The 122,223-nt window shown below is 40.2% G+C and overlaps 6 protein-coding genes across 11 annotated transcripts; 3 read left to right on the plus strand and 3 right to left on the minus strand.

Moving 5' to 3' along the window:
* The first annotated feature begins 6,114 nt into the window (after positions 1-6,114).
* PTH2 (parathyroid hormone 2) lies at positions 6,115-8,368 on the plus strand. Its single transcript, XM_060783079.2, has 2 exons — positions 6,115-6,596; positions 7,481-8,368. The coding sequence occupies exons 1-2, from the start codon at positions 6,394-6,396 to the stop codon at positions 7,887-7,889; spliced, it is 612 nt and encodes a 203-aa protein (XP_060639062.2). The 5' UTR covers positions 6,115-6,393; the 3' UTR covers positions 7,890-8,368.
* A 3,569-nt stretch (positions 8,369-11,937) lies between these two features.
* On the minus strand, positions 11,938-18,561 carry LOC132779387 (galanin peptides-like). The gene is made up of 6 exons (XM_060783080.2): positions 18,545-18,561; positions 16,612-16,692; positions 15,325-15,379; positions 13,950-14,075; positions 13,783-13,857; positions 11,938-12,279 (listed from the first exon to the last, which is right to left on the minus strand). The coding sequence occupies exons 2-6, from the start codon at positions 16,690-16,692 to the stop codon at positions 12,221-12,223; spliced, it is 396 nt and encodes a 131-aa protein (XP_060639063.2). The 5' UTR covers positions 18,545-18,561; the 3' UTR covers positions 11,938-12,220.
* Positions 18,562-35,136: 16,575 nt separating this feature from the next.
* LOC132777938 (GTPase KRas-like) lies at positions 35,137-44,389 on the plus strand. The gene is made up of 5 exons (XM_060780492.2): positions 35,137-35,283; positions 40,312-40,444; positions 40,935-41,113; positions 41,846-42,005; positions 43,042-44,389. Exons 2-5 carry the CDS (start codon positions 40,334-40,336, stop codon positions 43,150-43,152), a joined length of 561 nt encoding a protein of 186 aa, XP_060636475.1. The 5' UTR covers positions 35,137-35,283; positions 40,312-40,333; the 3' UTR covers positions 43,153-44,389.
* A 2,198-nt stretch (positions 44,390-46,587) lies between these two features.
* Positions 46,588-67,795, minus strand: KASH5 (KASH domain containing 5). Its single transcript, XM_067469482.1, has 15 exons — positions 67,720-67,795; positions 65,900-66,013; positions 64,395-64,575; positions 62,035-62,196; positions 61,162-61,279; positions 60,708-60,758; positions 59,478-59,555; positions 59,318-59,374; positions 58,412-58,471; positions 57,887-57,951; positions 55,604-55,691; positions 54,638-54,754; positions 48,242-48,291; positions 47,557-47,667; positions 46,588-46,843 (listed from the first exon to the last, which is right to left on the minus strand). The coding sequence occupies exons 1-15, from the start codon at positions 67,793-67,795 to the stop codon at positions 46,642-46,644; spliced, it is 1,530 nt and encodes a 509-aa protein (XP_067325583.1). The 3' UTR covers positions 46,588-46,641.
* Positions 67,796-81,738: 13,943 nt separating this feature from the next.
* Positions 81,739-92,621, minus strand: DKKL1 (dickkopf like acrosomal protein 1). 4 transcript variants are annotated; one of them, XM_060780497.2, is made up of 5 exons: positions 92,143-92,621; positions 84,991-85,225; positions 84,052-84,180; positions 83,479-83,568; positions 81,739-82,232 (listed from the first exon to the last, which is right to left on the minus strand). In XM_060780497.2, the coding sequence occupies exons 2-5, from the start codon at positions 85,201-85,203 to the stop codon at positions 81,897-81,899; spliced, it is 768 nt and encodes a 255-aa protein (XP_060636480.2). In that variant the 5' UTR covers positions 85,204-85,225; positions 92,143-92,621; the 3' UTR covers positions 81,739-81,896. The 4 variants fall into 4 exon arrangements, with proteins under 4 accessions (XP_060636480.2, XP_060636479.2, XP_060636481.2 ...); XM_060780496.2 differs by lacking the exon at positions 92,143-92,621 and adding an exon at positions 88,968-90,303; XM_060780498.2 differs by lacking the exon at positions 92,143-92,621 and adding an exon at positions 88,024-88,322.
* Positions 92,546-120,484, plus strand: TEAD2 (TEA domain transcription factor 2). Of its 3 annotated transcripts, none has more exons than XM_060780493.2 (12): positions 92,546-92,847; positions 104,794-105,003; positions 107,359-107,423; positions 107,533-107,595; positions 108,829-108,954; positions 110,380-110,438; positions 110,741-110,805; positions 110,897-111,030; positions 112,461-112,631; positions 113,501-113,656; positions 116,177-116,332; positions 117,962-120,484. In XM_060780493.2, the coding sequence occupies exons 2-12, from the start codon at positions 104,856-104,858 to the stop codon at positions 118,073-118,075; spliced, it is 1,257 nt and encodes a 418-aa protein (XP_060636476.1). In that variant the 5' UTR covers positions 92,546-92,847; positions 104,794-104,855; the 3' UTR covers positions 118,076-120,484. The 3 variants fall into 3 exon arrangements, with proteins under 3 accessions (XP_060636476.1, XP_067326001.1, XP_060636477.1); XM_067469900.1 differs by having other exon boundaries at positions 113,501-113,617; XM_060780494.2 differs by having other exon boundaries at positions 92,547-92,847; positions 113,501-113,563.
* Positions 120,485-122,223: the final 1,739 nt, after the last annotated feature.

Here is a 122,223-nt window from a genome sequence, read left to right on the forward strand (position 1 = left end):
TGCACAGCTATCATTCAAGCAAGCTAAGGTGGGTCCCATCCCATAAGCAGCAGTCTCGTCATTCACTGGACTGCATTGGGGCACAGGAAACCGCTGGCCAGTTTTGTAAGTACTGTTGGATCCTAGAAAGAAAGAAAAAGTACAATCTGCTCCCAAAAAGAATCTACCATCCACTTCTCCAACCTGGTGCCCACCAAACATGTTGCATGACATCACCCCGGTCATTGGCAAGGATGCTTAGGGTTAGTGGGATGTGGAGACCAACATCTGGAAGGCAATCCATTTTCCCATCCCATACAGCATAACCTTCAGCATTTCACAGAGGAAAATCAGAATACACATGGCCAAGCAACATCAGAGTATGGTCGCGATGAGAAAAAGTACCCAGCCCAACCAAAAAAATAAATAAAACATTTTTGATGTCTTTGTTTTTAGGTCTGTTCCTGGTGTTATTTAGAGCGCTGATTCAAAAAAACTGCATTGACTAGACCGCACCAGCTCTAGTTTCTTAGAGCTGGTTGAATGTATAATGAAAAAATTGTATCATGAATCTGTGCTTTAAGTATGTAGTAAATAGATTTTCAAGTAGTGGACTTTTCTTTAAATTTTAATTTTTTTTCTTCATGATTAATATATTATTAATTAAAACACTACTTCAAAGTATCCAAAATATTTATGGGAAAGCAGATTGAAGAGTGGTATACAGCATATGTTCTCTATCTCACATACTAGAGCCAACAGCGGAAAACGTGAAATTTTTGGAAACATCAGGCCAGATATACCCAGAAATAGGTCTAACATTGGATTCACCAAAATGTGTGCTGAATGGTGTTGTTGACAAGGAAAAACACACAAACTAGGAAAGACTACAGCAATTTGCTTTTGCCTGAGCCTATTGGTCCCACCCAGGCCCGTAGCCAGGATTTCGTTTCAGGGAGGGGCTGAATTTTTTTCAGGGGGAGTTTCGGGGGGGGGCTGAGTCTGAGTGAAAGAGGGTCTAGCCTAGCAAACCTTTTGTATTATTACCCCAATACCCCATGTATATGGGATATATTGAGTATGGTGATCAGATCATGATATGAATAAACATAACAGTTTAAATAATGCACCGGTAAGACCTTTTCGCGAACCACCATGAGAATTTCGGGGGGGGGGGGCAAGCCCCCCCCCCCCGGCTACATGCCTGGTCCCACCCCTTTCTCCCCAATCCCTCCCAGCTGACAGGTGTAAACTCCTATTGACCACAGTTTGTCTCACCTGAAGTAAGTCAAAGAAGGAAAGCAGCAGAAGGAGAAAGAAACTGAGATATGGTAAAAAAAAGAATGATAGATGACTATTTCGATTGTCCTTTGCCAAATTAGGACAGTTGGAGGGTATGATACAATTACAACTCTCAAAGCATCTGAGCCAGGAATTTTACATAGGTATGAACACCAAAACAAAAAAAGGGCAGCGGTGGTGCAACGGGTTAACCCACTAAGCTGCAGAACTTGCTAACTGGAAGGTCAGTGGTTCGAATCCACGGGATGGGGTGAGCTCCTGTTGTTAGCCCCAGCTTCTGCCAATGTAGCAGTTCAAAAACATACAAATGTGAGTAGATCAATAGGTACTGCTTTGGCGGGAAGGTAACGACGCTCCATGCAGTCATGCTGGCCATGTGATCTTGGAGGTGTCTATGGACAACGCTGGCTCTTCAGCTTAGAAATGGAGATGAGCACCACCCCCCAGAGTTGGACTCGATTAGTCTTAATGTCAAGGGGAAACCTTTACCTTTACTATGAACACCAAATCAAGCAAGATCAAAACCACACCCAAAGAACTTGTCATGGGCAACTTCTCACATGATTCCACCCTCCTGCCCCCCACTCTCTGAATACCTTCAACCTTTGCTTCCACCAGTATGGTTGCTGTCCAATGAGAAGCCTGACTAGGATCCAAAGTCTCTCGGGTCCATTGCTCATATAGGCAATAGGCAGGACGGAGCCAAAGGACAGTGGAGAGTCTGGAATCCGCATGGTACAGTGATATCGGATAATCTGAGGCATAGAGGAGAAGGGAAGAGAGGTCATTTTTGCTTCAGATTCTTTCTTGAAACAAGATTTGCCAAAATTCACGACATTTAAATGTGAAGGGGGGAAAAAACAGAACTCACCAAGTACCAACAGGGAAGCAGACCCTGGATATAGCAAACAGGTTACCAAAAAGGGCAGCTTTAGCCACTCCATCTTTGAAAAAAGGTTAACAAACTCTTTGAAAGAATCTCCTTGATATATAACTAGATTTTCCAAGAGCACAGGCAAAATGTGTGCTTTGGCAGAAAGGGGTGGCTAGCAAAGGAAGGAAAGAGGTCTAATTTAAAGGAGAAAAGACTCTTTGGGGAGGCCAAGATTCAGAGAGCAAAAAAGGAAAACACAACCAAACAGATGTTTGTGGAACTTATGGTTGAAGCCATACAGAGGACTGCATTTTAAGGGGGCACCTACATTGTTGTATTAATACAGTGTGGCACTGCTTTAATAGTCATGACTCAATGCTATGGGACCTTGGGAGTTATAGTTTGGGGTTTTTTTCGTGCCAGGAGTGACTTGAGAAACTGCAAGTCGCTTCTGGTGTGAGAGAATTGGCCATCTGCAAGGACATTGCCCAAGGGATACCCAGATGTTTTCCCATCCTGTGGGAGGCTTCTCTCATGTCCCCGCATGAGAAGTTGGAGCTGACAGATGGGAGCTCACCCCACTCCTCCTGCCAGCACAAGGGTTTAGCCCATTGCGCTACCAGAGGCTCCTATAGTTTGTTGAGGCACCAGCACTGTTTGGCAGAGAAGGGTAATGAGCTTGTAAAAATAAAACTTCTATGATTACATAGCACTGAGCTATGACAATTAAAGTGGAGCCAAACATCATTAATTCTACTGTGTAGATGCACCCTAAATCCTAGATGAATGTAATTAAATTTAATATGACGTACTTCCAGAAAACTATATATAAGATGGCAACTGTTCTTCTATCTAATATTTTCATCATAATTACTACTTCCCATATTCTAAAACAAAGGACTGCAGTTGTCTTCTATCTGTGAACTATCTCTATTAATGTTATTTGTATGTGTGTGTGGTTGAAAGTTGTTCAGATTGCCTTCTTTCTAAAGACTGGTTGTGTTTGTGTGTGGAAGTGTGGGTGTGCTGGGCTACAAGTCAAGTGCCCACTCTCCAAACACCAGTGACATCTCAGAGCAGGGCACATCCGAGGGTGGTAGCCAGATCCGTTAATTTATGAAACTAATTTAGCATTTGGCTCTGCATCTCTGAACTCTAAACCCAATTAGTTGCATTGGGGTCAGGCATTGGCAGCTGAGTCGCTATTGATACCTTCCGGAAAAGTTGCCATTTGAATCTCTGATCAAAAACACTGAAGTCATTTCCTTTCTGATAAGTGGACCAGCATGGCATAGATATTTTGAGTCTTGGACTATTGTTGTCAAGACACGATGACATCCCCCCCCCCCCGAAAGATTTATAGTTTGCCAAGTACTCCATAATAAATATATTATTTTTATAATTTAAAAATATTTTTGAACTTCCACTAGTTCAGAATAACGGAGATTGGGAAGAGACTGGCAGCAGCTCCCCCCCCCCCTCAAGATTTTATCATTTGTAACCATTTAATACATGTATCTGCTTTCCTTGACTTTCTCTGTAACTTGTATCTTTCTGTGTACTGTATCTATTTCATATATAAAATGTATTATTTATTTATTTATTTATACCCCGTCCTTCTCAACTTCCGTGGAGGGACTCAGACCAGCTTCCAAACAGGCCAAACATAAAACACATAATAAATACATCCACAAAATTAAAATAATTCTAAATTGCATTAAGAACCCTCTCTGCAGATTAAAATCACCAGAATTAAAATCGTCATCCAAGCAGTCCAAGTCACTATTCTGTGAACACCTGATCCCGTAACTAGGATTTAAGCTTCTTCCAGAAAGTCAAGAGGGAAGGGGCAGATCTAACCACATTGGGGAGGGGGTTTCACAGCCGAGGGGCCACCACAGAGAAGGCCCTGTCTTTCGTCCCTCCCAAACGCAACTGCGATGGCAGTGGGACCAAGAGCAGAGCCTCCCCAGATGATCTTAAGGTCCTAGACGGTTTGTAGGAGGAGATATGTTTGTACAGGTAAACTGGGTCGAAACCGTTTAGGGTTTTATAGGTGAGCACCAGCACTTTTTTATTTTATTTACTTTATTTGTATACCACCCCTCTCAGCCTTCCAGCAACTCGAGGTGGTTTATAAGGCAAAATTCAATGCCACAAAAACACAAGTACAGTTTAAAAAATGTTAACAGCAATAAAATCATAACCGCATAAAAACATAAGTCATTAAATCCTTAATAAAAATATTGCCCAATTCCAATTTTGGTTAGATTTGCTTACCTTTGAAAGAAAATGTCACAATCTATGCTATGTTTGTCCAGCTGTCCAAGAGAAAGTTTTAACTTCCTGCCCAAGCCATGATGAGAGCAATGGTGGCTTATTAGTGTGTGCCCATCTAACAAAATCAATGTTAATGAGGCCTGAAGAGGAATGAGACCACCCAGACGCCCACCCTCCATCGACAACTATGCGCTGAATCACTCTGTAATGCGCTCTGGGTTTTCATTAGTGACGGTGTCTGCCAAGACCTTTCAATCAAGGTCGAGGGGGATCCAATAGCAGTTGCTTAATAATGAGAAACAAGAGGAAAAGGGCTGGTTTAATTTCCTTGCCTTATTTATTTTCCCTTCTTCCACGCATATAAATAAACTGTAAAAACCTTCATACTTTTATGTCCAACTTCTTCGCTCATTTTCCTATCTGTCCATGTCTCCATTGGCCTTTTAACCTCAACATGTTAGCTGGATGTTGACATTTGTTTGCATTTTACAATCTTTCTGTCTTTCATTTGCCAATTGCTGCTTTATTCAGGTTTCTTGCCCTAATGTTATGAAGGTGGACAAAATTATTCCAGGCTGAGTTATGACCCTGGAAATGTGGTGTCTGTATGGCAGTGCTTCTCAACCTGGGGGACAGAATCCTGGGGGGGGGGGTCACAAGGGGATGACAGAGGGATTGCCAAAAACCATCAGAAAGCACAGTATTTTCTGTTGGTCATGGGGGTTCTGTGTGGAAAGTCTGGCCCAATTCTGTTGTTGTTGGGGTTCAGAATGCTCTTTGATTGTAGGTGAACTATAAATCCCAGCAACTACAACTCCCAAATGTCAAGATCTATTTTCCCCAGACTCCACCAGTGTTCACATTTGGGCATATTGAGTATCCGTGCCAAGTTTGGTCCATTATTGTTTGAATCAACAGTGCTGTCTGGATGTAGCTGAACTACAACTCCAAAATTCAAGGCCAATGCCCACCAAACCCTTCCAGTATTTTTGTTGGTCATGGGAGCTCTGTGTGGGAGTTTGGTTCAATTCCATTGTTGGTGGAGTTCAGAATGCTCTTTGATTATAGGTGAACTATAAATCCCAGCAACTACAACTCCCAAATGCTGAAATCACACACACACCCAACCCCACCAGTATTTAGATTTGGTCATATCAGGTATTTGTGCAAAATTTGGTCCAGTGAATGAAAATACATCCTGCATGTCAGATATTTACATTATGAGTCACAACAGTAGCAAAATTATCATTATGAGGTAGCAAGGAAAATAATAAACAATTGAGTATTCAACATACAAATATTCACTTCCTTCAGCCAGTAGAATTTTATTAGTATGTAAGGAACAGATAGACGTGTGGCATAAGCTGCTCATTCCCTGTGATGCCAATTGTTAGTCTTCCATTCTTTGTATTGATATTGTTTTATTTATTATGACATTTGCTTCCCAGCAGTTTGACTTACCTTCCTTCCTACTTTTTTGTTCTATTTGATATAGATTTATCCATCTTTCTTTCTCTTTCTATACAATCACCTGTATAGGTCTGTCTGTTTTTCCTGTTAACTTCCATATTTCATCCTAGAAACTTTCTCACTTGCTCTCAAGTCCTGTATATACATACACACGGAATGCAATCTTAATGTGCCTCATTATTTTCTTTATTGGAATGACATGGGGCAATCTATGCCGACCTGATCCATTCCATCTTTCCCATCTTCAAGACATTGACTTGCCTTCCCATTGATCTAGACCCCAACGCCTCCATATAGCTTCGGTGCCGATCTCGCTGCTTGCATCACAAGTAAAGGAAGAGGGGGTTATAAATGCCCCTGAAGGAGATTGCTGGAGGAGGAAACGAAATCTAACTACAGTAAGTCTTTACTGTATTGGCAAGTCACCTAGGTAAGAGTCTGGTGTCCATAACAAGTGGAGGTAAGCGCTCTTAAGGTAGGAGGGGAAAATGTTACATGTAGACTTGCTTAAAAAGAGCCAACATTTAACTTTTTTTTCAGGACATGTTTCTTCCTTCTTCTTCTTCTTCTTCTTGATGTTAACAGCAATGAGACGGACAAAAGAAACTCACAAAGGTCTCTGGATCATTGTAGTCATCCTCAACTCAAGTTGGCTGCTGACTTCAGGGACCTTGCTTCCCAATTCAGGCAGGTAAGTGGACGTTTTTCAATTAGAGTTTGTTTTTACTATCTTGATATACTCATTCTAGATCTATTAAGGAGCCATTAGGTTAGGGGTTGCCAGACTAAAAGGGTTCATGTGTCTTTAACGGTTGCATAGAAGAGAGAATTTCAGCAAGTGCGGCTTGTTCCCTGGTTTTGTAAGATGATTTTCCCTCTTCTTCACAATTATTCAATGTATAGGAACTTTTCAGCTGGCAATACTAATCTAGACTGGGTTGCTGTGAGTTTTCCAAGCTGTATGTTCCAGAAACATTCTCTCCTGACGTTTCACTCACCTCTATGGCGGGCATCCTCGGAGGTTGTGAGGTCTTTTGGAAACTTGGGAAGCAAGGTTTATATATCTGTGGAATGTCCAGGTTGGGAATGAGAACTCTTGCCTGCTTGAGGCAAGTGTGAATGTTGCAATTGGCCACCTTGATTAGCATTGAATGGCTGCTTCCTGCCTGGGGAAATCTTTTGTTGGGAGGTGTTAGCTGGCCCTGATTGTTTCCTGTCTGGAATTTCTCTGTTTTTGAGTGTTGCTGTTTATTTATTGGCTTTCATGGTCAGAATCACTGGGTTCTTGTAGGTTTTTCCGGCTATATGTTCTAGAAGCATTCTCTCCTGACGTTTTGGCTGCATCTATGGCAAGCATCCTCAGAGGTTGTGAGGATGCTTGTCATAGATGCAGGTGAAACGTCAGGAGAGAATGCTTCTAGAACATGACCATATAGCCCGAAAAACCTACAAGAACCCAGTGATTCCAGCCATGAAACCCTTCGACAATACAGAGTAGATACAACTCTGGTTCTGTAGTCCTCTCACAATGGGTCTTGGAAGAAAGTTTCTTCTCCATACTTTTTGTCCCATCAGGCTTTGGAAGCGTGAGGCATCCCAGTATACTCCAGCAGGGAGCAGTGATGACCTCAAGGTCTCCCTCTTTCCCTGGCATATCCGTAGCCCTTCCATCACACTGCGTGACTGGAGCCTCAAGTGGATGTCTTCAGATGTCTCAGCGCCGCAGGAGGAGGACAGCAAAGATGATGGGGAAGACAGGACGTCCCAACTGTGGGACCCAGTGAGACAAGAAGGCAGCTTTCCTGGGGGCCAAAGAGCGATGCTGTATCCCTCCGGCTGGGTTCCAGGATGGGGTGGGAAGCGGAGCATTGTGGTCGCCGATGACACTGCCTTCCGGGAGAAAAGCAAAATGCTGACCGCAATGGAAAGGCAGAAGTGGCTCAACTCCTACATGCAGAAATTCTTGGTGGTGAACTCTGATTGAGATGGGGCAGTGAACTGGCAAGGGGCAAAAGCAATGGCAGGTGGGATGGGAGACAAGTTAACTGTCCAGTACAACCCCTTTATCCATTGGAGATGCATTTTAGAACTTCCCATAAAAACAGGAAACTATGGATAACAGCAAGCCCTACTAAACCAAATGACTTCCAATGGAAGTTATCAGGTCCTAGAGGGCCTATAAAATTCCTAGCGAAATATTTCCTCTTGGAATGTGTTTGGTTCTCCAGGGTGATAGGTTCAGTAGTAGCATGCATGGAGAACCACCTATCTGCATATTTTGCCAGATGCAGATAGGTGGAACCACAGGTAATGTTTTCATGGGTACGAGGGCCATACTGTATTGCACTACTCACTGAAACCCTTTAATACAGTGACTCTCAACCTGGGGTCCCCAGATGTTTTTTACTTACAACTCCCAGAAATCACAGCCAACTTACCAGCTGTTAGGATTTATGGGCGATGAAGGCCAAAAACATCTGGGGACCCCAGGTTGAGAACCACTGCTTTAATAGATACGCCTGGATCTCAGTGTATGTGATTGAATGATATTGCATTAAAAAGGTATCCAGAGTCTGATACACAAGAGCAGGGATGGGTGACTTTCCATCTTCAGGGTCCACCTTGGAATATTTGAAACTTATTGCAAGGAGTGTGCTAGAGCATTCTTTTGGACTATAGGGTCCTTGTAAAACTGATGGGCAGCATGTCTAGTCTTTCAGAAGGAAAACACCAATTGAAGCGATAGCCAACCACAAAATCAAGGCACAGAATTTCCACAAGCCCAACCCAGAAATGGTGTTGACATTTCCTCTCATCCTTGAAGACTCCTTCCTCTCCATCTGATTATTATCTCATCCTAACTTACTCATTAGAGTTGTTGCAAAGATACAACTGGTACGAGCAGGGATGAACCATGCATGCTGCCCTGAGCTTCTTGAAGGAAAAGGTGGGATACTAAATATAAATATATATAAATATAAGGTACTAAATATAAGATTGCCAGTTTTGATCTGCCTCAAGGCAACTGTGTTTTGTTATATGCCTGTAAAAATGTTACCTGCTAATTTCTGTACAGTGATTCTCAATTAAAGGGCCACAAGCATGCAAGACCTCTGTCTTCATTTCCCTGTCCTAAAGAATCCAAGAATTGATCGTCATCAAGGATGCTGTCTTGGGGTCTGTGCTGTCATCCCAAGCTGTTTCTTTGGCAATGACGTGTCTCAGATCTCTGTCATCTTGGGGGATGCTAGATTGCCTTCTTTTAGAATAAGGAGCCCCACAGAATTAACGTCCATGCTGTTGCTTTGAGGAAAAGGTAACAATTTCGTAACAGAACTTGGGTCTAACTCCATCCAGGCACTATGATTCTGAGACTGCCAGGTGTGGATTTTCGTGACGGTTCTCCTTGCTCTCAATCTCTGGTGTTTGGGGCTTAATGGCACCCAAAACCCAAGGCGTTAATGTGAAGTCTTGGCTCTGCCTTTTCCTCTCCTCTGCTTTAATTCCTCCTGTTTATAGGCCTTCCCAATAGTGTAGATAACTTCCTTTGGATTAGTTTTTGGGTGGACCTTAAAATCCCCCCAGAAGCCAATCTTAGTTGGTCTATTCCATTTCCCAGCACAAAGCTCTTTGCTGGGCAATTCCTTTTTTTTCTACAGCAGAGCTACAGTGAATTAGTGGCTTGGATATTGTCTGGTATCCTAGGCCTAGCAATCCAAAACAGGCATTCTTAGCACTGGCTGCATTTAGCAGTATTTTTATACCAACAGTCAAAAAGACAACGAAAGCTTTGGACCAGCCTAAGCTTCACAGGAGAGAAGATTAGGACAGTTTGTAAGCAACATTTTATAATCCATCACTTTGCACCAGAGGCAAGAAAGACTTTCAAAGACCCCAGAAAGATGACTGCAACCAGCAAGATCTCCTTTTGTAATGTATTGTTTTAAGTTACCTTATGATAGTCCTGGGTGGAGTTAACCCTTTATTCATCTTGTTTCAGTAAACACATTTAGTTATCTTTTCACCTTGCGCAAAGTGCTTCTTTCCGCTAAGGGTCTTAATCTTAACAGAAGGTATACAGATAGCTCCCGAGTAAAGCCAGACGATATAGTTTTCCGAAAGGCTCTGGTGTGCCATCACAGTTAACCAGTTGTTCTTTTACTAATTGATGGAAGTACTGGTCATAGAGCAATTAGTTGATGGTAACTGGTTGATGGTGAAGCACAACTGGTTAAGTTACAGCTACTGTTTGTGGTTATTGATGGTGAAGCACAATTGGTTATGTTAAATTGATTTAAAATGGCTTGTCCAAGCCTGAATCTCTGCGACCGACTGAAGACAGGATTTCCTGGTGGTCTATGCTAGAAAATGGCTCCTTTACCTCAGAGAAAGGGTGTGGTCAACCAACTGTCACAAACAGCTCCTTTTTCCTCAGACAAAAGAGGGTGTGGCCAACTAACTGACACAAAATGGCTCCCTTTCCCTCAGACAAAAGGACAAACAAAATGGCTGACACAAGCCAGGGAGGTTTTTCCTAAGCTCCACCCTTATTAAAAAAACTGCTTATAAAAAAAACTAGAGTAACTGCTCTAAAACTATGGGTGAGAAAGCCAAACAAAGTTCCAGTACAGAGCCCTTCAACTCTCGACATTGTTGACATTATGATTCTACTTTAACTGTGTCCTATGAAATCCCGAGGTTTGTCGTTCGTTGAGACACTCAGAAGATACTAAATACGGTACATCTGACTCCATTTTGTTCCCTTCACCTGGTATCATTCAAACACAACAACACTGGAGACAAGCAATTTAGAAGAGAAAAGTTTATTTAGTCAGTCTACAGGGCTTCTCTGAGGCACAAGCACAGCCTCAAGTACGAGTCCCTCCATAAGCAGGAGGGAAATTAGTTGATTTAAGTGAAAATCGTGAGCAAGAGATAAGGAGAATGCTTCAGTGGAGCAATGTGTATCTTTCTTCCCGTTTTGTTTCCACATCTTTAGAAAATTATCTTTTTAAATACTAGATCTAAAAATATCCCATCCAGAGGTATCAAGAAAGACTTAAGGAGTTGCTGTCCAAATAAGTAACTTTTCTAAGGCAGATAGTTTAGTCAAGTGAGTGCAAGCATTAAGGGTATAGGTGTTATACCAGATCAGATTATGAAGGAGCATAGTTTTAAAAGGGATTTTTCAAAGATGTTCTCAATGCCCATCTGTCTTGATTTACAGCCATATTTGTCCATCTAGCCAAGCCAACACAATCCCCACATCTGTGAGGGATATGTCCCAGTACCTCCCATAGATAAGCAAAACTCTGGGTAATAGCAAAACCCACTGAACAAACTTCCAGCACTGGATGACCTAGGACAGGTGTGGGCAAACTTCAGCCCTCTAGGTGTTTTGGACTTCAACTCCCACAATTCCTAACAGCCTCAGGTCCCTTCCTTTTCCTCCTTAGCCGCTTAAGCTTCTCACACTAGGCCTACCTCACACTGAGGCCTTTCTCTCACTATCTTCTCACACTGAGGGCTCTCTCAGGCTGAGGCCTTTCTCAAAGCTAATACTCGAGCATCAAAGGCCCTTCTTCATGGATTCCACCTTCAGCTTTAGCGGCTGAGGGGTAAAAGGAAAGGGCCTGAGGCTGTTAGGAATTGTGGGAGTTGAAGTCCAAAACACCTGGAGAGCCCAAATTTGCCCATGCCTGACCTAGAAAATGCCTTAAGATGACATATTTTGGTAGACACAAATAAATGAAATTGCAATCCTGTAGAAAAAATGGGACAAACTGTATTGTGTAATCTGGCTACTCTTCTCCATAGTCTAACTAAAGATAATATTTATTTATTTATTTACTACACTTATATGCCGCCCTTCTCACCCCGGAGGGGACTCAATCCATAACCAGATCCATAATATCCATAACCAGATCCATTCAAATGGAGACACCAACAATTAAGACTTTCTGCTTGCTTTCTTCTCCTAAGCTACAGCTACTCACGGAAAGGCAAGTTATGGCAAAAGTGCAACCCTTTGCAAATGTCATGAGCTCACACTGAAAATAGACACATCTCTTGTTTTTTTACAAACTGAAGCACACCTTATTCCAAATCCAAGCATGCAGAAGGCAATGCACATGGCATTTAAAGAGATATAAGAGTTAATAAAAGGAAGGGCAGATAAGCAGTGTCAATTATCTAACTCTGGAAAAAGCAAGACTGAGCAAGGGTAAAATGGTTGGGAAAGAGAGAGACAGTGTGGAAGAGAAATAGGGAATTGTGGAATTAGTAAGCAGTGTGAGGAGCACAGGACAGAGTCTACTACTGTTGAATTGGCTCGTCCAACAGCGGCAGGGGCAGGCGTGAAACAGCTCTTTGGTCTGAAAAAAGAAACAAAAGAGCTTTTAGGCCCTTATCCTTGGCTGTTCTGTCTCACTTTGCGTATATTTTGCCTATCTGGAGTGTTGTAATATCTTACAACTCTCATTGTGTAGGGCAGTGTTTCTCAACCTTCCTAATGCTGCGACCACTTAATACAGTTCCTCATGTTGTGGTGACCCCCAACCATAACATTATTTCTGTTCTTACTTCAAAACTGTAATTTTACTGCGTAATTATGAATTGTAATGTAAATATCTGATATGCAAGAAGTATTTTCATTCAATGGACCAAATCTGGCACAAATACCCAACACACCAAAATCTGAATACTGGTGGAGTGGGAGGGAGGATTGATTTTATCATTTGGGAGTTGTAGTTGCTGGGATTTAGAATTAATCAATCAAAGAGCATTCTGAACTCCACCAATGATGAAATTGAATCAAACTTGGCACACAGAACTTCCATGACGAACAGAAAATACTGGAAGGATTTGGTGGGCATTGACCTTGAGTTTTGGAGTTGTAGTTCACCTACATCCAGACAGCACTGTGGACTCAAACAATGATGGATCTGGACAAAACTTGGCAGGAATACTCAATATGCCCAAATGTGAACACTGGTGGAGTTTGGGGAAAATAGAGTTGACATTTGGGAGTTGTAGTTGCTGGGATTTATAGTTCACCTACAGTCAAGAGCATTCTGAACCCCACCAATGATAGAATTGGGCCAAACTTCCCATACAGAGCCCCCATGACCAACAGAAAATACAGTGTTTTCTGATAGTCTTTGGCGACCCCTCTGACACCCCCTCATGACTCTTCCAGGGGTTCCAACCCTCAGGTTGAGAAACGATGGTGTAGGGGGTATACTGAAGGTTGGAGTCCAAACAAAGAATGCATTGAAGCTTTGTCCTTAAACCACGTGAAGTTATTCACAGCAAGCTGACTTATACCAGATCAAATAACAATGACAAACACATTTGGTGCTCCAAATGTTAGCCCAGTTTCTGGATATATTTGACCTGCTGATTCAAAAAATGCCATCAATTTTCCCTTATTAGCATTAGTTGAGATTCAGAATATATGCCATATATCAGTTGCCATCTGCCCGTCCACAAAAAACCATGATAACCATATCTAAGAAACTAGAGCTGATATGGGATGCAGGTTTCTGAATCAGTGTGCCAAATAACCTCACATCAAGCCTAAAAAAAAGATACCAAGAATGTTATTGTTCTTGTGCTGTGTAGCAAGTTCTTCTGTTCCAGTATCACCTACTCTGACTGACAGAGGGTATTTACTATCATCAACTTACTCTATGAAGTCCTGTATAATTGCAGATTCCAGGACCTGAATCTGGGACCTTTTGCATGCAACACATGTGCCTCTGTTGTAGAGATATATTTCCTCTATTTGAGGTTTACAAGTCTAGAGACAGTCCCTAAGCATGTTAACCGTGCACATCCCATTCTCTTCCCAAAGACACACTGCCATCTAGCCTCACCTTGAAGGTTCAGGTAGGAGAGAAAATCCATCAGGCTTTGGAGGTTGCTGTTATCTCTGGGTTGCACACTATGCCCTGAATGCAGAGGAAACAGAGTTGAAGGGGGTCAGTGCAAATGAATGGAGGAAGTGGGAAGACAGAGGAGTCAGGCAGAGGTGCTTACTCACCAAAGGACTCTTCTCCTCGAGAATACAGTTCCTCCACAGTATCTCGCTTACCAGCCAGGCCTCCTTTGTCAGACATAGTCTGGTGGGCATCTGCTTTGGGAACAGGAGAGTGGAAGGGAAGAAGTGCTGCAGCAGATTAAATAAAAATGAAGATGAATTACAGCAAGAATATACATGCTACTGCCCAGTTTGCCTGGTGGCACATAAGAGTCATACCCCTAAGATACCAGGCAAGAAATATTCATCAATGGAAAAGAATTGTTTCTTTTCCTTTAGGCTAGCAGCAGGTAACTGTGGCTAAGGAAAACTACCAAAAGTGGTCAGAAACAACACAAATGCACATAGCCACCACCACAACAGCTTTCCAGTCTCATCTCCAGTCCTCAATGAGTAGCTAAACTTAAATATAGGATTAGAGTGAGGGATTCCTTTCCCCACAATCTTATACATGCTTTTCCCAGAAGGGGCTTTGTCTCACTCTTCTTGATTGTCACTATCTCCTCCCCACTTTGAAAATGTAGCAATGGAATCTCTGTGAGGGGTGAAGCAACTTCCTCTTTAATGGTACTATTATTGCCCTGGGTTTTGGCCATGTGGTCATTCTCTATTGCCCTTTCTCTTCTGCCTTTGTCTCCCTTCCAGTAAGGATGCATTTTGCCTTTCTCCAGGCAAAATGTAGCTGCATTGATATTTTTTAAACTTCAATTACATTTGGCCCAGCCATAGATTTTAAATGTCCATGGTACCTTGTCCAATGTTTATGTTATTTGTGTATGAGATTTATTTTAACTGCTTTGTATTGTGTTTGTTACTTCTTGTTTTGCTTGTATTGTTGTATTGTGGGCTAGGCCTCATGTAAGCCACACCGAGTCCCTTGGGGAGATGGTAGCGGGGTATAAATAAAGTATTATTATTATTATTATTATTATTGATATTTTTATCCTTTTACCTTCCTTAGAAGATGAGCTTAGTAAGCTAGTTAGCTCCAAGACCCTTTTCTATCTAGAAGTGATTTCTTTTTTACTTCAATAAATATTTTTAATCTAAAGTTGTGATTCTGCAATCCTGTGCCATCCTGTTGAATTGAAGCTAATCCTGACTCACCACGCACAAGTTTCTGCTGGTTATGAAGTCTGTTTCTAGCACTCTGCTATATTTATTCTTTTGATCCTAACAGCCGATTCCAACATTTTTTATAGAAGATGGGGGATCTAAGGTTCTCCAGATGTTGTTGGACTGCAATTATTCCCCATTACCAGCTAGGGCTGATGGGAACAGCAGATCAGAAATATCTGGAAGCCACAAGTTGCTCACCCCTTGCTTTACATTCTGGTTATTATATTTCTTGTGTCACCCCAAAGCTGAATCAACTTACGGGGTCCCAGTAGGTAGCCAGCACTGTTCAGGGTCCAACCACGCTTGTCCTTGGGCTATGGAAAGAACAATAGGAGCATTATACTAAATCAGGATTTTATCATCCTCACTTCAACCAATGTGCTATTCAAGAAGATGAGCAATGGACTAGTACCAGTCTATCAGAAATTGGCTGCCACTGCCTGCAGAGTTTTCAGGAAAGAAAGAAAGAAAGAAAGAAAGAAAGAAAGAAAGAAAGAAAGAAAGAAAGCATTGTAGAGAATGGAAACAAATTCCTTTGTGTGGTTCCTGGAACATTGGGGAAAATGATCCCCCAACTGCAAACATCTTAAAGCACATGACCTAGTCTTTCCTGCATATACATATAATCACCTCCAAATAACCACACATTGACTAGAAATGTCACAATATTTTTTTCTGCTTTCCCAGATCCCTAGCTCGTGTTAAAGAGTCCCTATTCCCCATCCCTCCATCAGCCATGTTGATTCAATGGACTACAAAAAAAAATCAAAGTATTTTGCTGAGGAGGAAGGAGCTTGTTCGCCACCTGGATAGAAGTTTTGCATTTCCTAATAATGTCAGGAAAAGGAAGCAATATTACAGCCACTTGGTAACACAACACTTTCTTTCTGTATTGAACAAATCCTCTTTGAATTACAGCATGTCCAGAAGTAAACAATAGAACTCAATTTGTATCTATCCTTCTTTCTTTCTTTCTTTCTTTCTTTCTCCCTCTCTCAGACACACAGATCTACTACCATTAATGCATGTTACATTTTCTGCTTCATGTCCCCTTTCCCTAAAATTGGATCAGCATTATAGAAAAGAGAATTTTCTTTAGCAGAACACTATTCTATTCACAATGCAATCGTACACAAATCCACTTAGAAGTAAAGCACAATGAGTTTTCCAATGATTACTTCTTTTTAAAGGTGGACAAGCATTTACAGATGGAATCTCTCACTTGTGATCAGACATGGCATCCTCAAAACCACCACAATATTCTACAACCATCTACCAAAATGTACTTTAATTGTTGTTAACTAGCATTGCATTGTTTTTGCTCTTTGGAAGCATGATTATGGTTTCTCTTTAGAATCTTTGGTGCCTGTTGCTCCGAGGGTACTATTGTGTGCATGTGGTGCTTTTTGTCATGGCCTTGGGCTCCTACAATAAAATTGTTTCTTCTGCATGTGCAGACTGGACTAGACCACAAGATATGAGGATGGGATGTGCAGACCGCTGATGGCTATTTAGTGTGGATAATAGGGTGACCGATCTAACTCACCACAAGTGCAATTCCAAAGCATTCTCCAAGCAGCCCACAGAGGATCAAAGAGAGGCAGAACATGGCCCGAGAGATCCACATCTAAAACAAGAAAGAGTAGAAACTAAAGAGGAGTTCAATCCCACTCTTCTGTCCTGCCGCAGCCAGGAACACATAACAGAAACAGACACAACTTTCTGAAAGTATACATTCCAATGTATTGGTGCGCTTGGTAGCTATATAACATCTTCTCTTAGTCTTAGCCTTTTCTGCTCAAAAAGGTTTTTGAAGCAATAAGATAATAATAATAATAATAATAATAAGGTAAATGTTTTCCCCTTGACATTAAGTCTAATAGAGTCCGACTCTGTGGTGTGGTACTCATCTCCATTTCTAAACCAAAGAGCCAGCATTGTCCATAGACACCTCCAAGGTCATGTGGCCGGCATGATTATATGGAGAACTGTTACCTTCCCACTGAAATTGTACCTATTAATCTACTCACATTTGCATGTTTTCTGCTAGATTGGCAGAAGCTGGGACTAACAGCAAGAGCTCACCCTGCTCCCGGGATTCAAACCACCAACCTTTCGGTCAACAAGTTCAGCAGCTCAGCAGTTTAATCCATTGCACCACCGGGGGCCCTATTTATTTATTTATTTATTTATTTATTTATCACCCACCCTCTCTCCTCAAGATGCCTGCAAATCCATTGGACCACAAAGTGGCACCACCCAGGTATATAATATATACATATAATATACCTGGGTAGATTGTGGTTCCTATGTCATTAGGGCAATGAACACATTATGTGCTTTAGTCCAAACTTTAAATGAGCTAAGAATGGTGCCAAACCTAATTTGGAGACAAAACTCAGGACCTTGGATAGCTCTTTTAACTATCAAACTAATAAACAGAGTGGATTTGCTAACCCACAGGTATGGAAGCTGGCAGTCACTATTAGTGTATATGAAAGGTATGATGTATGTAACCAGACAGAAAACTTTGAAAAGAATTACCTCTATTGCATACACCAATAAAAACCACAGAGTTGAGATCCACAGACATTGAATTTTTTTTAAAGAAAGAGACTAGATGAATAAACATAAAGCAAACTGGTATAAAGTAGTTTTCCACATTCTATATGGGAGCCACATGTTTTATCATAAACAGTGTAAAGCAGTTACTATACTCCCAACTCAAGAGCATAAAGTTAGTAGACAGGAAAAGAGATTTAAAGATGGACTTAATGCCAACCTTAAAAACTGTGGCATAGACACTGAGAACTGGGAAGCCCTGGTCCTTGAGTGCTCTAACTTGAGGGCAGCTGTGACCAGGAGTGCTGCAGAATTTGAAGAGGCACGAATGGAGGGCAAAAGGGAGAAATGTGTCAAGAGGAAGGCACGTCAAGCCAACCCTGACTGGGACTGCCTTCCACCTGGAAAATGATGTCTTCACTGCGGGAGAACATGTGGATCAAGAATAGGGCTCCACAGCCACCTACGGACCCACTGCCAAGACACTTGGAGGGCCATCATCTTTGGGCTACAAGAGATCACCTAAGCAAGTAAGTAGTTGTGCATTAAGTTCAGAAATCCCTTTAATTGTGAACTCAGTGAATGACTTACTAGTCTTGACTTTTCATTCCCTTATCCACCTTTTGGGCTACTTCAACCATCATTGATGTAATGTTCGATTTTATATGTCGTTTTCCCTCCTGTTAGCAGCTCATGGCTATCCACCCCCCAGAGTCAGACACGACTAGACTTAATGTCAGGGGGAATCTTTACATTATTATTATTATTATTATTATTATTATTATTATTATTATCTTACTGCTTCAAAAACCACCTTGAGTAGAAGAGTCTAAGACTGCAGCCAGTTTCCCAACCCCAACCCTTAACTGATAACCCCAAAGCCTCCAAACCTCTTCATTGATTTGAAGAAGACTTACCTTGCCGTCTGTATGGAGTTGCTGGACCTCTTGATCAATGAAACTGCAGGGAAGCCAGGTTTTTATAGAGAGAGAAAACATAGATTTGGGTGCGTCATTATCCACAGACAAAAGCAGGTAGGAATGCCTGCCTAATTGACTGTAATGGTCCCTTGAGATCCAGTGGGATGTGGTGGGGAAAGATGCTTCACAGTCTCTTTCAAGGGGTAATTTATTTTCATCCTTTGTCAGAAAATGGCTGCAAAATTGTGAGGGGTAATTAGCCCTAATTGAAGTAGAAGTGGAGGAAGGCCGCTGAAAACAGTATTCCACGCTAACTTACTATGAGTTTTTTTGTTCTCCCAAGTAGGCAAAATGGAAAGATTTGGGTAATAGCTCCCTGTTTTCCGGGCTCACTATACACCCTAAGTACCAGGTTTTTAATCAATATGTTACGTGGTAAAACACATACTTGTGAAAATCATCCAAGCACATTTCCTTGTATATACTTACGGAAATCAAAAAAGTTTCCAGCTTCCCAGCATAACATCCATCTTATTTAACTGCAATGAAATTTAGGCTGCCTTCATTTCATGTTCTTGACTTTCATCATGTTCACCTTGCCATGGGAAGATGAAATTTGGACCAAACTTTCGAGAATGGATTAAATAAATTTATGACAACCAAGGTAGAGGCAGTCATGGAATCTATATAAATAAAAATGTAATGTTCGTTTGTGGGATTAACATAACTCAAAAACCACTGGGCGAATTGACACCAAATTTGGACACAAGACACCTATCAAGCCAACAAGTGACCATCACTCATAAAACACTGAAAAAAACACAGCAGAAAACCCTTAAAAACACACACACACACACAAAGCAGAACAGACTTTAAAAACCCCCCAAAATAAACCATACATACATATACACATACATTCATATACATATAAACATGCACACATACATACCAACACATACACACATATAAGCAAACACAAATATACATGTATATACACACATACATATACATCTACATGCATATACACATACACACACACATATATGCTTATACACAAGCACACACATATTCACAATATACATATACACATATAAACATAGAAATACACAAATATGTACACACATATACATACACACACACATATACACACATAAAAACATATATATACACATATACATACACACACAAAACACATATACAGAGACTGGGCCACAGCAACGTGTGGCAGGGGTCGGATAGTCATAGAATAATAGAGTTGGAAGAGGCCAGCTGGGCCATCTAGTCCAACCCCCTGCCATGCAGGAAACACACAATCAAAGAACCCCTGACAGATGGCCATCCAGCCTCTGCTTAAAAGCTCCTAAGGAAGGAGCTTCTACCACACTCCCAGGCAGAGAGTTCCACTGTTGAACAGCTCTTACTGTCAGGAAGTTCTTCCTAATGTTCAATTTGAATCTATTTTCCTGTAATTTGATTCCATTGCTCTGAGTCTTAGTTTCCAGGACACCAGAAAACAAACCTGCTCCCTCTTCCTTGTGGCATCCTTTCACATATTTATATATGGCTAGCATGTCTCCTCTCAACCTTCTCTTCTGCAGGCTAAACATACATAGCTCTTTAATATGCTCCTTACAGGGCATGGTTCCCGACCTTTGATAATTTTAGCTGCCCTCCTCTGGACACCTTCCAACTTGTCAGTATCTCTTTTATCTCAAGTTATGAACAAGAAAGGTTCTGTAGGTTTGTTCTTAAGTTGAATTTGTATGTAGGTCGGAACACTTACATTTTAAGTTTAACTCCAGGGGGGCTATACACACACACACACACATAGGCCCCTGGTGGCACAGAACAGTGGGTCAAACCGCTGAGTTGCTTAACTTGCTGACTGAAAGGTTGGCAGTTCGAATGCGGGGAGTGGGGTGAGCTACTACTGCTGCTGCTGCTGCTGCTGCTGCTGCTACTACTACTACTACTACTACTACTACCCCAGCTTCTGTAAACCTTGCAGTTCAAAAACATGCAAATGTGAGTAGATCAATAGGTACCGCTTCTGCGGGAAGGTAATGGCAGTCCATGCAGTCGTGCTGGCCGCATGACCTTGAAGATGTCTAAGGACAATGACGGCTCTTCAACTTAGAAATGGAGATGAGTCAGACACAACTAGACTTAATGTCAGGGGAAACCTTTACTTATATACACACACATACTTGCATACATGCTTTGGATATCATAGGGAAGGTGTTTGTTTTACTGTCTGTGCCCCAGAAGATGTTCAGAAGATTTTGCATCGCTTTCTGTCTCTGAGATCATTGGATTTTGAACAATTTGGCTTGTTTTAAAAACAAGGATTGATGAGAAAGCTTCAGCGGAGGCACCTTTCCCCCATGATAATAACTCTTCCAGGAGTGAATTTCACTTCCTAGGGGCAGATTTCTTTCACTTCCTGTTGTCTCACTTCTGTTTGTAACTCGGATGTTTGTAACTCAAGGACGTTTTTTAAAAAAATTATTATATCAGGAGTAATGTATTTTTTAAAAAAACAAAAAGTTTAAAAACTTGGCATTATATTAAATATATGGCCAAGGGCTGCTTGTACTCAATCCTGATTGATGGAGAACTGACAAAACTATGTAAAATACAGAAAAGAGGATATCTAAACGGGTTTCCTGGGAGTTGAGAATGTGGTAGATCAGGGGGAAATTATTTCATGAAACCGAGATGCTATCAAGAACTATAATGCTAGATGTTTATCGTTAACAAGAATTCAACACTGTTTTTATTTTCCACACTTCTCTGGGTGTTTTAACTTAATAATTAACAGGACCAACCTGTTTTATGTTACCACGTTGAACTTACTGATGAACGCAGCCACTTGTCCAATAATAGAAGTCACCTTGAAGTCCGAACACCAAATCTAGTGAGAGATCCTGAAGGTAAAAGTGTGAGGTGAATGTTAGATGCCCTAAGATTGGAAATGTGGATCCAGTCTGGAGGGGGGTCCCATCATAATTAGTAACTGTGAATTTTGGAACTTTTCTGAGCGGATGTCTCAACTCAGATCCAGTTCTTCCAATAGCTTTTCCATATTACTTTTGCCATGAAACCCACTCCTGATCCAGGGTTGTTTTTCGTAATGTTCTATGACGTGGCATCTCCCCAGAGTCCTTCAGCCCAAGACCTTTCATCTATCTTTGGTTTTCTTTAGGTACTTGTGAATTGTTCTCCCTCATGCTGTAGTGCCATTAGAGCCCAAATGCGACCCCATTGAACCCAAATACCCATTGATGGTCTTTGACAGCCCCTGAAGAGTTTTCGGGAAAAGAGAGGCAGCTTAGTGTCTGGATTTCAAGCTGCTCCAGGAGGGGAGGGAGGGCCTTATCCACTTGAACTGGTTGTCAAAAGCTAAAAGGTCCTCAAGAGCCTAAAGAGGCACTCAAGGCCTCTCCTGGTAACATGTGAAAAGCATTCTCAATATGTATCCGCTTCTTGTTACTTACTGTCACATTCAGCAGTTTCGGGAAGCCAGAAATTCAGACTTCCCGAACATATGACTCCTTGTGGTTGGCATTCAGGACTATAGGACTGGGTTAATTATGAAACAGTCAGTGACCATGCTAGCTAGGGGATTGTGGGAGTGATAATCCACAAAGCATATCCTCCAACAGTCCTGATATAGCAGAACAGCCCAGGTTACTTCTCCGTCATCCCACTTTTTCAACTGCTATTAAAACGTCCTGGTTTCTCTCTCCACCTCCAGCTTTCCCTCTTTGTCTTCGGTTTACTTCAGCTATTGCAAATTCAAAATGTCAGTTAACTCAGTTCACTCAATGGTGTAGTTAGAAGACTTCTGCCTGTCCCAGTAAACTCAGGCAAAAGCAAACTGCTGCAGCCTCTCCTATATTGTGTGTTCTTCCTCAATAACCTTTGTCATCTTTGTGATGAAATGACAATCATATGTAGTCCACATTTGACCAGTCCACATATTGCCTTGCCAGGGAAAAGATAATATGTCATGCAGATGATCAATAAAGAACAAGAAGTTTACTTTTCGTAATGCAGAATATATGTAAAGTCATTTGAACAGTTGCATTGGCTCACACAATGTCCTTTTAGAGAGATTCAAAATGGTCCTTTCTGTGTCCATGTGAGAGATAGTCTTTCAGCAGCCAAGAAGCAAATCAATCCATCTCTCTCTGCAATCTCCTGCACAGCTAGAAGACTGAATATGTAACTGTTGCCAAAAGTTCCAGGCTCAGCTAGCTCCTTGGGCATTGCTTTGCATTTTCAGTTAATATACACACATATCAACAGATTATTGCATGCTCCAACAATCTTCATCGGACTTTGATGTTGCTTGGACTCACACAATCTATCTGTGAAATACTGGAGGGCATGTACCTGTTTGAAACTCTACTCCTAGGCCTTCAAAAAGTATATGCATTTTGGCCTGCAGTTTTAGAGAAAGTTCAGCTACACATTGACACCTCCTCAAAATGTTGCTTCCTTTTCTATTGAATTCATTATTAGATCTATTTACAGTACAACTCTGATATCTTTAACTTCCATTTCCCACTGTCGAATTAATGTAGTACAAACTACTTTTGCAAGTTAAACTCAGTTTGCAACAATTGAAGTATGTTGAGGACAAAGGAGGATTGTGTGAGAAGAGAGTCCTGTGACAGTTATAAGGAGCTGAAAAAAGGATAACAGAAAATTGATAAGGGCTGTCCCCTCCAAACTGGAGCAGTTGGTAGTATGGCACCTATCTTATGGATACCTGGATGAAGTTATGGATACCTGGGAAGGAATCTCACTGGAGCATTGCAGCACACCCAAATACCTGGGAGTTACCCTGGACCATGCTCTGATTTACAAGAAGCACTGCTTGAATATCAAGCAAAAAGTGGGTGCTAGAAACAATATCATACGATAGCTGACTGTCACAACCTGGGGATCACAACAAGACACAGTGAAGACATCTGACCTTGCACTTTGCTATTCAGCTGCTGAGTATGCATGCCCAGTGTGGAACACATCTCACCACGTTAAAACAGTGGATGTGGCTCTTAATGAGAAATTCTGCATTATCACAGGATTCCTACACCCTACCCCACTTGAGAAATTATACTTTTTAGCCAGCATTGCACCACAACATCTGCAGGGAAGTAACAGCCAATAATGAAAGGACCAAGGCAGTGACATCTCCAGCCCATCCTCTGTTTGGATATCAGCCAGCACGCCAACACCTATAAATCAATAAATAGTTTTCTAAGATTTACAGAGACACTCACTGGAACACCTCAGCAAGTGAGAGTCCAAAAGTGGCAAGTTAAAACCCAGAACCTCAACCAATGGCTGATACCAAATGAGAGACTCCCTACTGGGCACACAGAAGATTGGGCGACTTGGAAGGCGCTGAACAGACTGCGCTCTGACACCACAAAATGCAGAGCCAATCTTAAAAAATAGGGCTACAAAGTGGAATCCACCACATACGAGTGTGGAGAAGAGCAAACCACTGACCACCTGCTGCAATGTAACCTGAGCCCTGCTACATGCACAATGGAGGACCTTCTTGCAGCAACACCAGAGGCACTCCAAGTGGCCAGATACTGGTCAAAGGGCATTTAATCAACTACCAAGCTTACAAACTTTGTGTTTTGTCTGTCTGTTTGTTTGTTTGTTTGTTTTGTTCTGTTATAAATGTAATACAATTGTCTGGTTGCCCCTGACACTATAGATAGATAAATAAATAAATAAATAAATAAATAAGCTCAATGTTGGCATCTCCAAAGATTGTCAACACTAAAGGTTTTCTGATGCCACCTAGTGGCTGTTTAAGATATTTACATGGATCTGTTGTGCAGTATTTACAGTGGACTCTGCAAAAGATTATTATTATTATTATTAAACTTTATTTGTACCCGCTAGCATCTCCCAAGGGATTCGATGCAGCTTACAAAGGCCGAGGCCTCAACACAACAACAAAACAATAACAATACAATTCAAAGCAAATTAAAAATTAAAACATAAGCAATAACAAACAGCAAGTGCAATGTGCAGAGAGTCTTAAACTCTAATAAAGTGCTTTTGGGACTTAGAGCTGGGGGTTATCCTATGCTTCAGTTTGCTTCACAAAAAAGAAAATCAGCCTGTTTAGCAAATCCAGCAAGTGCTGATTGGTTATCAGTAAATATTTGAATTTTATTCCTGTTTTATATATACCTGTATACCCAGGTATATATAAAATACCTGGAAATAAATGGAAAAGTTCATCAGGAGATTCCACTACCAAGGTCCAGCACACAGGGCAATATTTGGCCCATTCAGTCACTAAAGTCCACTTACACCACATATCAATACATATTCCTGTATTTATATGTGGAACTCTCTACCCAGTGACATTAGATTGGCCCCCCTCCCTCTTATCATTTAGAATGAAACTCAAAACCTGGCTATGGGACCAAGCGTTCGAACATTAGAGACAGCAATTTAGAATGAGAGCCAATTTGTGTGAATGAAAACTGACTGACCTGGACTATGATTTCAAACCTGCTTGATTTAAACAGTGTTTTAGTAATTTTAAAACATTTGAAATTTGTTTTAATTGCTTTTATCATTTATCACTGTTGTCGGCATTGAATGAATGACTGTTATGGAGCTGCCCTGAGTCCCCCTCTGGGGTGAGAAGAGCGAGATACAAATATGCAAAATAAATAAATAAATAAATATTCCCTTTAAGGAATGGCGTTCTGTTTTTTTGCAAGTTTCATCACTATTTTTAAAAATTGTTTTCCACAAGCTTAGGAGTAGTCCTTTGCGGTGCTGCTGAAAATTGCAAAATGTGCATAAATTCCACAGAAGCCACAGAGGGAACAACCCCCATTAAAGCAAAGTCTAATATTGACAGAAGACAGTATTCTGCATAAAAGATTATGTATGCCAGGGGAAAGGATCATAACAAGGGAGAAAAGAGAACTGCCTAACATCATTTAATACTTGGATAGCAGGCTGAGCAGGTAGTTAGATCAGCTGGTCTCAGGCTTCCCTATAATGGTGAGGAGTTTTCTATGTCAGTTTTAATTATAATAATCATTCAATACAGGTGAAATATACTCATTTTATGCAAACCTGTTGCTCTTTTCTAAATGAAGTATCAATGGGTGCATCCACACTGTAGAATTAATGCAGTTTGACACCAATTTTAAATGCCACAGTTCAGTGCTGTAGAACCATGGGAGTAGTTTTGCAAGATATTTAACCTTCTCTGCCAAATTGGCTGGTTCCTCACTAAACTACAACTTGTGGGATTCCACAGCATTGAGCCATGGCTGTTAAAGTGGTATGGAACTGCATTAAGTCTACAGTGGAGAAATCATTGCAGGTCTATTAATAGAAAACCCTTGAGGATCTACTCTCACTGTAGAATTAATGCAGTTTGCTACCACTTTTGTGTTTTAATTTTTTTAATTATTGTATACAAGTGACAAGCATAAGCACAAATTGCTTATGCTAGTCACTTGTATACAATAATAAAAAATTAAAGCACAAAAGTAGTGACAAACTGCATTAATTCTACAGTGAGAGTAGATCCTCAAGGGTTTTCTATTAATAGACCTGCAATGATTTCCCACTCTCAGGGTGAGTCTCCACTGTAGACTTAATGCAGTTCCATACCACTTTAACAGCCATGGCTCAATGCTGTGGAATCCCACAAGTTGTAGTTTAGTGAGGATACAAGTTGAATAGGTTGGGTGAGAGTATACAACCCTGCCGTATGCCTTTCCCAATCTTGAACCAGTCTGTTGTTCCATGGTCAGTTCTTACTGTTGCTACTTGGTTCTTATACAGATTCCTCAGGAGAGAGACAAGGTGGCTTGGTCTGCCCATACCACCAAGAACTTGCCACAATTTATTATAATCCACACAAAGCCTTTAAAATAGTCAATAAAACAGAAATAGATGTTTTTCTGAAACTCCCTGCCTTTCTCCATTATCCAGTGGATATTGGCAATCTGGTCTCTCGTTCCTCTGCCTTTTCTAAACCCAACTTGTACATCTGGCAACTCTCACTCCATGTATTTCTAGAGTCTTCCTTGCAGGATCTTGAGCATTACTTTACTGGCATGAGATAACGCTTTTAACTAGGAGACTCAAATTGATATATGTTTTTATTGATATTGATTGTTTTACTTGGATTTATATTTAAATTGATTGTTTTTAAATTGTATTTTATGTCTTTGATATTGACTGTAAACCGCTCCGCGTCGCCTGTGGGCTGAGAGGGGCGGTATAGAAATGTAGTAAATAAATGAGAAATAAGAGCCACTGTACAAAAGTTTGAGCATACTTTAACATTTCCCTTTTTTGGTATGGGGATATAAGTTGGGTTGTTGTAGGTTTTTCCGGGCTATATTGCCATGTTCTGGAGGCATTTTCTCCTGACGTTTCGCCTGCATCTATGGCAAGCATCCTCAGAGGTAGTGAGGGATATAAGTTGATTTTTTCCATTCTGACGGCCATTCTTGTGTTTTACATATTTGCTGGCATATGGCATGCATCACCTTGACAGCTATCGGAAGATCTGTGCACGATGGATACCCAGGATGCTGACACCTGAAATGAAAGAGCACAGACTTGAAATTTGGCAGGAACCGTGCGGCTTCAGAAAACTTGTTCATCATTGGCAGAAATGTATCCAATTGTCTGGTGATTATGTGGGAAAGTGAATAGTTGTAGTTAAAGAGCACATTCTAAGGATGATTTCTGCATTTGATCTATTAAAATATTGTATTGTCAAAGGCTTTCATGGCCAGAATCACTGGGTTGTTGTAGGTTTTTCCGGGCTATATGGCCATGTTCTAGAGGCATTTTCTCCTGACGTTTCGCCTGCATCTATGGCAAGCATCCTCAGAGGTAGTGAGGTCTGTTGGAACTAGGAAAATGGGTTTATATATCTGTGGAATGACCATGTAGGGGCAACGAAACCAAAATATTTCCCAAAAGGCAAAAGCCCCCTTTCCAATAGGGAGGGCAAGGATGGACACCACAAAAGTTGAATCCTTTAAACTGAAAAAAACTATTTATTATTGCGTGGCCATAGCAATAACGACAAACAAGCATACAGGGATGCAATCAAAGGGTTTGTCGCAACCCCCAATGGGGCTGCAAAGCATTTATGGTAAATGGAATATACATTTTCATTGGTTCCCAAAGACAAATCATTTCATTGGTCTAAGCTAGCTATGCAGTTGTAAGGCAGAAAGGTATACAGAAAGGTACAGCTATAGAAAAGGCAAAAAGCACAGCTTTAGTTTTACTAAAGCTGCAGGGGTACGTGTAGAAAAGAGAACGGATGGACTTCACCATATATGGGAGACACAAGATGAGTTTTTGTGAAAGGGTGAAAAATCGGTCATGAGACTTGCCAACTCTGCAGAAAGGAAGTAGCCGAGGCTAAAGTTGGAACTTGCCAAGGTCAGCAGATGTTTTCGGCTGTATTTTGCATGTCAGCGTCTTGAGATGTTTCCAAGAAGGGGCTGGCTTATTGCGAAGCGAAACTTAAAAATATATGAGCTAATTGCTTAATATAATTATAATATTGACAGCTTTTTTAACCAATGATTTAATCTTCGGGGCGGCTCTTAAAGCCGAACCCCTTTTGATGTATAAAAGAACACTACCCTTTGATGCTGGTAGGTTTTCCCCGGAGACACCATTGTTGTGTCGGAAAGCCTCTAGCAGCTGCTATAAATAAACTTTGATATTCTTGCTGAACCCAGTTGGCCGTCTTTCCTGACTCATCTGCGTCCGCAATTGAACTGAAACGGAGCATTTTTGGCTGAGCCTTTGAGCAATTGCTCGGGGGAAAGAAAAAGCCTGCTTCATTTTTGGAGGTCCCACCGAGATTTCATTCAGACGGGCCAGAGTCGGGGGAGACGGATCTTGTTGGCAAGACGATTTTTGATCAGCATCAGGGGCGCGAGAGGCGATTGCCGTGAGCCGAGACCAAAGGGGGCCCCCGACTGATATCCGGCTGCGACACTCCCCTCTTCTGTCGGTGCTGCTTGATCAAGGTAAATCGCAACTCTTCGGGTTCTCAAGAAATCAACTGGGAGTGGAGGAGTGATAAGAAGGATCCAAAAGGAGGAAAGTCCGGGGGACGAAGGTTGTTCCAACGTCTACAGAGGCCCGGCAAGTATAAGTGGTCAAGTAAGACACTAGGTAACACACACACCAGCGCTGGGGGGAAAGGGGGACCACTAAGTATCCCGTGGGGTAGTGGGAGGACGGGGCAAACCTTGCAGTTCCTAAAACGTGCCGTCGAGTGTCCGGGCGTCTAGGTCAAGGTTTTGCTCCCCACTAGAGGCCATGGGTGGGAGGAACTCAAAGGCAGTGTCTCCACTTCAGTGTATGCTAGACAACTTTGACAAGTTTGTAGCTGCATCGAGTCAGGGAGATCCAGGAGATTTTAAGGACTACAGATTAAGGAATCTGTGCACAGGAGAATGGCCCACCTTTCCTTTTGGGTGGCCTGCAGAGGGGTCATGGGACCTAAAGAAGATTAGGCAGGTAGGAAAAATTGTGCTAACCATCATCTGGATCAATATATTTATATTGATGCCTGGGACAACGTGGTGACCCAAAATCCTGATTGGGTCCGGAAGTGTAAAAGTGCAGTGTATGATGATAAGGAAGAAAGAAAAGAAAGTCAAGGTTAAGGTCCTTGCCCAGGAAGAAGAGCCGGTGGAAGAACATAGTTACCGGGGGCAGTGATATGCAATTCCCAATGCGCCCCCGCTAACAGTGGCTATGGGCACTAAAAGAGAGAATGTACAGAGAAGGTGTCAGGAGAAGAAGGAGGCGAAGGACGAGGTCAAGACAGAGGCAGAGAAAGAGATAGAGGATGTGGAAGAGGCAGTGGAGGTTATACTCCACACCAGAAGAGGGAAGCAGTAGTGGCTGCAATAGCAGAAGAAGAATGGGAGGATGCAGAGGAAGAAGAATGAACCGACCAGGCTCTCGTTTTGCTGGACCCCGGGGAGCCGATGGTCACTATAGAAGTAGGGGACCAGCAAGTTGACTTTTTAGTGGACACTGGGGCAGAACGATCAGTGGTGAACAAGCTTATTGGTCCTACCAACACAGAAGTCACCAAAGTGGTGGGGCTGTCAGGAAAAATTCAGAAATGCCCTTTTCTACAAGAACGAACATGTAATCTGACAGGCCATAATGTGAGTCATAAATTACTATATCACCCTGATTGCCCAATGTCATTATTAGGAAGAGACATTTTGTCAAAATTAAGAGCACAAATCCAATTTTTAGACAATGGCCAAATGAAATTGACAATACCCATGAAAGAAGAATGGAGGATCAGGCTCCCAGACTTGGAAAAACCGTTCGACTTGTTCGTGTCTGAAAAGGAAGGAGTGGCTATAGGGGTGCTTACCCAGACATTAGGATCATGGCAGAGACCAGTGGCTTATCTGTCAAAACAGTTAGACACGGTAGCACAGGGAATGCCGCCCTGTCTTCGTGCAGTGGCAGCAGCAGTAGATTTGATAAAAGAAGCAAGTAAATTGACCATAGGACAGCCACTGGCCGTCAAAGTACCACACCATGTAAAGGCGTTGTTAGACACCAAGGGACCGCGCTGGCTCACAAATGAGAGACTGACAAAATATGAGGGGGTGTTGTGTGATAACCCGATGGTGACCCTAGAAACTTGTGCCACCTTAAATCCGGCCACCTTGTTGCCTGCCCCAGGAGAGGAAACAGTCCACCAGTGCATTCAAGTGATGGAACAGGTATATTCCAGCCGACCTGACTTAAAAGACGTACCAATGTCCAAGGCAGACATGACCCTGTTCACAGATGGCAGTAGCTTCATAGAAAATGGTGAGAGGCGTGCAGGATATGCGGTGGTACAGGGGGGGGGAGAGATTCTGGAAGCAGAGTCGCTCCCTCCGGGAACCTCCGCTCAACGGGCTGAATTGATAGCCCTCACCAGAGCACTGCAGTTGGCAAAGGGAAAACGGGTCAATGTCTACACGGACTCAAAGTACGCCTTTACTACACTCCATGCCCATGGAGCTTTGTACAAGGAGCGGGGACTCCTTACGTCGGCTGGAAAGGGCGTTAAAAATGCAACTGGGATTGTGGCCCTCCTGGAGGCGGTCTGGGACCCGGACAAAGTGGCTGTAATGCATTGCAAAGGACACCAAAGGGGAGAAGACCCAGTGACACAGGGTAATAGATTAGCTGATTTGGCCGCAAGAGAGGCAGCTAAGCACCCCCACAATGAGCAGCACCTGTTGGCTGTGACGATAATAGGAGATCCCCCATTAGAAAAGTTTACATACACAAAAGAAGAGGAGAATTGGGCTTTGGGGGAAAAAGGAGAATGGAAGGGAGAGGTCATTGTGATGCCAGATAACCGCGTTTATGTCCCTAAGGATATGGCGTGGCACATAGTCCGACATATGCACTCCAACACACACCTGGGTAAGACAGCCTTAGCTAAGCTGCTAGAACGGCAAATGTACATTGATAGACTCCATAGCCTGACAGCAGCAGCAGCGCACAGATGCTGGACATGCGCCAAGAATAATCCTCGAGAAGGACCCTTAAAGCCACCAGGAATTCAACACATAGGCAACGTCCCATTCGAGGCAATTTTGACTGATTTTACTGAGATGCCCCCGCAAAAGGGCTACAAATATCTGCTTGTCTTTGTGGACACCTACACCGGGTGGGTAGAGGCATACCCAACCCGAACTGAAAAGGCAGTAGAAGTTTCAAGAGCACTTTTGAAAGACATAATCCCCAGATTTGGAATACCATTAGAAATAGGGTCTGACAACGGTCCAGCTTATGTACACAAGGTGATTCAAGGACTGAGTCAAATATTGGGCACAAAATGGAAATTGCATTGCGCTTATAGGCCCCAGTCCTCAGCTAAAGTTGAGAGAATGAATCGGACTCTAAAGACTGCTATGTCAAAATCTGTCAAGAGACAGGGCTGGGTTGGACTGTAATACTGCCCATGGTACTATTGAGAGTAAGGTGTACCCCTCACAAAAGAACAGGTCTGACCCCCTATGAGAGACTATATGGCAGACCACCATTAAATTTGAGGTCGATACTGGACAAAGGGGGAGACCAACATGTGATTGGAGATAAACAAACCATTCAACAAGTGCAAGCCCTGGCTGGACAGATAAAACAAATTGCACAATATACTTCAGAGTTAAATCCACCCTATCCTACCACACCTTTGCATTGTTTTTCGCCAGGTGACGAGGTGCTTGTGAAAGAGTGGAAGATTGACCCACTAGGACCTAAGTGGAGAGGGCCCTATACTGTGCTGATATCAACCCCTACTGCCATTAAAGTGAAGGAAGTTAAACCTTGGATACATTACACCCGTGCCAAGCTGGCACCCCCCATGTGGGAGATAAAAAAGGCAGATCAGAGTGACCTGAGACTCAGGATCGTCCGGCAACTCCCTGAGGGGTCAACAAGGCCATGAAGCTGACCTCTTCGGGAACAACAGATCGTCGCAGGTCAAATATGACGCAGTGTGGCCCAACGAAAGCCCTATCTTGGAAGTGGTGGATAGAGATTATAATGGGGAGGAGGGAAAGATGCCCTAGAAAACCAATAGGAGTTCGAACGGTTTTTGGATATATGATGCTTATAAACATGATCACTATGATACAGGGAAATTGGCTAAAAGAACATGCTAGATTCATGTTTGATCAGCATGGAAAAGATGTGACACTCCTATATGAACATCCAGAGAAAGTAGGTGACTTCTCTTTCCTCCCTTCCCTAATAGCTGACCCCCAGGTGGTGCTCGGGGGGTTACAAGGAACTATTCAAGATCCCACCATATTTTCTCAGGTCCCCGATAGATTAAAACACATTAAATTTAGACGAATAAGATATACTGCCACCACGAGGGGAATGTGTTTTTGTTGTGCAAACAAGGGTACATGGAATCAAAAATGGAAAGGCTGGGAACACAGAAAAGCCTTCCTAACAAGGTTGACAAATTACACTCACTGTCAGGACAAGTTTTATTTATATGGGACCTATAACTCTACATATGTTAACAAACAAAATCTGGCCGACACGGACTGGAAAGAACTGTACCCTGAATACCCACTGTTTGAGTCAAATTACACATCCCTGAGAAATGGAGGCAGTATTTGTTCAGGATGGCATATTAGAGATCCCAATATGTGGTTTTTCTTTGATAAATGGGCAACCAATTTTCATCCAGGAAAAAAACCAGTGTGTTGGGGTAGGATACCTGACGTTCCCTGTACGAGTCCTTAAACATCCTAGGAGGCTTCAGAGATCTTTAAAAGCCATAGCACCCCTAGGACCTGAGTGCTCAGACGAAGTGATTATAGACTCACAACTGTCCGAAACTGGAGGCTCAAAGATAGGAGGAGGATTAATAACAGGGCTCCTAACTCTCGGGTCCTATCCTGGAATAATGGCCCAAGAAAACAGAAAGAGTATCATGGGACTCACATGTAGATTAGAAAAAAAGCATAAATGCCACAGGAAAAATAGTTAGACAATTACAATCAGAAATTGAAGAACTAAGCCAAATGGCAATGCAACACAAGCTAGCCCTAGATTATTTGTTGGCAACAAAAGGAGGATTCTGTTCTATAATAAAGGGCCAGTGCGTGGTCCAGTTTCATAATCTGAACCAAACAATTGAAGATGATTTGGAAAAATTGCAAGAGTTAATAAATCATAACGTAAAAGAAGATGGATGGCAACCTTTTTCATGGTTGACGTCTTTGCTTCCTTCAGCATCATGGCTTAGAGAAATAATACTTGTGATTATGTTATGCGGGTTTGTCTTTTTGTTGCTAATGTGCTGTTTTCCAATTTTGCTTCAAGTTTGCCAGAGATATATGCATCAGACAGCTTCGGTAGAAAAGATAGCTCTCATTAAAGGGCGTAATTGGAGAGATCCGTAATATCTAACCTTTGCTGATTTGCTCTCGCTTTTGTAAAATCGCTTCGCAAAACAAAAACATGTGGGAATAAGGCAGAAAGGTATACAGAAAGGTACAGCTATAGAAAAGGCAAAAAGCACAGCTTTAGTTTTACTAAAGCTGCAGGGGTACGTGTAGAAAAGAGAACGGATGGACTTCACCATATATGGGAGACACAAGATGAGTTTTTGTGAAAGGGTGAAAAATCGGTCATGAGACTTGCCAACTCTGCAGAAAGGAAGTAGCCGAGGCTAAAGTTGGAACTTGCCAAGGTCAGCAGATGTTTTCGGCTGTATTTTGCATGTCAGCGTCTTGAGATGTTTCCAAGAAGGGGCTGGCTTATTGCGAAGCGAAACTTAAAAATATATGAGCTAATTGCTTAATATAATTATAATATTGACAGCTTTTTTAACCAATGATTTAATCTTCGGGGCGGCTCTTAAAGCCGAACCCCTTTTGATGTATAAAAGAACACTACCCTTTGATGCTGGTAGGTTTTCCCCGGAGACACCATTGTTGTGTCGGAAAGCCTCTAGCAGCTGCTATAAATAAACTTTGATATTCTTGCTGAACCCAGTTGGCCGTCTTTCCTGACTCATCTGCGTCCGCAATTGAACTGAAACGGAGCATTTTTGGCTGAGCCTTTGAGCAATTGCTCGGGGGAAAGAAAAAGCCTGCTTCAGTTGTTCATTAGTTGTTTATGATTCTGATTGACATTATAGCACACGTGGGATCCTAACAATGGCACAGCTATAACATAACTATGGTCCATTGTTCTCTGACCATTACTGTATCTTATCTGTTAGTCTGTTGCAAACATGGCTTCAGAGCGACTGGGAAACTTGGGGGTTCCAACTAGCCAAGAGCTAGCTGGTTTTGTCCGGATATGTTGTTATCCTTGAATAGTAACTTCTTATTTGGAGCACCGATTTCTCAAACAATCAGCATTTTCTGTTAACATAGGCCTACTGCAGAATATGGCAGTAAATCATGACATATGGGCAGTGGAGAAATATCTGAAAATTCCCTTTTTAAAACCACGTCTCCTCTAACCAGAGTGGGACAAAGGACTTTTTTTCTGCTGCAGATAGGTGTGAACGTTTCAACTGACCACCTTGATTGGCATTTAATGGCTTGGAAGTGCCTGGGGGGAATCTTTTTGTTGAGAGTGATTTGATGTGCCTGATTGTTTACTCTCCGTTGTTTTGCTGTTGTAATTTTTGAGTTTTTTTAATACTGGTAGCTAGATTTTGTTCATTTTCATGGTTTCTTCCTTTCTGTTGAAATTGTATTAAAATATTCCCATCCAAACCCAAGTAACGAAGGTGGAGGCATTACTTTTCATTCAACCCTCTTAGAAGGAAAGGCTCGCTGGCCCTTTAAATCCTCCTTCCTCGCCTTTAGCCATGACTCCCTTTCCCTTCTCTCGCTGTGCTCCCCGCCCTAGTCCTCCAGCAACCCATTCACCGCTCTAGCCAACCCTATTTCCCCTCGCCTCTATGGTTCCGGCTGTTCTTATTGGCCAAGCGGAGAGCCACGCCGAGCTCTGATTGGCTGGGCGGCGGTGCCTGGCGGGGTGCAAAGGGGAGCTGTCAGGCTGCCGAGGGAGGGGCTTTCCGCTGCTGCCGGCGCTGGGCCTGCGTTCCCCAATGGGGGGTGCCTGAGACCCCGGCATCCGCGCCCCTTCCCTTCCCTTCTCCGGCTGGGCGGGTGAGTGAGTGCCTTGCTTGGGGCTCATTGACAGCAGCCTGGCCGGGGCTCAGCCTTGGAGGGGTGGGGCGCCTGGAAGGTCAGGCTATGAGGTCTTCCTTTTTCAAAAAGGGTGGGGTTTGGTCTGTCTTGGGGAGGAGTGCTGGTCGATGGGATTTAGAGTGCTTCTGAAGACATACCGCACTGGAAAGGCTTCATTAGGGCGGGGCACCTGCTTTGGGGATTGCCTAAAATACAGAAAGCTAGGGGAGGGTCCATAAAATTGGAAGGGACCCCCAAGGACCATCCAGTCCAACCCCATTCTCCCAATCAAAGCCCTCCCAACAGATGGCCATCTAGACTGTTTAGAAACTTCCTTGGGGTGTGGTAGTTTTTGTTCAATAGAGGCTGGATGGCCATCTGTCGGGGATGCTTTGATTCTGGAAGCTCTGCAATTACTGGTCTCTAGAGCTAGTTCAGGCATGGGCAAACTTCGGCCTTCCTCCAGGTGTTTTGGACTCCAACTCCCACCATTCCTAACAGCCTCAGGCCCCTTCCTTAAGCGGCTGAGGGGGAAAAGGAAAGGGCCTGAGGCTGTTAGGAATGGTGGGAGTTGGAGTCCAAAACACCTGGAGGAAGGCCGAAGTTTGCCCATGCCTACCGGCTGTTAAGAATTGTGGGAACTAGGAATTGTGGGAGTTGAAGTCCAAAACACCTGGAGGAAGGTCGAGGTTTGCCCATGCCTACCGGCTGTTAAGAATTGTGGGAGTTAGGAATTGTGGGAGTTGAAGTCCAAAACACCTGGAGGAAGGCCGGTTTGCCCATGCCTACCGGCTGTTAAGAATTGTGGGAGTTAGGAATTGTGGGAGTTGAAGTCCAAAACACCTGGAGGAAGGTCGAAGTTTGCCCATGCCTACCAGCTGTTAAGAATTGTGGGAGTTAGGAATTGTGGGAGTTGAAGTCCAAAACACCTGGAGGAAGGCCGGTTTGCCCATGCCTACCGGCTGTTAAGAATTATGGGAGATAGGAATTGTGGGAGTTGAAGTCCAAAACACCTGGAGGAAGGCCGAAGTTTGTCCATGTCTGAACTAGGAGATAACAAGCTTCACCCCCTCCTCAATGTTTTGATTTTGGAAGTTCTTTTCCTCCAATTTGAATTAATTGCTGGTCTCTAGAGCTAGTTCAGCCATGGGCAAACTTCGGCCTTCCCCAAGTGTTTTGGACTTCAACTCCCACAATTCCTAACAGGAATTGATTCAAATTCCTAACAGGAATTGTGGGAGTTGAAGTCCAAAACACCTGGAGGAAGGCCAAAGTTTGCCCATGTCTGAACTAGGAGATAACAAGTTTCATCCCCTCCTCAATGCTTTGATTTTGGAAGCGCTTTTCCTGCAGTTTGAATCAATTCCTGGTCTCTAGAGATAGTTCAGGCACGGGCAAACTTCAACCTTCCTCCAAGTGTTTTGGACTTCAACTCCCACAATTCCTGTTAGGAATTGTGGGAGTTGAAGTCCAAAACACCTGGAGGAAGGCCAAAGTTTATCCATGCTTGAACTAGGAAATAACAAGCTTCACCCCCTCTTCAATGTACCTCCTTTCAGATATTTAAACATAGCTATTCCAGCCCTCCTTTAAGTAAACTAAACCTATCCAGTTGTTGTACGAGTGGGTTTATTAATAAAAGATGCTCCTCATAAATGTACAGCAGAGCAACTTATTAGCAGCAGCATGACCCAGCACCCCAAAGTGATAAAAAAAACACACAGACCAATGTTACCTCTTCCATAGGAGGCCTTTCTTTGGCAGTAGTAGTAAAATACTTCTTTGGCAGTAGTAGTAAAAAAACAATAGTAGTAAAATACTATTGTTGCACTATTTACAACAAGGTTTCCACCACACAAATAAACAAATACACAGTAGCTTTAAACACAGCAGCCTTCACTTTGCAGCTTGCTCACACGAGGCTTCTCTCATACTCCATAGGACAACGCAACTTTGACCCACTGAATCTAACCCTTTCAGTGCTTGACTCACACTTTAGTAATCAAAAATACCCAGTTAATATTTTAATATTTCTGACACTAGTTCCCTAAACTACTCCTCTTAGAACTTGGCTCCCAGACCTTTGACTATTTTAATCACCCTTTTCTGGACATAGTTAGACAAGGTCAAAATCCTGCATGAATTGTACCCAAAATTGGACACAGGATTCCAGGGGAGGTCTGACCAAAACAGTAAAGACTTTACATTGAAGGAGGCTGGAATTGTATTGTTGTGTGTTTTTAAAGAGGAGAGCCATGCAAAATATGGTGGAAGATGTAAAGAGGATTGGAGGTCTTGCAAGAAAGACCAAGGTAGCTCTGCTCTACACCCATCTTAATGTCTTCTTATTTACAAATATTCCCCTTTCTCCATAAAGTTGATCCCTGGTGCATTCTGCCCATATCTTGCATCTAAAGGTGCATCTATACCAGGCACGGGCAAACTTTGCCCCTCCAGGTGTTTTAGACTTCAATTCCCACAATTCCTAACAGCCAGGCTGTTAAGAATTGTGGGAGTTGAAGTCCAAAACACTTGGAGGCTATTAGGAATTGTGTGAGTTGAAGTCCAAAACACCTGGAGGGCTGAAGTTTGCCCATGCCTGATCTACACTGTAGAATGAATGCAGTTGGACACCACTTGAACTGCTGTAGTTCATGGTATGGAATCATGTGATTTGTGGTTTTATAAGATCTTTAGCCTTCTCTGTCAAAGAGTGCTGGTGCCTCACAAAACTACAAACCCTATGATTCCTCAACACTGTACCATTGCATTTCAAATGGCGTCAAACCACATTAATTCCAGTATAGATCAGAGATTCTCAAATTTTTAAGCAGGGGGCCTCAGACTGTTGGGGGCTCCAAACTATAGTCTGAACAAATTCCTATGCTCACTACACATATTTTATTTGTAGTGCAAAAAATTAAAATAATGAAAGAGCAATACAACATTTAAAATTACATTTTAACCAACATGTTATACAATCCTGGAGTTTGTAGTTTGGTGAGGTACCAGCAGTCTTTGCATCTTTGCAGAGGAAGCTAAAGACTATGCAATTATAACTCCCGTGATTCCATAGCATTAAGCCATGACAGTTAATGTGGTGTCAAACTGCATTCATTCTGCAGTGTATAGATGCACCCTTGAACTGCACCCTGAAATGGCAGTTTCAGTGAGACTACAGGTTTGGGAGTTTCTGTCAGAACGAATGGCAATCATTAGGGAGATGAGAACAAAGCTTTTTTTATGGCTTGTTATTTCTCTCTGTGGCTTAGGTTTACTAGGTGCTCTGATTAAGCAGCCCAAGGCAAGCTAGTCAGACAGTAGTAATCAAGTAGCCATGGTTCAGTTGGATGGCTCTGAATATCTTAACATTTAGATTCTAAATCCTAGAGATTACTCCAGATATCACCAAGTTTTTCCATAAGTCACAATCTATAGTTTCCATACCTTCCTGTAAACAAGCTGAAGTATATATAACTGAATAGTTTCTCTTCATACCTTAGAGTCCCTTCTTTTCTTCAGTTGACTTACAATCTTTTTGAAGAAAACACGTTTTCTCTTGATTTTAAAGTGTTTGGTGGCATTTTATAATTACGTACTAATAAAGCTATGCTGTCTCCTGGCTTACTGTCAGCCCACTAGATTTCTCTGAGTTGTGCTATAACAACAACAACAACTTTATTCTTATACTCCACCACCACCTCTCCGAAGAGACTCGGGGCAGCTAACAAGTGGGACAAATGTCTACATAACATGAGAGCAAGAACAACCCATAAAACAAAACATATTAAAATAAGAGCATCATAAAATCCAACAGCCAAGATAAAACAGGTTAGACATAACAGAATAAAACAGATTACATTGGAGCTCCATCAGACCAGGTTCAACTAACTAATCAATCTCGAATGCTTGCTGGAACATCCAGTTTTAAAATCCCTACGGAAGGAGGACAGTGTGGGGGTCTGCCTAATCTCCCTGGGGAGGGTGTTCCATAGTCAGGAGGCCACCATCGAGAAGGCCCTCTCCCTCGTCCTCAACAGCTGTGCTTGTGATGGTGGTGGAAGTGAGAGGAGGGCCTCCCCAGCAGATCTTAGAACCCATGCCAGCTCATAGCGAAAAATGTGATCATGAAGATAGGTGGGGCCCAAACTGTTTAAGGCTTTGTAGGTCATAACCTACACTTTGAATTGGGACCGGAAACTTATCAGCAGCCAGTGGAGCTGCTTTAATAGGGGCGTTGTGCGCTCCCTGTAATTAGCTCCAGTTAGAAGCCTGGCTACCGACCTTTGCACCAGTTGCAGTTTCCAGGCCATCTTCAAAGGGGGAGCCCCACATAGAGTGCATTACAACAATCCAAATTGTAACCAAGGCATGGACCACCATGGCCAAATCCAGGAACCAGGGTTTATAAATCACACTTTGGATTGCATCTTATATAACTGATCTCCTCAGTATGGCCAATGAACATGCTGGCTAGGGGATTCTGGGAGTTGTGATCCAAAATCATTTTGTTCTAAGATTTGTGATGACCTCCTCGACTCATTTCTGGTCTCCTCTAGATACCACTTTTAAAAACCAGAACCTGGGAGCTGTAGCCATGTTTGATGCTTGGAATCTGCTGAGGATGAAATGTCGATCTGAAATGCACCTTTCTTTTTTGAGCGAGGTTTCTCAAACTTTGGTCCTTCAGGTGTCTGACTTCAACTTCTGGGAGACTAAGTCAATTGCTCAACAGTGCTGGGAGCAGAAGTCCAAAATATCCAGAAGGCCAATATTTGGGAGTCACTATTACAGAGATTCAAGAATCGTAATTAGATGCTTTGGCTGTAAATCGTCACATTTTGGAAAAGTGAACATATTAATTTGGTGTGGTGGTTAGCATGAAATATTTAGGGGAGGGTGAAATAGTCAGAAAAGAAGGCTGAGTTCTTAAGACTTCCTGATGAGAGATTATGATCTACTGCATGTCTTCAGAAAAGTTGATCTTGTTTTTTCTTCTTTGTTTAGCTTGCCCTAGAACCCAGTGGAAATGACAGAATACAAACTGGTGGTGGTGGGTGCTGGTGGTGTTGGGAAGAGCGCACTAACCATACAGCTGATCCAGAATCACTTTGTGGATGAATATGACCCCACTATAGAGGTAGGTGGTAGTCTTCATATCTTTCTTGTGGCCTAATCCATCCAAAGTCTCTTTATACTCTTTATACTTTTTTTGGCCACTTCTTCAAATGTTTTACCATGGCTTCAAAAGTCTTTCTTAGTTCTGATTGTTTCATTTTGTCTTACTGTGTGATCTTCTGTCTTTGACAATATTATTATGTATTTATATTTTTAAACATAGCAGTCCTGCTTACCAGATAGGTCAGAAAACGTAAATAAAAAGTAAACTTCCTTAAATAATGTCTGGTATGCTACCCATGGCCTTTTTCATACCTTTGCTTCCTCTTCCTTCTTAATTAAGGCTAGCATTAACAGTTAAGTAGAAGAAACGACTGAACAATGGGTAAAAATAGTAACACCTGGTCTGTACTGACTTTTTCCTGTTTCAGCTTCCCTCACCTGCATTTGTGCCGAGGGTCAGCTGTTAAATTTCATTTCTACTTTTTTCCTGTTGGTGCTTCTGAACTTAGGATTCATACCGGAAGCAGGTGGTAATTGATGGAGAGACATGTCTCCTGGATATCTTGGACACAGCTGGGCAAGAAGAGTACAGTGCTATGCGTGACCAGTATATGAGGACAGGAGAAGGCTTCCTTTGTGTTTTTGCAATCAACAACACAAAATCTTTCGAAGATGTTCACCACTACAGGTGAGAGGACGGTTAAGTGTGTTGGCCCATCTGTAAAGCCTCTATTCTTTTACAGTTCAGCAGCAAACCAGCTCTAAATTAAAGTTATACAATTACTCAAATTTGTGCAGAAATATTGAATCAAGTGCAGATATCTATGCTTTATGAAGTTTATTCCATTTGTAGAAAAGGTTTTAATATACATAGTTGAGTCAAACAGCTTTTGGTTTTGAACACAGCAACTAAAGAAAGCCTTGGGAGATGGAAATTGAAGAAATGGCTAGACCAGGAAGAAATTTCCATTATTTTGGTTATGGCTCCCTTTTTTGTGTAAAAAAAAAAAAAAAAACCCTTCTCAAATCCTGTTTTTCTGCTGGAGGAAAGTACATGCTGGTGTGAGATTTAAGCAACAAAAAAAGAAGTGGAGAGTGGGTTAGGGTTTTATCATCTCAAATATTCTTCCATCCAATCTTACACGAGTCTGAATGTTTGGTTTAAACAAACATAAAAATGGGAAAGGAGGGAAGAGAATATATACATGTGCTGGATGTGAGTTTATCTGCCCCAGATGTGCTGGTATACTGTATATTTCATTAACAGCAATAAAACCTTTTATCTGGAGAAATCCCAATTGTCTGAATACGCAAAGACCACAAAAAAAACCCAACCATAACCAAGTTAGGGAACCATTGGTCTGTGCTATTTTCAGTGCATCTTCTCATTGTCCATGCTTTTCCTTTGGTGTAATTGTAGGGAACAAATCAATCGTGTGAAAGACTCTGATGATGTTCCTATGGTGCTTGTCGGCAATAAGTGTGATCTGCCCTCTCGGACAGTTGATACTAAACAGGCTCAGGAGCTTGCCAGAAGTTACGGAATCCCCTTTGTAGAGACCTCTGCCAAAACCAGACAGGTAGGATATGAGCCAGGATATGGGAAAATACAGCATTCCATCAATGTTGAAATTGATTCACCTTATTTCTATTTCCTGTTTAGCAAGATCCCCCAAAATCACTAAAGGTGTGATTTTTTGGGTGTGCGTGGGGTATTGCAATGTGGGGAAGGATCAGTACCTCCCAGTTCCATTGCTCAATATCTCTAATGGGTTTTGGTGCAAACAATGGTGAATCAGTCATAATTGTTGTGATTTGCTCAAGTCAGATTTTCTATCACAAATCTTTTTTTTAAAAAACACCTCATAATAACATTATAGTTTCTGTTGTATGCCCTAAGATGTGATGGTTACAATTATACTAACACCATATACTATGAATAAAGATCAACAAAGAAAAATCCAAACAATGCATTGGCAAAAATAGTAAAATAGGATTACAAAAGCTGCAAGTTTAAAAACAAATCATAGGGAGCTAACATAAATATTATAAAGCATTTATTAATATGTGGGCCCAAAGCTAATGAACTTGTTCTGCCATGTTTGCTCCATTAAGCATGTAGTTGGTGAGCTCACATCTGAATGGGATTAAAAATGATATTGGTGCTGGACTGCTAATATAGCTTTGTTGTAATTCATGAACTTTGCTTTGTTATATGATGACAGGCAGCTGCCATTTTGGTTTAGTGATGTCAGTGCCACCCATTTCCAGATGCCAAAGCTTTCTGTCAGAAGTAGATGTTAATATGCAGATCATCTGCTGGTTTTTAAGCACTGAGTTAGTGTTATAAATGTGAAAAGGCAACATAGGGTAGAGGCTTTTATAACTAAGAATATCTGCATAATATCCACCAGCCCCCATCCTATTGAATCTTCCTGATAATGATGACTAAAAGAAATTAGGCTGGACTCAAAAGCTTGCTCACTATCTTATCACATTGTGACTGACCTCTAAGAAAGGCTCTTCCCAGCTACTTAAAAATCCCACTCCTTCCATAAGGTTTAAATAGTCAATTAACCACATCTTTTCTTTACTTTTGATTTCCTTTCCTTAAAGGGAGTGGAGGATGCTTTCTACACTCTGGTGCGAGAAATCCGAAAACACAAGGAGAAGATCAGCAATGGGCGCAAGAAGAAATCTTCCAAAAGGAAGTGTATTATCCTCTGAAGAAGAGACACTATTGCACTGTTGGGAGTGCGAAAAAAAACCCTTTAAGTTTGGGGATTTTCCCAAGCTGCTGAATAAATTCTGATGGCCATGCCCCTCACCCTTTACAGCAGGAAGGCAAAGGTGGTGGAGTTCTCAAAATGTCAATTATTTTACTATTTCTTAAATGGGACATTGCATCCAACATGAGGAGGATTTGTAACTATATTTGATCCTGTTGCTTATTGCCCCTTCATTTAAAAAAAAAAAGAACGATTATCATGTTTTGGGTCCTTAGAATTATAGAGGTAATTCTTATAAAGTGGACTGACCCTGAAGGTCAGATGGAAGTCATAGCACGAATACAGTATCTGTCAGAACCATAGAGGGAGGGCCTTTCTCATTTTTGTAGCAATTTCCCTACTTTGGTTCTCTGCAGGACTGAAAAGCAAGCCACGTAGTCTTGTGCCACCTTCTAGCAGGAACAGAGAAAGGTGGCAGTAAGAAATGCCAAGAGAGCAAATGTGGAAAGCCAAAACTCTCTCTGTAGCTGACTGTTTCATCCCACTGTATTAAAATAGATGGTGCTCTGTTCTTTTTCTTCTAGGTGGTTGAATTTAATATTTAGTTGTTTTTCCTTTTTCTATTTGGGCTGTTTTACATTAAGAGCAAAGGCACATTGCCTTCAAATGATAGAACTTGGTGAGCAGAAGGACCATTTCTGTCTATCAGAAATGCCTAATGTTAAGGCCACATCAACATCCTAAGAGAGAAATAGGTTGAGATTACTAGTGTAAAGTTTCCCAATAATGAAGGCACTGGCATTTGTTAGATATGCATTAAGCAACTGTTCTTTTGAAGACGGTTGGATATCAGTACCAAGACATTTTAGTTAATATGCCATAGTTGCAGCCTTTACTAAATGAGTATTCAGGTCTTTGGAGTATATTGACTGACAGATTTTGTAAAAGAGATATGATCCAAAGATCACTTAACACTCTCTCTACTTAGTCTCCTAGCCCTGGTTATGGGAGGGGGATTTGCAGGAAAAAAATACCAGAAGTATGAATTATGATTGCAATAATACTTAAAGGCATCAGATTCTGTCCAGTTGTGTATTTGATATTTTCCTTCCTTCCCTCTTGCCCTTCTCCAACACCTTTTAAACCCATTGTTAACTTCATTTGATCTTTTTTCCACGGTCCTGAGGAACTGTACAATAAATGCCACCACGTGGAATAAACCTGTGAATAAGCTACTTGATACATGATCTGACATTTTTTTCTAAAGAGGATGTGAATTTTACATATTGGCGCAATCAGAGAAATAACGGTAAAAACAGACTGTCTCTTCTTAATTATCCCAGGGATAGAATGCTCTTTTTAAGTAGGGAATACAGCCTTCTAAGCATATTACCTTCCTGCACACACATTGTAGAACTAGAGAAAGGCAGTTAATTCTACCTCTGAGGTTTTGCCTGAAATGTAGATGCTGAAAATTGTGTCCATACTAATTTTTGAAGGCTTCATTTTGGGACACTGGAGATTACAGCTCTTATAGCCGAGACATCTAGACAGGATTATTTTGGAGCACATATATATGTGTTCCATCCTAGGCTTTGTAACAATCAGAAAAGTTCTGAGGGACACAAAAGCTGAATTTGATTGGTCTAGTTTGACTTTCTGCATGGGCCACACAGCTTTTCTTTTTATGACCAATTGAATGACTTTTAAGCTTTTGAAAGATATGTTTTTGAAACAATGTCTATAGTACTGAGTGCCTATGTCTTGAAGAAGCAAAGGAAAATCAGGAAGGCCCTAGAAGAAAATCTCAGCTAAAGCCAGCAGCTTTTGAAATGGCACAATCTAGATTTTCCTGTCTAGGGAAAAGATGTCTCACCTTTGGAACATGGAGTCTAAAGGGAACTATGGAGAACTGGGGTATTTTAGTTGCTGTAGTCTAATTTTGCAAACCTATCAATATGTCAGGGTGTTATTGCCACCATGTAATATCCTTTTCTGAGTTGTATCACAAAACAGTAAAACTTCATAATAGAGATAAAGACATGTATCTGTATGTAACCTTGAATCCTGTTTGGAATGTACAGTCATAAGCATTAGATCAATAACAACTGTAAAAATCCAATCTTTTCAAAACATTAATTGGATTATCTTTATGTGAATCTGTGCTTACATCTGCAAACAGGATTCAGCTAATGACTGAAGAGGAAACTTTGTAGGGGTGGGAAGCGCTTGGTGAATTTTTAGCTCATGTTGAACTAATTTCTGGTCTCAGTACTTTCTGGATAGAAAAAAATCGTTTCAGAGAGAACCTGTTTTGTGGAGGGGGAGAAGATGGAGCAGGAGTAAAGCACAAGCACTGTTTGGTAGTATGACTCAGGACCCCTGTATTTGTTGTATAATATGTAGTTACAAGTTTATAATGGCGTCAGGATCAGAATAAAGGAAATCCCAGTGATCTGTCAACTGAGACTATTACTGTAGAAAAGAATAGTATGTAGATAGTGGAGTATGACTGGTGATAGCAGGGAGTAACATGGATGCTTGTACTACAGATATATCTCTGTTCCTTTACAGTGCAGCCACATAATAACATCTGATGAATACTCATGAAGTTCTTGTATTTTTCCTCACAGTAGAAAGAATTATTTACTTGCATTCTCTATCTCACCCCCAAAGAGAACACGAATGCAATATTTGCAGTTAATGACATATTTATCATTACTATGCTGTATTTTTCAAAGATCAGAACCTTAAGCAATAATATATCAAGAAAGAAATTATTGAATCTCAGTCTGCTTTATTGTAACCTTGGTGATGAGTATGTTACGCCAGATTTTCAGCAGTCCTTTAACTAGTATGTAAACACTTGTGTGCTCAAAGAGTAATACAAAATTTAACAATGCAATATTTTCCATTAAAGAATAAATAAAAGACTGGCTTTTAAAAGTAAAAATGCCCCCTTTGAATTTTTAAAAAAATATTCCTTGCACCTCCCAATGGGCTTGCAGGGCAATTTTATCACAAGGGAAGGATGTCAGGTTAACTTTCTGGTTTGAAAAAAAGTTCTCTTTGCCATAACACAGCCCAAGTGGCCCACAAAGTATGGTGAAATTGCACTAATGTGAGCAGTTTTCGTTTAAAAATTAAAAATGCATATAGGAACATGACCCTCAGAAGTCCACGATGCACAGAGCCACTGTGGGTTTCCAAATACTACCAGTTACACTTAACTGTACAGGATGTATATGAAAAAATGCTTGTGAATTTCAAAACTACTAATAGCAATAGGCACAAAAAATCCAATGAAAAAATGTTAAGGCCAAAATGTCAGAGTTTTTAAAAATGTACGATATATAGCTTTCACCTGAAGTTTGAGCTTCGAAGTGATTCAGATTACAGTATCTATACAAGTTATTTAATATTGTTTTGTTATAAGCAACACTTTCCAAACATCCTTCTGCTCCACAAATTGAGAAAGGAGATGATATTACATAGGTGGTGGCCGTAAGTACCGTAACTGTAACTGTGGCCAAGGATTTGCTCCCTTGGGTTCAACCCAGACAGGATGTTGGTCATAAGGAAGAACTAAGAAGAATATGGCCAGCAAGGAACCACACGTGAGGAGTCCCGGAAGCATCCATTTCTGCAAGATGTATAATATCAAGTGGCCTAAGGGGACATCACAGAACCTGCACAGAGAGAGTAAATACAAAAAGGAACTGAAGACCTATTACTTTCTTTCCCGCAATCCCCAATGGCTGTAAGGCTAACTAGTCCTAGAGTGTAGGCAATACTTTGTCCTGGGAATACTTCATTATAACTCCTGATATATAAAGCTAATTACAGCCTAAATACCATAAAGGCACCAGATCCTGTCCAATCTTTGAAGCTAAGCAGAATCAGCCATGGTTGGTATTTGGATGGGAGACCCTCAACTTATGTCAGGGCGCTATATATTATATTTCAGGAAGGGATTGATAAAACTACTACCCTAAGATTACTTGCCCAAGAAAACCCTATGAAATTCATGAATTTGCCATAAATCAACATTCATTTTAAAGACACACACACACACACACAGCTAGTTATGGTTACTGACTAATGAAGGATATACACTTTGTGCTTAAGTAATATTCAGTGAACATATTATATGAGCCTGATATATAACAAGTATTGTATATTATAGAGCTACAATCTAGGACTGATTTTACCTTGCTAGTGTCCAAGTAATTTTCTAGGAAAGAGGGAAATATGAGAAGCAAGTAAAACTATTTCAGGGGACAAGTATGTGATTAAAGTCAAACCACAATCTGACAGGCCAAAAATGTCATCTTCTATCTCTGAAGATCTGGGTAACAATGCTGTCAAAAACATATGTCTGATAGTAGCAGGAGTTTCTCACCATTGAAATAGGATTTCAAATAAAGTCCCATCTGGCTTCTCCTCAACAGCAGCCATTAGCTCACCACACACTGGGAGTAAAGCTTGTTCTTGAAAGGCAGCTTCAGAACTTCTGTAACAAAAATCCAAAAATATGACAGCTTTTCAAATGTTGAAATACTTCATTTCATAGAGCAAATATTTATATTTCCACCTGGAATTTAAAAACCTCAAACTTTTGGAAGTACAATATATGTCACCAAATGAATAACCTCCAGGGCATGGTGGTCTACTTCCTTTCTGCTACTGTGCACTTGCTAGTAAAGCCTTTGGATTCTAAAATGGACTAAACTCATGATCTTGAAAGGTAGAGCAGATTTATTTCCCCATAAAATTAGCACTAATATGGGAAATAAACTATCGAATACATTCTTACTTAAGATAATCCTCAAAACAGTTATGAAAAGCCATTGTTCAAGAGCATATGTTATAATACATGGTGTGGAAAAGAAACAAAGTCTCTGGCTGTTGAAAAAACAGATGATTTTGAATTCAAGTACTTGCAAGAGTTAGGTGATTTTTTAGTATTTAGGTATACGTATTATGGTTTAACCCATTTCAACAATATGTATTGATTACTCTTCAAACTGCAAAGTCTGCTACCTGAAGTGGACCATCTCATCTGCTTAAAAGTTTACAACACTTACAGTTTTGTTGAGGTGGGTACTGTGACTTCTTGAAAGGTAGAAAACGTCACCTTTAGAGAAATAAAATTGACTAACATGATCCAAAAACATTCAGACCACTTAAAGCTGTCATGTCCTATTGGTTTAGAAGTTTGGTCTTACTGCTCTTGATTTGAGAATTTGAGACTCTGAAGTGAATTTTGGTAAGTCCAACCCTTGGTAATTCCAAATAAATACTTTCTTCATTCTGCTTACAAAAACTAATGAAGTAAAAATAGACCAGGAGTGTACTGCTAGAATATAAATAACTCTTAATTTATCAATGTTAAAAAACCTTTCAATTATTACTGCCCTTCACATATCTATTTTTATACAAAAGAGTCTAAAACATACTTATCACAGCATGTAAAGTGTCTAAAACAAGACATTAAATGTAGCTATTAGGATGAAACAAAATGATGCTTGTGTCTGCTAATGGGTATATAATAGGAAATGTTATGAAAAACTAAAAGCCTTTTGACTAAACACTAATTCAGTCACACAATTTTATCCTTCTCTAAACATGGTAGAAATCAAACTCATTTCTACCATCTCAAAATTCCTGGTCTTTGTTATCTGCTGTTAGTCCTACAGCAGCTTCTTCAATTTGCCACTTCCCAGCCTGACATAATTCAACTCAAACCCCAACATCCCAATGAGCTAACTGATTTGTATGGGATACCCCCAGTCCCAGAATCAAATTATGCATTTAACAAATAGTGTGTTACAGTATCTCTTCAATTATCATACTTCAGACTCCAGATGTGGATAGCATGTTTCAGCATCCCCAGGGGAAGGGAAATCTCCCTGTGCCTAAAAGAACTAATGGAAAATACTAAAACAGTGTCAGCTATTCTATATCCACAACATTCTTGCTATATTCAAATATTATATAAACTCTAACAATGTGCAGCCTTAACTACAGGAAGGCATTAGGACATGGGTTAACTCTCTGTTCTTATGAAAGAAAACTTGTACCTTGGAAGTATAGGGACATGGAGATCAGTTGGCCCCAGCAGAAAGTATGCACATTCTCAAAATTTTGCAGTGGTGATGTAAGTATGCAGGAAGAAAACAAGAACTGAGTTTTCTTAAAAGAGTGTTGCACTAGGATATAATTTTCCATTTCTCAAGGAAAAAATGGTTTAGTAGGTATAAGGTGACTATGCATAACCTTCTTGACCCTGAGAACTGCATATGCTTAGCTAGTCAATAACTTCATGCACAGCCAGAACATTCTCTCCATTCCACTGATTCTGATGCAGTGAGTTCTTCCCTTGCTCTTAGCAAGCGTCAGGAGAAAGTAGTTATGCCATTGGCAGGAGAGAATTCAGTAAATGTGAAGGAACCTGTTAGTAAGAGGTGTTGCACACCAATCCAATGTCAACTCCTTGATTCAAAGAGAAGAATCAAATGGTGAAGGTTGCACCCAAAGAGTTATTTTATAGTCTGTCTTTTCTTCACAAAACATACTTTAGATGGCTAACTCAGCCCAACCAAAAAAATATTTTGGTGCCTTGGTTTTTAGATCTGTTCCTGGGGTTATTTGGGGCGCTGATTCAGAAAACTGCATTGGACAGAACACACAATCTCTGATCTCTGTTGATCAGTATGTTAAATGACTGGAAAGTTTGTATCATAAATTGTGCTTTTGGTATGAAATAAGTAGGTTTTTATGTTGTACACTTTTCTTTTAATTTTTAACATGCTTCCTTAAGCTTAAAATATATTAATTTAAACACTACATTAAAATATCCTATTTTTTTATTGGATAGCAGAGCAAAGAGTGGTATATGACATATGCTCTGTATCTCAAACACTGGAGCTGATAGGAGGAAACTAATGCCATTTTTGGGATCAGCGGGTCAAACATACCCAGAAACAGTTCTAATATTTGAGGCACCAAAATGTGTGTTGATCAGTGTAATAATTCCAAGACATACTCTGAAAACACAATATTAATTAAAACATAAATGTTATGTATAATAAATACAACAATAAAGGCTGTTCCTCAGCACCAACCAGTAAAGACCCCAACTTACATGTCAAAGGCTTGTCTAAATAAAAGTGGGTTTGCCTGCTAGCAGACTGAGTACAAATAAAAGAAAAATGTTTCCCACACCTTGTAAACTTTGGTTTTTTATCAAAAATCTTCTGCACCATTATGCAGAAGAGTATCTGCAAGTCCAATCAGCTATAAATTGGGTTAATGGAAGTGCAACGTATCATCTTTTCAGATAAGCATCGGTACTGCTCGCCTGAATTTTTTTGGCTTTATTTAGCATTTTACAAAATAGGGAAAATTTGCATTTGGTTTTACTTACAATGTAAACCCCAAGGCAATGAAACTAGTGTTGAGCTGATGATAGCCTGGTAGCTAGAAAGTAAGCCCATTTGCAGTAAATAACCCTATTTGATAATAATTGCTGCATAAACGGCATTAAGCACAGATAAGAGTATGTTTTTCTTCTTTGTTTTGTCTTTTGCTCCTGTACCAGAAATCAATTACCTTTCCATAAAGACAAAGCTCTTTACTTGCACTTATTTAGATAGTGGGGGAGTCTTTTACCTAGGAAAGGGGTAATTTATAAATATAATAGAAGGAACATTATCTCATTGTGAAAAATAATTTTCCATTAAACTTAATAGAATAGCAGTGGAAACAAAAAAAAAGATAGATACTGGTGCTAAACAAAACAGTAAGACCAGGATGTTCTGTAGTTCTCACACATCCAACCACTTTCCCTAAGGCAAGGATTGTTCATGCCTTGCACCAAGGGATCAAATCTGAATAAATTAGAAAAACCAATCACCTGAAAATTTATCTATTTTACATACTATATATTGGCTTGGTTTACATGTTTTATTTAGAACTTGACAGTTGGAGTTCAGTGAAATTTAATCTTCGCACTCCCTTATCTGAGGGTCAGCACACTACCAACTAAGAATGTATTGTCGGAGGCTTTCATGGCTGGAATCGCTGGGTTGCTGTAAGTTTTCCGGGCTGTGTGGCTATGTTCCAGAAGCATTCTCTCCTGACGTTTCACCTGCATCTATGGCAGGCATCTTCAGAGGTTGTGAGGTTGTAAGGATGCCTGCCATAGATGCAGGTGAAATGTCAGGAGAAAATGCTTCTGGAACATGGCCATACAGCCTGAAAAACTTACAGCAACCCAGTAACAGCTAAGACTTTGCAGCATAATGACCTGCATGTTAGAATCTTTTACAGTCAATACAGAATATTTTCAAAACAGACCTCAAAGACACAATAGATATCATCCAGCAAGTGCTGCTTATCACCTGCTTAGGTGAAGAGCAACATTTGTTAAATTCCCTCTTCTATAGGAGCTGTCTCCTGTTTTTGGTCTGATAATCTTACTTTCTCACACTTCCTCTTGCTTCTTGTTGTCTCATCCCCGTTCTTAACTATGATTTGTTTGTAACTCTAGGACTGCCTGTACAATTTAAAAAACACAACTTTTTTGCTAACATTGCTATAGTAATTTAGGATGAACCTACTGAAATCAGTAGGACTTTAAATGACTCTGCCTGGAAGTTTTAAGTATGATCACAATCATTAGTACATTATTTGTGTGATCCATAGCATCTCAGCACACTGTGCACAACTTAAACTGATCTAAGATTTTCTAAAACCTGCTGTTTTCATCAGTTAGTGGAAGATGCTTATTAATGAAACATCGGGCCCTTATAGACAGGTCCAAAACACAGGACCTGTCTCGCTTAACCCAAGGTGCCCAAATGATACCTCGGAAAAATGCAAATTAATCTGGAAAAAACTAAAATTTCCTAGTTTGCTCTGAATTAATTAAAAACCTGGAAAAGTCTGAACCTTAAGTTAAGGTCCATATCTTTCCAGGTGAAGGCTTTGTGGGGATTGATTTCTAGGATTGCTTTTGTAGTCCCAGGGCCAATCCCCACAGCCATCCCGGTACTTCAGTCTCCTGGAGCCTGAACGAGCGGGAGGGTTCCAACCCCCTGCAGCCCCCCCATTTTCCCCAGAAAACCTTAAGAGAGGGGCCTACCGGCAGTACAGCCCTCTCTGTACAGTACTCCCAATGTGAGAAAATGATGCATGGGGGGGGGGGGAGTTCCCTCTTCTTCCCCTCCACCTTTTCATGCCTCAGGAGTACTCTGCAGAGGGCCCTGTGTTGCTGACAGGCCCCACCAGTAAGTTTTTTTTAGAGAAATATTGGTGTGGAGGGGGGCTGGATATCATCCCAGGTCAACCTTTGTAGCCACCCCTCAAGGGAAAGTCCAGGCTTAAAAGTGGGTTGAAATAATCCACTTCCTCCCAGATTTCTGCCCTGTCTGGAAGGGACCACAGAGTACCAGTAATAATAAAAATAGTAACACTTTATTTGTACCCCGCTACCATCTCCCCAAGGGACTCGGTGTGGCTTACACGAGGCCGAACCCAAACACAACAATACAAGCAATAATCACAACAATACAAGCAATTAAAATAAGAATATAGACAATAGTACTGAATTTAGAAAAACTGGATTGACAATGATACTGAATATAGTGCTCTACAGCACATTTTTAAAAATAAAAACTCTGACAAACACTAGATGTGAAGGTAAGAAAGGGCAAATTATTATCTCAGGAATGATTCTTTTATTCAAAATGTCATCTGCTTTTTTGAGATGTTAAATGGCAAATCTTATGTTGTTAGGATTCATCATACTAAATTTTCCTTTTAATAATAATGTCCCCATTAAGTAGTGACTGCATTATAATTGGGTACAGACTGCGTAGTCTGTAGGTACCACTGGAAAGCTAATGGCCCTTTCTTTTATTTTCTGAGTTCTGACATCAGAATTTTGTTTTTAACTAGGTTGAGGGCTATTTGGCTCCCTTTATATGTTCCTTAAGGGCTTTATTGTTTTTTGTTTTTTGTTATTTATTTTTTTACTGCAGTGGTACAAGCTTGTGTTTACACCATCAGGATCTTTTACATTCACAAAGACTATGAGAGTATGGAAATTGACTTCCCTTTTCCTAAAACATGACATGAAGTACTTTGGCATAGCTTTGTGGCTTACTGGAACAGTGGCTGTAATGTCAGATTTGCTACTGTGTGTTGGATTAAATGCCTTCTTGCATGCTTCTACATGCATGCATGGGGAAATGCCATAAAACCAGAGATCTTTCTCAGGATGAAAGACCAAGGTAATTTTCAATTTCCTCCTATTTAGGTTTTGTCCCTCTCAGCTCATATTTACACAATAAAAAACACAGCGCAATCACACCAACATTAATCATTAAAATAGATCATAATTGACAAGTATAAGCGACAATATCCAACTAAAAAAATCCGTCACATGCTCTTCAAAAGTAAATATCATATTTTCACTTGTGCACATTCCTACATTTTTCATACACCACAGCAAATGTGTTGGACACTGTATCTGTAATGCAATATGAAGCCACAGCCATTGCTGCTTTTGCTTATGTTGTTTATAAGCAAGTTTATAGAAAGTAGGATGCTTCCAGTCATACAGCTGCTGCCTAGATATGAACACATTACTGTGGTAATTGCATATTAAATAAATAGAAAACTAATGTTCCAACAAAATATGGAAACATAATCATGGGAAAATATACATATGATAAGAGATACTGCATAAAGAATAATACCGATGTAAATATGATTCAAATTAAGTGAACACTGACTTCATAAAAGAGACTCTACACCTGTTCATATATTAAATGAAAAACAGTTATCCTTTATAGAGCCATTCTGTCTTTGAGATCATCTGGAGAAACCCTGTTGATAGTGCCACATGATTCTGATGTCCATTTAGCAGTTGTCTGGAACAGGACATTTAAGTGCCCTACTATAAGAAATGTTCTTTCATCAGAAATTTGACATGCCTCATCTATTTTCAGTTTCTGTCAAAATGTTAAAAATATATGTACTGGCTTAGGAAGGCCTTCCTTCCTTAATCCAACCTTGTATCATTGTTTTCAACCTTGGTGTGCATGATTGATGCGCATTGCTCTGAAATTCTTAGTTCAAAGCAGTGAAAATTATTTCTAAATAAATAATCTGTCTACCCCATTACTTAAATGTTCTTTATGTCTACAAAAACAATGGGACTAAATCCTATCCAATGTTATACAAGTGTGCCATCTGCTCGGGCAATGTGAATTTTCTTTCCCTCTCCAGTACTCCACCCTCTGCAGGAAGACCTGTCATTACAAAAACATGGACACAGACTCTGCTAAAACTGTAAAGGTAAATTTTATGTTCTAACAGCAAAATAGCAGTTGAGTTCACATAGCATACTCCTAGAAGTGGAAGGAAGAAAACAAATCTTTATGTTTTTTCCTCTTTGTGATGTCTACACTTACCGGTACTATTTCCTCTGCCAAGGATCTGATGTTGTCCAAAGGCACTGGAGGGTTCTTGAAAGATGGCAACACCCCACAGAAAGGGCTAGGCATGGCCTCACCATCACTAAACTCCTGCTGAAGATAGTAAGGTTATCTTAGAACTCAGACAATATTGTAGAGACTCAAGATATCTTCCTTTAAGGTAGTATTTTTATCGTACAAATGAGCAGTCATTCCAGTGAGATCATGAAAAGTGAATTAGTAAGAAGGAAAAGTAACATGATTCAAAAGGAGTTTCGCAATGCAAATAAATCAAAGCAGACAAAAAGTAACAGAGGGGAGTAACTTTGCTGCTCTGTGGCATCCATGTGAGAGGGTTAGTGGACTGAGTCCATGCTGACTACTCAACTATACAACATTCTGATCAATGGTCTATGCATCTGCAAGGCACATTTGTGTCACACAGACCATGACGTAGTAATGAAGATTTACATTCCTAACCACAGCTTCCTAACCCATGTCTATGTTATTCTCTGAATTTTAATTTTACAATTAAAAGCCGATCTTTAGCACTTCTGTGCTACTTCCTTGTGCTAACACCATCCAACCTCTGTTAAAACAAAGTTTAAAGCACTAATATTGATATCTCCTTTACTTGCTCTAACATTTCTATGATTTCTGAAGAAATTGCAATTTTCTAAAAGAACAGATGCAAATTATCAAATTTCAATCTACATCTACATCTACATTGGGATATTCTGCTGCTGGGGTTTGACTAGGGCTAATGCAAGGACCACATTTGATAAATTCTAGTCTTACTTCTCATCTGACAAAGCTCATACATATACAAATTATTCAGATATGAACCTTATATAGTAACCACTTGTCTGAGACAGGTCTATACAAGATATGTGTTGACATGTTTCCTGTAGCTACAAGAACAAAAAACTCAAAAAAGAAATACTTGTATGTTGTTGCTCTTACTTTCTGTGATTCTTCAATCTCCATACAGAGTGGCTGTACAGGAACCTGTAAGCTAGTCTTCATGTTTTGTAGGGAATCATTTGGCTGCCTATGTTAAAAAAAATGGAATATACAATAAAGAAATACTATTTTAAAGTCTGTATTTCAGATTAAAATGTTAGTCATCCAATCAGAATAGCATCAGCTCTATTTAGTAACAGAAAATATTGGAAAAAATAGTGAATAACACTTATAGGTTGCAAACTGAAAGTAGACACAATTTCCTAAAAGCTTATAGATATGCAAAGGAGCAAACTTTCTTTCTCCAGAAGAAAGGAGAAATTTTTCCTTAGTCTGAAGACTTCTTAACCAGATTTGAGTTTAAAATTATAAAGATCCCTTCCTATCAAATTTGTTCCTTTCACACTACAGTGCAAGATAAGACTATGCATCTCCTATAGCACCTAAGCACCTAGACCTGACCTCAGTGTCTCCCTAGCAAGTCAAAAAGAAGACTGCAGATTCTTAATGCCCGTCATACAGAACTGGGTCACGGGGCATGATGTGCGTGCCTAACAGGGAGAGATGGATAGGTCTTGCAGAGGGCAAAACTAATTTAACTGGAGATAGCAAATTAAGCTGCATCTGTTCTTTTGCTTGAGAACTTACAAGTCTAGCTACCTGGGGCAGAAGAAATTGTTCATCACATTTGCCAGATTAAGACAGCAAAATCTGTTATATTTCATTTCACTTGGTTTCTAACTTTTTAATCTAGCCAATTTCTAAGTCAGATTATCATTCTTCAAGTTTGCACAAAAAATTATATGCATTTACATGTGCATTACTTTGAAAATGCACATTTTGTGCAATTTTTCCAAATACAATGTACATTGTATTAGGAAATTGATTTCATTAATTTTGTATTTGTGTACCCCAAATACCCCAAATACACTGGTTTTATTAATTATACATTTGTGTACACTTTTCCAAAATATATAAAGCTGTGTATGCATTTTCATTGGAAAATTATGAAAACTGGTTGAAGTGTCAATTGGGTAGATCTGCATTTAAAGTGCAAATTGAACCAATTTTTCCATCCTTATTTCTAGGTTTCTTCACAAATTGCACTGTAGATTCATGGCATTTGACAATAGATATATTAATATTACACATACATTCATACATACAGATTATATCTATATCTATATCTATATATAATATTTGCAGGGCAATTGTGATTTTTTTAATCTAGTCATCGCTAATTATGTGCCTTCTTAGGGTACTCAGTTTAAGTGTTTCAGATGTCTTGAACATTATTGAGAAAGTAATGCACCATTTTTCTGATATTATGGATAATTTTTATCTTTGTATTAACTCCAAAACCACTTAAACCGCTGTTTCTTAAACTGTGGGTCCTGACCCCAAATGTTGGGATCACAAAAATTGGGATCACAAAAATTGGCAACAGTAAAGATTTCTGAACACCAAGTAATGACTGTTTTAGACATTTACACGAATCTGTAAGCAACAACAGTGTACTCTGCAGAGAATGCTTCAACTGTACTTAATAAAAAGGGGAAATACAGGTAAGCTTTTTTTTTAGCAAGCCTAGCAAATACAGATTTATTATCAGTACAAGTTTTATTTTTATACCTATTTTATATGTCTGTATAGCTGGGGTCAAGCAAAAACTTCTCAAGTAGAAAGGGGCCATGAATGGAAAAAGTTTAAGAAGCCCAGCTTCAAAGCATAAAAGCTCAAATTGGGCTCCCACAACTGAAAAGCAAGAAATCCAAATTTATTCATCGAAGGCAACTGAAAATGTGTTCTTAATAACTTCATTTTGTGGCTACTATAAAGAAGCACAAATGAAACGCTCTTACAAACTTCCAAACAACATTCCAGAATGCAGTATAATTTTGGGGCATTTTCTTGGTGTGTGCATTTTATCAACTGAAACAACTTGATGTTTTCCAAATGTTTTCTACTATAGTTGCCATAGTTCCTCAGCACTATGCATATTGCCCGGGGCTGATTAGAGCAGCTGACAACAACTTTATGGGAATGCATTCCCCATCTCTGCACTATAGTATAGATGCAATTTATTTAAAATATTTTAAAAATTGCTGTCCTGAAAGGTTTATTTGTAGCTGAAGACATAATGGTGATTTTACAAGCAACAGTAACAAAAATGACAGATATATTGGTAGCTGGACATTTCACTTTGGAGTGAACTAGGTTCACTCTCTTTATTTATCCTAACCACTGAACCCAAAGGAAACAATGAATTCTAACAATACTTACGTATCTGGATGTTGATAAGACTGACACAAGTGGTCTTGAAGTCTGCGGACTTCCAGTCTCAATTCCTATTTGGAGATCATTAAAAATTGAGGTACATGCAGAATAGCTGCTACTGTAGTATGAATTGAATAAAGGAAGTCAGCAGCTAAAGTATGTTATCAGAAGTCTAGGTTTCTCACATTCCGTTTCATTTCACTGCAACTGAAATTAGCATTTTCAAGTTCCTTACAGTCTACAACTTTGTAGCTCTATTTGTTAAAAATTAAAATAAAGACAAAATGTAATATGTAATTATTTTATGAATAAAATGTACTTTTTATAAGACAAATGTAATGAATTTATGCCAAACCATAACACTTTTTCTGTCCCTGAAGTAATGTTATTTTCAATCTGAAAATGCAATAATAGTGCTTAAAAATTAATGTATTTTTGTGATTTCAAACTTTCTAGAAATTTTCATATCTATATGCAATGTATGTGCCATTTCACTGAACTCTTCCTGCCTGAAAACAAAATCCCCATTACCTCAACTACTGTTCGGTATTCATCAAGGACCATTGTCAACTCTTCGATTTGTTTTGTTTTCTATAAATAACAAGATCAAGCAAACAAGAGAATAACTCAGCCTCATGCCAAAGCAAGCTGTGATCTTAAACAAACATTTGTTACCATTTTTTAAACATAGCACCAACTTCTTTTTATAACCAAATTATGCCTAGCCATGAGGTTGTAGTGACACCTAGTGATGTCTGAATGCAGTAATGCAGCAAAGCATATTTTTAAAGTATTTTCTCGCCATGTATTTTATAAGCTACAAATGACTAAAATAATTTGAAATTATCAATAAATAAATGTAAGGATGCCATGTTTAATCAATTATATGTGTAGGATAATAGTTTTAATTTTGTTTAAGAATAAACCAGCTCAATTATATTGTCTTAATAGTACTTCTAAAAGATGTAATTAAGATAGCAAATATCCTCTTTCAAAGATTATGAAAAACTTTCGTAAAATAGAAAAAAGAAAATGTCACCTTGACAATGTTTGGTGCAATACATGCATGTAGTAACATCCAAACTTATTATTTTGGGTTAAGCAATATTCTTTTCTTTCTTTTTTTCAAAGAGAGGCTTCCTCACGTGCTGGGAGATGTCAATTTGTCATACATAGTACAAAATTGCTCTTTCCTATGTGTTTTGTATTTAACATGTTTTGTTTCTAATTACTGAAAGGTAAATACTATATAGGCTTAAATTGCCTATGTTGTTGCTGATGAATGCATCTCTAAGGAATTCTGGTTATGAAAACAAAAGTGGGATTATCATAGGCAAATGTATTCCCCATAACATCCAGTTGGAAAATAGTTGAATGCCTCACACCCACCATATTGCCTACATGTTAAACTTGCCCTCTTCCCTCATTCCAGCTTACCTCATTAAGAGCAGCACCCTTACAGGAGATAAGTTTTTCATACTCGCATATTTTGGACTGCAAGAAAGCAAGAAAACAAAATCACCCTAAAGATAAAAATCCAAGCTGGGGGGAAAAAAACAGAAGTTATCTATACAGTTAGTTGAATGTTTATGGATACCTTCAAACTGGCTTTCTTTGTAAATAGCTCCTTGATTTTACACTTAGTATTTTCTTTTTCTGTAAGTAATTTCTTGTTCTGTAAAAAACAAAATAGGCTCTTAATTTTATTAATTTTCCATATACTTAAAAATAGCTTTAGTTTAGTATCAAAATAAATAGGGATGATACCCACTGGGATGGGATCAGAGTCTTGGACATGTGTTATCAAAAAATTGGACCCCCAAATTTTGAAAAATAAAATAGATTATGAGAAATGGCTCTATTGGGACTTACAGCGAGTGCGTGAACCTTTTTCTTACAGTAACTCTCTTCATGAATTGCATTGGAATGTCCCTTAACACACCCTAGACTCTAGGCAAATTACCCTAATCCCGTTAATTGGGAAATGGGAGGGAAATGTTCAAGGGATTTAAGTCAGAGCCTGGAGGTCCTTCTTCCTGTTTTCATCTGATATGATCCAGGAGCGTTTCCTCTTCCTTTCCCGAGACAGATTGATCTGTTGCAACACCCATTGAGCTAATCTTCACCTGAAAGCACCTATTGTATATCTGGACTAAACCTATTGTTTCTACCAGAGCCTGGATATTAAGCTCATCATCGATCGCCACATCACATTCCATCCTGATTGCACCTCTTTTGGGAGCAAATCAATAAATGGTCTGACTACAAATAACCCAATAACAGTTTATTTGAGTTTTCCACCACGACAGGGGTCAACCAATGAAGCAGATCCTAGTCGGACAGTTTCTGAGCCTATCAGGAGCTAGTGTGGGTATCTTGAATAGCTATCCAATGTAATAAATATGTTATGTGTTTACAATTGTAGTATTTCAAAACTTTGGAGTTCTTTCTCCGCTGACATCCTCTTTGGACATTGAGAATAAACCTCTAATTTTGCCCTTGACCCACAAGCTTGATACAACATGAACCCAAACCCATGGTTTTAGAAGAGGTGAAATTACTTGACACATGCAGTGAAAAAGACATGTGTCTGGGATAGGGTGCATGGTTTTTTTAAAAATATGGACTTTCATCATATATGCAGTGGTTCTTTATGGGATTGAATACTATTCTATATTTTGCATTGCAGCAGAGATCTCTTGTGTTCTAATACCATAAGGACATAAGAAGCTGCCTTTATTGAGCCATATCTCAGTATCTTGCATGTGCTTGTCTTCTAACACTACTAACCTAGCTGATTTTTCGTGTTCCTGTTACATCTACTCACCTCTTCCTGCAGATTATCCACTTGAACAGATAGCAACTGATGTTCTTTTTCCTACAGCATGAAGAAAGGTGACTGTTTGTTTCGCCTTTAGGAGTATTTAGAATTTGAAGATAACATTTTACAGCCAATAAAATTGAGTGATTTTTGCATCCACAATTAATGTGAAAAGCTATTTTAAATGGGCCATAATAACTGTAAACAATTACATGGACAGCAATTTCTAGAAATATAACTACAACGCACAAGACCATGTCTGAAAAATCTAAATTATCAAATCATTTACATAACACTCAATGAAAGTGAAATTACATAAGTCCGTGTAAGATATTTCCTCCATTAAACAATTCCAACATTATCATTTAAATAACTGAATATCAAATATGGACAAAAGAGAACAAGAAGCCATCTTATGGATCCATTCTACAATCGAAAGTGAATAGTCGGGAGAACTTACTAGCTGTCGAGTTTGTGCATGCAGTCTATTATTTTCCTCTTCTAGAGTTTTTGAAAAAACCTTCAGATCTTCTAATTCATTTGCCACAGATCTAGCTTGCTCTAGGGCTTGTTGGGTGCTACAATAAAGTGTGAATATTCAGTTACAAATATTCTATCACCAAAATTATCCATCATATTATGTGATGAAGAACTAAGAAAGCCAACAAGGAAAGAATGTGAAAGAATTGAGGGATCAAATTACAGGATCAAAAGTAGGATGAGTGGAATGTGATCAAAGACCACACAGATTTCAAGGAGCTGTTATTATATTCAGAATAAAACATAAGATGAGTGTTAAAGAGAAAGTTCACACAACTGGTTGTGTCACTGGCAAGCATCAATTTTCTGAATTTTGATCACAACAAATAACACCACAATACCACAGACATTTCTAGGTATCCTTTTCTACCTCCTACCACTCCCTCCATATTACTAAGCCTGTCTTCCCAATGTGGTGCTCTCCAGAATTCTTGGGCAATAACTCCCAACATACTTATCACTTATGGCTTGAGAATGGGAGTTGTAGTCAGAGATTTAGCAGATACTAGATATGTGCTTGTGACTTGGACTGTTGTTGTGCCTTCATGTCAGTTCTGACATATGGCTGTAAATATCTATTGAGACAGGGTTTGCCTTTGCTTTCATCTGAGGCCAGGAGAGCATGACTTGTTAATACCTTCCACTGGGATTCCATGGTTGACTGGAGATTTAAAGCCGGATTTCCAGAATCTTAGCCCCGTGTTCAAAAGTACTACATCATGCTGGCTCCTATTATTTAGGACTAATCTTAGTCCTAAATAAGGGCACCATGTTGCAAAGTCCCAGTATTTACCTCCGCAGTTTCCCTTTCAGCTCAGATATTTCCTCAGAGAGTCTTGAATTCAGCTCTTCTGCAGTCTCAATAGTCCTCTGCAGCTTGTTATTCTGCACTGCTAGCTGCTTGTTTCCTTGCTGCAAGTCTTGGATGCTATTCATCAGGTCTGCTGCCTCTTCTCTATCATTACAAAGAGGTAAAATAGCTAATGAGCGAGAAATTGATTATTTTTACCATTCCAGTCTATAAAAATAGCTAACTGCATAAGATTTGCCAGTTTTTGCCCTGTGAATGTAAGATGCATGCTCCTGAGATCTAGTGACTACAGATACTACCAATAGCTGGGCTTTGTAACAAAATCTGCTACAACTAGATTTAGAAGATCAGGGACATCGGCCTCTTTTCATTCATTCCTTTTCCTTATTCAGCACAAGATTTTACCATATCAGAGAATCAAAGAATAATGGAGTTGAAAGACCACATGGGCCATCTAGTCCAACCCTCTGCATGCAGGAAAAGCACAAAGCACCCCTGACAGATGGCCATTCAGCCTCTGGTTAAAAGTTTCCAAGGAAGGAGCTTCCACCACACTCCGAGGCAGAGAGTTCCACTGCTGAACAGCTCTTACAGTCAGGAAGTTCTTGGCAAATGTAAATATGGCTTATAAATTTGACTGGTTCCTAAATATTATCTAATCTCCTAGGTTAAATATTGTTTAACAGTCACTGCTCTTGTCATATTACTGGCCTGAAAAAGTAGATCAGCACTGTATTACTTTTTCTTTAAGTCACACTTTTACTTTCTCTGCTGCGTGCGAATGCAGAAATAGTTGCCTTCTCTATTATGTACAGATATCTGCCCAGTGAGTACAGGTAAGAACAAAGAAACTGAAGAGGCATATTGTTATCACAATTTGGATAAAATGTTTAAAAGAAGGCTTTTTACGTACAGTTGGAGCATCTGATATTTGGGAAACAGTAGAATAGTAGGATGGAGAACTACCTTAACAAAGAAACTTCTTAAGCACTTTGAAAATTTAGGGCAAGGAACAATTATTTGCATCTTTCTTGAGCATATTACTTTCTACTCCCACCTCAATCCAACAGGATAGGCGATAAAAACATTATTATTTTTACATAAAAACTCCAACCATCACCCAAGTCAAAAAAGAAGCACCATCAAAGCCTTGGCAGACCGTGCAAAAAGAATCTGCGAACCCCACCTCCTCCAAGATGAACTGAACCACCTCAACTGGGCTCTCCAGGCCAATGGATACTCCACCTCAGACATCAGAAGAGCTACAAGACCAAGAACAAACCACGAGAGTAAAGATGAAGATCCACCCCGAGGAAAAGTGTTCCTGCCATACATCAAGGGAACCACTGACCGCATAGGGAAGCTGATGAGGAAACACAACATACAAACAATCTACAAACCCACCAAGAAAATCCAACAAATGCTACGTTCAGCAAAGGACAAGAGGGATCCTCTCACCTCTGCAGGAGTCTACCGTATACCATGCAGCTGTGGACAAGTCTACATAGGGACCACCAAACGCAGCGCCCAGACACGCATCAAGGAACATGAAAGGCACTGCAGACTACTTCAACCAGAGAAGTCAGCCATAGCAGAGCACCTGATGAACCAGCCTGGACACAGCATATTATTTGAGAACACAGAAATGCTGGACCACACCAACAACCACCATGTCAGACTACACAGAGAAGCCATTGAAATCCACAAGCATGTGGACAATTTCAACAGAAAGGAAGAGACCATGAAAATGAACAAAATCTGGCTACCAGTTTTAAAAAACTCTAAAATTTTAACAGCTAAACATCAGAGAGGAAGAAACCAGGCACAGATTAACAACTCCCAGCAACAGATTTTCCCAGACTCAGGCAGGCCTTCAAATGCTAATGAAGGTGATTAGCTAACATTCACACCTAACTGCAGCAGGGAAGAGCTCCTTGCCCCACCCCAACCATTCCACAGATATATAAACCCATTGTACTAATTGCAACCAGACCCTCTGAGGATGCTTGCCATAGATGCAGGCGAAACGTCAGGAGAAATGCCTCTAGAACATGGCCATATAGCCCGAAAAAACCCACAAGAACTGAGGATTATTATTTTTGTTATTCCATAACTACAACTGTATAAATATACTTTATAACAAGACTTATATAATTATCACTCTGTACTACATGTGAAGAATTAGATTTATATCCATGAAAGATCTTGCTAAAATAGAAACAATTTCTTCTTAAAGGTCCTGTCACATCATTCTCCCTTCTTTCGTCTTATGTTGCAAGAGTCTAACTCTTTGAAAATCACACAATAATGTAGGACAATATCTGCCTATTAACATTACTAACCCTTCTTGCCTACAGTCTGCAATCCAATCTTTCATGACAGCATAGAAGGTAGAAAAATTAACAGCAATCCCTCTTTCTTCAGGGTCCAATCTTTTATACAGAGACTGAAACCTCCAGTCTTCACAACTTTGCCCTGTCATTTCTTGTAAGTATTCAATAATTCGGAAAACTGATACTTCTCCTAGAAACAGAGCAGAAATTGAAATTACTCAAAAAGAAACCAAAAGAGGGACTATTCCTTCCTATTTAGCAGTACACCCTATAACACTATATTGTATATGTCACTGTTTCTTTCATCTTGGAAAGGAATTTGACTTTTTTTGGTTGTAACTAATAATCAACTCATGAGCTATTCTATTTGTCTATATAATCTTAAAATACCACCATAAAAGCAGCTCAGATGATAATTTATCTTTTAAAACAAGATTCTAGTTCTTTGTTTCAAGAAAAAAAAGGCTGCTGAACAATCTGAAACCTGAAGGACTGGAGATAGGAAACAGAAGTCTGTTCTTAAATGTCTTTTTTAAAAGCAATACATTGTGTCCCATGTCCTCCCAGTTTTATCCTGATTATTACTTTTTTCTGTGTATACTTCAATTAAAATCCATCTATGTCATTTCAAATTCTTCCTTTTAGAAGAGCTGCTTCCCAATCCCTTTTTGACAAAGAGGTTTCTTGGATGACACATTTTACTTCCTCACTAGAAGCAGCAATAGGAAAGATTACCAGGCCAATTAGATTTGACACAGATGACCAAGACGGTTTTAAATGGTGTATTTTAATCTTGCGATAAATGTTTTTAATGTTTATGCATGCGTATATGAATTCTTGAATGTTTGCCGTATATATGCTGTGCTCCGCCCTGAGTTCCCTTTGGGGTGAGAAGGGTGGAATATAAATGTTTTAAATAAATAAATAAACTAGGCAAGAGTAGTGCTGCTCCTTGAAGCCACACTTTTCCCTCCATAAAGCATACAACAGGTAAGCAACAAAAGGTTTCCTCATTCCAGTCAGGGAGACACATTCCAAAACAAGCTGTTAACCAAAAAGAAACATTCTACTTGGAGCCCTATCACATCACACTATTAGCATTATTATTCCACTTTACCTGCCATTAAAATATTCTGTGGCTTGTAGTTTAATGAGGGCCAAGAGTTTTTTTGTCGGAGAATTCTAAATGCTCCTACCTAAAGTGGAAAACCCAGGATCGTATATGATATTACCATGGCAGTTAAAGTGTGATAGGGTCCTGAGACTGAAAGAGGAATTCCCTTGCAATAAAAAGAGAACAGAGAGTCAATCCTATTTTGAAGTAACTAGGTTGAATATCCTCTTGCTTGGTAATTTCCATTATGTATGGCAATTGCTGTATTTTGTTTGTAATTCCAAGTCAATAAAAACAATAAAAAATTGAGAAAAGACACGTCTTTCTCCTACAATTTTTCCCCAGTAAAGTAACATTGGATTTGCTGACTGTTTCCAGCTACTACTGAAATGGTTTGTACCTGTTTGTTCAGAATCACAGGCCTTGAATGTGCATTTCAGAACATTTTCTTCAGAGCAGTGGTCTGCATTCAGGATGTTTTTGTTGCTAACACCAGAGTTGTCCCATGGTACTGCTAAGAAACACATAAATTAGTTTTTTTCCTCTAAGCCTGGATAATCTGCAAACCATTATACCCACAAAGATCTAAAATAAGCTCACTTGACTAAAAAGACATAATGACTTGCCATTTGTCCACATTACAGCCCATTTCTCTGTACTCAAAATCCAATATTAGGCCTTTTCTTCATCTCTCCCATTCATAATTCCCCACTGTCCATTCTTTTTACTGAAATGGTATGTCTCATATCTACTCAAAGTGCTTGCATCTCAAATAGGGTTTCTTCATTCAAACAAAAATTGCTGAGCAACTTAATGGCTTAAAAGCCAGATGAGTATGTATGAAGCAGCATGTACAGTAACTCTATTTTTCTCTCTCTCTCAGAATACCCTAATTTGTCATAAAACCAAATGTGAAGAGCGGATAAAGCATCCAACTGAAAAGTATTTGATGTACAATTTGCATGACTCACACTCCACAGAACTAGATGAAGAACTGCACCAATGCAACATTACAATAATTTCTACTAGGGATTGAGTTACAAACTAAATTGGAAATCATAGTAAAGTAGATCAGTGACATCAGACCAATGACTGCCACACAGGTGTCGCCTATTTTGTGGCACAGAACTGAACTAAAATGGAGAATGACTGAAACTAGAGAAAGCATTTGTATTCATATTAGAGATATTACAGTGGCAGGCAAGTGGCAGGCAAAAACCTGGAACCTCAAGCCATGGCTGATACCGAATGAGACTCCTCCCGGCACACAGAAGACTAGGCGACTTGGAAGATTCTTAACAGACTGCGCTCTGGCACCACGAGATGCAGAGCCAACCTTAAGAAATGGGGCCACAAAGTGGAGTCCACCACATGTGAGTGTGGAGAAGGGCAAACCACAGAACACCCATTACAATGCAGCCTGAGCCTTGCAACATACACAATGGAGGACCTTCTTATAGTAACTCCAGAGGCACTCCAAGTGGCCAGCTACTGGTCAAAGGACATTTAATAGAATGGCAAATTTTTAAACTTTGTGGTTTTAAATACATTACAACTATACCCTTCATTTGCTTCTGATACGATAAATAAAAAAGAGATATTACAACAATAAAAAGCAAGCTTTATCTAGAGTTGGACAAGAACTGGAAAGAACACTCAGCCCCAAGGTTTTTCATTGACCAGCCCACAAAGGCCCACAATCTATGTATTTGTTATTCATTTATATGTCAACCTAAGCGCTCGCTCCCTCTTATACACACACACACATTGGTAATAAAGCACTTTGCATACTAGCCCAAGTTTGTAAAATAATCATTTGGGATTTTGGGTCAAAACAAGGGAGAGTAAGTGTGTTGCATGCCAGTCTACTGTGCCATGATCTCTCTGTAGCTCTAGAAATCAGGTACGCTTGGAACATATAGGGGGAAAAACAATATTTAGATAATCTAAACATTGATTTGAGAAATGTGGTTCAGACTTGCATCCATTTTTACTGGAGTCACTATGAATGGCCTGAGTTAATGTCGTTTAGGGTAAGTGGCACAAACATCAAAATTAGGAAACAACAGCAGCCCATAGCTTTGAAACCAAAACTGTACTGTTAAATAGGAATTACTTTTTTTCAAATTAACGTGGATGACAGGATGGTTCTAAGATCCAACACCAATAAAATAATAAACAATTACAAGATTGAATTTTTCAGGAACAACTAATATTTACCTTCTGTTGATAAGACTGCAGTTAACTGTGCTACTGCTGCATTTTCAAAAGACTTGTGGTAAATAATATCCTCCATCACCAGATAAGTGCCTTTTCAGTCAGAGCTTTATTTATTCCACAGAAATATTCTTTTCCTTCAAAAAAAGAAAGAATGTGTTTTATTTAAGCGCAGCCAGCAAACCAGGAACTTGGTTCCAGCCTTCACAAAACAAGAGACTTTTCGGGAGAATTGTTTGCCAGGTTTTGAAAGTACCGTAATAAAACACCTGGTTGAATTACCTCAAAAATATAGGTATGACAATGCCATCAGTTCAAAAATCTGTACACTAAATTGCTTAAAGCTGTCCCTGGATTGAAACACTATACTCTTATTTATGCAAACCAATGAGATTTTGGCCTGCATAAATAGGAGTATAGTGCCTAGATCTAGGGAAGTCTTGCTACCCCTCTATTTTGCCTTGGTCAGACCACACCTGGAATACTGTGTCCAATTCTGGGCACCACAATTGAAGGGAGATGTTGACAAGCTGGAATGTGTCCAGAGGAAGGCAACTAAAAGGATCAGAATGTTGAGTATAAGCCCTATGAGGAACGGCTTAAAGAACTGGGCATGATTAGCCTGCAGATGGGAAGGCTGAGAGGAGACATGATGGCCATGTATAAATATGTGAGGGGAAGTCATAGGGAGGAGGGAGAAAGCTTGTTTTCTGCTGCCCTGGAGACTAGGATGCAGAACAATGGCTTCAAACTACAGGAAAGGAGATTCCACCTGAACATTAGGAAGAACTTCCTGACTGTGAGAGCTGTTCAGAAGTGGAACTCTCTGCCCCCGGAGTGTGGTGGAGGCTCCTTCTTTGGAGGCTTTTAAACAGAGTCAAGTGACTGGCTTGACTCTGAAAGAGATGGGGGTAGTGACAGTCAACAAGGAGCTCTGGTGTGGGCTGGTCCATTAGGTCACAAAGAGTCAGAAGCGACTGAACGAATAAACTACAAACAGAGGCTGGATGGCCATCTGTCGGAGGTGCTTTGAATGCAATTTTCCTGCTTCTTGGCAAGAGGTTGGACTGGATGGCCCACGAGGTCTCTTCCAGAGGTAGTGAGGATGCTTGCCACAGATGCAGGCAAAACGTCAGGAGAGAATGCCTCTAGACCATGGCCATATAGCCCGAAAAAACCTACAACAACCCAGTGATTCCGGCCATGAAAGCCTTCAACAATACATCGTTACTAAACTGTACCCTTAACGGAAAGTATATAATTAAAGAGAAAGATGAACCCTCAAAAGACTAAGTCAACAATCAATTTTTTAAAAAAAATTCTGCTGTTGGTTGAATTTTTCGATAGTTTTTTTATTACTATTATTTTATTATTATTATTATTATTATATGATTTTTTTCTCCTTCTTTCTCTTTTTTGCCCTACTTTCCTATAGCATTATTATTCCTCCACTTTACATGCATAGAAAAAAAAATATCCCTCTACTTTCCCTCCCTTTCTAACCTTAATAAAATAGATTTTTAAAAAAAGAAGACTTCAATCCCCTTTTCAGCATTTCACTTCCCCTCAAAATAAATGACATAGGTAAAGGTTGTCCCCTGACATTAAGTCCAGTCATGTCTGACTCTGGGGTGTGGTGCTCATCTCCATTTCTAAGCCGAAGAGCCCGCGTTGTCCATAGACACCTCCAAGGTCAGGTGGCCAGCATGACATATTGCCAGATAAAGGCTTCAAAAACCTCAATTATGCCTGCCTGTGATATAGTCACTTCAGAGAGTGTTTGAAACAGGCATGGGCAAACTTTGGCCTTCCTCCAGGTGTTTTGGACTTCAACTCCCACAATACCTAACAGCCTACCGGCTGTTAGGTATTGTGGGAGTTGAAGTCCAAAACACCTGGAGGAAGGCCGAAGTTTGCCCGTGCCTGACGAAGGCAGAGTTCCCATTAAAATGGGCCCCTTCCCCATGCCTTTCAACCTTCTTCAAGGAGCCATCTTGTTACTCCTTGCGCAACTGAGGGGAGGCCAAGCTATATTTCAAAGGCAACCCCTGAAAATTATTTCTTCCCTCACTGAAATCTCCTCAGCCATTAAACAAACAAACAAAACAGCCTCTTCGACCAAAAGCAAAGTGGACTGAAAAGCCCTTCCACCTTTTGAGGGGAATTCAGAGTGAAAATGCCTCCTTCCCTGACTAAACTGAGAGGGCCTTGCTGAGGGAAGAAGGAGACACTCCTAAAAGGGCGGGAAGAATAAGGCCCCTTCTACACTGCCATGTAAAAACCAGATTATCTGTTTTGAACGGGATTATATGGCAGTGTAGACTCATATAATCAAGTTCAAACAGATTATATAGATTATATGTAGGTTATATGGCAGTATAGAATTTATTATTTATTTATTTCGAGTTTTTATATACCGACCCTCTCACCTTCAAAGAGGGATTCGGACCGGTTCACAACATGTGTTAACATACAAAAAATATACAATAACAACACAATGCCACTTAATTACATGATTAAAATATCAGCACCATACACATTAAAACATTATCATCCCAGTTAAAAGAGCCAAATCGTCTGACACCATCACAATCCCATTCATCATCCTCCTTTCATGTGGGCAAAGAATTAAATCAGTTGTCAAATGCCGTGTTCCACAACCAGGTCTTTGTTAGTTTCTTGAATGTCATGAGGGAGGGGGCAGTTCTGATCTCTAATGGCAGGGAGTTCCAAAGTCAAGGGGCCACCACCGAGAAGGCCCTGTCCCTCGTCGCCACCAGCCGTGCTTGTGCAGGCGGAGGGACCGAGAGCAGAGCCCCTCCGGATGATCTTAGTGGTCTTGATGGTTCGTAGGGGAGAATACGTTCAGAGAGGTAAACAGGGCCGGAGTCGTTTAGGGCTTTATAGGTTAACACCAGCACTTTGAATTGTGCTCGGAAGCTAATCGGCAGCCAGTGGAGTTCGAGTAACAGCGGAGTGGTGTGCTCCCTGTACCCCGCACCCGTTAGTAATCTGGCTGCTGCGCATTGTACTTGCTGCAGCTTCCGGGCAGTCTTCAGAGGCAACCCCACGTAGAGAGCGTTGCAGTAATCTAAGCAGGATGTAACCAAAGCGTGTACTACCGTGGCCAAGTCATATTGGAAAGGGCCCCAGTCTCTAAATGCTACAAGATCCCTATGCATAAGCTCTCATAATGTTTTCTCCATCATCTAGACATTTTGCTGCCTAATTTTTTGTTTATGTAATTTATATTAACTGTTTTGTATTGATTGTTTTTGTTATTGCCTTTGTTTGCTGATGTACTGTGGGCTTGGCCTCATGTAAGCCGCACCGAGTCCCTTGGGGAGATGGTAGCGGGGGTATAAATATATTATTATTATTATTATTATTATTATTATTATTATTATTATTATTATTATGCAAGGCTATCCATGGCAATCTCCCCCTAGTCTTTTTGCCTGGTTTATGCCTTTAAATACCATATTTCTGCTCCCTTTCTTCTTGGTCATGCTACATCTACATTATACCTTTTTTTTCAAAATTAGCACAAGTTTTTATTGGAAAAGAGTCTGTGAAACATGATCCACAACTATGAAAATGGACAAAATATGGCTACCAGTATTTAAAAATATCTAAAATGAGGACAGTAAATAAAGAGCAATGTTCAAAAAACAGGGAAATTCCAGACACGTAACACATCCCAACAAAAGATTTCCTCAGTCAGAAAGCAGCCAGGCTTTGAAGCTGCAAGGCCATTCAGTGCTAATCAAGGTGGCCAGTTGCAATATTCACACTTGCCTCAAACAGACAAGAGTTCAATGTATTGTCGAAGGCTTTCATGGCTGGGATCACTGGGTTGTTGTAGGTTTTTCCAGGTTATATGGCCAGCATTTTCTACAGGCATTTTCTCCTGACGTTTCGCCTGCATCTATGGCAAGCATTCTCAGAGGTAGTGGGCTAAGCTTCACTACTTCTGAGGATGCTTGCCATAGATGCAGGCGAAACATCAGGAGAAAATGCCTCTAGAACAGGTGTCCTCAAACTTTTTAAGCAGAGGGCCAAGTCACAGTCCCTCAAACTGTTGGAGGGCCGGACTATAATTTGAAAAAAACATGAATGAATTCCTATGCACACTGCACATATCTTATTTGTAGTGCAAAAGACACTTAAAAACAATACAATAATTAAAATGAAGAACAATTTCAACAAATATAACATTATTAGTATTTCAATGGGAGGTGTGGGCCTGCTTTTTGGCTGATGAGATAGGATTGTTGATGTTGTTGTGTGCTTTCAAGTCATTTCAGACTTAGGTTGACCCTGAGCGAGGGTCGGGTAAATGACCTTGGAGGGCCGCATTCGGCCCCCGGGCCGTAGTTTGAGGACCCCTGCTCTAGAACATGGCCATATAACCCGGAAAAACCTACAACAACCCAGGCAAGAGTTCTTTCTCCCACCCTGGACATTATTCCACAGATATATATAAACCCCACTTGTCTAGTTTCCAACAAACCTCACAACCTCCAAGGATGCCTGCCATAGATGTGGGTGAAACGTCAGGAGAGAATGCTTCTAGAACATGGACATACAGCCCGGAAAACTTATAGCAACCCAAGGATCCACCTCTATCTCCACATTAGAGTATCATATTTCCAATATGAACAGAACAGTGGCTAGTACATTTGAACTATATCGTAATCTTTGTTTTGTATAATTTAATATATGTATTTTTGTAGAAATATATGTGTATTTCATATAATGTTTACGATTATGTTTTTAGCTATGCTGTACCCCGGCTTGATCCACAAGGAGTGACAGGTAAGAAATAAAATTATTATTGTTGTTATTGTTACTACATATGAAAACAATTTTAAATTTATTTTGCTGGACAGAATCTAAACCTGAGTACCTGAGGGGCTTTTCGGCCAATTTCTAGATTCTGTCCATGTACTCATGTAAACAGGAGCCCCCGGTGGTGCAGTGGGTTAAACCCTTGTGCCGGCAGGACTGAAGATTGACAGGTCAGAAGTTCGAATCCGGGGAGAGTGCAGATGAGCTCCCTCTGTCAGCTCCAGCTTCCCAAGCGGGGGACATGAGAGAATCCTCCCACAAGGCTTCCTACAAGGATGGTTTTAAATGGTGTATTTTAATTATTTGATAAATGTTTTTTAATGTTTATGTATTGTATGTGAATTTGTGTCTTGGCATTGAATGTTTGCCATATATATGCTGTGCTCCGCCCTGAGTCCCCTTCGGGGTGAGAAGGGCAGAATATAGATGTTTTAAATCTATATGAATAAAAGTTAATGTTCGTTTGTGGGATTAACATAACTCAAAAACCACTGGGGGAATTGCCACCAAATTTGGCCACAAGACACCTACTAACCCAAGCCGTGACCATCACTCAAAAAAATTGAGTTTGTCATTTTGAAGCCGAGCATGACCCCCCCCCCCCCCAACAAGGGATGGTGACTTATAGTTCTTTTTTTTCTTTTTTTTGACATTTTATTTTTTTTATTTTTCAAAGGACATTTTTTTTCAATACATCCAATCACCCAGTGCTAACCCTTCACCCCCGACCAGCCAATTACAATATTTATTCCCAAAAATCAGTTGTTTCTATTACAGGTTTGGTCCCCTTACCTTCTATATATACATATTCTATCAATTTCCCCCAAATCTTCCCAAAATCATCTTTTTTTGATAATCCTCTTTTAAACTTAATGTTTCCTGTCAGTTTATCATTTATTGCGATGTCCCAGATCTCCCTATACCACTCTTCCAATTGACACTCCCCTCCTTCTTTCCATTTTTTAGCTATTAATAATCTTGCTGCTGTGACCAGATTGGCAATTAATTCTTTTAGTTCTTTTGGTATTTTAACATTGTCAATAAATGACAGCAGTGCTATCTCCGGTGTTCCTGTTATCTCTATTTGGGTGATTTTTCTTATTTCTTGAAATACATTTTCCCAAAATTTTTGAACATATTTGCAAGACCACCACATGTGTATATATGTGCCAGTTTCTTGACAGCCCCTCCAGCACTGCTTAGAATGTTTCTTGTCAATTTGATTTAATCTGATTGGTGTGAGGTACCACCTCCACACCACTTTATAATAGTTCTCTTTTATTCTTATTGACATATTTTTTAAAATACGCATATTCCACATTCCTTTCCAGTTTTGTGGGTCTATTACTTTATTACAGTCTAACTCCCACATTCTTTTAAGGTGGTCCTCCTCCTGGACTCCTTCCAGCAGCATTTTGTAGATATCACTTGTTATACCTTTTGTTCTTTCTTTTCCTTCCTTACTTCCCCTTTGGTTAATCATTTCTTCAAATTTGGTAAGTTCTCTCTCTCCTTTATATTTCTTTCTTATTTCCCTTAACCATCTTTCAAGTTGTAGAACTTTGTACCATCCAATGTTCCCTCCTAATAACTGGACCTTTATCTCATCTATATTTTTCATCTTTGATTCCCAATCTTTTAATTTCGTTATTCCTTTTTCCTTAAATTCACTTTCCAACTCCTTTTTGAGATTTATGGGGAAATTATTTGTAATCAACACCGGTGTTAATGGGGATATCGATGGTATTAATTTTTCTTCATATTTAGACCATATTCCCAGTATGTTTTTTAGAAAAGGGTTGTCTATTTTGTTATACCATTTCTTGTCTAGATTCCTAGTTTTCCCTATAAAGAAAATATATTCTAGTTTCATATCTATATCTTCACTCTCTTCTTCTAACCATTCTAAATCCTTTTGACCCATAATCCCTTCAACAATATACCTTAACTGGTTTGCTATATAGTATAGTTTTAAGTTTGGTATCCCCAGACCTCCCTTCTTTTGTAGTTTATACCATTTTGCTTTGTTAATTCTAACTCTTTTGTTCTCGTTGCAGAAGGTGTTTATCATATTCTGCCACTTTGTAATTTCTCCGGCTGAGATTTTAATAGGTAGCATCCTAAACAAAAAGTTTATTTTAGGTAAAATTTTCATCTTTATTAGAGCTATTCTACCAAACCATGACAATTTGAGCTTAGCAAATTTAGCCAGAGTATCCTTCACATTTTTCCTTAATTTGATTAGATTCTCCTCTTCTAATTTATCAATTTCTTTAGAAATATTAATTCCTAGATACTTTATTGAGTTCTTTATTTTTAATCTGCCCAATCTCCCTTCTCTTAATTTTACTTCCTCATCTTTAGTGTGGTTAAATAATAAGATTTCCGATTTATCCCAATTAACTTTAAGGCCTGTAATTTCTCCAAACTCTGTTAAATGTGCTTCTATTCTTTTTATCTGTTCTAATGGATTTCTGAAGGTTAGTAGTGTATCATCTGCAAATAAACATATCTTGTATCTTCCCTCCTTCCCTATCCCCTTTATATGTTTATCCTCTCGTATCATATTTGCTAGCATTTCTATGACTATTGCGAACAGGGTAGGAGAGAGAGGGCATCCTTGTCTTGTTCCTCGAGTCAATCTTATTTTCCCAGTAAGGCCATCGTTTACTTGTATAGTTGCATAGTTGGTTGAATATAGTCTCTCAATCAGTCCTCTAAATCTCTCTCCTAAACCAAATTTTTCTAATATTTTTTTTAATGCCGGCCATGAGACACAATCAAATGCTTTAAATATGTCTAGGGCCAATATCCCTGCTTTAATATTCTTTTTCTTAATTGAATGAATCACATTTAGTACCCTTCCCACTGGGTTTGACATTTGTCTACCAGGAATAAATCCACATTGATCTTTATTAATATAATTATATATAAAGTTATTTAATCTCTTTGCCATTATTGCCGTCAATATTTTAGCATCCTGATTTATAAGGGCAATAGGTCTATATGAACCAGGATCTTTAGGATCCTTATTTGTTTTTAGAATTAATATGATCCTTGATTCCTGCCATGATGAAGGGATCTGTTCTCCTTCCATTATCCTATTATATAGTTCTTTTAATTTTGGTACTAAAATTGATTTAAATTTTTTATAATATTCCGGTCCTAGGCCATCTATTCCAGGAGTCTTCCCTCCTTTCAATTTATCTATAGCGTCTCCTATCTCTTTTTCTGATACTAATTGTTCCATACTCATTTTATCCATCTCCTGTAATTTTATTTTCCAGTATTTATCTATAACCCCTTCTATTTTGTTGTTAGGGTTATCCACTGCTGTATATAATTTTTGATAAAATTCTTGGAAGACAGCTAGCTTTTCTTTCATTGATATAATTTCCCTACCCCACTTATCTTTTATAGTTCCAATTGTGTTCTTATTCTTCTTCTCTTGTGCTGCTTTAGCTAGCATCCTAGAGTTCCGATTGCTATATTCAAAATATTCCCTTTTTGTGTATATTAAATCTCTCTGTACTTTTTCCAAGTCATGTTTATCCAATTCTTTCCTTTTGGCCATTGCTTTAAGATAACTTTGTTTATCTTTTTCCTTTATGTATCTCTTTTCTAGTTCTTGGATTTCTAATTCTAACTTCTTTCTCTCTGCTTCTTGCTCTCTTCTTAGGTTGCATGCTTCTTTTATGCACAGGCCCCTTGATACTGCTTTCATCGCATCCCACACAGTTGCATAAGAGCATTGATTGTTATCATTAATTTCCCAAATATCTCCTAATTCTTTGGTTATTTTCCCCACTATCTTACTATTCTCTAATACTGCATTTCCTATCTTCCAGTATTTATATGTTTTATAATCCTTCTTTATTTGGAGATCCAAGCTTATTAATGCATGGTCTGAGCATCTTATTACCCCTATTCTAGTATCTAGAACTTTGGGTAGTACCTGTTGTGAAACAAAAAAGTAATCAATTCTAGAAAACATTTGATGAGCTGTCGAATGGAATGTAAATCTTTTCTCATTCCCCCTTAACGTTCTCCAAATATCAACCATATTTTTGTTCCTTATTATTCTATTTAGAGTTGTTCTATTTTGCATTTTCCCTTTCTTTGTGTGGTGGGATTTATCCATTTCCTCATCCATTATTCCATTGAAATCCCCTCCTATGATCAAATACCCTTTTTGTATTCCCTCTATTTCTTTAAATATTGTTTCATAAAATTCCGCTTGGTTAGTGTTTGGAGCATATACATTAGCAAAAGTGAAATCCTCATTCCCCATCGTCCCTTGTATGATAATATATCTTCCTTGCTCATCTATCTTTGTTTCCTTTATATTGAAACCACATTGATTTTGGATTATAATTGCCACACCTCTCGATTTAGATGTTCCATATGATTTTATATACGTTACAGATCCCCGCATCTTAAGCTCGTTCACCTTTGGTTTGGATTGGTGTGTCTCTTGTAAGAATACAAGATGAGCTTTAGCTTTATAAATCAAATCTGCAATGGTTTTCCTTTTATAAATCGAGCCCAAACCTTTACAGTTCAAAGATACGATCCTCAGGTGTTCCCCCATTTCTTTACCATTCTACTTATCCTCTTACTTGGCTGGTCCCTAATTCGTGCTCCCCACTGCTTTCCCCCCCTCTTCCTCCCTTCCCTCCCTTCCTTTGTGAAGTGCTCTTCTCCCCCTATTCCTTTCACCCCACGATGTTCAAAGACTACTTGTCTTGAACCTGGTTTACTCCAAACCATTTTGTGGGGTGGGGGGAGAGGACCCATCCTCCATCTGAGTGCACCCATTCCGATATCTCCCAGGGTATTCTTATATTGCCTTAACTAGTAGGATTACATATTTCATACTAATGATTAGTCAGTCCTTCTCACAGTCTTTTTCATTGCTGTCTTGGTCCATATTAGTCTTCTTTTCCAGTCGCCAGATCCGGCTTCCCTTTCTCTTTCTCCCCTCCCTTCTTTTCTATCTGTGTTGTATCTGTTGTCCCATTTGTCAAATTCAGTTCATTCAGCAATACTAGACCTTGATCTAGAGACGTAATTTTATAGTTATTATTTCTCCAGCGAAACCTCAAGAAAACCGGGTAACCCCAGTTGTACTGAATTTTCTGGCTTTGTAAAATGGTGGTACATTGGCGAATGGATTTCCGCCACTCCAAAGTTTCAGGGCACAGATCTGGAAAAATCTGTATCGGTGTCTCTTGGTATTTTAGTGAGGATGCTTGTCTTCGTAGTGCTTTCATTATCTTGTCTTTGTAGTAATAATTCCCAAATCTGACCAAAATGTCACGAGGAAAAGAGGTCGTTTTTTTAAATCCCACTCTATGGATTCTCTCAAACCAGGCTTCTTCACAGTCTGTTTCGGAATTCTGTTTAAGCCATGTCATTATTTCTCTTTTTAACATCCCAGGATTTTCTCCATTTATTTCTAGGAAATTCCTTATTCGAATGTTCATTCTTCTATCTCTGTCCATTAAATTTATTACCTTCAAGTCCATTCTTTGAAGGCTTTTTTGAGATTGTTTTATCTCTGCTGTGTTTGCTACCAATTGTACTTCCACTGCTGTTACTCTTACATCCAAGTCTTGGTTTTTCTTTTCCAGTTTCTGTGAGGTTGCTTGTAAATTTTTTATTTGATTTTCTAGTCCGGTGATCTTAGTTGTAATTTCTTGAGTGCTGTTTAAGATCAAATCTTTGATCCCTTGAATCTGCTGTAGTAGTTCTTTATTTGTGATTTCCTCTGATTCATCCTTTCCTCCATTTCGTGCTGTTGCCATTGTGGCTGATTTATAGCTCCTTCCCTGGGTTGAGCAATCAGCGAGATACTCAGCCGATTCTGTCTCCTGTGCTCTTTCCCAGCTTCTATCGGAGGGGGAGGGTCGGCGTCGTAGGTAATAATTAATTTGTCTTTGCTCAGCCCTTCCTCTCTGTTTGGGCTGGGTTTTCTTCCCTCGTTTCATAAAGCTTTACTTTGCCACTCTTTGCTAGGTTTGCTGAGTTGCTAGTCTCAGTTTGGTCTTTTCACCATTAAGAGACGCTCAGCCTTCCAGCCTTCCAGGAGCAAAACCGAAAGTGATTTATTTTACCTTGTTATCTTCTCTTTCCCGACAACAAAGAAATTTATGGGTGGCTTAACAACTCACCCAGGCAGAAAGTCTCTTTTTACTCACTGTGAGTCCATTCCTAATAGTTAATTTTCTTATTTTCTTTTCCCCTTCATGGGAGCTCCGGGTTTAGCGTCCACTCATCAGGCTGAGGCTCCACCCCCTCCGTGACTTATAGTTCTGCAAAGGACAAAGGTACCGGACTGCACAATAGGGGTTAAGTCTTGGTCAATTTGTAAAGGCCTTAACAAACAATGAGGACCCCATGAAACTTTGGGAATGGCTAGACCTTGGGGTCTCTGCCTCTCTCTCTCTCTCTCAAGAGAGAGAGAGAGCTGTAGTTTTCCAAGGACCATGGGACCGGTTTCCATCCCAGTGCTGCAGGGCTTTGCGTCTTGGCCCAGTGGAACTCCACAGACTCCCGTTGGTGGCTTTTTGAATTCTGCTACATTCCTGGACTTCACTCTCTTCAAGGACTCGCTCTCTACCCATGAACTTTCTTCAAGACAACTTATGAATTCATGCTGTGTCCTGATATCGTCTGCTTTTTATAATTGGTATTATTAATCTCTCTCTGGGGTCCCGGATGGGAAGATAACTGCATATGATTTCCCTGTGTATAATTTCTGTATGGTTTTTATGCTTCTTTGTATTCCTGACCATTTGCCCCTTCTCCCTCCAAAGAAATATGTAAGGGAACCCCCTGGCCTTCAGAAACAAAAGACTGAAACCTCCTGCCAAAGACACATTTGCATGGATAAAAGGAGATTCTTATCTCTAGCCTCAGAAGATGGCCCACTAGAGTAAAGCATTGTTTGACAAAAGTTTCTGTAAGATAAGGGGAAACCTTCCCCTTTGCTTTTGTTTACTTAGCATTAACCTCAGGCTGCCATCATTGTTCTCCTGTCTCACAGCCAGGAAGGATCAGGACACATGTTGGCCCTTTGTCTTACAAGAGCACATGGCATTCCTTTGTTTAAAGATTCCTTTCCCAGATTCCTTTCTGCTCCCTCATCCCGCCTCCATCTCTCCTGATTGGCTGTCGCCACCAGGTGGCAGAGGTCTCCCCATTGGTTCCTACGGACAACTGGAGCCCATCGCCCAATCATGGCAGGGAACAACAGGGAAGCCGGGGCGGGGAGTTTGAACTCTACAACTTTGAATTTGCTATAAATATGACTGTATTGGTGTATTCCCCTCATGCTTAGCTTGGCGAATGATTGCAGCTTTGCATCCGGTTTCAGCTGAATCGCATTAAACTTCGATGGCCTTTCTTCAACTGGTGAGACTTTTCATTGGGAAATCAGGGAAAAATATGGGATGCTTCTCTGTCTCGCCAGGGAAAAAATAACTCTTTGAGGAGTCTAATTGGTCTCTGCCTCCTGGCAAAGACCCCTAAATTTTAGCTCTATTACAATTTGGGAGTTGTAGTTACTGGGATTTATAGTTAACCTACAATCAAAGAGCATTCTGAACTCCACCAGTGATGTAACTGAACCAAACTTGGCACACAGGACTCCCACGACCAACAGAAAATACTGAAAGGGTTTGGTGGGCATTGACATTGAGTTTGGGAGTTGTACTACACCTACATACAGAGAGCACTGTGGACTCAAACAATGATGGATCTGGACCAAACTTGACACGAATATTCCATATGCCCAACTATTAACACAGAATCCCTATGACCAATAGAAAATACTTAAGGCCATCCAGTCCTACCCCCTTTACCAGAGCAAGAAAATCAAATACTGTTTATCCACAATCATAAAGAAATTACATATATTAGAAACCAACACTTTCTCTTATTACTTTATTTTCCAGATCACCAGACTGGGCCACAGCAATGTGTGGCAGGGGACGGCTAGTAAATAAATAAATAAATAAAACATCAAAACATCCAGGTGTCCCTTGGGCAACATCCTTGCAGACAGCCAATTCTCTCACACCAGAAGTGACTTGCAGTTTCTCAAAGTCGCTCCTGACACACACACACACAAAATCCTCATGTAAACACATCATATTAATTTCTCAGAAGATAAGCGCTGGGCCGAATGAACGCAGATGTTGTTACCCAGCTTCAGTGCATCCAGTCACCTTTGATTAATATGCATATATGTTAAGATCACACAAGAATTATGGAAGACAGTGTATAGCAGGGGTCCTCAAACTAAGGCCCGAGGGCCTGATATGGCCCTCCCAGGTCATTTACCCAGCCCTTGCTCAAGGTCAACTTAAGTCTGAAACGACTTGAAAGCACACAACAACAACAACAACAACAACAATCTTATCAGCCAAAAGCAGGTCCACACTTCCCATTGAAATACTAAAAAAATTGTATTTCTTAAAATTGTGCATTTTAATTATTGTATTGTTTTAAGTGTTTTTGCACTACAAATAAGATATGTGTAATGTGCATAGGAATTCATTCATGGTTTTTTAAAAAAATTATAATCTTGCCCTCCAACAGTTTGAGGGACTGTGACCTGGCCCTCTGTTTAAAAAGTTTGAGGACCCCTGCTCTAGTGTGAAATACTTTCTAGTGAGGTAAGTTTATCTGCTTTCCCCTTTTCTCTCCATGTTGCTGTTCCTGCAGCTGCTCAAAGCAGTTGCTGGTACTTTATCTGATGTAGACAGGAACACACAACTACAGTAGGAAAGTTAGTGTGGAATCCCATCCTTCAGCTTTGCCCTTATTGCATTGTTTCCTGCGGACATGTTACAGCATTTGCCTAGTAAACCCTGTGTTTCTCCAGTCCTCATTCACCATCCCAACGCCTCCCAATGTCAATACAACTTTTAAAAAAATCCTAATAGAGAGAAAACAAGGAAAAAGATATATTTAAGTCCTTGTAAAAAGGAGCTTCTTTTTGTTATTTGCAGTATGCCTATGCAGTCACAATAGTATTCAGTATTTGTAAATATTACTTCACTTATTGATTCTTCAGATTCTACCTGGGATACTGTCAATATGCAGTGTATTCAAAACAAATATGTTCCGTCTCTATAATTTAATGGAAATAAAACACACCAACTGTTCATCTTCAAGGTTTTATGCTGAAAGAGGATGAGTTTTTATTTCAAGAGGAACAGAATCCCCCCATCCCACTCTGACCTATCCCCACTCTTTGTATATGAAAAGAGGAAACAGAGGCAGACACCACAACCCACACAGGTGCCTTTCCTTGTGCCTTATTATATTTTCCTCCAGAAGAAAAAGAAGCGACGCTTTCTTGGAGTGGTTGGTTGAGTCGGGGTGACAAGCAGGGCCTTCTTCTTGATGGGTCGGGGGGCAGCTAAAAGCCCATTCCGAATGGCCAGCAGCCTGTGCCTCCTATCACTGACTGGCTCTTCCTTTAACCAGTTAGCTTCAGGGACCTGCTGCTCACTCTTAAGATGCTGAGGGAAGTGGTAGATCAGAAATAGACGAGGCCTCGGCTGGGAGAGACCAAAATTCAGGAACCTGTTCCCATTGTCCTGTCTATCTGCTTCAAGACTTCTTTCTTGCTGACTAACCTCTGGCATTTTCTCCTAGAAAAAGAGAGAAAATAAAATTGGAGAGAAAAGGATATTATCTCAGTAATTTTTCAAAAGAAAGATATACAAATTATTTCACGTATATCACATTCCACCTGAACATGAGGAAGAACTTCCTAACTATGAGAGCTGTTCAGCAGTGGAACTCTCTGCCCTGGAGTGTTGTGGAGGCTCCTTCTTTGGCGGCTTTTAAACAAAGCCTGGATGGCTATCTGTTGGGGGTGCTTTGAATGTGATTTTCCTGCTTCTTGGCAGGAGGTTGGACTGGATGGCCCCCAAGGTTTTTTTCCAACTCTATGATTTTATGAATTGGGGAAAACAGATTTCTCACTCTGAAAAAAGAAAAACCTCGTGTATCAGGGGGAGAAAGGGCTTACAAGCTATGGTGTGTTTTTTTTAAAAAAATGACCAAAATAATGGAATAGGAATGGATAACTGTCTGGGGTTTGAGAGGCTGCCTTATCAACAACAAACATTTCAAATGTCTCCCAATGCCTTTGGAGTGGCACAGGGACAATTTTGCTGGGATAGTGGTAGTAGCTATATTAGGCCCAGAATGAGCCTTTTTTACAACAATGTGATCCAAAAGTCAGTGTGATCGTGGGCAACTCACATTCTCCCAACACTAAAAATTCCCATGATAGATTTACCTTAGGATCTGCTACAAGTTGGGAACTATTAGAAAATTACAACAAATATCTCTGGATCCAATGCTGTGTAAGAAACTGACAGCTAGAGAGTATAGTTACTTTCAATTATTGTTTATTAGCTTACAAGAGAGTTCTAATTAAGGGATTGATTCTGGAGTTTTGATCAAAAAGTCATGGCCATTGCCTTTACTGATTAGGAGAAAATGGGAGCTATACCCCAATAGCCTCTGAGGATGCTTGCCAAAGATGCAGGCGAAACGTCAGGAGAGAATGCCTCTAGACCATGGCCATACAGCCCGAAAAAACCTACAACAACCCAGTGATTCCGGCCATGAAAGCCTTCGACAATACATTATACCCCAATACATGTGAAAAGCACCATGTAGGAAATAGATTTCTTTTAACCTTACCATTTGAGATGATACAAAGCAATCAACACAGAAAGTTGGCATGCCAACTTAGCACAGATCACAGAAGAACCTCCAGAGCCTAATAGAGCATCCACATCATCCACGCTATTCATGCAATGACGCAGCCTAACTCGATGTGAAAAATGACTAGTTACATCACCTTCCTGCATTCATACTGACCTTTTCCTCTTCAACTTGAGCGTCTACCTGTTTAATGGAGGTCATAATTTCTTCTGAGTACAATATATTAACAGTATGATTATCTGTCACCTGCAAATATTGAGAGAACATCATGGGGAATTAAGTTGGAAAGTGGAACAAGTAAAAGAGCAGTTTACTTTTAGACTTGGTTCAACATTTTGAGGTGAAGGGCAGAAATGTTGCTGACAAGAATTCCCTTGTAGCTATGGGATAGGATGGGCATGGTAGATTCAGCTTCCCATGGGAGTATTCAATATCAACAACAGCAACAACAAGACTGTGACTTTATAGGTGGGATCACTCTTGCAGTAGTGCAGTAACACAACTTGGAAGATTAATTTGTTGAATGACAGCGTCCAGAATCCCTCAACCAGCATGGACACTATAGATTGAAACTTTCTCAAGATATTGGGTAAAGCTAGGCATTGAGTTGTCATTTTCTGCAGCAACAATGTCAAAATGCAAAAGAAAGGGGGAAGAGATCTTAACATTAAGACAAGCACACAGTATCTTATCTTGATTCGGAATATCTTCATCATCATTGTAACTCACTTTCATGACTTCCTGCTGGCTATACAGAGTGGCATTCTTTGCCTTCTGACGTTTCTTCTCACTGTGGTAGTCTAAATTCAGCTTGTTGAAACCTGAAGGAAGATCCATTTTTTCTTTCCCCAAAACTTCCTATAAAAAACAAAGATTGATCTATTCCAATGATGAATAGAAAGTCGATATGCTTTCCTATTCCTATTGCATACTCATGTAACTCAGGGCCCTTCCACACAGTCTGATATCCCAGGATATCAAGGCAGAAAATACCACATTATCTCAGTGTGGACTCAGATAACCCAGTTCAAACCAGATATTGTCAGATTTTCTGCCTTGATATTCTGGGATATAGGGCTGTGTGGAAGGGCCCTCAGGTCACTCAGGCCCCTTCCACACAGCTGTATAAAATCCACACTGAACTCGATTATATGGCAATATGGACTCAGATAACCCAATTCAAAGCAGATATTGTGGATTATCTGGGTTATTCTGGATTATTTGCTGTTTGGAAGGGCCCTTAGTTAAAATACTGGCCATCAGTTACAGTACAGACAAAAGGCAACCATTTCTCACATAAAGGTCAAGTTTGCAAATCATAGGAAGGCAGTTCATATCAGTCATGAATAGTCCCTAGGGCAAATTAATATGATTTTAAATTACTAATTTCTCTTCAGCTCCGTTTGCCAGCTCCTGTTTCAAGGTGATTAGCTGGATGACACAGCTCCAGGTTCCAATACCAACTTACCATGGTTTAAACAAGCAACACAAAAAAACTTTCAATATTTTGGTATGACTTGCTTGCAAATTTGCTTTAACTCTGCCCGTTGTCTTGCTCCACATCTCAATTTGCTATGTTTATTTTCTTTTTATCCCAATTGCAATTTCCCAGATGAACCAAACACCAATATTTGACAGGTGTGCAGGATAAAAATGTAACAAAATTACCAGGCTGTCCTCAATTATCTTCATAAAATTCTGGTGCGTTCTCTCCTCATTGTTCTCATTTTTCTCGTCCACGAACTTTTTAGTGTCCTGGAACAGTCTCTCCACGCTGGGGAACAAGAAGGCAGCAGGTGCAGTAGCTCCCTCTTGCACCGCCGCCAGGTACCATAATCCCCACACCAACAGCAATATTCGTATTTTTGCCCAGTCCTTCATTCTGTGGTCACTTGAGCCAGACCTGCGCATAAGACAGGAGGAAATCTCATCAGAGAAAAGGGAAGACTGGAAAACACCACCTCTGCTGGCAGATTTCCATGCCTTCTTCCTGGTCAGATATCCCCAAAACACATCCCTACATCCTGTCATCTCTGCTTGACATAACTATTATTTGCTTTATTTCTATACTGCATTTTTCAGCCCTTAACAGGCGACTAGTTCCTTTCGGATAATTGCCTTAATGCTGCAAGTGGTTGTGACCTGGGGATCACAACCACATACAGTGAAGACATCTTCCCTTGTGCTTTGTTACTCTATTGCATGCCTTGTGGTTCCACATATCACCACGCTAAAACAGTGGATGTGGCTCTTAATGAGACATGATACATTATCACAGGATGTCTACATCCTACATCACTGGAGAAATTATACTGTTTAGCCAGTATTGCACCACCTGACATCCGCCGGGAAGTAGCAGCCAATAATGAAAGGACCAAGGAAGTGACATCTCCAGCCCATCCTCTATTCAAATATTAACCAGCACATCATTGCCTTAAATCAAGAAATAGCTTTATAAGATCTACAGAGTTACTTGCAGGAACACCTTAGCAAGTGAGAGTCCAAAAGTGGCAGGCTAAAACCCGGAACCTCAAGCCATGGCTGGTACAGAATGAGATACTCCCCCTCTGGGCACACAGAAGACTGGGCAACTTGGAAGGTGCTGAAAAGACTGCGTTCTGGCACCACGAAATGCTAAGCCAACCTTAAGAAAAGGGGCCACAAAGTAGAGTCCACAACATGTGAGAGGAGAAGAGCAAACCACAGACCACCTATTACAATGCAGTCTTAGCTCTGCCACATGCACAATGGAGGACCTTCTTATAGCAACACCAGAGGCACTCCAAGTGGCCAGCTACTGGTCAAAGGACATTTAATATAATGCTAAGTTTTTAAATTTTTTGTTTTTAAATACATTACAATTGTACCCTTGGTTTCCTTCTGATACGATAAATAAAATTGCCTTAATATTTATTCTGCTGTTTAGCACACAATTAATTTTCCACTTATTCCCCTGCTTCCCCATTCCATGAGTTAACACTGGCTTCTAACAACCAAATACCGGTAATACTTTTCGTATGTTCTTTTGTACACTGAAAGCACATTGAAATCATAGCACTGTTATGAGAATAAGAAAGAAAAACGTCGAATTCTGCTACCCTGCTGTTAGATACAGCTTGAGGTGGGGTGCAATATAGTTAAACGTAAAACATAATACTAGCAAAATACATATAATAAAACACACATAACAAGATTAAAACACTAATACTAATAAAATGTAGAGTTAAAATGCATAGTCTTATGAATAGCTAAGGCTGCTTTTGGAGGCATGGAGAAATGAAATAAAATAGGAATCTCCTATAATTTCCGGTCACATTTTATGCTTTGTTTATACTTTAGAGGATAAAGATGACTATTACAATGTTAGCTTCATGGCAACCCTGGTAGACCTATTCTTATTGCCCACATCACACTGCTCATATTCTTGAGTCAACATTTGAAGGCACACCAATAATCCTCATTACACCAATTAGTAGGAGCCCCCGGTGGCGCAGTGGGTTAAACCCCTGTGCCGGCAGGACTGAAGAACAACAGGTTACAGGTTCGAATCCAGGGAGAGGGAGAGGCGGGTGAGCTCCCTCTATCAGCTCCAGCTCCTCATGCAAGGACATGAGAGAAGCCTCCCACAAGGATGATAAAAATGTCAATTCATCCAGGCGTCCCCTGGGCAACATCCTTGCAGACGGCCAATTCTCTCACACCAGAAGCGACTTGCAATTTCTCAAGTCGCTCCTGACACGACCAAAAAAAAAAAAAAAACAGTTAGTAATCTTGCCCCGTGATTGTCAGGATTTGAATTAATGGAAGAGACTTGCCCATAAACTGGCCAAACTGGGCTTTCATACTACCTACCCTCTACTCACAGTGGCTTCTAGTGCATCTCAGCTCCTTCTTCACACCTTGTCGAGATGCAAACCTTACACTTCAACCTGGCTACCAGCCTATGCCCACCACACTGGAACACTGGCCAGTCCGTTTCTACCGAGGTGATGGTTTGAAATTAGATTCCGATTCCAGAACCTGAAGACATCACTATGCATTTGTCTACACAGAACTATACCACTTTGATGTGGAAAACCTGACATAAAAAAAGAAAGAGTGGGGTGCAACATGCCCCCAAAACAACACAAAACAGATTTACAGCCCCAGATATTCCAGGAATTTAATTTCCTAGCACAGCCAAGAAGGCATTTGGGCACATCCAGACTGATCTAAAAGTTCCAGATTGTGTTCCTTTCCCCCCTCCCCCCAGCTTTATACTGGTTTAATATAAACCAACGTAAGGAGCTGAACAAAAAGTGCATGGATCTACAAAACAACTTCAGAAAGTGAACAGAAACAAAATCTAGGATGGCCTGGATCTGTGAAGGCAACAAGGCAGCCCCAGCAGTTTTTAATCCTTACTGGGAGCACAATCTTTGTCTCTTCTAATGTTAATGGTAATTCCCAGACTAAGCCATTCCCAGACTAAGCCACTCCAAAATATTTTGCATTACAAATGGATCAGGAAAACCCACACATTTGCATCTACAGTAGGTGGTGGACTTGGGGGGGGGAAGACACCAGCTATGCCTAGTCCTGCCTTATCTGCCCTCTTTAATCATTAAGCCAACACGGGAACAAATTAAAAAACACAGTCATGAATAAAACAATTGAAAACAACAGCAGAATTAGAATCTCAATATGATTTGAATTACAGACCCAAAACAGTAGTTCTCAAGCTTTAATCCTCCAGATGGTTTAGACTTTGTATTTACTGGGGCTTCTCAAAACATTAACCTGAAATGTTGGCAACTTTACATAGGAACAAGCTGTCCTTAGAACAACTGGGTCCAAGATTGCAGTCTTCTTCAGCATGATGTCTTCCAGATATGTTAAGACAATAGCTTTCATAATCCAACAGCTGTAAGGCCCCAACTGGAGAAGGGTGGTTAATAATAATAATAATTATTATTATTATTATTATTATTATTATTATTATTTATGACCTGCCTCTCCCCATGGCTTGAAGCAGGTCACAGCACAGTTAAAAAGACACAAATACTATTTAAAAATTCTAAAAACACACATAAAAATTCAGTTCCATAAAAGATACAAATCAAAGCATTTCTGTAAAATACACATTAACCCACTGGTGGCACAGTGGGTTAAACCACTGAGCTTCTGAACTTGCTGACTGAAAGGTTGGCAGTTCAAATTGGGGAGTGGGCTGAGCTCCTGCTGTTAGACCCAGCTTCTGCCAACCTAGCAGTTCGAAAACATGCAAATATAAGTAGATCAATAGGTACCGCTCTGGCGGGAAGGTAACGGCACTCCATGCGGTCATGTTGGCCACATGACCTTGGAGATGTCTATGGACAAAATCAGCTCTTCGGCTTAGAAATGGAAATAAGCACCACCAGAGTCGGACACAACTAGACTTAATGTCAGGAGAAACCTTTACCTTTACTTACATATTAATCACACAGGATAGAGACCAAAATGTATACTTTGTGTATGTCTATCAATGTGCCTTCAAGTCACTGTTGACTTATGGCAACACCATGAATTTCATGCAGTTTCTTAGGTAAGGAATAATCAAAATCAAAAAATGTAGACTACACAATTCATTGATAGTATCCCATCCAAGACTAAAGAGAACTCACCCTGCTTTACTTCCAAGATCAGACAAGAGCTGATGTCTTTGGGTATTTAGTCCACAAACTAAAGAAGACTTGAAAATCAATCTACCTTTAAAAGTTAAACCGAAAGACTGAAAGGAAATTATTATGTCATGGCAGTAAGGTCCCTTCCACATTGCCATATAACACAGAATATCAAGACAAATAATCCACAATATCTGCTTTAAACTGTGTTATCTGAGTCACACTGCCATATAATCCAATTCAATGTGGATTTTATATAGCTGGAAGGGGCCTAAGACCCCTAGATCCATGGGGGATATGTTCCTGGTCAAACCAAAATTATATGAAAGCGCAGGTGCAACCAAGCACCATTAATGATCTCACTTACAGTACCAGTAGCATACCATTGAGTTCTAGTGGACTTAGAGAAGGATATTCTCTAGGAATTTGCTAGGTCCTTCAACACAATTCTGTAGTAACTTCTGGGAGAAGTATACCATAGAATCACCTGGAGGACCTAGAAAATTCCTAGACACACCATTTGAACCACGGACACAGGCTAGTGAAACCACAGATATGTATTCTATGGTTATGGAGGTCTTCTTTACTATTTTTCTCTAGCCCACAGACACACGAGAATCTCAAGTGCATTCTAGAAATACGTCTTTTACATTGCATTCTAGAAAACCACTGGTGACAATCGTCTAAACACAGGACTGAGTAGTCCAGTGTTTCTCAACCTTCCTAGTGCCATGACCCCTTAATACAGTTCCTCGTGTTGTGGTGACCCCAACTATAACATTATTTTCATTGCTATTTAATAACTGTAATTTTGCTGCTGATATGAATTGCAATGTAAATATTTGATATGCAGGATTATTTTCATTCACTGCACAAAATTTGGCACAAATACCCGAGAGGTCCAAATTTGAATACTGGGGGATTGATTTTGTCATTTGGGAGTTGCAGTTGCTGGGATTTATAGTTTAACTACTATCAAAGAGCATTCTGAACTCCCCCAATGATGTAATTGAACCAAACTTGGCACACAGAACTCCCATGACCAACAGAAAATACTGGTGGGCACTGACCTTGAGTATTGGACTAGTAATTCACTACTCAGAGAGCACTGTGGATGCAAACAATGACGGATCTGGACCAAACTTGTCATGAATACTCAATATGCCCAAATGTGAACACTGGTGGAGTTTGGGGAAAATAGACCTTGACATTTGGGAGTTGTTGTTGCTGGAATTTATAGTTCACCTACAATCAAAGTGCACTCTGAACCCCACCAACGATAGAATTGAGCCACATTTCTCACACAGAACCCTCATGAACAACAGAAAATATTGTGTTTTCCAATGTTCTTTAGTGACCCCTCTGACCCCCCCCCCCCCCCCCCCCCGTCCCTCCATATGGTCTCGATCCCCAGATTGAGAAACACTGGACTAGTGCATTTCACCATTGGAGACCATTTTCAGTATTCAGCTGGGCCACAACAACAGTCACAATGCAGGAATTCCTCAGAGTTAAAACCAGCAAGGAAAGTGTTTCCTGCTGGCAGGAAGTCCAAAATCCACTCTAACTCAAGCTGTCCTTGGATGTAAACATTAAACAATTTGAGCTAATGTTTTTTCACTCTCAGGAAGTTCACTCACTTCCTTAAGAACAATGACAAAAGGATGAAATTCCCTTATTTCACCATTAGATGGAGACCAAGGAGTGATTCATAAACTATCACTATTATATTAAAAATGCCAGGAATTACTTTTTTCTTGGCAAGTATGTGTATGAATGCATGCAAGAAAAGAGAGATGATGTAATACAGAACTTTTTTTGGCAAACTCACTAGCCAAAGAATGAAAATACTGTACTTAAACTAGACTGTTTTTTCATTACACTTTCCAAGTTCTTTGGCCCCTTCCACACAGCTGTATAAAATCCACATTGAACTGGATTATATGGTAGTGTGAACTCAGTTCAAAGCAGATATTGTGGATTATTTGCCTTGATATTATGGGTTATATGACTATGTGGAAGGGCCCTTAGTTATCCAAATTTCCCCAAAGTCAGCTTGGGTATCTGAATATGGAATCTCGTTTTCCTAAAGACCAAAAGCTCAAGGGTTTTCTGTTAAAAGAATGCCACCAATTATATCCACACTTCTCTTCCTTCCCAGAGTTGTGCTTTCTTTCTTTGAATTTGTCTGACAGAATGCAGGTGAAGAATTACAGAATAGCAAAGTGCATTACAAAACACCTCTGACGATGCTTGCCACCGATGCAGGTGAAATGTCAAGCGAGAATGCTAGTAGAACATGGCCATGCAGCCCAAAAAACCCACAGCAACCCACAATATTTTGATTTGCAATCTCAATGTGGAATAGATGGGAATACTGTCAGATTGATCAATAATTCATAGAACCATAGTTGGAAGAGACTTCATGGGCCACCTGGTCCAACTCGCTGCCAAGAAGCAGGAAAATCACATTCAAAGCACCCCCAACAGATGGCCATCCAGCCTATTTAAAAGCCTCCAAAGAAGGAGCCTACACCACACTACGGAGCAGAGAGTTCCCCTGCCGAACAGCTCTCACAGCTGGGAAGTTCTTCCTAATATTCAGGTGGAATCTCCTTTCTTGTAGTTTGAAGCCATTGACCGGGAAGATCTATCCTGGATCCACATGGTTTTTCACATTGAGGACATAGATTTCCAGATAGAAGGGTTTGCTTGATGTGCTTCTTCTTCACACATTTCTTTATTTCACTCTTTATTTTTGCCTCTTCAAAATTCATGGCACCATTGATCACAGTTGACCTCCAGTTTCAATGCTCGAGTGCCAGGGCTTCCCAGTTCTTGGTGTTTATACCACATTTTTAAGGTTAGGCTTAAGATCCCGATGGTGCAGCGGGTTTAATCGCTGAGCTGCAGAACTTGCTGAATAAAAGGTCATCAGTTTAAATCCGGGGAGTGGGGTGAGCTCCCGCTGTTAGCCCCAGCTTCTAACAACCTAGCACTTTGAAAACATGCAAATGTGAGTAGATCAAGGTAACGGCGCTCCATGCAGTCATGCTGGCCACATGGCCTTGGAGGCATCTATGGACAATGCCAGCTCTTCTGCTTAGAAACGGAGATGATCACCATCCCCCGGAGTTGGACACGACTAGACTTAATGTCAAGGGGAAACCTTTACCTTTACTAAGCCTATCTTTAAGCTTTTGTTGTTGTTGTTGTTGTTGCTGCTGCTGCTGCTGTTATCCACCATATTCCATTTTCCGTTCTTGAGTTGAGAATGAAGTAACTGCTTTGGGAGATGATTGGATGTTTCAGTGACATAGCCAGTCCAGCAGAGTTGATGGAGGAGAATCGTTGGTGGTGTTTGCTTCTTCCTTTATATACAACAGCATACAAAATTAGTGTCCCATATAAAATTGGAAAATCAAGTTTTGCCTTTTGGACATTGTTTTTGTATAGTGGGATCTATGGGTGCAGAATCTGCAGACAAGGAGGGCGGGCGGCACTGCAAAATCTCCTCCTCCTCTTTTCCTGGCCAGCCTTGCCCTAAGGGTGCTGGTGTGGCCTGTTGGGAAGGCCCTCCCCTTCCTCCCTTCTGAAACTGAGTCACTCCTGCTGCTAATTCAATTCCTCTGCCTCATTCCAAGGATTCCAGAGCCAAACTGTCACCTTTCCAAAATACCAAGCCTTTACGCACTCCAGTCCCAAAGAGTGGGCAGGAACTTTTGGGATGAACCAAAATTAACCCTGGCGGTGGAGAGCTTGAAATCCCTCCTTCTTTAGTATTTCTTTCCTCCACTACTTTTGAAATCTCTTTTAGAGCAAACTTCAAGGAAACTTTTCCTCTCACTTTTGGCTCCCACTTAACCAGCGTTATACCAAAGTAAGTATATTTTCCCCATTTTCACCTCTAAGCAATCCTTTCTGTATCTCTTTTGCATTAATTCCTTATCAAAGAAGATCTAGAGCACAATATGTCTTTGTTGGAAGAGGGAGAGAGAGACAGCTTTGATTCCTTTGTGTTTTTCTAACTGTAATCTATTGGTTTTTAACTGTGCAGAAGGAAAACTCTTACAACTTAATACTTTTTCTTACAATAACATTTTCTTGCAAATCTGTTGCTCATTTTTTATTTTAAAAAGTAGTGTTTTTAGTTTGAGTGTTTGTGGATAGATGATGAGACTCTATATTCATGTATGTTATGTTCTAGGAAATATACAGATTTTTTAAAAAGTAATTTTTCAAAACTGCAGCTTAAATCCAACAAATTGAAAAAACCCACAGACACTAAAATAGTTTACAAAATTCCCTCCCCATAACTTTCTTCCTCATGTGCTGATTTTAAGTAAATTAAATTAAAATAATTGATATTGTTATTAGTTTATGTGAGTTTTCAAAAGTTCTCTAAATATATACAAAACACCATTGTATGCATTTGTAGATTTCGCTCTGTGTTTGTGAATGTTTTGTGCCCGAATAGACAAATTTTTTTTATCAAAACTTGAAACAAAAAGATGAGGATACCACACCTTTTTACCTTTGGTTTGAGACTGTGGTCAGTGAGTTTTTCTTTGTTTGAGGGGAATCAACGCACAGAGGCTGATAAAGTTTGCTCTCCAAGCCAGAGTTCAGTGCGGATCTACTTTTGTGCAGTAGTTTAAAGGGCTATTGTATGAAAGGGTGTTGCTTTGATACTGAACTTTCAATGAAGAAGGGTGTGGATGGATTTCCCCCCACCCGAATTACATTTTGTTAAGTTCTGGGAAAACTTGATTGTACTACTGGGAGGGAAGTGTGTGCTTGATTTATTCCCTCGTAATATCCGTCGCCAAGAGGAAGGCTTTTTAAAAACATTCCCACCCTTTTCGGAGTCAACAAACTCTCTTCCAGGTCAGGAATCAATGCATGAAATCCAATGGGACATCTTTCTGCGTAAATGTTGAGGAGGGTTAGAAGGAAGAAAAAGAGAGATGCCTCCTTTGAAATCCAGCTTTGTGTTGGACAGAAGGGTTTGGAGATTGAGGAACAAGGAAAAGCTCCTTCCTTGAAGGTGAAAATCACTTTTTAAATCAATGAGGAATCAGCCAGACTCCCACAAACGAAAACAAGCCATTTTGTGGGGTCTTGTGGAGGTCTTGAACAGGTATCTGTATTTTTTGGGCCAAGATTTATAAGGATCCTCTCACTTCATTCCAGATCAGGACTCTATACATACACAGAGTGCCTTACATCTGCAAATATATTTGTAGTTACAAAACACACATACAAAAGCCTGATAATGCAAAAACCATTGGGTGCAAAACAACAACAGGGGAATTCCAGACAAGAAACAATCAGGGCCAACTAATCATCTTCCAACAAAGAATTCCCCCAGGCAGTAGGAAGCCAGACCATGCAACTGTTAGGCCATTAAATGCTAAACAAGATGGCCAATTGAAACATTAAGACTTACCTCAAACAGACAATAGTTTTTTTCTCCCACCTTGGACATTCCACAGATATATAAAATCACAACAACCCAGTGATTTCGGCCATGAAAGCCTTCAACAATACATCTAAGGCTGCATCTACACTGTAGAATGAATGCAGTTTGACACTACTTTCATTGCCATGGTTCAATGCTGTAGATTGTTGAGATTTATAATTTGGTCAGGAACCAGCAGTTCTTGGCAGAAAAGGCTAAAGATCTTGTAAAACTACAACTCCTTGTGTTTCATGACATAGTGCTCAAATGTCACTGTTGAAGTATGCCTCAGCTAACTAGATATATGCTTGGATAGTAAATCTTTAAGGTATCAGAGGGAAAAATAATGTAGAAAGAAAAGGGATAGGTTCTGGTATCACAAAAAAGAACTCTCTTGTAGTTTCCAGCAAATTTATTATTGTTATTGTTATTTGTATCCTGCTTTTATCTTGCCACCAAATGTACATTGTGCTCATGGGAAATGATTCAATCAGGGTCAGGTAAAAAAAACCATTTTGAACCTTCTACAGACGAGAGAAGAATTATTTCATCATTTTTTTCTCATGATTCTAGTCACCAAACATCGAGATCAATGCTTTTTTTAACATCCTGGGGAGAACTAGTGGGTCAGGTTTATCTGTTTTTTATCCATATCTCTCTTTTTATGCAATCTATATAGTGTTAGTAAAGGATTTTGGAGACAAAGAGTTGTTTACCTTGCCTGTTTATAGGCAGGCACACACTACCATAGGATCAGTTATAGTAGATGTGTAGCTTCAACATGATACCATATCAGTCTTTGTCCAGTCACCATCACCCTAGTGCTGATGCTGCTTAAAATCTTCCAGCTATACAATTGTATCAAACTGCTATAGCAGTTAACAGTGACTCTTTAAATACCTTACAAATTACAAATCCTAGGATTCTATAGGATGTGGTCATGGCAGTTCAAGTTAACCTGGTGTACCATAGAGGCTGGTATAGAAAGCCTCAGACTTTCCAGTTGAAACCAAAAGTGAAATCGTGGTTAAGGGGAGGAGAGTTGATTTTCTTTGATTCAGGAGGACATGCATTTGAATTATTATAGATCAGGAATACTAGTGCAAGATTGTGAAATGGGTCTACCCTGAGATCTACTCAAAGGTTCTTTTTTGAAAACTGAGAAATAATTGATTGACTTAGATCAAAACGTGTTTTCTTTTTACTTGCGGTTTTAAGGAGTAGCAGACTTAAGTTTAAGATCCCATTTTGATGCACACTGTGGCTCTGTCTATACTGTCATATAAAATCCAGATTATCTGCTTTGAACTGTATTATATGGCAGTGTAGACTCAGATAATTCAGTTCAAGGCATATGTGGATTATCTGCTCTGATAATCTGGATTATATGGCAGTATAGAAGGACCCTAAGACTGGGGAGAAAGATAGGTACTGTCTAAGTAATTTTTCATACTGAGATGAAGGGAAAGATGGGAACTGCTCCACTTTCCACAAACAAGTCAACTGGGCTGGCATCTTAGCCTTACTAAAGTCCTGCAGATGTGAAACCCCTTTCCATTGTAAGATAAGACAAGAAGCCTAAGTGAATAATATATAACTTCTTCTGGGATTTGGTATTTGTTAAGACACCAGCACTCTTTGGTAGAGAAGTCATTTAAAGCTACAATGTACTGGGAACACACAACCCCGCGTTATGTCGGCTCCAAAGGCTGCCAGTCTGCTACCGAACACAATTCAAAGTGTTGGCTTTGCCCCAACTTACCTGTCCAAACGTATTTCTCCCTATGAAGTGGGCAGAGGATTAAAATCAGCCGGGGAGGTCCTGCTCGTGATCCCACCCCCGTCACAGGCACCATTAGTGGGGACGAGAGACAGGGCCTTCTCAGTGATGCCCCCTCATCTATGGAATTCCCTTCCTAATGAAGTTATTTTATTATGTCTATTTGTTATGCTTTTGCCAATTTTGGAAGCCACACTGAGTCTCCTGGGTGAGAAGAGCAGGGCAGAAATGGAGTAAATAAATACATAAACTCCCATTGAGTCATAGCAGTTATAGTGGTTTCAAACTACATGAATTCTACAGTATAGATGCACCCTGAGATTGGGAAATCATTGCAGATCTATTAATAGCAACCCCTTGAGGATCAGAACTCTACTTTCCACCTGTCTATGTTTGTCCCATTTCTCTGAACATTCCTTTGACATAAGGCCCATGTGTCAAACTCAAGGCTTGCAGGACAAATCCAGCACTCCATATCATTTTATGCTGGACTACAACTCCTGTATTCCCCATCGTTAGACATCATGACTAGAGCTGATGGGAGTTATGATGCAGTGACATCTGGAAGGCTGTAGTTTGTTCAGTTTAGGATAGTGGAGTTTCAATTTAGAAACAAAGCTTGTGGAGATGATGTCTGATGTTTAAATGTCCTTGAACCTTTCCCCAATCGCAGAGCCACAAATGCTGTTGGGCTGCAGTTCCCATTCTCCTTAGTCTGTATGGTGGACAATCAAAGGTGATTGAGTGCTGTTCAGTAACATCTGGGGACTCCAGTTGATGACAAAATCAAGAGCACAGGCCACTATGTAAAATAATATAGTTGGTCCTCTGTACTCACAAATTCTCTGTCCATAGATTCCTCAGGCCTTTGAAGGCAATCATTAGTTTGTTGTGGTCCTTGATGAAGAGTTTGAAAACCCCGCATTAATAGCAAAGTCATGAGGATTTACCAGTAGTCTCTACTTTCCACATGCCTTGGTTTGTTTGTCCTGTTTGTTTTAACACCCCTTTTACTTAAGGCCTTTATGCAAAAGTAAGAAGGGATTTCCCTCCCAATAGTTGTTTTCCTGCTCATACTTTCTGGAGACAAAAGGATCTTTTATTCTGAGATGATTGGTTGCTGGCTTCTTTCTTTCTTTTTTGAAGTCATGCAATCTTCAAAAGTCTGGTTTGTATTAGGCAGGCTGGCATTTTGAGGTAGGAGTAACATCTGGAAAGTAGACTGTGATTGGAGATATACCTTGACTATCTTTGGGTTTTGTGGGGGGTGTGTGTGGTTTGTGGAGTTGTGGCTGAGTGTTGTGTGGGTGTGAAAAGGTTCAATGGACAGGTTTTGTAATATGAATAGGCTGGGCCTCTTTGGCATTTGTCTACATGGGAAAGACAGCCCCACGACTGTGTGTGAAAGAGAGAATTGGATACAGCAGTCTCCATTTGCACAAGACCTTGATGTGACTTGTTCCAAAAACAAACATGACCTTTCACATGGGTGCATGTGTTACTCGAATTACAGGATAAGGTTGGGGCCCATTGCTGCTTTCTGGAGGGCAGGAGGAACCCGTTTTTCTCAGCCTCCTCTGCAACGTCTCTTAAAACACCTCAAACACTGGAGGAAATAAATCAAAACTCTGCATCTGAGAGATTTCAGAAATTTGAACATAGCCATCTGTAACCAATCTTTTGTTCTTTAGTGTGCAGTAACTACCTTGCAGAATCTTCACTTCTTGAACTGAAAATGTAGAATCCCTTAAAGTGATGAAACTCTGCAAATATGTCTTTCTTTTAAAAAATCTGGTCAGAATTGTAGGATTTCAGGAGAAAATTTATGTTGACATTTCTTCAGATCAGAGCATGCAAAACCCAGCTACACTCAATTTTATCTCCAGGTTGGGTTGTTTTAAAAACAGTCTTTAAAAGAGGCATCCTTAAGGATGTTTTTCTATTTACTAAAAGATTTGGTGCTAATAAGAAATTAATTGCCATACATTTGCATTTTTTACAAAAATGTCTTTGGTGTTAATTTTATCTTTATTGAGGCTCAACTCACTAGTCATGATTATACAGAATGCAACCAAATGATAAAAGGTGGAAATCTTACCTTTTGGCTTGCAACCCCCATAATCCACTAGCCATCATGGCTAGTGAGTGTGCCTGATGGGGAGTTCTGAAAATGATAGGACAAAAAAGTAAATTTCCCCTTTTTAACCTAGTTCATACTTTTAATTTATTTCATTTATTGTGTCAGAAGCGAACCGAGGGTACAGTTCTCATGGATTTAAAAACACAAAGTTTTTAAAACTTCGCATTATACTACATGTCCTTTGACCAGTAGCTGGCCACTTGGAGTGCCTCTGGTGTTGCTATATGAAGGTCCTCCATTGTGCATGTGGCAGGGCTCAGGCTGCATTGTATAGGTGGTGTGTAGTTTGCTCTTCTCCACACTCGCATGTCGTGAACTCCACTTTGTGGCCCTATTTCTTAAGGTTAGCTCAGCATCTCATCGTTCCAGAGCGCAGTCTGTGCAGTGCCTTCCAAGGGAGTCTCTCATTCAGTATCAGCCATGGGCTGAGGTTCTGGGTTTTAGCCTGCCACTTTTGGGCTCATGCTTGCTGAGGTGTTCCTGCGAGTATCTCTGTAGATCTTAGAAAACTATTTCTTGATTTAAAGCATTGGCATGCTGGCTGATATCTGAACATGGGATGGGCCAGAGATGTCACTGCCTTGGTCCTTTCATTGTTGGCTGTTACTTCCCAGCGGGTATCACGTGGTGCAATACCAGCTAAACAGTACAATTTCTTCAGTAGTGTAGGGCTTAGGCATCCTGTAATAACGCGGCATGTCTCATTAAGAGCCACATCCACTGTTTTAGTGTGGTGAGATGCGTTCCACACTGGGCATCGGTATTCAGCAGCAGAGTAGCAAAGCGCAAGGGCAGATGTCTTCACTGTTTCTGGTTATGATCCCTAGGTTGTGCCAGTCAGCTTTCGTATGATATTATTTCTAGTGCCCAGTTTTCCTTTATAGTCAAGCAGTGCTTCTTGTACAGCAGAGCACGGTTCAGAGTAACTCTCAAGTGTTTTGGTGTGCTACAATACTGCAATGGGATTACTTCCCAGGTAATCCTCAGATCTCGAGATGCTTGCCTGTTCTTAAGATGAAAAACACATGTCTGTGTTTCAGATGGATTAGGAATCGTTTTCCCTGTAATAAACAGTAAGAGCACCTAAAGCTTCGGTTGAGCAATGATACTTATTATTATTATTATTATTATTATTATTATTATTATTATTGGGTTGCTGTGAGTTTTCCAGGCTGTATGGCTATGTTCCAGAAGCATTCTCTCCTGACATTTCACCCACATCTATGGCAGGCATCCTCAGAGGTTGAGGGGCCTGATAAAGATTGTTTTATTTCTTATCTGCTTCTCTTCGTGACTCGGTGTGGGTTACAAAACAGCTAAAAGCATGTAATCATTTTAACATTATATAAAATACATATATTGAAACTTTTTTTTAACAAATACGTATATTACACTACACAAAACAAAGATTAAAATATAATGAATAATATATTTAGTTTAGTCTGTTATTTTGTCTCTAAACTGTTTCTTGATACAATCAGAATGTGTCTTATTTCAGGAGCAAAGTTATTTAATTTTTAATCTGTTGATATTTGTGAAGATGATTCTTGTGATGGAGCCAGTGCCAATCTGTTTCGTGTCCCCATTAGTTCTAGTTATGCTGCTGTTTGGAAAATATTATTTCTCAAAGACTCCTAGTCTTTATTCTTTTGGAGTATCTGTGTGTTTATCAAACATTTGCCAGGAATTTTTTTTTAATGTCCATACAATGTACAATTGCCTTTGTTCCAGATCATTTTTATGGCGTGCTTTCCCATGCCCTGAAAATCACTGTATGGCTAAATGGTTTCAAGATTGGCAAAGGCAGAGACAGGAAATCCAGTTAGATGGGAAACACTCCCAGGAAGAGGCGACCTGAAGGAAGCTGTTCCCAGTGGGCTTTTTGTATGTAGAGAAAGGAAGTGTGTCAAAAGAACATTTGCCCAGATGCTTAAAAATCAGCCTCAAAAGTGAAGGAAAACCTCAGAGCGCAAGCAAAACAAAATCAGTTGTTTTAACTCCTACTGCTGCTTGTCCTTGGCACGGCCTGGAGGAAGCTGGTGGTTGCGATTAATCTTACGCCAGGGAAGTTTTATCCGATTGGGAAGGCTGCAGCTGTTTGGAAGCCTTGCAGCCCAAGGGAAAAGGAAACCAAGGCCTACAATTTGCTTTTCTTGGGGGGGGGGGGGGGGGGGTAGGCAGGGAATCTGATCACAGATTAAAAGAGCCAACCCCCTTCCTGTCCTTAATGCAAGATATAATCCATGCTGGAAGGTTTCTTTGTCTTTGCTGCTGAACTGTGCTCCCAGGGGTCACTGGAACTGGAGTTACCAGGCAAAGAACCGGGTTTCGACTTGACAAGGAACAGTGAAGTGGCGGCAGAGAAGGAAAGTGAGAGAAAAACCTGTGGTTTTTCTTTCATTCTTTCCTCTGAGCGATCTGGTTTCTCAGAGAAAACTTAATTATTGTATGTGGGACTTTCCACTGGGTCAAGAGGATAGACTTATTGTATTATTTACCAAATTGCCATAAGGCTTTGATTCTAAGACGCCATCGATTGTAAGACACACATTAATTTCAGTACTATCAACAGAAAAGATATAGATAGATACACATATACAACTGCAATTCTAGAGTGCATCCTGTTTTTAGAGATGTTTATATCAAATAAGTATGGTATGTTCCAACTTTTTTTTACTTGTCTCCAAATTTTATGTTTTTCTGAATTATGTATTTATGTACAACATTTTTGGCCCACCTTTCTCAACTATATGGCGACTCAAGGCGATTTACAGATTGGCACGATTCGATGCCATGCATTCATAAAAGTGCGATTAAAAACAGTCAACAGAACAGTACAAAAACATATATAAAAACATTGAAACATATAGTCACCGGTGTCATGTCACCAATGAATGTTGACCCTGGCTTCATTGGGGATGAGCAATTGGCATTCTGTGGAATTTAATTTTTGTAAACTACCCCCTCCCAAAAAAACCCCTACAGGGTGAGACTTCAACTAATAATAATAATAATAATAATAAGTAATCCTAATGTTGCAATCCCAGGTGACAGTAGGATTGATGAGAAGCAGCTGGAAAAGCTGACATGATATGAGGATTTAAAGATCGAACTGCAAAGACTCTGGCAAAGGAGGTCCCAGTGCTGATCGGCACACTGGGTGCAGTGCCTAAAGACCTTGGCCTGCACTTAAACACAATTGGCACTGACAAAATTGCCATCTGTCAGCTGCAAAAGGCCACACTACTGGGATCTGCATATTTGCCGATACATCACACAGTCCTAGACACTTGGGAAGTGTTCGATGTGTGATCCAATACAACAGCCAGCATAGTGACCTTGTTTGCTGTGTATGAATCTTGTTATGTTTCAAATAATAATAATATGCAATAATAATAATACAACTTTATTTCTAGACTGCCCTCTCTCCCTGAAGGAACTCAAGGCAGTTTACACACACACAAAAGGGAAAACATTAAATGTCTCAAAGAAGTACAAATATAGCAAAAATAATACAGGATAATGCACAGTAACAACACTAAAGTTACAACCAAAGAACTGAGCATCAAAATGAAAATAAAACAGAAACAATCAAATAAGATATAATAAACTAAAACATGAGTAAACATTACAACAAAAGCAATTAAGAAACCATTATATTATAAAAAGATGTATTGTAGCAGCCATATAATGTGTCCTAATCCTCCTCCTCTCCATACACTAAAGTGCATAGGTGTGTTTTCAGAAGTTTCTTAAAGGAGAGGAGGGTGGGGACCATTTTTATTTCTTTAGGGAGGTAATTCCAGAGATGGGGAGGGATGACTATCCTTTCCCCCATCACCTTCTATTGGAGAAAAAAGGGTGGTACTAGTACTACTGTTACTACATAGAAGCCAATTACGGATTTTAATATGGCGATTTTAATCTGGCAAACTAGTTCTAATGTATATATTTTAACTATTTTAATGTATATGGATGTATTTATTATGTGTTTTATATCATGCTTGCATTGAATTGTTGACTGTTTAGAAGCCGTTCTGAGTCCCTCCTTGAGTGTAGAGAAGGACAGGGTATAAATGACTGAAATAAATCAATAAATAGGCTTCTATTGTCCTTTTATATCTGAAAGCAAGACTACTACCATCCTCCCCACTTCCATTTATTTCATTTTTTTCAATGCTGCACTTATTAGCTGACTTTCATAAATGGGATTTGCAATTCAGTTTATGTGAATTTTAACAAGTTCAGGGAAGCATGAACTAATTTTAAACAAATGTTAAACCAGCTTAACAAAACATTTCTCTCTCATCACAGTTCTTGATATCAAGGAAGTGAAACTCTTCAAATGATGCCCCCAGGGCATCACAGCCTTCCTCCTCATACAAGCAAAGCTCCTTTCCTCCTCTCCATCCATAATTATATTCAATTGGTCATGGTTTTTGCTTTTTGGTGGTTGCGCTAGATCATAGGCACTTGGGAGGTTTTTTTGGAGGGGGGTAGTTGTTTGTGTCAGGAGTGACTTGAGAATCTGCAAGTCACTTCTGGTGTGAGAATTGGATGTTGCCCGGGTATGCCCGGATGTTTTACCATCCTATGGGAGGCTTTTCTCATGTCCCTGCATGGGAAGCTGGAGCTGACAGACAGGTGCTCACCTTGTTCCCCAATTTGAACCACCGACCTTTTGGTCAGCAGTCCTGCCAGCACAAGAGTTTAACCCACCGCACAACCAGGGGCTCCTGGTACCTGGGAGTGACTAGCTGTGAATGCTGGAGAGGAGAATTCAGCTAGTATTTTCTGTTCATACTGTCAGAGCGAGCAATGAGTGTGTTTACAAGAACTGTTTTCTTATCTATGCTAATGTGATAGGACTCATGCTTGTTAACAGAACTATAGCTCATTAAAAAAAATATGACAGATCATGGGCCTAGATACAAAGAGTCTCAGTGTAGTATGAAGCCAGAGCACTTTCAGATCATTGATTCTTAAAACTATGGGTCCTGACCCCTTTTGGGATCCCATAAGAGAAAATGGGAGTCATGGAAATTTTTTGAACCTTTTGGCTGTTTTAGACACTTATACGAATCTGTTAGCAACAACAGACAGTATTAACCATGGATTCTAGAAAATGCTTCCATGATGCCTCACAAAAAAGAAAATTAACTTATTTAGAAAACCTTGCAAATGTTGATTTCTTATCAGTAATATTTTGGGTTTTTAATAACTATATCTGGAGTCATATAAACATTTCTGGGCAAAAATAGGTCATTGGTAGAAAAAGTTTGAGAAACCTTGTTTTAGACAACTCCTGCAAAGCTCCTGAACCAACAGTATTAGTGACTTTTCCTAGCTCTGGTAAGGACAGGTTTCATGTTTCTGAGATTTTATTTTTGCATTTTTGCCAGAATCAAGAAACAGAGAGCTTCTGAGCAGATGCTCTGCACAAGGTAGTTTCAAGTACTAGAATCGAGGTTAACCCTTTTTTCTCTTAGCATTTTGTCTTTATTGTAATGAGTGAGCACATGAGTGTCTTAGAAGCCAATGGGCCATCTCTAGTTAGTTGGACAATTCTGAAACCTCTCCATGACAATCTGAAGCAATAGTCCAAAAAAGTAACTGTTGGGGAAACATCTAGTATTATGCCCTAAATTCTAAATGGCAAGTGGTCTTTGTAAGGATGCAGGAAGGCAAAAATCTTTCTCAATCAGCCATCCAAGATCCTATGATCCTGTGCTTCCTGATCTCATGTCTCTTAAGTAAGTCTGGACCACAACTCCTGCCATCTGCAGGCATCTTGGCTGGTGAACAGGGAAGATGAGAATTGTGTTTGGATAATGAGTGTGGAATGCTACCTGGTATATGAATAAAAGGACTTGCAACTTACACATTGGAGGGAAGGATATTAGAGGCAAAGATTAAGGACTTTGGCCACATAATGAGAAGACAGGAAAGCTTAGAGAAATCAATGATGCTGGGGAAAATGGAAGGAAAAGGGAAGAGGAGTCAACCAAGGGCAAGATGGATGGATGGTATCCTTGAAGTGACTGGCTTGAGTCTGAAGGAGCTGGGGGTGGTGATGGCCGACAGGGAGCTCTGGTGTGGGCTGGTCCGTGAGATCACGAAGAGTTGGAAGCGACTGAACGAATGAACAACAAACAAACTTACACCCTCAGCCCTCCACATTTGCTGGGTTAGGGGTATAGAATCCTATCAAGGTGGAAAAACTGCAAAAAAAAAAAATCCTTTGTTTTAACCTGAGAGGAAAACCCCTCTATGTATCTGTAGGTCCTCCAGCACAAGTCCATGGTCAACTTCTAGTTGAAGTTAGAGTCAAATTTGTGAATGTGGAGAGCCAACTGTACATGCAAAGCTTCTCCTTTTCTCAAAATCTGTTAAAATTAGTCCCACTGAATCATACCTTTTTTGTTTTCATTTGCTTTCTCCTCAGATATTTCTCTTGACATCTTGGAGCCTGGCCGCTGAGCAAAGAGGGGCAGCCCCTCCAGAGAGATGGGGGATGCTGGGGAGAAAGGCCTGGACAACGACGCGGAAGGGGTCTGGAGCCCTGACATAGAACAGAGCTTCCAGGAGGCATTGGCCATCTACCCACCTTGTGGGAGGCGAAAAATTATTCTTTCTGATGAGGGCAAGATGTACGGTAGGTGGAACTCTTACTGGTTTCATCTTTCTTTTTGAATCTTTCATTGTCTTTGAGAATTTGTCCTGAGAACTGTTGGATAGGCTGAGAGACAGCCTTCCTAAAGAGTTAAAGGTGGGCCCCTCTCTCCTTGCCTTCAAGAAACAGCTGAAGACGTACCTTTGCTCACTGGCTTACAAGGAGGAAGAGTTGGTAATACACACCATTATGCTTCTGATTAATAGCTACCATCCGTATCTGTGCCCTGTTTGCCCCACCAGCTTAATAGATATCTTATCCATCTATTTGCTCCCAAGAACTGGGAAATTGATGCCTCTGTTGGATGTTTTATCTTAGGTCTGATATAACAGGTTGCATTTTTCTTATTTAATTTTAGTTGTTAAGTCATAATTTGATTTTATATGTTGGGTTGCCAAATCTCATTACTATGGGTGTATTGTTGTTGTATTCGGGCATTGAATGTTTGCCTTTTATGTTTGGAATATGCCCTGAGTCCCTCTGAAGAGATAGGACAGAATATAAATAGATGATGATGATGATGATGATGATGATGATGATGATGATGATTGGTCATAAAACGCATGAGAGTGGGATGAATTGTAAACATTTTGAAAGGACTTGAAGATACATGTACGTGCACACACATCTATACATGCATTGCATTTTGGATAATTGAGGAGAAAACACAACTAATTGAAATATGTGATATTACTTATTAGAGTCAAAGGTGACAAGAAAAAAAGGAAGATGACATTACAAATGGATTGACTCAACAAAGTAATTCATGGTATTAAGTTTGCAAGACTTTAGTAGTTCTGCTAATGGGAGAGTCTCTTGGAAAGCTCTCATTTGAAAATGAACCACAGGTAGAAGCCAGTTTGATGGCACATAACCACAACAGTACCACAATGCTCTTTTTAAGGAAGTTGAAAGAGAGTAATTTTTGAAGACATGTGCACTGCTGTAAGCATAGGACAGTGGTATGGCAATCATTAGTGAAGTATTAATGTAACAGCGGATGCTTGCTATAACAGAACAGCTAAAAGAAAGGATCCTGTTCTTACCCACCATTGGAGAGCAGCTATCTACAAGCCACTAGTAGAAAAGACACAGTTGGACTTCCATATCCACAGAATCACTATCCAGTGCTTGATAATATTCTAAAAAACAAACCTTGAATTTGCCATTATATATAAGTGACAACATTTTCCTACACCACTGTGTACATAATGAGACTTGAACACCCCTAAATTTTGGTATCTGTGGGAGGTCCTGAAACCAAATCCCAGAGGGATGCTAAAGACCCATTGTACTGTTTTGTTTTGTTTTTTGTCCGGAAGATTTTGCTTTTCAGCCAATAGTTATTCCTAACCCAGCATCAGTCTACTCAAAGTGACGGTCCCTAGACAAGTGTCAGTTCCCCTACTATTGTCTGCCATTTTTTGATGAGTTTCCAGGAAAGGAAAATAGCAGTTGTAGTCAGCAGACAAATATGGTGTACATCCCTGGCAAAAAGGGAAAAAGACAATATAATTGCTGATCCCTGTATCAAATAGCCCGAGAAGCACTGCTCTAAGCCAGTCCATGGCATATACACACAATATGAGTCTTTATAGTAGAACTGGGGACTGTGTGAAAATCCAGGTGATGATTAAATTTTTGTTTTCTCAGTATTAGCACCGTTGGCTAGGACATATGGGGGGTACATATTTCCCACAGAGGCAGAATAAGATAAAATGCACGCTTAGCAATAGGGAGCAAAGAACACATCCATGTCAACGGTACACAGTAAAAAGGAGTCATGTTCTTATTCCGCTTTTGAAATATTTGTAGATCCTCAATCCATATGATTTGGAATTTGTATGATTTGTTATTTATGTGTGAACTTAGAAATTTACCACCTCATAATATTTACATTCATTCTAACATGGAAGATTATTTATTTATTTATTATTTACTTCATTTGTACCCCGCTTTTCTCGACCCCAAAGGGAACTCAAGGCAGCTTACAAAATTGGCAAAAATTCAATGCCGCACAAGACATCTCATCAAAATATAAACAATCTAAATGTATAAGCCATTAAAATACATATCAATCAAGCAAACAGATTAAAACTATATAAAATTCTGAATCATGATCTCATGTCCAAATCGTTTTCCAAATCCGTAGTTCATTATTCAAGCTGTTGAAGTCTCATCTCGCCTGCGTTTGGTGAATAGGAAACTACGGAATTAGACTGCGTAAAAAGCTAGGTCTTAAGGGGTTTTTTTCTTTAAAAAAAATTAGTTTGTTGACTACAAGTGGCACTTTGATGGATGGATTGTGTTTCTTATTTCCTGCCTCTTGTCCTTCAGGCCGCAATGAACTTATTGCTCGCTACATTAAACTGAGGACAGGGAAAACACGGACAAGAAAACAGGTGAGCTTAAAGAGCTTGGCTTTTAAGAGTCTTCGCCTCTTTAAAAAAACAGCTTTTGAGAGAATATCTTATATCTGTCTTATTTGTCTCTCACCAACTTCTGCCACAGGTTTCCAGCCACATCCAGGTGTTGGCACGGCGGAAAACCCGGGAAATTCAAGTCAAGCTCAAGGTGAGATCCTTTACTACTATTCCCAACTTGCAGATGCAAAGACTTGCCACCCATCCTACTGTAACAGAAAGCTTGGCACCAATATTCTTTGAAGGTTGCATATGAATCTTCAAATAACTGAGGGGTAGAAAAGAATGAAATACACATTTTGACCAAATTCCCCTAATGCTTGGTCAGCATTTTAAATTAGGTGGTGAAATTTCACATTATAATCACATTTTGCTATTACTCTGAACCTGTCCATATCTGTCGTGGTGGGAAATGACCAAAAGCACTTTGAAGGTACATGGAACTAAATGCATCCCCATGCTTGTGTGTGAAACATTTGCCTCATATATGAATAATGTGCAGTACTTAGTAGAAAAATTAAAGACAGTGACTAAAAATCAAGAATCCTAGTTTTTTGAGGGAATTGTCTTGATAGGTGTTTTTTGTGGGTTTGGGGTGGAGAAAAACTGTATTACAGTCCAAGACTGGGTAGGTGGGAGTGGGATCTTTGATTTTCCAGGTGTTTTGAACCATAGCTCCTACAATCCCTTTGGCTGTACTGGGTAGTGGATTCCAAAATGTCTGGAGTGTCAAAGGTATGGTTTTAGAAGGCTGTGTTGCAGACATTTATGAAACTCTTGGAGATAGAGTTTCAAAAGTACCCAAGCAAGGCATTATCTTGAGGGCACCTACAAAAGTCACTGGAGACCAAGTATCTTTGGATCAGCTCAGTGTCTGGATGGGAGGCCACTGGGAAGCCTCCATAGGATACTTTGAGTTCCATGAAAGAAAGAAACTGAATGAACAAAGAACACAGATCACTGTGAGTATTCCTAGCTGTATGGCCATATTCCAGAAGCATTCAAAGGTGACTTAAGGCACCCTGGAATTCTTTGGGACCTGTAATAAACCTTCTCAAAGCAATAGCTGAGAAGGATTAACAAATTTCATAAATTTTATCTTGCCCATTTTAGATATCTCCCAAGATGTGTCACTGGGCACATCATGGTCAGGCAACTACTAGAGCCCAGTGGAGACAATTATTCAGTTGTCTGGATCCCCACTGGCCTAGCACCTCATCTGGTGGACAGGCTCCTCCACCAAGGGCGTTGTAACAAACTAAGAAGGAACTGATTGGCCACCATTTTTGATGATTCAGCCATTGCACTAAAGAGGCTAACAGTGGTTTCAGGAGAACCTCTAGGCAACGAAAGCAAGGTTTGTCTTTTTCTTTTTCTCCCTCAGGACCAGGTAGCAAAAGACAAAGCCCTTCAAACCATGGCAGCCATGTCTTCTGCTCAGCTTGTGTCTGCTACCGTCCTTCAGGAAAAACTGGGCTTGTCAGACCCTCACTACCCACACAGTGCTACCGTACGTATATATGGGGAAGGGGATATGAAGGGGAATTTCTGTGTGGCTGTCTTTTAAGACATTTTTATACAATACATTTTAGCCTGGAATTTATGCCATTTTATGGTTCTCATTCTGCCACCAGATGTGTTGGACTACAACTTCACATAATTCCCTGCCAGCATGGCTATGTTGGCTGGAGATTCTGGAAAGTGAATTCAATTCTGGGTTGTAGGAAGCCTATGTCAAGCTTTTGAGCTTTCTGCAACATTTTTAGTCTGTTGAGAGGCTAAGAGTTTTTCATTCATAGAGTTCTAGTTCTGTGGAGAGTCAGAACAATTACTAGAACAGCTGAATAGTCCAGTTAAAAGAAATATTTGCTCAATTAAATCTCATTTGGTAAGTCATGCAGGTATTCATCACCTGAATTTGCAGGAGGATAAAACCTGCCTTTGACGCAAGAAGCAGGCTTTGTTTTTAAATGCTGCATGTATCATAGAATCATAGAATTGGAAGAGACCTCATGGGCCATCCAGTCCAACCCCCTGCCAAGAAGCAGGAATAAAAACAGGCTGAATTTTATTTTATTTATTTATTTACTTCATTTCTACCCTGCCTTTCTCGACCTGAGAGGGAACTCAAGGCAGCTTACAAATTTGGCAAAAATTCAATGGCGCACACGTAAACAATAAAACACAATCTCATAAAAATATAAACAATCTAAGAATATGAACAATTAAAACTTATAACAACCTATCAAGCAGATTAAAAATGACATATAAAATGCCAAGTCATGATCTCATGCCCAAATCCTTTTCCAAAATCCATAGTCCATTATTCAAGCTGTTTAAAGTCTCATTCCGTAGTTTCCTATTCACCAAACGCCTACATAAAAAGCCAGGTCTTAAATCTCTTTCTAAAAACCAGGAAGGATGAGGCCTGTCTGATGTCACAGGGGAGGGAGTTCCACAGCCAAGGGGCCACCACTGAGAAGGCCCTGTTTCTCATCCCAACCAATTGTGATTGCGAAGAAGTTGGGACAGAGAATATGGCCTCCCCAGCTGATCTTAAAGCTCTTGTTGGCTCATAGATGGAGATACATTTGGACAGGTAATTTGGACCAGTACCGTACAGGGCTTTTAGAAGAAAACAGAATTTTAGAAGAGAAGTTCCTTTCGGGGAACGGTCAATGTTTCTCTTAATATAGTACATTCTCTCTGAAGCTTTTTTAAGCGCTTGTATTTCTTTAGGGTGTCCAATTTTCAGCTCTTAGGAGTCTTTTTTTTTACGAATACAACTCCCAAGCATCCCCCAGACAGTGGCCATGCTAGCTGGCTGGTTCTCTAAGTTAGTGTAGACCTAACAGATTAAACTGATTGATTGCTGTAACCCCAATTGAAGAATGTAGGCAACCATGATAACATATTGTCTTTCTGGTTTTTCCAGCCTACAGAGTTTTTCCAGTTCTGGACAAGTGATGCAATCCAACCCCGGGCCACTCCAGAGTAAGTTCCTGCTGTAAACAGACTCTGCCTTTCCCTTCTCCTTCCCTTAGTTTTTTCCCTAGAGTGGATCACATCTTTAGTAAGACCACTGAAGTGAAGTATAGCTTTATGAGGCCCCCTAAGCTGCCAGAAAACATTATTTTGTGATAATGTAGTAGACCTAATAAATGTGCACCCTAGCTCTATTTACTCAAGGACCATATGTCTAATTTTGTGTCACAAACACACACACACACCTTGTACCCCCACCCACCAGCTTTGTTAAAGAGCAATGTGTTAAATCTGTTCTGTTTTCCTTTTAGTATCAAGCCAGTTCTCCAGGCATCCTACCCTCTACCGCCAATCACAGCACCCCCTGCTGTCCCAGGTAAGCCACTGCATTCTTTTCTTATTGCAGTGCCACTGGGCACAGGTAACTATTCTAGTTGACTTCAGCATCTTCTGTCTTGGCTTGGCAGGCTACCACACATCCCCAGGTAGAATTCCCCACCTCCCCACAACTACCTCTTGGCAGGGAAGCCACATCGGTACAGAAACTCTTCGACTGGTGGAGTTCACTGCTTTTGTGGAGCAGCAGGGTGAACAAGACGTGGTAAGTACTGCCACAGCCTGTACTTAGATTATCACTGAAGTTAGGCACCTTTTAAAATTTTGGAAGTCTACAACTTTTGGATACACGTGTCTCTACAATTATGTTTCATTAATGTAAGTATGTTTTATTTATGTGTTTGTATTTCTTATTATGTCAACTTTAATTGAGTCGCTGATAGGCTGAGAAATGCGGTATACAAATACAGTAAATAAATAAATAAATACATTTTTGGTAATAAGTTTATTTACGTTTTTTTTATTTTTTTATTGTTGTGTGATTTTTAGCATGACATTGAATGTTTGCCTGTTTTATATGTATGTTTTGGGGGTTTTTTCATGTCAGGAGTGACTTGGGAAATTGCAAGTTGCTTCTGGTGTGAGAGAATAGGCCATCTGCAAAGACATTGCCCAAGAGATGCCTGGATGTTTTTGATGTTTTACCCTCCTTCTGGGAGGTTTCTCTCATGTCCCCGCATGGGGAGCTGGAGCTGACAGAGGGAGCTCATCCACACTCTCCCCAGATTCAAACCTCTGACTTGTCAGTCTTCAGTCCTGCCAACACAAGGATTTAACCCACAGCGCCACCGGAGGCTCCTATATGTATATGTATGTAAACTGCCCTGTCCCTACAGGGAGAGAGGGCAGTCTAAAAATAAAGTATTATTATAAGATGTGTGTATGAGAGTGAGATGGAGTATGTAACAACATAGCATATGTGAGATGCAATGTGATTAATATCAAGTATGTAGCCCATACTCAAGAGCTTTCCAAACTGTGCGTCACGACATATTAGTGTGTCGGCTGCAATGTATAGGTTAATGATCAATGACAAAAATCTTGGAAATGTATGCTATTATCTTACAAAAATCATATATTTTTTAAAATATCAGGGAAAGGATTTTGTGAGATATGTGTAAATTTCGTATTATGTGTGTCTGCATCTCTTATAAGGGTTTGGTTTAGGATGCATGCCTAGAAAGTGTGTCACCAATGTAAAATATTTGGAAAGCTCTGCCATACTCACACATTTCCTATCTCCTGTCCTCTCCATACACTAAGGGAGTTTTTACATAAAACACCTGAGGAAGGTTGGGAGTCAGCATAGCGTAAACCAGGGCTTCTCAAAGTGGTGGCCTATTGACCAAGTGCCAGTCCACGAGGTATTGGCTGCTGATATGAGAAGAATTTCTTGGAAAGAAATAATTCTATGGAGCGGGTACAAATATGGTTCCATCCCTGGTACATTGGGAAAGAAATTCTGCTGGTCCTCCACATGGCATGGCTTAGGAAACAGTAGGATAAACAACTTGGTGCCTTCAAGATGTTTTTGAAATAACTTGGCTGGCATGTGTAATAATGGGATTTCTTGGCAATTTCTGCATAGATGGCTCCATTCCAGTTTGTCATGTACCCTATCTCTTGTCCCCGCAGTGTAAACAGCAACACCGTTTTGTGCACATCGACCCGACACCCACTACTGAAACTCCCCTGGAAGTGGTGGATGTGCGCCAGATCTATGACAAATTCCCTGAGCGGGGAGGTGGACTGCGAGACCTGTATGACCAAGGGCCTCCTCATGCCTTCTTCTTAGTCAAATTCTGGGTGAGAATCCATTTGCTCTTCCTGCATGTGATTCCCCCCACATTGCAGTTAGAAAAATACCACCCACTTCCCATTACCTTTGTAATCCTTAGAAGCATAATTTTTGTGTTTTACTTACATATTCACATATTCAGCATGCTGAGGTTAGCAGATTGAGTTTTGAAATCCAGGGCATATGAACCTGGAATGGATTCTGAAGGCAGTTTTGAAAGATCTCCCCAGAGGAATTGACAGCCTGCAATGCCTTTCTTACCCATGCCTAGAGGGGAATGTCCTCTAGAAATTTGCTAGGTCCTCTGGGTGATTCTGAAAGTTACTATGGAGTTGTATTAGAGGGCATAACAAATTCCTAGAGAGTTTGCCCAGTCCATTATCATCATCCCTACCACCACACCAATAGTTGGTCAGTCAGACACAGCCACTGAGTATGCTGAGCTGTCATTAGATAGTTGTGCAGGGCTTCTTCCCATTGTATGGGGAGGGAGTTAGCTCCCTCTTGTTCTTGAACAATTAAATATGGTTTTTCTGTGGGCAAGCATATGGTGACTACTGGATAGCATATGTTCTGTATCGGAAGCTAGAGCCGATGTGGTCTAGCCAATGCAATTTTCTGAATCAGCACCCCAAATAACCAAACCAAATCTAAAGTTAACCAAAAACTGATTTATAACACTTTTGGTACTAATGTTGGAGAGTGGTCCATGGTCAAGAGGTCCCTGGTCAAAAAAAGGTTGGGAACCACTGATATATATGGACCTATTGTGGCCAAATAATGTGAGATGTTTTGTAAAGCACCTGAAATATATTGCTTTTTGTATCGGTCATATAAAATCCTCTTTCGATCTATCTCTTTTCCTCCTGTGTCATAGGCTGACCTAAGCTTTCCCCTCCCTGAAGAAGAACCAGGGGGCACAGGAGGGGCCTTCTATGGGGTGAGCAGCCGATACGAGGGCCCACGGGCTCTGACGCTCAGTTGCACCTCCAAGGTCTGCTCCTTTGGCAAACAGGTGGTGGAAAAGCTGGAGGTGGGTGCGGGCGGAGTGGGGGAGGAGGGAAATGTGGGGCTGAGGGGCAGAGAAGAGGGTGGCTGTGTTGGGTTGACAGTGATAGCAGTACGTAAGATGCACCAAATTAAAATGGACTTGCATAGGGATGTAGCAATACATTTCAAGATGCAAGTGTCCATCATGACCGCTTTGACCATAGTACATGCATCTTGAGATTCCACAATTGCAAGAAATACATAGCATACCAGTGCGAGTCCTTTTCATCTCCACTATGAGTACGTTTTCTATAAATATAATGAGTCTTAATTGCTTATTCAGGGCTCCAATAGATGACATACAGCTGCTCTGAGTCCCCTTCGGATGAGAAAGATGAGATATAGATGTAGTAAATAAATAAATAAACATATAACAATATACCTTGGCCAAGGAAGTTGGTCCCACCTATACACTTCTCTAAGAAACATAACTAAGAGTAGGGATAAAAGATGGCCTTCCAGAAATTTTTTAGATCTTAAAAGTCCAACAATAAGATGTTAAGGCAACTGAGGTTTGAAATATCTAGACAGTCCATGGTCCTCCTCACTGCCTTTTCCATTTAAGATCAAATAGGAAATCCTGAGCAAGATGGCATATGTGGTATATGATAATCTTATCTCAAAATCCCTGCCTCATGTTCATCCTGCAGTTCCTGGTTCCACTATATCACTGTTTAGGATCCTGTCTTATATGAACTCAAATTCTGGGACTAATCAAAACCAGAGCTTGGTTGCTGAAACTCAGCCATGGAGTTTGTGAATAATCAAAATACCTTTCTTCTCTTCCTGCAAAGTCACCACAGCCCACAAGTTGCCCTGCTTGAGGTTTAACTGAGGAAGCCTTTTCAGGCCAGAGTTCATTCTATCCGTGGCTTGAGTAGGGAAAACAAATCTGATTTTAAGAAGTGTAGACTTTGTTGACACATACCGCAAAATTGTTTCCCAGACCTCCAGAGCATGTTTCTAGGGTGTGCAGAAGGCTACAGGGAGCAAGGGAGGAATAGATGGTTCTGGCAGATCTAGTGAGATCTAGCATAAGTTTATCGTTGCATCCTGATCCAGATGTTGCACTATGGTTCCCATCACCCATAATTTTACTAAGGCTGATGGGAGTTGCATTCCAGGAATATCTGGAGGGCAATAGATTGCTGACAATGCAGGAGACCTTTGGATAATGCTCTGAACTGCATGTAGTCAAGGATAACGAGATAGAAAAATGTGGAAAATTGTCACAGAAAGGATGTCCTGGGTTTCAAAAAATAAAACTTGGTAGGGAGATTCCCCCCCCCCCCCTTTGCGTTTTGGAAATACCATATATACTTGAGTAGAAGCCGAGTTTTTCAGCCCTTTATTACAGCTGAGAAAGCCTCCTCCGGCTTATACTCGAGTCAAAGTTATTTATTATTTTACTCTGTTATTATTATTATTATTATTATTACATTTATTATTTTATTCTATTTATTATTATTGTTAGTATTACATTATTTTACTATATTATTACCATTATTACATGTATTATTTCACTCTATTTTTGTTATTACCTTTATTATTTTACTCTATTATTGTTATTACATTTATATTATTTTACTCTATTATTATTTTTATTGCATTTATTTTTTTATTCTCTTTATTATTACTGGAACGATACGTAAGTACATTTACATCGAAGAAGGTTAGAATAATGTTTTAATCAGAGTTGGACACTTATCTTAAATTACAGTTTTATGTAAATATTCAAAAACATTTAATCTAATGTAATTTTATTGGTATCTATTTTTATTTTGTAATTTACCAGTAGCTGCACCATTTCCCACCCTCGGCTTATACTCGAGGCAATGCATTTTCCCAGTTTTTTGTGGTAAAATTAGGTGTGTCGGCTTATATTCAGGTCAACTTATTCTTGAGTATATACGGTAATTCCAAATTGGTATGAATCATTCACTCCTACCTCAATATTCTACTACTATTTTGTTGCATTTGTAAATTAATATATAGCTCTTAGCTTTTAGGAGAGATTGCTTAAGTGGATAAATTGGTCATTAAATCTGCCGATTTGAGCAGCCTTTGAGCCATTTGGAAAATTAAGAGTGAGGCATGAGGATTTAAGTCTGTAGATTTATGATTTAGAACAGTGATGGAGGGGTTTGGATATCAAGAAGATTAGTAGGGAGCGAGATGTCAGAAGCTGTGTCTAAGAGCTGTGTGTTAAGAGAGTTAAAATAGCTCTCCTCAACTGGAGAGAGTGAGATTTAAGTCTTCAACATCCATCTGGGGAAGTAAAACAGTCACCTTAATTTGAATAGAGCTCACTTTTGCATATTTTCGTTTAGGGTTGTGTGCCTTTCTCTTTTGGGAAAGGTGTCCTTGCAGGGAGAAGTGATTCCCCCCCCCCCCCCCCCCCCAGATTAAATGGCAGGGTTTATGTGAATGCAACATTTGTATTTTTTCTCTCCTATACTCTGCTTGCTGTTAACCATCCCATTTCACACTCTCAACTCCCCAGACTGCTGAGCCTCCCCACTGGGAAGATGGACGCTTTGTTTTCCAGTTGCAGCGCTCCCCGCTCTGCGAATACCTCATCAATTTTATCCGCAAACTGCAAACGCTGCCAGAAAAACCAATGATGGATAGTGTACTTGAAAACTTCACCATCTTGCAGGTATGGGGTGAGGGGAGGATCTGATATTCTAAAGCAGTGGTTCTCAACCTGTGGGTCCCCAGATATTTTGGCCTTCAACTCCCAGAAATCCTAATAGCTGATAAACTGGCTGGGATTTCTGGGAGTTGTAGGCCAATACACCTGGGGACCCACAGGTTGAGAACCACTGTTCTAAAGCGAATTAGCTGGGGAAGGAATAAGAAGACAGAACACATTGTTTTTCTAACATTTAAGCTCTGTGTAAACAAAAAAAATCCCCAAAGTCACCAAGTTTGCATACTTCGACAATGCCTAGCAATCACAACTCCACTTACAAGTCCCAAAGGCAGTTGGGTTTTCAGAATTGCCATTCTCACATCCCACACCGCCTTAGAGTAGCATTTCCCAGCCTGGTGACCTCCAGATAGTTAGTATTTTGGCTGAATCTCAATCCGTTTCTGCTGGCCGGATATAAATATAAACTTTTTCCTTAAAACTTGATATATGTATGCTTAACATACACATTAGGCTTGTTTGATGCAAAAAAAAAAAAATGGTTCAAAACTCATTTTGGATGCTGGTGGTTCGGATCTAAAGTCATTTCCGATTTTCACAGAAAGAAATGTTCAAAACTTTGTGAAACTTCCGAGACTTCCGAATCCTTTGTTAATGGTTTCAAAGTGTTATTTCCTGTTTCAATGGGTGGTCTTTACTTTGCCTATGGAACACACTCCCAAATGAGGTCAGATCTGTTCCCTCCCTCCTGGCTTTTAGAAAGAAATTAAAATCATGGTTTTGGGAGCAGGCTTTCGGACAGTAGAAGTATGTAACACTTTAGAGGGACATTGACTGAAACGGCGATATGGCTGATGAGACTGTTTTGCTGTTTTAATGATTGCTGATGTATTGTTTTAATTATGATTTATGTTCAGTTGTGGTTTTATTGTAATTGTTATGTAGTGGCATCATATTGGTGCCCATTGTAAGCCGTCCTGAGTCCCTCTTCGAGGGTAGAGAAGTGACAGGATAGAAATAAATAATAAATAATAAGTAGTTGTTTTACTCCAGAAGTGGACTGAAGCATGAGGGAAAGGAAAGGGAGAGAGTCCATCCACACTGGTTTAAACTGATGCAGCGTCTCTCGCTGAAGCGGGAGGGAAAGGAAAGGAAGGGAATCCATCCACACTGGTTTAAACTGACTTGGTTTCTCTCGCTGAGGCAGGAGGGAAAGGAAAGGAAAAGAATCTATCCACACTGGTTTAAACTGACACAACTTCTCTCACTGAGGCGGGAGGGAAAGGAAAGGAAAGGAATCCATCCACACTGGTTTAGAAGGGTTCTCTAGCTTGAATCGAGGCCAGAGAACAGAAGCGGGGGGAAAGCTGAATCATTTCTGACTCACTTAGTGATTCGTAAGAGAAATGGTGGAAAAAGCTTTGGAAAGGCAAAGGGATTTCCGGTTTCCTTAAAAACTTTGAAATCGCTTCAAAAAGGAAATCTTTCCAAATTTATTCCAAATTACGAAGATTCTGACCAAACCTAACCATGCCTAATACACATGTATATGTTAACTGTAAAGGTTTATATTTCACGAAATGCTTGGTTACTTGTCCTGTGGAGAAATTCTAATCTCATTGTACCTCACAACAGGTTTTGCGAGATCAAGAAACTCAGGAGTTACTACTATGTGTGGCCTTTGTGTTTGAAGTGTCTGCCAGCGAGCGAGGAGCGCAGCATCACATCTATCGGCTGGGCCGGGATTGATGAACACTTTTTGCCTTCCTGCCCTCAAAATCAAGCCACTCACCTTCCTCTCCTGATATTCAGGCTACAAGCTCTTCAGAAATGGTTGGAGGAGCTTATATGAAAACTGGTGAAAAGGGTTGTCCTAACCCCAAACAACTGTTGGGATACTAACTGCTGGTTTTGGCAGTGATTACCTTGGTCTTCCTAAGGATCAAGAAAGATGCTCTGGCCCAACTCTTACAACTGCTGTTATTCAGCAGAAAGTCTGTACAACATGACAACATGGTAGTCACCATGGATTTTCATTCAGAACAGCCATACTTCTGGACCTGCTCTTCTGTCAGTTGGTTGTCCTCTCTGTATGGAACAGGAGTTAACATCTGCAGCTGTCATTACTTCCTCTCAGGATCATGGGTTTGCGATTTAAACACCCGTGTTTTATAATATGGCCAAAGAAGGGTGTATCTAACAGTTAATTCACCTCCTACACCTGCTTTCCAAGATTGATAAGCTTCAGAGAGCAGGTGAAGATTTAACAGGGCAGGTAGCACCACTGTAGTGTAATGGTTTGAATTTTGGAGTAGGACTCCCACGATCTGGATTTGAATCCCTGATCATCTGTGGAAACTCATTACGGGGATAAAGAATAAGTAACACACTCACCGTAAGAAAAAAGGCAATGGAAAAACTCCTCTAAATAAATCATGCAAAGAAAACCCTATGCGAAGGTTACCATAGGGTTGCTGTGAGTTTTCCAGGCTTTATTGCCATGTTCTAGAAGCATTCTCTCCTGACATTTCATCCACATCTATGGCAGGCATCCTCAGAGATTGTGAGGTCTGTTGGAAACTAGGCAAGTGGGATTTATATATCTGGAATGTCCAGGGTGGGAGAAAGAATTCTTGTCTTTGGAGGCAAGTATGAATATTGCAGTTGGCCACCTTGATTAGCATTGAATGGCCTGTCTGGTTGCTTCCTGGGAGGATCCTTTGTTTGGAGGTGTTAGCTGGTCCTGATTGATTCTTGTCTGGAATTCCTCCCTTTTTTAGTGTTGCTCTTTATTTGCTGTCCTGATTTTAGAGTTTTTTAAATACTGGTAGCCAGATTTTATTCATTTTCATGGTTTCCTCCTTCATGGAGGTGTTAGCTGGCCCTGATGGTTTCCTGTCTGAAATTCCCGTTTGAGGAAAGAATGCTTCTGGAACATGGTCATACTGCCAGAAAAGCTCACAGCAACCCAGTGATTCCAGCCATCATAGCCTTCGACAACACAAGGTTACCATAATTCAGTGTCTTCTTGAGGGCAGACAACAACAGTTACCATTGCAACTGATTGTGGGTGATGGATTTTGTAGTTCAACAACATGAAGTGGGCCACAGATTCCTCACCTTTGGTTGACACTGCTAAGTACTGGGAACTAGGTGAGTAGTGAAACTCACCTTGGGCTTCATCTAGATCAGGCCTGCATAACCTGCAGCTCTCTAGATGTTTGGGCTCTGACTTCCAGAAGCCCTAGCTAGTTTGTCCAGTGGCCAGGAATTCTGGGAGCTGAAGTCCAAAGCACCTGGAGGGCCACAGGTTGTGCAGGCCTCATCTAGTTGTAAGATGATAAGGTTAAGGTTTTCCCTTGACATTAAGTCTAGTCGTGTCCAACTCTGGGTTTTTGTTGTTGTTTTTTTTTTTTTTTGCTCTTCTCCATTTCTAAGTCAAAGAGCCAGCATTGTCCGTAGACTTCTCCAAGGTCATGTGGTCGGCATGACTGCATGGAACGCCATTATCTTCCCACCAGAGCTGTACCTATTGATCTACTCACATTTGAACGTTTTCGAACTGCTAGATTGGCAGAAGCTGGGGCTAACAGTGGGAGCTCACCCCACTCCCCAGATTCGAACCACCAATTTTTTTGTCAGCGAGTTCAGCAGCTCAGCAGTTTAAACCACTGCGCCATCGAGAGCATGATAACATAGTGGTTTATTTCCATATGCTTCTCTTGTTGTGAGTTCAGTCATGTGAGGATGTATTTTCATTGTGGCTAGTCATCTCAACTCCACATCCAAAATTGCAAGTGGAACTGAGAGAAAAGTTGTGTTCTGGCTGTCATCATCCACAGCTGGCTTTCCACTCAAAAGGAGTGATCGGAGGGCAGGGTGTTACAAAAAGTTATCCCCTCTATGCCGAAAGTCAGCAAGTAGTATCCTATTTTTGCCAGTGTCTCCTGCTGCGGAGATGAAGACTCATTGCAAAAGCGAAAGATGTGATATTCTGAACTGCAGCGTGAACAAGTCTCCTGTGGACTTTATGTACTTTCTACTTCGTTGATATACGAACCTCTTCCTTGTGACATTCGGGAGGCTGTCAAGAGGCTCCCAGCACTGTGGGAAAGGGTGACGACAAGCTGATCTCGAATAAAATTTATTTTCACATAATATCGATATTTGGAGTTTGGCTTCACGATAATGCAAAGGAAGACATATACACTCTTGTCAATTTTCCTTGGAGTGATGCGAGTATCGGGCTTTAGGGCACACATGGGCAAACTTGGGCTTTCCAGGTGTTTTGGACTTCTACTCCCACCATTCCTAACAGCCTCAGGCCCCTTCCTTTTCCCCCTCAGCCGCTTAAGGTTGAGAAATGCTACATTAACTTTTTCATGCCTCTACTACAACTTTAACTTGGGTGGGAGAACTTGAAAATGTGCAAACCAGGGCCAAAATAACTCCTTTCCTTTTGCAAAATCACAGCAATCAATGAAAAGTTGGGCAAGGAATGGCCAATCGAAATATTATTATTGCTGTACTTACCACTTGTGGAGGGGTTTCAACCCAGTAGGACGGACAAAAACTTCATATAAAAACAGTTTTGAACACAGACTAATGTTGGCCTTGGTAGCAGTTGCTTGGAACCACTTTAGGTGCAATGGACTACAACCAGTGATCTCAGAAGACTTCCTTTATGACTCCAAACCAACCAATGAGAACAGACCTACCCACTGGGGTAAGGAAGTGTGGCTAAGGGCATTTATTGACTGATCTCCTTGCATGTTATAGTAAACCAGATAATAGGTACATCTACACCAGGCATGGGCAAACTTTGACCCTCCAGGTGTTTTGGACTCCAACTCGCACTATTTCTAACAGCCTGCCGGCTGTTAGGAATAGTGGGAGTTAAGAGTCCAAAACACCTGGAGGACCGAAGGTTGCCCATGCCAGAACTACACTTTAATTTGACGCCACTTTAACTGCAATGGCTCAGTCCTATGGCACCACCAGCGTTATAGCTTTACAATATCTTTAGACTTCTTTGCTGAAGAGTGCTGATATCTTACCAAACCACAGCTCCCAGAATCCCATAGGATTAGTCCATGATGGCATCAACCTGTATTACAGTAGAGTCTCGCTTATCCAACCTTCACTCATCCAACGTTCTGTATTACCCAACGCAGTCTGCCTCTTGCCCAGATCTACAGCTGTTTCAATACATTGCAATGTTTTGGTGCTAAATTCGTAAATACAGTAATTAATACATAACATTGTTGTGTATTGAACTGCTTTTTCTGTCAATTTGTTTTGGTGCATCAAAGCTGAACCCTACAAGGCAGATGTCATTGGGTGCACCTGTACTGTAATTTGTAAAATCATAACATAATTTGATATTTAATAGGCTTTTCCATAATCCCTCATTATCCAACAGTCCATTTATGTTGAATAAGCAAGGCTCTACTGTAATTTTATAGTTCAGATGCACCCAATAACATCTGCCATGTGGGGTTCAGTTTTGATGCCTGATGGCCTTCCCCTTGGTTTGAAAAGGTTACTTTTGATGAACTACAAAGCTTAGAGTCCCCTAAATAATTTATTGCTGACCTTTAAAAGCTCTGAAGTTCCCACTTTGGTGTGTGTCTCCTGTTAAGGTAGAAGGAAAAAAATTCAAGCCCTGGCTTCTTTCACTGGCTTTTTGGTTTTGATGTTTTGGGTGGATGCTGGCTTTGCTATTTGCACTGTCAACTTATTATTATTATTATTATTATTATTATTATTATTATTATTATTATTATTTGAAACACAAGATGAGTCCACAGCAAACAAGATCACTCTGCTGGGTGTTGTATTGGATCACACATCGTTCACTTCCCAAATGTCTAGGACTGTGTGAATAATCAGTGAAT

The sequence above is a fragment of the Anolis sagrei genome, chromosome 6, assembly GCF_037176765.1.
Source record: "Anolis sagrei isolate rAnoSag1 chromosome 6, rAnoSag1.mat, whole genome shotgun sequence".
NCBI lineage: Eukaryota > Metazoa > Chordata > Lepidosauria > Squamata > Dactyloidae > Anolis > Anolis sagrei.

What these genes read in the sequence shown, in the direction of transcription:
- PTH2 (XM_060783079.2), top strand. Translation starts at nt 6,394, where the DNA reads ATGTTACATGTAGACTTGCTTAAAAAGAGCCAACATTTAACTTTTTTT. An exon ending in TTGCTTCCCAATTCAGGCAG is followed by an intron (nt 6,597 to 7,480) that starts GTAAGTGGACGT and finishes TTGTCCCATCAG; the next exon opens with GCTTTGGAAGCGTGAGGCAT.
- LOC132779387 (XM_060783080.2), bottom strand. Translation starts at nt 16,692, where the DNA reads ATGTGGATCTCTCGGGCCATGTTCTGCCTCTCTTTGATCCTCTGTGGG. An exon ending in GCTTTGGAATTGCACTTGTG is followed by an intron (nt 15,380 to 16,611) that starts GTGAGTTAGATC and finishes TTCTTTCCATAG; the next exon opens with CCCAAGGACAAGCGTGGTTG. An exon ending in CTCCTACCTGAACCTTCAAG is followed by an intron (nt 12,280 to 13,782) that starts GTGAGGCTAGAT and finishes TTCTTTTTTCAG; the next exon opens with ACCAAAGAGCTGTTTCACGC.
- LOC132777938 (XM_060780492.2), top strand. Translation starts at nt 40,334, where the DNA reads ATGACAGAATACAAACTGGTGGTGGTGGGTGCTGGTGGTGTTGGGAAG. An exon ending in GAAGATGTTCACCACTACAG is followed by an intron (nt 41,114 to 41,845) that starts GTGAGAGGACGG and finishes GTGTAATTGTAG; the next exon opens with GGAACAAATCAATCGTGTGA. An exon ending in CCTCTGCCAAAACCAGACAG is followed by an intron (nt 42,006 to 43,041) that starts GTAGGATATGAG and finishes CTTTCCTTAAAG; the next exon opens with GGAGTGGAGGATGCTTTCTA.
- KASH5 (XM_067469482.1), bottom strand. Translation starts at nt 67,795, where the DNA reads ATGGAGGATATTATTTACCACAAGTCTTTTGAAAATGCAGCAGTAGCA. An exon ending in CAAAGAAAGCCAGTTTGAAG is followed by an intron (nt 59,375 to 59,477) that starts GTATCCATAAAC and finishes GCTTTCTTGCAG; the next exon opens with TCCAAAATATGCGAGTATGA. An exon ending in AGATTGAAGAATCACAGAAA is followed by an intron (nt 54,755 to 55,603) that starts GTAAGAGCAACA and finishes TACTATCTTCAG; the next exon opens with CAGGAGTTTAGTGATGGTGA.
- DKKL1 (XM_060780496.2), bottom strand. Translation starts at nt 89,125, where the DNA reads ATGGCAATGTGGAAGGGACCTTACTGCCATGACATAATAATTTCCTTT. An exon ending in AGATAATTGAGGACAGCCTG is followed by an intron (nt 84,181 to 84,990) that starts GTAATTTTGTTA and finishes TGTTTTTTATAG; the next exon opens with GAAGTTTTGGGGAAAGAAAA. An exon ending in GCCAGCAGGAAGTCATGAAA is followed by an intron (nt 83,569 to 84,051) that starts GTGAGTTACAAT and finishes CAATATTTGCAG; the next exon opens with GTGACAGATAATCATACTGT.
- TEAD2 (XM_060780493.2), top strand. Translation starts at nt 104,856, where the DNA reads ATGGGGGATGCTGGGGAGAAAGGCCTGGACAACGACGCGGAAGGGGTC. An exon ending in AAACACGGACAAGAAAACAG is followed by an intron (nt 107,424 to 107,532) that starts GTGAGCTTAAAG and finishes CTTCTGCCACAG; the next exon opens with GTTTCCAGCCACATCCAGGT. An exon ending in AGCAGGGTGAACAAGACGTG is followed by an intron (nt 111,031 to 112,460) that starts GTAAGTACTGCC and finishes TTGTCCCCGCAG; the next exon opens with TGTAAACAGCAACACCGTTT.